Genomic DNA, 130368 nt, shown 5'->3' with positions numbered 1-130368 from the left:
ATCAGTATTTTAGTTATCCTTGGTTTATTGACCTAATTAATTTTTTTCTCAACCCCCTTAGCATATAAAAACTAACACACCTAACACACTTGAGTCACTTTCACATATTAAGATTTACATTCATGTCCACCATAAAACATTTACCTGTTTCAATACAGAAGAACTAAATGCCATTGGAATGGATTTCATTTATAAGAAAATAAAAGAGCATATGTCCCTTTTAGAAATAAAGTATCTGCAACCAATTTTTGGTTACTCTGCAAATCAACTGTGCCAGAGAATGACTAGTACCATTAAAAAGCAATCCACTCCCAGGTGAAGAATAGAAAGCATACATCCAAAGACTTGTACATGAATGTTCACAACAGCATTATTTATAACATCCAAAAGGTATGAAAACTCAAATGTTCATCAACTGATTAATGGATAAGCCAAATGTAATACATTCACACAATGGAATATTATTCTGTTATAAAAAGAAATGAAGTTTTTACAAACGCTACATCGATAAACCTTGAAAATATGCTAGGTGAAAGAAGCCAGACACAGAAGGTCACATATGCTATATTATTTATATGAAATGTCCAGAATAGGCAAAAATATAAAGACAGAAAGTGGATTAGTGGTTGCCAGGGGCTGGAGGGAGGAAAGGGGACTGAGTGGTGACGGGTACAGGATTTCTTTTTGGTGTGATGAAATGTTCTAGAATTTAGATAGTGATGATGTATGCACAATTTGTTACACTAAAATCCCTGAATTGCACACCCCAAAAAGTGGCTTTTATCTCAATTAACCTGTTATTTTTTTAAAAATTATCTATCGCACTTGTCTTCCTTAGAAATGGAATGTATTTGAAAACTTGTAAATATAGAAATTATTTTGGGAGAGAAAAAAGATTCAGAATGTGAATCTCCTGCCTAAATTCCAATAAAATACTTCTGAGGTTGTTAATAAATACATGAATGGAATAGTATGGGGGATAGAATTTGTTTTATTTAATACTCTCATTCTTAAAGGAGACTCAAAGTCTAACAATACTCAAAGATTTGGGGGGTCACACTGACATGAATTCATTTCAGAAGAAAAAAAATAGCAGTTTGCCATAGAAAACATTTGCACATAGAGCTGAGAGTGCCACACCTCTTGAACCACTTCTCCTGGGAAGCTGGAATGAGTGGAAAACTTATCTATCACCCCAGGGGCAGTGACTGTGCTCCATGGAAGAAGTAAATGGCACTGGGCACCTTATCAGAAAGTTTGTCCTTTCCAAAATTTCAGTCCAGTTTCTCAGATAGAACTATTGAACTGTGGAACAACCCTCAATTTGAACTAAAATATCTAATTTTTCGAGAACTGCCCATTATCCTCAGTTCTGGCCAGAACAGTGATGGAGACTGCAGAAATAGCATTTTTATCTGATCAGGTACAGGTGGTACCAGGCCATCTGTAGAAGGAAAATATATGCTTTTAAGTTCCTTTTAACTGTTAGTGCTTTGAAAAATCCCAGTTTACTCTGAAATAACCAAATCTATAGGTTTTCACGAAAATGATATGGCCTTTATTTCTCTCTCTAATAGAGAGGAGTGTGTGAAAGGCTTACACTACTGCACACCTCTACCATATTTGTACGCTGGTCTTTGTCTTAATAATGCAATTAATGCTGAAAATAAAAAGCAAGCATGTCACGTGATTTCTTGCTTTGTGGGCATATCTCCATTTTTTTTCATTGCAAAACAATAAAAGCCCAGCGCTCTAAGAGAAACCCAATGAGTGTTGTAGTCCCTTGTGTGCCAATAGCTACCTCTGTGACCTTGAGCAAGTCACTTACTCTTTGTAGGTCTCAGTTTCTTTCACCATAAAATAGTGGACATTAACCAGATGCTCTCTAGGTCCTTTTGACATTCACAATCCTATGACTTTAATTCTGCATTTTGTCTTAGTGGATGAATGCACTGGTTCAAGCCATGTGGCCTTGTCCTGCAGGAGAGACATGTTTTTGTGCTGTTTCTAGGCACTGGTGTCTTTGTTTTCCTGTGTCCCTTTCAGAGTGTGTAGCAGCTCTGAGGCAGTTACAAGAAGTAGCAGATCCAAATGTAAGCTTTGCATGTCTTTTCATATGAAGAGCTTTCTCTTTCTTTTATTATTAGCAGCTTAGGGCCCTATGTGTTCTCCAGAATGAAGGCCTCAGAGTTGGCCTTTGCAAAAAGGGAGCAAGGGTGGATCCTGCTATTTGGCTTGGGATGGGGCTTCCTCTATGGAGGTGGCTGAAATTTTAATGGAGCAACGTGAAGAATTGTTGTGGGTGAATCTGAAGCCTCAAGAACCCAGATCTCTTGAATCACCCCCTAAGACTCTCTTTCCACCTCTGAATTTTCAGGCAAGTCTGAACTCTATAGTTCCAACTGTCCATTCGACGACTTCACTTAGGGATCCTTCAGAGCCCTCAAATTCAACATTCCTAAAACGGAACTTACTGGGACTTCCCTGGTGGCACAGTGGTTAAGAATGGGCCTGCCAATGCAAGGGACATGGGTTCGATCCCTGGTCCGCGAAGATCCCACGTGCCATGGAGCAACTAAGCCCATGTGCCACAACTATTGAGCCCACATTCCACAACAAGAGAAGCCACCACAATGAGAAGCCCGCACGGCTCCTGCTCGTCACAACTATAGAAAGCCTGCACGCAGCAACAAAGACCCAACACAGCCAAAAATTAAAAAAAAACAAAACAAAAAAACAGAACTTACTTTCCTTCTCCACATCAAATTAGTTTTCCCATCTTCGACTTCAAGCTTTGCACATATCTTGAGCCTTTCCTCCCCTCTCCAGCCCCTCAATGCTCTATTATTTCTAACTGCACTGCGCATCACCTGGACTATCACACACTTTTCTAACAGTCCACCCCCACAGTTCTTTTCTTCTTTCATCCTGCTGCCATAATCATCTTCCCAAAGCAAAATTTCGATCATGCCACTCACCTTCCACTCTCCCTCACAAACTATCAACATTCACAGTCCTTTGCAATTGTCAAGTCCCTCCACTGTTTGGCCTCAGTACACTCCTGAAACAGCCCACTCCTGAAACAGCTCACCTTCATTGCAAACACCTGAGGCTATAGCTCTTCTCACCTAGAATTTCCCTCTCCTCTGTCTCTGAAGGAACAAATTACAAATTGCCTTTCCTGTTAGTCTCTTAGATTCTTTCTCCTTCCCACAGCTAAAAATGAAATCCCCTTCTCTGAAATCTCATGGAACATTTCCATACTCATTTTGTGATGGGCAGCATTTGTTCCCTTGGATTATTGTTATTGCTGTCATATTTTATCCTCAGGTCAAGATGAAGGCTGAGTTTTGCTATTGTTTTCCCCCTCCTCTGCCCTACAACTTCCCTATAGGAAAAACACTGCCAAAAAGGAACTCAACATCACAAACATATGACTGATCAGAGCCTTGATTAACTTTTAATAATATTGTACATTTATAAAATGAAGTGTCAACCAAAACATCACTTGCTAAAACTGGGAAGGGCTTGTCCATTTTTAAAATTGTAAATAGATGTCTTACCACGAATTTTATTTGATTTGATTGATGTTAAGGTGACCTATTTGGTAAATGTAACACTGGTCTACAGAACCTGCAGCACAGCTGAATGTCAAAGGTTTATTAGATGTTATGTTATCTTCTTCTGTTCCCTTAAATTAACTAGAATAGTCTTAAAAGTATGTTTTTGTAACATCTTTATTGGAGTATAATTGCTTTACAATGGTGTGTTAGTTTCTGCTTTACAACAAAATGAATCAGTTATATATATACATATGTTCCCATATCTCTTCCCTCTTGCGTCTCCCTCCCTCCCACCCTCCCTATCCCACCCTTCCAGGCGATCACAAAGCAGCGAGCTGATCTCCCTGTGCTATGCGGCTGCTTCCCACTAGCTATCTACCTTACGTTTGGTAGTGTATATATGTCCATGCCTCTCTCTTGCTTTGTCACAGCTTACCCTTCCCCCTCCCCATATCCTCAACTCCATTCTCTAGTAGGTCTGTGTCTTTATTCCTGTCTTACTCCTAGGCTCTTCACGACATTTTTTTTTCTTAAATTCCATGTATATGTGTTAGCATATGGTATTTGTCTCTCTCTTTCTGACTCACTTAACTCTGTAGGACAGACTCTAGGTCTATCCACCTCATTACAAATAGCTCAATTTAATTTCTCTTTATGGCTGAGTAATATTCCATTGTACATATGTGCCACATCTTCTTTATCCATTCATCTGATGATGGACACTTAGGTTGTTTCCAGCTCCGGGCTATTGTAAATAGAGCTGCAATGAACATTTTGGTACATTACTCTTTTTGAATTATGGTTTATCAGGGTATATACCCAGTAGTGGGATTGCTGGGTCATATAGTAGTTCTATTTGTAGTTTTTTAAGGAACCTCCATACTGTTCTCCACAGTGGCTGTATCAATTTACATTCCCACCAACAGTGCAAGAGGGTTCCCTTTTCTCCACACCCTCTCCAGCATTTATTGTTTCTAGATTTTTTGATGATGGCCATTCTGACTGGTGTGAGATGATACCTCATTGTAGTTTTGATTTGCGTTTTTCTAATGATTAGTGATGTTGAGCATTCTTTCATGTGTTTGTTGGCAGTCTGTATATCTTCCTTGGAGAAATTTCTATTTAGGTCTTCTGCCCATTTTTGGATTGGGTTGTTTGTTTTTTTGTTATTAAGCTGTATGAGCTGCTTATAAATTTAGGAGATTAAACCTTTGTCAGTTGCTTCATTTGCAGATATTTTCTCCCATTCTGAGGGTTGTCTTTTCATCTTGTTTATGGTTTCCTTTGCTGTGCAAAAGCTTTGAAGTTTCATTAGGTCCCATTTGTTTATTTTTGTTTTTATTTCCATTTCTCTAGGAGGTGGGTCGAAAAGGATCTTGCTGTGATTTATGTCATAGAGTGTCCTGCCTATATTTTCCTCTAAGAGTTTGATAGTTTCTGGCCTTACATTTAGGTCTTGAATCCATTTTGAGCTTATTTTTGTGTGTGGTGTTAGGGAGTGATCTAATCTCATACTTTTACATGTACCTGTCCAGTTTTCCCAGCACCACTTATTGAAGAGGCTGTCCTTTCTCCACTGTACATTCCTGCCTCCTTTATCAAAGATAAGGTGTCCATATGTGCGTGGGTTTATCTCTGGGCTTTCTATCCTGTTCCATTGATCTATGTTTCTCTTTTTGTGCCAGTACCATACTGTCTTGATTACTGTAGCTTTGTAGTATAGTCTGAAGTCAGGGAGCCTGATTCCTCCAGCTTTGATTTTTGTTCTCAAGATTGCTTTGGCTATTAAATGTATGTTTTAAACCAATGCTTCCAACACCATTAAATTTGTGTAGATTTGATTTGATGATTTATAGCCTTCTGAAAAGAAAGGAATATAGTCTTCCCTTGGTATCCATGAGGGATTGGTTCCAGGACCCCTGCAGATATCACAGACTACAGATGCTCAAGTCCCTTGTATAAAACGGTGTTGATTTGCATGTAACCTAAGCACGTCCTCCGGTATACTTTAAATCATCTCAGATTACTTATAATACCTAACACAATGTAAATGCTATGTAAATCATTATAAATACAATATCAATGCTATGTAAATAGTTGCTGGCATACAGCAAATTCAAGTTTTACTTTTTGGAAATTTCTAGAATTTTTTGCTGAATATTTTCTATCTACAGTTACTTGAATCAGTGGATGCAGAACTGGCAGACACAGAGGGCTAACAGTGGATCAGTAAAACACTACTTTACCAGAAAAAAATCTATAAGATATTTTCCACACTAATCACCTGCTTTATAGATGAATGATCCATAGAGTGATTGCTTAAATATTTAATTATAAAAAATACAGAAAGGGAAAGTAAGCCATTCAAAATATACTTTCTTATTCCCATATTTTCTCCTATCATATTTTAAAAAATATTTCTCATGTATGATAAGCCTACATAAAAATAAAATTAAAGCACATAATTTGGTTAATGAATACAATGCAGTAATAGTGAAATACTCTATTTACGTCATTATATGTATTACCCCAGAACCAATACTATTTTTTCCTATTTTTAATATGCTGAGATTATCCAATAAATATTTACTGAAAACCCCATTATATGCCCTGTTCTGTTCTAGATAGCAGGGTATGGTAGAGAATAGTACACAGAAAATCACAGTTCTTATGGAGCTCACATTCTACTTGAGGGAAACAAAATAAGCAAGCAAATGAATAAAAAGAACAGTTTCATCGTAACCAACACTATGGAGAAAATTAAGAAGGGTGATGGAAGGGAGAGTGATTGGCTGATAGTTATTATAAATAGGGACGTCAAGGAGAAAGTCAGTCTAAAGTCAGACAAGAAGATCAACAAAGAAACACTCTGGGAGGAGAGCAATTCCAGATTGGGGGAACAGCAAATGCAAAAGTCTTCAGTCAGGTAAAACCTGGAGGGTTCAAGGACTGGGAAGGGAGTCAGTGTAGCTGACACAGGGCGAGAAAGAGAATTAAGGAGATAGATTTTGAGGAGCGTGGAGAGACAAGGTTATGCATGGCCCCATGTTGGTCAAAGTAATAAATTTCTGTTTTATTCTAATTAAAACCAGGGACCACTAAAAATTTTAAACAGAGTATATGTAATCTACATACTGTTTTAAAAGAGCACTTTGAATGTTGTATGGAGAGAGAATAGATTGAGGGAAAAGTAGGAGTAGAAGCAATTAGGAAGCTATACTCAGATGCTGGCTTGGATTTGGGTAGAAATAATGGGCATGCTGAGGAGTGATCAGATTTGGAATATTTATGATTCTGTGTGTGGGATACATGTAGGGGGTTTGAGCCTAACAACTGAGTGAATGGTGATGTCACTTACTGAGAAGCAGCAAATTTGAGGATGAGGAAAATCAAGAATTCCACTCTGAATATTCTAAGTTTTAGTGAGCTATTAAATAGCTAAGTGGAGATATAGAGTAAGTAGGTGGATAAATGATCCTGGAACCCTGGAGATTATATGATTTGCAGTTCTTTTCCAAAAATTTGTACTACCTTCTTACAGATATTTGGCAAATACCCTCATTATTTTTTGTTAATATCCTGTCCAAAGCCACTAGTGGAACTTCTTTAGAGATAAACAAACAACTAATTTCTTCCTCATACTTACTTCCTCACATAGATGTCCCAGGCTAACATTGAGAAGAAGAATGTTAATTTTGTTAGATTCCTGAAAAGGAAATTTCACTGATCATTAGTATCAGTGAATACTCAGTCTTTTAATTTACCTTAATTTACTCCTTCTTGCTTTTTATAACACTTCTCTCCTTCTCCAGAAAAGTATGAAAGAAGGTCTTAATATGATTTACATACTAAAGGTCAAAATAGCATTAGTCTTGTATCACCAGTACTTACTAAAGGACTTAGAATATACTGAAAATTAAATAAATGTTGGTTGAATCAATGAATCAATGATATATTTATACTCACATGTATTTCAAAATTAATTTTCATCGTCAGGTTTAATAATTTCTCAAGGATCTTGAGTCATTCCAACTAACATATCAAGTCAAGCCACATATATACAAAAGAGGCTATCTAACTAGGTCAATAAGGCCAGAGATGGTGAGTTAGTTAAGTCAAGTTCATTGGGTAAAACCATATTTCCTACACATACATGGTCTATAGCTTAAGTGAACAAATACTGTTTTCTCCCACAAAAATGGTTTTCAATAGGTAGTTGAAAATAGAGAATTCAAACTTAACTAAAAGATCAGGGATGGAAAGTGAGACTTGGAGATGATTAGAGGTTGATTGGAACATCAGATCTGGGCCTGTGATGCCCTTTGTGATGCCCTTGCTTCTTGTTCTAGACAAATGTGATCAGAATTCACCCACTCAATACTTCACAGAAAAAAGCAGTGCCAGAGAGTGGAGCGCTGGTGACCAACAGGACTCGTTTACAGTTGTTCCAATTGACAGAGCAACTGAAAATGCATCTTCCTCTCTCCCTGATCATCACTACAATGAGGAGAGGCAAATGTGAGAGATGAGTGCAAGTGTAGGTTGATCTGGGAGCAGAAAACAGAAATTGTCTCTGGAAAACAATTGATGAGAAGAAAGGATGATGATTCACTGAGATGGAGGCAAGGGACAGTAAGGACAGGGCCAGTGGGTTTTTGGCAAATGAAGGGATTTTGTTCTTTGGGGTAAATTTTTAGTTTGTATGCATTGTATTTTTTTTTTGAACTTTTACTTCCAAGGTGACATGCCAATAGCCCATGAACCTATTAAAGAAAGACTATTAGCCCTTTTTCACAAAGGTTTATAGAGAAAATATCCATTTTATTATGATACAATATAGAAGAAGTATACTTTTATAGTAACCGGTATGTAAAAATTTGCTGATCTTTTCCATATCCATCTAACAAGATAATAGCTAGCCATGGTTTTGCCTTCCAAAGAACCAGTGTCAAGAATATGCACATACCTTACAAGTTTTCTGATTAAATGGCTCATTAAGGCTGGCTCCAATTACATTTTATAGTCAAAGCTGAAGTAAAAAATATAGGGCTTGAAATATTCTTTTTCCATACTTAATAAAAATGCAAATACTGGGACCCCCAACCTGGGAGACTCTGATTCACAAACTCTCTGGAAAGTTCCAATGAAGCTGATTTGCCTTTAGACCACACTTTGAGAAATATTTGTTTTGACTTGTGAACTTGAAGTTTTAGGGACGTTAGAGATCATCCTGTAAAGTTATTTGGCTTGTTTTACAAATGATAAAACTGAAGCACAAAATGTTTCAGTGCTTGCCAAAATCAGTCGGTTATTATCAACAAAGATCTCCTAACTCTAAGGCCAGAGTTCCCATGTGAAGCTCCTTCCTACACAGGACCTGGAACACAATGGTGCAAAAATAAAATAAGAACCTGTGTTTGATTGATATAGCCTCCATAGGCTGCCAAATAGTATGAGGATGTAGTTTGAGAATTCCGTCACCATCCACAGATAGGCAGCAACCTTAAATGAGCAACCAAATGAATATTAAGTCTATAATGATTTACTCAGCTTTAATAAAAATAAATCCTTACCTTTGTATAGAACTGTGTACTTCACAAAGGGCTTTCACATATTATCTGAGTCTCCCCCAAAACTTCACGAGACAAATTGAGACTGTTATTTCCATTATAGAGGCAAGGAAAATGAAGCTCAGAGAACTCAAGTATGATGGAATTACAGCTTGGACATATTTAATGTTCTAAGTTCAACAGGTACAATTCAGCCAAATGAGAAAGTACAAAAGTGTGGGCCATTAGCTTGCCAATATGCTCAGTGAGGATGTGCACCAGACTGAGCAGAAAACAGGACATGTTCCCTGCCCTCCCTCAGTCCCAGGCCCCTCCAGGCCTCTTGTGGAATGAGCAATACTCCTCACTGAATGGGAAGCTAATGTTTGTTTAAAGACAGGTATTTTTATACCTCGTTTTCACTACACACATATACAATTACTACCTCTGTTGTCTGCCCAAAGAAGCAGCAGCCTGGTCCAACAGGAAGTTGGTAGAAGACTCACTCAGAAATGGTGAGCTGATCTCTAGTTACATAGACAGAGCCTAGAGAGGTGGCCTTCTGGCAGAGTTACACACCATCCCCATCTGCTCACCCAACCACCCCACACCATGGCACAGAACATGGCCACATTCAGTCTAGACCATCAAGATCGGAGAGAGAGAACTTTTTAACTGAAAAACACTGAACTAGAGTCCAAAATGATTTTTTAAGGGATATTTTGAACATATGGAGTTTTTCTTTGTCCATTGATTTTATGACTTCCTTACTGACACTTAATTAAAAATCAGTATGGCTGGTTGAATTTATATTTTCAGATTTAAAATCCAGATGTCAAGGCAACCAAATGAATGGCAAAAATATGGCTTTTATGAAAAATAGCTGCAGGGAGCCATTTAAATATGTCTTAGTATTCCCCACAGGAACACCTGGAAGAAGTACTTTACATGAGGTTATGCAAGAAGCACTAGGAGGTGAGACTGATAAAGGAGGAAGCCAGTACAAGATGCATTCAGGAGCAGGTTACTGTTGTGGGAGACCTCTGGAAAATGGATAAAACCTACCTCAGAGTTGTCCCACCAGAGGGTGGGGAAGCTAGAATTCTTATCAACAAACTCCTGTTTGGCCATTGGTTAAAGTCTGTTCTCAAGTCATTTCTTTTCCTGCACGTCTTGCAAAGCCAAAGCTAAAGGAGTCCAACACTGCTAAAACCGGCTTTATGAGAAATGTTAAAGGAACTTCTTTAAGCTGAAAAGAAAAGGCACTAATTAGTAACAAGAAAAAATATGAAAGTATAGATCTCACTAAGTAAAGTCATATATCATAAAGGTAGTAGATTAATCACTTATAAAGCTAGTTTGAAGGCTAAAAGGCAAAAGTTGTGAAAAATACCATAACTACAATAATTTGTCAAGGTACACACAAAATATAAATATATAAAATGTGACATCAAAAACATAAAACATGAGGGGAGGAGTAAAAATGCAGATTATTAGAAAGTGTTCAAATGTAAGTTGCTATCCACTTAAAATGGACTGTTTTATATATAGCCTGTTACATGTGAGCCTCATGATAACAACAAGGCAGAAACTTGTAGTAATTACACAACAGAAAAAGAGAAAATAATCTAAGCATAACACTAAAGAAAGTCATCAAATCACAAGGGAAAAGAGCAAGAGAAGAACAAAGGAACCAAGAGGAGCTATAAAACACTAGAAAATAATTAACAAAATGTCAATAAGTACATACCTATCGATAATGACTTTAAATGTAAAGGGACTAAATTCTCCAATTAAAAGAAATAGAGTGGCTGAGTAAATTAAAAAAAATAAAAATGACCCATCTACATGCTGCCTAGAAAAGACTCAATTTAGATATAAAGAAATACACAGACTGAAAGTAAAAGCGTAGAAAAATATGTTCCATGCAAATGGAAACCAAAAGAAAGCTGGGTAGCTCCACTTAGACAAAATAGACTTTAAAACAAAGACTGTAACAAAAGCAAAAAAAGAGCATTACATAATAATAAAGGGATAAATCCAGCAAGACTATACAACAATTGTAAACATTATGCACCCAACACAACAGCACCTAAATATATAAAGCAAAATTAATAGACCTAAAGGGAGAAATTGACAGCAATATAATAGTAGTATGGGACTTAAATACCCCACTTACATCAATGGATAGATCATCCACATGGAATATCAATAAGGAAACTTTGACCTTAAATGACACGTTATACCAGATAAACTTAACACATAGAGAACATCCATCCAAGCAGTGGAATACACATTCTTCTCAAGTGTACATGGAAAAGTCTCCAAAATGGGTCATATATTAGGCCACAAAACAAGTCTCAGTCAATTTAAGAAGAATGAAATCATATCAAGCATCTTTTCCAACCACAATGGTAGAAAACCAGAAATCAATTACAAGAAGAAAACTGGAAATATCACAAATATGTAAACATTAAACAACATGCTACTGAAAAACTAAGGGTTAAAAAAAAATCAAAGGAGAAATCACAAAATGCCTAGAGACAAATAAAAATGTAGATACAACATACCAAAAATTAAAGGATACAGCAAAAGCAGTTCTAAGAGGCAAGTTCATAGTAATACAGGCCAACCTCAAGAATCAAGAAAAATACCAAATTAAATAAATTTAACTTTACACCTAAAGGAACTAGAAAATAAAGAACAAATAAAGCCCAAAGCTAATAGAAAAAAGGAAATTAAAAATGTTAGAGCAGAAATAAATAAAAGAGGGACTAACAAGACAATAGAAAAGAATGAAAAAACTATTAGCTGCTCCTTTGAAAAGATACTCAAAATTGACAAACATTTGGCTAGATTTATCAAGAAAAATAGAAAGACTATTCAAATAAATAAAATCAGAAATGAAAGAGAAGTTATAACTAATACCACAAAGTATCATAAGATACTACTATGAACAATTTATGGCAACAAATTGGATGACCTGGAAGAAATGGATAAATTCCCAGAAAAATACAACCTTCCAAGACTGACTGATGAAGAAATAGAAAATATGAATAGATGGATTACTAGTAAAGAGATTAAATCAGTAATAAAACCTCTCAGTAAACAAGAGTCCAAGACCAGATGGCTTCACTTGTGAATTCTACCAAACATTCAAAGATTTAATACCTCTCTCATACTCTTCCAAAAAGTTAAAGAGGAGGGACTGCTTTCAAACTCATTATACCAGGCCAACATTACTCTGATATTAAAACCAGTCAAGGTCATCACAAAAAGAAAATTACAAGCTGATACCCCTGATGAACATAGATGCAAAAAAATCTTAAACAAAATATTAGCAAATTGAATTGAACAATTCATTAAAAGGATCATACACCATGTTCAAGTGGGATTTATTCCACAGATGCAAGGATAGTTCAACATCTACAAATTAATCAATGTGATACACTACATTAACAAAATGAAGGATGAAAATCATATAATCATCTCAATAGGTGCAGGAAAAGCATTTAACAAAATTCAACATCCATGTATGATAAAAACTCTCAACAAAGTGGGTATACAGGCAATGTACCTCAACATAATAAAGGTCATGTATGCCAGCCCATAGCTAACAATATACTCAACAGTGAAAAGCTGAAAGCTTTTCTAAGATCAGAAACAAAACAAGAATGCCCACTCTTGCCACTTTTACTCAACATAGTACTGGAAATCCTAGCCACAGCAATCAGACAAGAAAAAGGAATAAAAAGCATTGAAATTGGGAGGAAAGAAGTAAAACTGTCACTATTTGTGGATGACATGATTTTATATATAGAAAACCCTTAAGACTCTACCAAAAATCTGTTAGAACTAATAAAGGAATTCAGTAAAGTTGCAGGGTATAAAAGCAATATTCAAAATTTTGTTGTTTTTTTATGCACTAACCATGAACTAACAGAAAAAGAAATTAAGAGAACAACCCCATTTACAGTTGCATTAGAAAGAATAAAATAACTACAAATAGGTTTAACCAAGAAGGTAAAACATCTGTACACTGAAAACTATAAGACGTTGGTGAAAGAAATTGAAGAAGACATTAATAAATGGAAAAATATACTATGCTCATGGATTGGAATAATTATTATCATTACAATGTCCATATTATCCAAAGCAATGTACATATTCAATGCAATCCCTGCCGAAATTCCAATGGCATTTTTCACAGAAATAGAACAAACAACCCTGAAATTTATATGGAACCACAGAAGACCCTGAATACCTAAAGCAACGTTGAGAAAGAAGAACAAAGCTGGAGGCATCATGCTTCCTGATTTCAAACTATACTACAAAGCTCTAATAAATAAAACTGTATGATATTGGCATAAAACAGACACATAGATTATTAAAACAGAATAGAAAGCCCAGAAATAAATCCACAAATACATAGTCAATTAATTTACAACAAAGGAGCCAAAAATATACAATGGGAAAAAACAGTCTCTTCAAAAAATGGTGTTGGGAAAATTAGCCACATGCAAAAGAAAGAAATTAAACTAGTATGTTACACCATACACAAAAATTAACTCAAAATGGATTAAAGACTTGAGTGTAAGACCTGAAACGATAAAACTTCTAGAAGAAAACATAAGGAACAAGATCCTTGACATTGGTCTTGGCAATGATTTTTTTGGATCTTACTCCTAAAGCAAAAGTAAACATGTGGGACCACATCAAACTAAAAAGCTCTATGCAGCAGAGAAAACCATCAGAAAAATGAAAAGGCAACTTACCGAATGGAAGAAAATATTTGCATATCATATATTTGATAAGGGATTACTATTCACTCAATAGTAAACAAACTGACAATCCTAATAAAAAATGTACAGAGGATCTGAATAGACATTTTTCCAAAGACATACATATGGCCAACAGGCACATGAACAGATGCTAACATCACTAATCATCAGGGAAATGCAAATCAAAACCACAATAAGATATCACCTCACACCTGTCAGAATGGCTATCCTCAAAAAGGCAACAAATAACAAGTGCTGGCAAAAGTGTGAAGAAAAAGGAACCCTCATGCTTTGCTGGTGGGAATGTAAATTAGTGAGCCACTACATAGAGGTGCCCCCCCCAAAAAAAAATAGAACTACCAAATGATCCAGGAATTCCACTTCTGGGAATTTATCCAGAAAATGAAAATGCTAAAGCTTGAAATGATATATACACTCCTATGTTCACAGCAGTATTTCTTATAATAGTGAAGATATGAAAACAGCCTAAGTGTACATCAATGGATAAAGAAGATGTGGTATATATACACAATGGAATACTACTCAGCCATAAAACAGAATAAAATTTTGCCTTTTGTGATGACACGGATGGACCTTGAGGGTATCGTGAGAAGTAAAATAAGTCAGACAGAGAAAGACCAATACCATATGATTTCTCTTATACATGGACTCTAAAAAAAAACAAATGAAAAGCCCAAATAAAACAAAACAAAACCCATAGAACAGAATGATGACTGACAGAAGGGTGGGTGTTGGGGGTGAGCTAAACAGGTGAGCAAAATAGGTCAAGAGGTACAAACTTCCAGTTATAAAATAAATAAGTCATGTGGATGGAATTTACAGCATGGTGACTATAGTCAATAATATTGTATTTTAATGTTTAAACGTTGCCAAGAAAGTAAGTCTTAAAAGTTCTCATCACAAGAAAAAAAATATGTAACTTTTATGACGATGAATGGTAGCTACATTTATGGTGGTGATTATTTTGCAGTGTATACAAATATTGAATCATTATGTTGTACATCAGAAACTAACATAATTTTACATGTCAATTACACCTTAATAAAAAGAAAAAAAAACATCAAAACAAAAGTTTAAGGTTGTGTAGCTTCAATGTATATCTTTCTGTACTCCTGCTTCAGTTGGTCTTTACTTTTACAAATTCCTTTTGGTAACCAGCTCACTGATGCACTACAAAAGATGATTTTAAAATATATCATCACCCAGTATTTTCAGTTGCTTACAGTGAGACAGATAATCAGGGTGTCTCATATGATGAACTGGAAATTAAGGAAATATTCTGTAGGTTCTTACTGCTTTATAGTGGAATTCAAATGTGTACCTCATTGGGATAATTCTATTCTGGATTTACCCAAATCAACCATCCCATTTATGCTGTGAGTAGTATTTGCCCAATGGCTTGGGCAAATTAGTTTTGAAATGCAAAGACTAATTCCAAAATGCTTTAAGAGCAAGGACCCTCTCTTACTCATCTTTTATATTCCCAGGCCAGAATGAATAGAAAGATAAGTGAATGAATGATTTACATTGACATTATAGCTACATATGTGTTAGGATGTAAGAATTCCTCTGAGAAAATATGGAAGCAACAGAAAACAGAGTTTTTTGTTTGTTTTTGCTATTCAGACTGTGAAATATATTGAGTAACTAAAGCTTGCTAAAAATGGAAATGTCTTCATCTATGCAGATACAGTTAACAAATTCCACAGAAAAGCCTTCCTATGAATTGCTGTACTTCAGTTTTCTGATTATCTACCTACATAACTACAGAAAAGCAAAAGTCTGTAAATAGTACTGCCAAACAGATACATATTGTCCTGGAGTTGTTAAAAATTAATGAATTATTAGGGGGACCTTCAAGATGGTGGAGAATTAAGATGTGGAGATCACCTTCCTCCCCACAAATACATCAAAAATACATCTATGTATGGAACAACTCCTACAGAACACATACTGAATGCTGGCAGAAGACCTCAGACTCCCCACAAGACAAGAAAATCCTCACATACCCGGAGAAAACAGAGCCAAAAGAATAGAGATGGGACCTGCACTTCTGGGACGGAGCTGTGAAGGAGGAAAGGTTTCCACACACTAGGAAACCCTTTCAATGGCGGAAACGGGGGGGTGGGTGAGGGGGAAGCTTCAGAGCCATGGAGGAGAGCACAGCAACAGCGGTGCAGAGGGCAAAGCTGAGAGATTCCTGCACAGAGGATTGGTGCTGACCAGCACTCACCAGTCTGAGAGGCTTGTCTGCCCACCTGCTGGGGTGGGTGGGGACTGGGAGCTGAGGCTCAGGCTTTGGAGGTCAGATCACAGGGAGAGGACTGGGGTTGGCTGCATGAACACAGCCTAAAGGGGGCTAGTGTGCCACAGCTAGCCGAGAGAGAGTCTGGGAAAACGTCTGGACCTGCCTAAGAGGCAACAGACCATTATTTCAGGGTGCATGAGGAGAGGGGATTCCTTCCCTGTGTGCCCACAGAAAGCAGAGCACTGCCTAAGCAAGCTCCAGAGACAGGCACAAGCCATGGCTATCACCTCGGACACCAGAGACGGGCATGAAAAGCTAACGCTGCTGTCGCTACTACCAAGAATCCTGTGTGCAAGCACAGGTCACTACACCCACCCCACCCCCTGGGAGCCTGTGCAGCACGCCACTGCCAGGGTCCCAAGATCCAAGGACAACTTCCCCGGGAGAACACACAGTGCACCTCAGGCTGTTGAAATGTCATGCCAGCCTCTGCCACTGCAAGCTCACCCCGCATTCCAATTATGACTACTGTACTCCTTCCTCTCCCCAGACTGAGAGAGCAAGAGAGCCCTGATCAGACACTGCTTTAAGCTCCTCCTCTCTGGGCGGGGAACAGACACCTGAGGGCGACCTACATGCAGAGGCGGGGCCAAAACCAAAGCTGAACCCCAGGAGCTGTGCGAATAAAGAAGAGAAAGGGAAATATCTCAGTGCAGCCTCAGGAATAGTGGATTAAATCCCCCCACAATCAACTTGATGAACCCTGCATCTGTGGAATACCTGAATACACAACGAATGTTTCCAAAATTGAGGCTGTGGACTTTGGGAGCAACTGTAGACTTGGGGTTTGCTGTCTGCAACTGATTTGTTTCTGATTTTTTAAGTTTATCTTAGTTTAGTTTTTAGTGCTTGTTATCATTTGTGGATTTGTTTATTGGTCTTGTTGCTCTCTTCCTTTTTGATTTTATTGTTTTTTCAATTAAAATTCTTTTTTCTTCCGTTTTTTCTTCATTTTCTTTTGAGCTGTGTGGCTGACAGGATCTTGGTGCTCCAGCGGGGTGTCAGGCCTGAGCCTCCAAGGTGGGAGAGCTGAGTACAGGACATTGGACCCCCAGAGACATTCTGGCCCACGTAATATCAATTGGCGAAAATTCCCCAGAGATCTCTGTCTCAACACTAAGACCCAGCTCCACCCAATGGTCAGGTGCAGTGCTGGATGCCCCATGCCAAACTACTAGTAAGACAGGAACAAAACCCCACCCACTAGCAGAGAGGCTGCCTAAAACCATACTAAGTTCACAGACACCCCAAAGCACACCACCAGATGCGGCCCTGCCCACCAGAAAGACAAGATCCAGCCCAACCCACCAGAACACAGGCACCAGTCCGCTCCACCAAGAAGCTTACACAACCCGCTGAACCCAACTTAGCCACTGTGGGCAGACACCAAAAACAACAGGAACTACAAACCTGCAGCCTGCAAAAAGGAAACCCCAAACACAGTAAGTTAAACAAAATGAAAAGACAGAGAAAATGCAACAGATGAAGGAGCAAAGAAAAAACCCACCAGACTAAACAAATAAAGAGGAAATAGGCAGTCTACCTGAAAAAGAATTCAGAGTAGGCACCATACTACAGGGTACAGACTACTGGTCTGCTCGACTCTTATACTCTATATTTCTGGCCAATCCACATGTCTTCAACACAATTAATCTCACCAGCAAAAACTAATTTCTAACCTTCATTTTGCTAATCAACAAAGCAACTACTGTTGATTAGAGCTAAAAGTAGTTGAAGAGCTCACAGGAACTCTCTCCAGGGCCCTTTTGATTAAATGCCACAGCACCACCCCTGTGGTGTATATTCCCTCCTCAGGCAACTCACCGCTGCCAATGTGGATTAAATCTAATTAATATACTCCTCCATACCACACCATCTCTGATGAAGGATTTAAAAAGTAAATGAACACTGACACAGCAGGCGGAAAACAGCAATAAATCCTTTAGTGAAATAGAGTAAATATTGGCAGGGCCTTTCTACCCCACATGGACATTTTGAGACACACGTGTCTCCACCTTGTTCTTGGCCATGCCCAAAGGCATAATCCTTGTCTTCATGGTCATGGCCAGGCCTCTGGCACATCTGTATTCCAGTTCCTGCAAGAGGAAAAGAACTTAGTCTGAGAAAAGTGACTAGTCTTTAAGTTGGAGAACAGATGTAAGTTGAATACATCACTACCCCTCATGTCTACTTGGTCCAGGGTTAGTCACATGGCCACACCTAATTGCAAGGAAGAATGGGAAATATTGTCTCTACCTAGATTGACACATACCCAGGAAGAAAGAGGCAACTTGCAGTTGGCTATAGTCTTCCCCTCTGTCCACCCAAGTATCCTACACACCATTCTACCTGCAATACAACACACCACCCTTCTCCCAAGGGAAAATACTCAAAATTCCATCCGTTTACTGCAGCCAGCTCAAAATTCAGGATGCCTGAGTGATGAGAAGCTTCTCTATCTTGTCCAGTGTGGCTCCTCAAGCCCAGAAAATGTATAACCTAGAAAGCAGGTTAGATATGTATCTACATACTTCCCAGTAGACACACAACACACAATGAGGACCAAATACTAGCCTGAGCATATCACTTCCTTATAACACTTTGCTAACAGTGTCAAAGGGTCATAGGAAAGCAAATCTTCAAATTAAGCAGTTTGGGTGCTCTAGGTCTCTGAGATCACTGGGAGTGGCTTCCTGAGCTGAGGGAGTTGTCAGTAGCTTCTTGGAGGTTCCTGAGATTTACAGCTGCCTACAGGTGAGCTCTCAAGCACTGACTGGTAAGATCAGCAATGGCAACTTCTCTGCTCTTCACTCCCTTAGTCGTTCCATTAGTTGTGGAAGCTTCTAATTTCCTGTATTAAAATGTTTTATTCTTGGAATTTTGACTTTTATTTTCCTAAGCAAACCCAAACTGTTATGCCATATTTCATCAAACCTAAGTCATCATCAAATATAAGACCTACCATCAATTTTTTCAACACACGAAAAGAAAGACTATTGCTATGTAAACTATGGTATGTCATTGATTGTTAAAACATTCTGATTTCAGAGATATTTGAATGTTTAAAATATGCCTTTTAGAATCATATGGAAAGAGTTAATCCATTTGGAATTGTTTTTTGTGTATGAGATGAAGTAGGATCAAGTTTCATATTTTTCCACATGGATACAATTTTCTCAGCACGATCTATTACAAATAATATTACATTTCTTCTCCCCTGGCCTGTAGTGCTGTCTCTTTCAAATATCAAGTACCCATACTTGTGAGGATATGATTCTGGGTTCCCTAGTCCATTCCACTGGCTTGTTTCTCTCCACACCAATACAAGATGCCTTAGTTACTATATTGTCAAAATAAGTTTTGATAGCGAGTGAGCAAATCTTCCCAGCTTGCTCTTCTTCAGGGTGAGCTTGGCCTTTTGTATACCGTGTACATTTTAGACTCAGCTTGCTAAGTCACACACAAAGCACTCTGGGGGTTTCAATGCAATTGACTCTAAATGAATTGGCACAGATAGTGCTTAGTCTTCCAATTTGTGAATGTAGTGCGTCTCTCTCCATTTTTGTAGCATCCTTTCAATAAAAATATTTTTAAATTATTTAAATACTCTTAGAAGCCTGCCACATATTTTGGATTTATTCTAAAATGCTTCCTATTTTTAACACTTTTGTGAATGGTATCTTTGTACAATTTAATTTATGTATGTTGTCTTTGCAAACTCTTGCAAGACTTTCTGTAAATAATGACAGTTGTGTTTCTTCCTTCTAATCCTTGTACCTTTAATTTCTTTTTCTCACCTTACTGAGCTCACTGAAACCTTGAGTATAGTGTTGGGTGGAAGTGGTGATAGTGAACACGCTTGTCCTTTTCTTGATCATGAAGGGAAAGAACTAAACGTCTCACCATTAAGTGGGATGTTAGCTATAGTTATTTTGGAAAATAAGAATTCTACCTTCTATTCCTAGTTTGCTAAGAGATAAATAGACCATTTTACCAAATGTTTTATTATGTGATGACAAATGTTCAAGGGCATTCCAACTTGCAATATCTTTCTCATCACAAGCCACTTACACAACACATAGTATGCAACACATCATCATTTTTTGTTATGACAGGACACCATCTCCAGGTACCTATTTCTGAATTTGTTAAACTATTCTAACAAAGATATCCCTGGACACATAGTTGAAATGAGATGGTTCCTTTCTTTCTTACATAGCAGTCTGTCTGTCTACTTTCACATGGGTGCTCTGTTCTATGTCATCATTCACTTGAGATTCTTTTGAACACACTAAAGCTTTACTACCTAAGGAAGAGAAGAAGTGTAATAGTGTTTTGAGGAATTCCAACACAAAAATCGCTGCTTAAAAATGGCCATAAGTAATGTGACAGACTGTACTAAATACCCCTTCAAAGTCTATTCTTCCTTGTTCCCTCTTACATGTCTGCCCAGCTAAGGATGACAGTTCTGAACCTCCTTTGCAGCCAGGTGAGGCCACGTGACTCAGTGGGCCAGTGGGAAGAGAGGGAAAGGAAGGCGGAGAACTTCCAGGCATGTCCTTTTTATGGACAAGCTGCGTTTCCAGGACCTTGGCTCTTTATTCTTTCCTGCGAACTAGAAGGCAGATACACCAGCAATCCCGTTCTGAACCAGCAGATGAAGATGGTGATTGAGAGTGGCAGGGCAACCGGCAGAAACTTGACCTATTCTTTTTTTTTTTTTAATCAAAATGTAGTTGATTTACAGTGTTGTGTTAATTTCTGCTGTACAGCAAAGTGATTCAGTTATACATATATATACATTCTTTTTTATATCCATTATGGTTTATCCCAAGATATTGAATATAGCTCCCCTCCCTGTGCTATACAGTAGGACCTTGTTGTTTATCCATCCTATATATAATAGTTTGCATCTTCTCACCCCAAACTTTCACTTCATCCCTCCCCCATCCCCCTTCCCCTTTGCAACCACAAGTCTGTTCTCTATGTCTGTGAGTCTGTTTCTGTTTCATAGATAAGTTCATTTGTGTCATATTTTAGATTCCACATACAAGTGATATCGTATCTACTCCCTTAGCATAAACACCTTTTGGAAAAGACATTTTATTATCAGTCAATAAAATAAGAGTTTAAAAATTAATTGTGAAATTTCCTATTTCAGTATCTCCATTAGAAGATAATAAAGTGTTCAGCTGTCTAGGAAAAGATCGCTGGAAATAGATTGCCAACTGTTCGAGAATTTTCTTGTTTTACATTCTCAACCACTAAATGCAAGCCTAACAAACATTTATTGCAGGCCTATACTATTGCTTGTACTAGACATTGTAAGAGGTCCTAGGAAACAATAACCAGTAAGACAGACAGTGACTCCATAACAATAATGAATAAGACAGACACTGACACACATTTTTCCCTCTATGTCTCTCTCTACTTTCTCCCTTGTCTCTGAAATTTGGCTATGAATTCAGGTAACCACTAAAGAGTATATTTTAAAGTATTTGCTGATATAGGACAGAGCTCAGCCTCAAGCTAAATCAAATCCTCCAGCTGATTTCAAAAAGATATCACATAGTTATTGCTGCAGCACAAAGAAAAATTATCACTGTGGTAGTTTGTTCTGGTTCTACTATTCTGAAGAAACTCAAATATTAGAGAAGAATAAATTACACTGTAAAAAATCAGTTGTCTGCTGATCATTATTTTAAGGAGTAACTAATAATAAACTTTAATAACATTTGAAGTTCATAATCTAAGAAACAATATTGCCTAAAACTATGAAGCACTAATTATGTGTTAAGGACCTCACATATAAGTGATTCAATCCTCTATGGGTAGATATTACTAATGTCCTCATTTTACAGATAAGAAAACAAAGACTCAGAGGGGTTGAGTAACTTGCTCAGCTAATACAGTATTCAAGTGTCCTAGGCCTAGATTGTTAGTATATCATCCTTCTTTGTAGTCACTGTTTGATCTCATTTGGCTTCTACATAACCTTATCTTCCCTTTGCCTCATTTTCTTATCTATTTAAAGTGTATTTCATAAGAGTGGACTGTCTGTATAAATAAGGGCTATCTTAACTTCTTTAGAATGAAGAAAGATGTATAAAAGTTAAATAGTCACTCAAATTCTATATCTTTATGTGATGTGAAGTCTTTAATGTTTAACTTATGTGTAATTTCCAGAATAACTGTATTTAAATGGCTTTAGTTACTATAAAATATAGTAATATTTTAGGAATTTATTCTATAATCCAATGTATATAATTATCAATGAGCCATAAATATTTTTCATGTTAAGAATCATGCAAAATAGAATTTGTCAGAGTTCTTGGGTTTTTAGGGCACAGTCCTGTAGCAGTCTGCAAGTCATGAATGCAACTGTGTGTGAAGTCACATATTTTATACATCCCAACTACCATCATAAAAGACAATAATCAAACAGGCTAAAAGAAAGATTGAATTATCTTTCCAATACCTCTATAAAATTACATTAAATTGTTGTCATATGGATAGGCAATCAAAGGTTATACTGTCAGAAATATAGGGAAAATGTCATACAGATATGTGTCAGATAGTAATAAACTATCAGATAGTAATAAACTATATTTTATATTTTATATTATAAAAATATAATTATTTTTCAGGATTTTGTGGATGATTAGGGTATTTATCATCTTTTTAAGTTTGTAACTTACTGTGATTTCTTTCTTCATTCCAAATAAATATTCTTTCTTATATAATTTTATGTTCTTTTTCTTATTAAGCATCCTACAAATTAATTAACTTCAGTCTTCATCATAAAACCTGGATTCTTCTATGTTTGAACTTTTTGTTTGATTGACATGATTGTGATGAGGATAATGCAATATGAATCACACAAAATAAAATAATGCCTTTTAAAGAACTTGGAACAGTAAAAATTACTGTAGTACTGAAAAAGTTTTAGTGTTTTACTGCTTTGACTATGACTCGTTTCCACCTAAATTTTCCACATGTGGTAGGAAGACTTCCATAAATGGGTTTTCCTTTCCAGCTCAAAATGGAATATGGTTTCTTGGGTATAATATCCAGTTGTGGGGCATAAGTACCGAGTTATGTGACATCTCAGAAATTGGAGATAAGTTCCCTGCACTGAAGAAGTTTAGGAATTCCTGAGGAATTTCTTCAGATGCACAGTTATTCACTTGTTGAGCATCTACCATAAGCCAGACAATATATTGTACAACAAGACGAGTCAGAAACAGAGCCAGCCTTCAAGGTAGTCTCAGTGATGGCATTAATCCACTGAGAAGGGATGCGATTTTTTAAAAATCCAAAAGTCATTTGGAAGCAATGGAATGGATATGTTGAACAAATTTGAATAGCATGTTGAGGCTGAAACAAGAAGTGACTAAAATAATGAGATTAATTTTTCTTGTATGTCCCTTTCAGATATGAATAAAACTTTAAAAATATTTGTTTACAATAATCACTCATGACTTTATTGTCACAGTTTTGACACTGTGCTTTGGAGACCTGTTTATATACACACCTTCAGTAAAAGGAAACAGTGCAGCTATATATTTACAAGTTAAATGTTTTGAAGAGTGCTAAGTTCACCAAAGCAGATTTTACTGAAAAACCTCACCGTAAAGTCGAGTTTTGAAATTGCATATGCACAAACGTGGGCTGGAGAGGATGATTTTCTCTGAAGCCAAGCATCTGCTTGAATTGACATTATTAATTACCATTAGGTAACTAAAGCTTCACTCACACCTGTGAAAAACAGCGGTTGGTTTGCAATTTCAGACCAACTGTCAGGATTTCTTCTGCTTTCTTGAAGAAAAATTCAACTGAAGAAGATGTATAAAAGAAACACACGTTAATCAAATGTCAATTCAACGAAAATTTTTATGCCTACGGAAGCCCGATACAATCACTAAACTTATATGCGAACTTGAACCTCCTTAAATATCTATTCTTTTGCTTAGATTAACTTTAGTTTTACTTGTTATGGAAATCAGTTGAGTTTAATTCCTTCATCGCTTGTCTGTATTGGATTCATGGGTTTCTTTCCCATCCACAGATCTAAGAAGAAAGGTCTCAGGATGACATATTCTGAAACTTAAGCAGCATAAACACGAAAGAAGGGTTCTGCCAAATGCTGCTTAGCGCCATCCTCACAGTTTCCCAAACTTCAAAACGTATACAGCAGGCTTCCTTTTCTTCTGAAGATGTCTCAAGGCCCATTCTGAACACTGAGAGCCTATTCCTATAACGTGGAGAATCTAGTATCAACCATTTTCATTCATAATGGCCCTTTTCACAGTGCTACATATTTAACAGAAAAGTTGTGCATATTACTTATTGTAAGTAGATAGTTTTTCAAAATTTATTTGTATTTTACCTTGTCCCACGAAGGTTGAGAAAATTTACCAAAAATAGATTTATTACAATCTGATAAGATAAAAATCAAAATAGAAAATCAAGGCCAGGAGGAAAAGGCAGTCATGCAGACAGTAATAACTGGCCTGCAAAGTGTATGGTCGGGTTAGCCAGTGCTCCACGAAGCACTAAGAGGGACCCCGAGTCTGCTCTCCAGACTACCTGTTAATTACCCTCATTCTTCAGCCTGGGATTTGAGTCACTTTCCAGCTAAATTAACAAATCCCTCTTGAGCACTTTCTATGCGTTAGGGGCTGTGCTCAGCAATGGAAGACGCACAGCTTTATAAGGTGATTCCTGTTTACAATCCAGTGGAGAAGTCTGGCGTGTTCACAGCTGGCTCTGCACCACCAATAGGAAGAGTTCAGCAGTGAAACAGACATGCACACAATGAAAACAAGAGAGCAATCAATTCCACTTGGAATCAGGAAGGGCTTCTGAAGAAAGTGATATCTGACTTGAGCCTTAAGAGATAGAATTTATATTATACATTTATATCATGTGTTTAATATATAATATATTATATTTTTCTAGATAACATTTATTAATTAGATAACCTTTTAATAGCATGTGTTAAGGAATTGTGGATGGGGTGTGGAAACGGCAGACCTGTTCCCTGTACCCGTGAGGCCGTTGTTAAAGCTGAGCATTGGGCCTCTATTTTTAGCTGACAAAACCAAAGTGATAACAGGCAGAATGACCCAGAGGTTGTACAGACCAAAAGATGAGCTGGAGGAGTTGAGGGATTCCTGGCGAGGTGGGAAGCGCACAGGGTTAGAGCCTGGGGGCCCAGGCCAAGCCGGGGAAGCAGAGGGGTGGGGTCAGGGCAGCACGTGTCTGCAATGTCAATTATCTTCTCGGATGTCACTCTCCTCCCTATATAAAATGGCCCATCTGGGGAATTTTCTGGCAGTCCAGTGGTTAGGACTCTGCACTTTCACTGCCCAGGGCCTACGTTCAATCCCTGGTGGGGGAACTAAGATCCCACATCACCATGGCTCCTCACCCCCCCAAAAAAAGGCCATCAGTCACTTTCCCTTATCTCTTTTTCCTTCATAGCACTTACCAAGCACTACATTTGTATTGTTGTTAATGATCTCTCTCCCCAGCTAGAACATAAGCTGCAGGAAGGCAGAGATGTTTGCCATTTACCTATATCTAGAACACTGTAGAACAATACCCAGCACACATATAGTATCACTCTATAAGAATTTACTGAATTTATTAACTAATGAAAGCCAGTCCACAGAGAAGGTAAAGAATGAATTAGATATGAAAGTAAAGCATAGATTAGGGACTGTGAGAATGAGAGATGGTACTTGATTTTGGATGGGCTCTTTACTGCTGGTTATAATCCCTCATGAGGCCAGATTGTTTTATATGCCCTTGCATTCTGTGAGATGCATACACCTGTATTCTTCCAAAATAAATATCCTTTTTTTATACAAGCTTGTTTTCACAAATTTAATTGTCTTGTAAGCAAAGGAACCCTGTAAAAGACAATTGGGAAAACAGGTATAAGCAAGACAGTTACAGTGGAGTTTAGACCTGGGTGCACCATGGAAGCCGTGCAACAAGGATGATATAATCAGAGTGAGCTCTGGGATGATCATTACAGCAACATCATGAATCCAACATTCATTCAATTAACAGTTATTTAGAAACTTCAATATATTATTCTAAGTGTTGTACATAAATGGGTCCTTGTTCTCAAGGAAATAGACAACAAACAAATACAAGTGCTGATAATATATAGTGACAAACTTTGTCAGCAGGAGAAAGTCTTTAATACAGAGCTTGACTTGAAGGCTACGGCAACAGTCCAAACTAAAAAAAAAAACTTCATTCAGGCTCTAGGGAGTGTTGGTGGCAGGTGAGCAGGATAGAAATAAAGCAAGATACATATGGAAATACAAAGGGAAGACTTTGTAACTAATGGGAGTAAAGGGATCAGTATTTTAAACCTCAGTGACCTAAAGGATGAAAGTAATTCCACGGTAATAAAGAAGTCTGGAAAAAGAATACTGTAATTGGCTTAGGAAATAAGAGATCTGGTTAATTGGATTATAGGTATGTTGAATTTTAGATATGCACAGGATATCTAGAGGGAGATTATAAAGAAAAAGAATATCTAAATAATAATAATGATAATAAACATAAGTTTTGGTTATACACTTAGGTTTGGGGAGAAAGGAAAGATCCTTATCAATTCACTTAATTTTACTGTAGCTCAGCTTCATTGCACCACTAACATTACAGGGTTTGAAGGAGGATTAAAGAAAATAATATGTGTGAAAGTACTTGCCAAATCACATACAAGTAAAGCTTTCTAAGAAACGGCATCAAATGATGTAGGAAAGTCAAAGAAAGTGAGGATCTGGCAAAGGCCTCTGGGTGCTGCCATTAGCTGGTTGAGGACAGGGTGAAAAATGGAGAAAGTAAAAGTAACTTCTCTCTAGGTCAAAAGATAAAGCAAGATGACAACAACATGCCTTATTTATGTCCCTGAAAAACAAACATCTTAAAAGTCACATTGAAAAAATTCTTCAAATGCTTAGTACCAAAAGTTATGTTTTTTCTCGTTGAACTCAAACTCAAAAACATGACTGTTTTCACTTTTGTATCCCTAGCACATAGCACAGTGTCTCATACAAGAAAGGCTGTCAGTAAATTGGAGTGGCAGTCCCCATTCTATTCATTCCTGAATATCTCACTTGTTCCTTTAGCTTTTACCTGTGACCTGGTAGCCTTTTCTAGCTTTGCACATAAACAAACTAAATAGAATAGGTGGACAGGTATGCTTTTAGATTACGTGGACCATCTAAGAACTGTATATGCAATAAATATGGTCAGCTAAGATTTATTTAAGATAGCACACATTCTTTTAATGTCTTTTTTTATTAAAAAATATGAGAATAGAATTTCATTCACCCAAGGAAAATAGAACAGGAATCAAGCAGACACATTTTCAACTTTTATTTTTAAAAAGAACTTACAATCTTTACTAAAGCCAGTTTGCTGTTATTACAGGTTTTAATTTTTTTTCCTCATAAACTGGAGGATGTTTCCCCCTGCAGGAAAATTCAGGTAAGTTCACAAACTGTTACAGAAAGATACATCTGGAACAGTCATTATTTTGGTTGGGAGAAAACGTAGACCCCACCTGAAAAGAGCAACTGAGAAAAGGCAGTTTGGAGGAAATAGCTACTGAAGCGCAATCTTTTGCATAAATTTTGACAAGTGTGGGTGAGGAGGACGTGCTCATTTGTTTACTCCTTCCCATACACCTCAAACAAAAAGAAGCACAGAGTATAACATTTCCCCCTTCTGTTCTGCCCTTAGAATAGCCGTGGATTCTCTGATTGTTACAGAGCAGGACTATCTAAGGAGATGGCTGAAAAGGTGAGGTAGCTTATGAGTGATTTATATGATGCCGTGATGATTTGAGGAACATTTTATGCCTCGGGTTATTCTCCCATATCAGAGTGAACCTATTTATGTATTCAACTTTTAACATTTTATTTGTTCATCCACTGAGTTTTTTGTTTTAATGAATAATGTGAGGTAGGATCTAATGATATTTCTTTTCCAAATTTTTAAGCATTTTTCCTAGATATATTTGACATTTCATCTACATTGACCTATGCAGGTTTCAATCTGACAGCTTACTCCTCCCCCAAAATTAAAATTTCAGATACTAAGTGATTAAGGTAACCAGCAACTTAGTAGAAATGGGTGCTCCATACTAAAGACAGCAAGAGATATATACTCCCCATCCTGCCAGTGCAGGACATAGAAACCATTCTAGATATTTCAAGTGAAAAGGAATTTAATACAGGAAATTCTCTACATACGTAATGCTGCCTCACAATGCATCTTTGTGTATATTATTTTTCTCCCTGGAAGACTGTGCCCTCTTCTCTGCTTAGAGAAAAATTTTCCTTAGTTCACACAGCATATTATCCAGAATTATCTGTGTGGCACCCAAGATCATTAATCATTATGTACTATTTCAATGATTGTATTGGAGAATTTAAAAGGCCAGAGAGCAGCAACTCAAGAGAAATTGGCATAAGATACCAGTTCAAAAGTCAAAGAGCCTTCAGTGGGTGACAATTTGGTTTGCATTCCTCTCTCCAAAGTTGTCTGAATGTTGCCTTTTTTTTTGAAGAAATGAACTATTTACTTCATTACTTTATTAGTAATAACAAATGACTTGCAACGTATCTCACAACTGATCATGACCGAACAGTATGCTCATCCTACATATGGTTTTGTAATTATTTTTTTTCAAAATAGTAAATGGACGTTGTTACAAGCCTTTCAGTATGTTTGAGTTCTTAAAAAAAAATCCAGCAGTCTCTGCCTCCCTGTCTGCTTACATCAAGTATAGTTCTTTTAATTTTTTTCACCGTTGGTTTTCTTTAAGTCATTTTTTTGTCAGCCTATTGCCTGTTGTGAGCCAAGCCCTTTCTGAATCCTGGAGAAGTGGCAAAAGGCAAACCACCCTTTCCTTGAGGAGCCTATGAATGTTGCCTTTTAAGCATTACCTATTGTTGAAGAACGTTCTGAAAAGCCCTTTTGTATTGTCCATGGTTACATAATCAGAGCTGAGGTGTTTTACCTTAACATTTGTGCTTTCCAGGATTTCATGACACCCCGATGTTTGTTTTATTTATTGAGGACTGAATATCGGTGTGTACACTTGTGGTTCTTAGTAATATCTCTGTTATCAAGTAATCTGGAAGCTTTGACCTAGAGGGGGCTTTTATATATTTGGTTGATCAGTACTGCCTAATTATATCAGCTCCAAGAGAAGAGGGACAATGTACAAGTAATTACTGTAAACCCAACACTAATTACAACAGGAAAAAGTAGGCATAAAATAAATAGCTCCTGAATGAATGAATATAAAGGGTCTACATATTGAATACATGAGATCCTCAAATTAGAGGTGAAAGGTGACTTGAGGCCTACTGCTCCAATCTTTCCTGAGAATGGCTTCTATTAGTTTGGAATGTCAGTATCATTGTATAAAAGGTGATTGTGAAAAATGTTTAAATGTGGAGAGACTCAGCTATATAAACATTTTTTAAACTTTATGTTGATCTGAAATACCTTATCACCTACACCTATGACATATTGGACAACAGAAGACCCATAAAGTTTCCTAAGATTCTGGACACCAGACTAACCTTGTGTTTTTACTACATGACCCTAGAATTCAGTTCCAGTAACATCTATCCAGATGCTTCTTAAAATTATCTGGCCACACCATGTCATATTTTATTTCTTTATATGTTTATCTCCCCTACAATATTGTGATTGCCTTCAGGTCAGGGACAATATTCATGTGCATCTTTCTAGAATTCAGCACACAGGATGTGTTCCATAAATGTTTGTTTAATTGAATATAAATAATTCTCTCTGGGTTATTATCCCTGGTGATCCTCTTTCCAGCTAGTCATGAGACCTCTATATTACTGAAATAATGAAGCAACTGATATTTGTGTTTTATCTATAACAGCCTTTTTTGGCCTAAGGACTTGACACAGCTGGTGATTACTTGGCTTTGCTTTGACCTTGGTATAATTCTCTCCAACCTTATGTAACACCATGTCTTGGCTAAGCAGAAGCTGGGGCTGAAATGCTTACAGAAAGTGAATTCAGGTGTGGATATGAATCACTGGTTCACATAGGGGTCATTTCTTTCATCATCCTCAAAATGTAGCACATGTTATACTCTTATAATTTGTTTATTTCACCTACAGTAGATCCTGGAAATCACTCCATATCAGTTCATAGAATTTTTTCTTTCTTTATAATTGCATAGTACTCCATGGTGTGGAAGTGTCAATGTATTCAACCAATTTCTCATTATGACTATTTAAGTTGTTTGCCACATTTTGCAATTACAAATTGTGCTGCAATGAATAGAGTTGTACATATGTACTTTTATTTCCATTTGCCTGGTATACACTTGCCATCCCTTTGTATTCTGCCTTTGTAATTGCTTTGTTTTATGTCTATCTCTTATATAGATCATAGAGTTGAAACCTGTTTTGTGAGCCAATCTGAAGCAGACCCATTCACAACTACCTTATTATTTTATGATATAATTACTATGTGTATTAAGTTATATATATTTTTTTCTCTACAGGTAGCTTTTCCTTCTTTTTTGATTCTTTTAGTATTGTAGAAGACTTGCATTTGTGCTCTGGCAGTCACATTTTTTTATTGAAGTACAGCTGATGTACAATATTATATGTTACAGGTATATAATATAGTGATTCACAATTTTTAAAGGTTATACTTCATTTATATATATTATAAAATATAGGCCATATTCCCTGTGTTGTGCAACATATCTTTGTAGCTTATTTTATACATACTAGTTTGTACCTCTTAATCCCCTACCCCTGTTTGGCACCTCCCCTCTTGCCTCTCCCCACTGGTACCCATTAGTTTGATCTCTGTATCTGTGAGTCTGCTCTTTTTTGTTATATTCACTAGTTTGTTGTATTTTTTAGATTCCACATATAAATGGTATCATACAGTATTTGTCTTTCCCAGTCTGACTTATTTCACTTAGCATAATGCCCTCCAGTTGCATCCATGTTGTTGCAAATGGCGAAATTTCATTTTTTTATAGCTGTGTATTTTATTGGTATATATATCCATATACACATCTTTTTTTACACATTCTTCTGTTGATGGACACTTAGGTTGCTTCCACAGCTTGTCTACTGTAAATAATGCTGCTATGAACATTGGGGTGCATATATCTTTTCTAATTAGTGGGGTTTTTATTGATATATACCCAGGAGTAGAATGGTTGGTTCATATAGTAGTTCCATTTTTAGTTTTTTGAGAAACTTGCATACTGTTTTCAACAATGGCGGCACCAACTTACATTCAACCAACAGTGTACAAGGATTCCCTTTCGCCACATCCTCGCTGACATTTGTCATTTGTGTTCTTTTTGATGATAGCCATTCTGACAGATGTGAGGTGATATCTCATTGTGGTTTTATTTGCATTTCCCTAATGATTAGCAATGTTGCGCATATTTTCAGTGCCTGTTCGCCATCTGCGTATCCTCTTTGGAGAAACATCTATTCAAGTCTTCTGCCCATTTTTTGATTGGATTGTTTGTTTATTTGATGTTGAGTTGTATGAGCTGTTTTTATATTTTGGATATTAACTCCTTATTGGTTATATCATTTGCAAATATTTTCTGCCATTCAGTAGGTTGTCTTTTTGATTTGTCAATGGTTTCCTTTGCTATGCAAAAGCTTTTAAGCTTAGTTAGGTCTCATTTGTTTATTTTTACTTTTATTTCCTTTGCTTTAGGGGATTCAAAAAAATATTGCTATGATTTATGTCAAAGAATATGCTACCTGAGTTTTCTTCTAAGAGTTTTATGAACTTGTCTTACATTTTGGTCTTTAATCCATTTTGAGTTTATTTTTGTATATGATGTTAGAGAATGTTCTAATTGCATTCTTTGACATGTAGTTGTACAGTTTTCACAGCACCACTTACCGAAGAGACTGTCTTTTCTCCATTGTATATTTTTCCCTCCTTTGCCATAGATTAACTGACCTTTAGTGTGTGGGTATATTTTTGGCTGCTTTATTCTGTTCCATTGATGTTGGTGTTGTTTTTGTGCCAGTACCATACTGTTTTGATTACTGTAGCTTTGTAATATAGTCTGAAGTCAGGGAGCATGATTCCTCCAGTTCTGTTCTTCTTTCTCAAGATTGTTTTGGCTATTCAGGGTCTTTTGTGTTTCTATACAAATTTTAAAATTATTTGTTTTAGTTCTGTGAAAAATGCCATTGGTATTTTGACAGGTATTCCATTGAATCTGTAGATTGCCTTGGGTAGTATGGTTATTTTAACAATATTAATTCTTCCAGTCCAAGAATATGATCTATTTTTCCATCTGTTTGTGTTGTCTTCGATTTCTTTCATCAGTGTCTTATATTTTTCTGAATACAGATCTTTACCTCCTTAGGTAGGCCTATTTCTACATATTTTATTCTTTTTGATACAATGATAAATGGGATTGTTGCCTTAATTTTTTTTTCTGAAAATTTGTTGTTGTTGTATAGAAATTCATCTGATTTCTGCATATTAATTTTGTACCCTGCAACTTTACTAAATTGATTGATAAGCTCTAGTAGTTTTCTCGTGGCTCCTTTAAGATTTTCTATGTATAGTATTATGTCACCTGAAAACAATGACAGTTTTTCTTCTTCCTTCCCAATTTGGATTCCATTTATTTATTTATTTATTTATTTATTTATTTATTTTGTCTGATTGCTGTGGCTATCAGCAATGCTATGCTGAATAAGAGTGGAAAGAGTGGGCATCCTTATCTTATTCCTGATCTTAGAGTAAAGGCTTTCAGCTTTACACCATTGAGTGTGATGTTAGCCGTGGGTTTGTCATATACGGCCTTTATTATGCTGAGTTATGTTTCCTCTATGCCCATTTTCTGGAGGGTTTTTTTTATCATAAATGGATGTTGAATTTTGTCAGATTTTTCTGCATCTGTTGAGATGATCATATAGTTTTTATTGTTTGATTTGTTAATTGACTGATTTGCAGATATTGAAAAATGCTTGCATCCCTGAGATAAATCACATCTGATCATTGTGTATGATCCTTTAATGTACTGTTGAATTCGGTTTGCTAGTATTTTGTTGAGGATTTTTGTGTCTATGTTCATCAGTGATATTGGCCTGTAATGTTCTTTTTTGTGATATATTTGTCTGGTTTTGATATCATGGTGATGGTGTCCTCATAGAATGAGTTCAGAAGGATTCCTTTATCTGCGGTTTTTTGGAATAATTTGAGAAGTATATGCATTAACTCTTCTCTAAATGTTTGGTGGAATTCATCTGTGAAGCCATCTGGTCCTGGACTTTTGTTTGTTGGAAGTTGTTTAATCACAGATTCAATTTCAGTACTGGTAATTGGTCTGTTCATATTTTCTATTTCTTTCCAGTTCAGTCTTGGTAGATTGTACATTTCTAATAATTTGCCCTTTTTTTCTAGGTAGTCTATTGTATTGGCATATTATTGTTTGTAGTGGTCTCTTATGAGCTTTTCTATTTCTGTGGTGTTGGTTGTAACTTCTTTTTCATTTCTGATTTAGGCCCTCTCCTGTTTTTTTCTTTTGATGAGTCTGACTAAAGGTTTATTAATTCTGTTTATCTTTTCAAAGAACCAGCCTTCGGTTTCATTGAACTTTTCTCTCTTTTTTTTTTTTGTAGTCTCTCTTTTACTTCTTCTCTGATCTTTATGATTTCTTACCTTTTACTAACTTCGTGTTTTGTTTGTTCTTCTTTCTCTAGTTGCTTTAGGTGTAAGGTTATGTTGTTTATTTAAGATTTTTCTTGTTTCCTGAGGTAAGATTATATTGCTATAAATTTCCCTGTTAGAACTGCTTTTGCTGCATCCCATAGGTTTTGGTTTTTGAAAACTTTGTGGTAGTATTTATTAAAATTGAACATATAAATACTCTATGACTCAGCAATTATTTTCCTAGATATATAGCCCACCCTCCCAAATACATATGTTCACCTAAAGGTATATACTGGAATGTTCATAACAGTGCCAGTAGTAATGGCTCCAAATTGGAAACACCCAGATGTTCATCAACAGTAGAAAGTAAGTTGTAGACCATTCATAAAGTGGAATCCCATACAGCTACAAAAAAGAAGGAAGTGTTGCTCCATATAACAACATGGATGAATCTCACAAATCTAATATTAAGTGAAAGGGGCAAGACACAAAGAATACAAATGAAATTATTCCATTTATGCATAGTTCAAGAACCGGTAAAACTACTGATGCGGTTAGAAGTCAGTTTCCTGGTTACCTTTGGGGAGGAAGAAGGGGGTGAGTGATTGGGAGGGCCATGTTGGGGATTCTGATGATGTTCTATTTCTTGCCCTGCGTGCTGGTAACATGGTATATTCATTTTGTTATAATTCATTGAGCTATACATGTCTGATTTGTGCACCTTTCTGTATGTCTTATATTTTCATTGACTGAAAAACAAAGGAGCATCTGAACTAAAGTGTTAGAAATAGAGGCAAGTGTGGGTTTTCTTAGACCACTTTTGTGTTTTTTCTTTCAGTGTTTCCTACTTTTGTGAATTTAATCATTAAATCCATTAAAAGATATGTTGAGAGTGAACATATGCCAGGAACTATTTTAGATACTTCAGATAAATAGGGAACAAAATAGAAAAAAATGATGCTATCATGAAGCTCACATTTTCATGGGGACAGAAAGGCAGTTGAACAAACAAATAAATAAAATGTCAGGTGGTGATAACTGCTATGAAGAAATATTAGGGGTTAAGGGGATAGAGAATAAATCCCATAGGTTTTAGATCATAGTGTTTTTGGTTTCATTTGTCTCTAGGTATTTTTTGATTTGCTCTTTGATTTCTTCAATGAGCCATTGGTTGTTTAGTAGCATATTGTTTAGCCTCCACATGTTTGTGTTTTTTGCAGGTTGTTTTTTTTTTAATAGTTGATTTCTAGCCTCATGGTATTGTGGTCAAGAAAGATGCTTGATATGATTTCAGTTTTCTTAAATTGACTAAGGCTTGTTTTGTGGCCCAGTATGTGATCTCACCTGGAGAATGTTCCATGTGCACTTGAAAAGAATGCTTATTCTGCTCCTTTCAGATGGAATGCTCTACAAATATCAAGTCCATCTAGTCTAATGTGTCATTGAAGGTCAGTGTTTCCTTATTAATTTTCTCTCTGGATGATCTGTCCATTGATTTAAGTGGGGTGTTAAATTCTCCTACTATTATTGTGTTACTGTTGGTTTCTCCCCTTATATCTGTTAATATTTTATTTATGTATTTTGGTGCTCCTATGTTGGGTGCATATATATTTGCAATTGTTATATCTTCTTGGATTGACCCCTTGATCATTATGTAGTATCCTTCTTTGTCTCTTGTAACAGTCTTTATTTTAAAGTCTGTTTTGTCTGATATAAGTATTGCTACTCCAGTTTTCTTTTGATTTTGATCAGGCCCTTTCTTTCTTTTGATCAGGCCCTTTCTCTCTCTCTGCTCCTGGGACCCCTATAATGTGAATATCAGTGAGCTTGATGTTGTCCCAGAGGTCTCTTAAACTGTTCTCATTCTTTTTCCTTTTTTTTCTGTCCAGCATCAGTGATTTCCACTACTCAGTCTTCCAGTTTGCTGATCCATTCCTCTATAATCATTTAGTCTACTGTTGATTCCTTCTTGTGTATTTTTCATTTCACTAATTGTATTCTTCATCTCTGTTTTGTTGTTCTTTATATTTTCTAATTCTTTGTTAAAAACTACCAACTTCTTGCTCTGTGCATCCACTCTTCTCATGAGTCCTTTGATCATCTTTATGATCACTACCCTGAACTCTACTCAGGTAGATTGCCTATTTCCACTTCACTTAGTTCTTCTTCTGAGGTTTTATCTTGTTCCTTCACCTGGAACATATTCCTCTGTTGCCTCGTTTTGCCTAAGTTGGTGTTTGTAGTTTTATGTATCTGGTAGGTTAGTTATGTTTCCCAACTCCAGAAAAGTGGTCTTCTGTAGGAGACATCCTATGCATCCCAGCAGTGCACTCCCCTCTTGTCACCGAAGCTATATGCTTTAGGAGTTTCCCTTATGAGGGCTAAGTGGGTTTTTCTGCTGTGGCAGGCTGACTATGTGGGCAGTCTTGTAGGCTTGACTGGTCCCTGGTCTGGTTGACTGCCAGACCCTGCTTTGTGCAGAAGCTGTCAGGTGCTTTTTGGTGGGGCTGGGTCACAAGGCAGCAGACTGCAGAACCCCAGGATTAGTGCTGGACTACTGGCAGGCAGAACAGGATCATGGAGTCTGGCTCCAGGGCCTAGGAATCCCAGACCTGGCATCAGATCACTGGTTGGTTGGGGGACCATTCCTGACACCATTGGGTAAAGGGTCCAGGGTGTCCTGAAGCTTGTGTTGGCCTGCTAGTGGGCAGGGCTGGGGCCCAGTTGGCCCCAGGGCAGGGTCTCACCTGCTGTGGGCTTTTGGTTTCCTTGTATCTGGTGTCTGCCCCCTGATGGGTGGAGCTAGGTCCTGGGCTCTCTGGCTGGTAGGGCCACGTCCAGAGGCAGCTGTGGGCTCATGTGGTCTTAAGACAGCCTGTGTGCTGATGGGTGGGGCTGTGTCCTCACCCAGTTAGTTGCTTGGCCTGAGGTGTCCCAGCACTGGTGCCTACAGGCTATTGGATGGAGTTAATGAGCTAGAGGGAGGGTTCTGCAATGACACCCACCTGCACCATCATCCACACAGTAGAAGGAACTCCTGTGAATGGCTGCTGTCAATGTCTGTGTCCTTGGAGTGAGCTGCAGTCACCCCCCACCTCTCTTGGAGACTCTCCAAGACCAGCAGGTAGGTCTGGCCCAGCCTCCTATCAAATTATTGCTTTTGACCTGGGTCCCAGAGCATGTGAGATTTTGTGTGCACCTTTAAGAGTGAAGTCTCTATTTCCTCCAGTCCTGTGGAACTCTTGAAATTAAGCCCCACTGGCCTTCAAAGCCAAATGTCTGAGGGCTCATCTACTCAGTGCTGGATCCCCAGTCTGGAAAGCCTGACGTGGGATCCAGAACTCTCACTCCTGTGGGAGAGCCTCTACAATATAATTGTTCTCTAGTTTTTGGGTCACCCACCCAGGGTTATGAGACTTGACTATATCACGAGTCCACCCTGCCTACTGGTCTCATTGTGGTTCCTTCTTTATGTCTTTAGTTGTAGAAGATCTTTTCTGTTAGGTTCTTGTCTTTTTCATCTATGGTTGTCCTGCAAATAGTTGTGATTTTGGTGTGCTTATGAAGGGAGTTGAGCTCAGGGAGTTGAGCTTCTATCTTGGCCAGTCCCTTGGTGGTAACCTTTTTACTTATATCTTTTATAAAGCTTTTTAGTCCCTGTTTTCTTATTTGACATTTTACAATCTGGTTTGTCAGTCATTAAAGGAATCCTCCTAGTGCTACCGACCAATTACAAAACAAAGAGCTTATTCCACCTTCATCTTTCCCTTCTCCCATTTTTAGTTGCATTATTTCTACTTTGTTATAACAACATGTATGTATATTCCCACCCTTAGCCCCACCTTTTAGTCTTAGATCTACAATTAGTGAAATGCTCACCATCATTTCTTTTCCTAAAGTTTCCCTAGTCATATCTTTGTTGAAAGATCACTCTTTGGTAGATTCTTCAAGAAGCCTCAGAAGGATATTTCACGAGTGCCTAAGGTGCTTTTTGGTTTTGTTTTTTCTCACATTGCCAAATTCTTGTTTGAGGATATTTCGGTTTAGTATATTGTGTCATTGCTTTCTGCTATTTAGTGGTTTTTTTTTTTTTCAGGAAATTTTCATCAGTTGAGGTGTGTTCTCATTACTGTCTTCTTTTTATAATGGCTTTGTAAAGAAGTAGACTGATTTTGTCTACTCATTTCACCAGATAGGCTTGGCAATTTGGAATGGTTCATAAGGTTCCATGTTCAAAAATGTCCTCTGCTCTCAGTGTAGTAAAGTACAATTTTTTAAATGGATATTTTTTGTGGGTGATAGGGGTTGTATGCTCCCTTTTCTCTTGTGGTTCTCATTTGTCTTGAAGAATCCTGAATTTCACCTTTTGCATTTTTTCCCCTTCACTATCCAGAATCCAAAGGGCATGTCCCAGTACCTTTTGACCTTCTTCTCCAAGAAGAGACTGCTTGTATATACCAGGACTTTTCCCCCACTATTTTCACAGTTGAGGTGGACTGTTAGCTCACATTAAGCTTTCTACTCCCATTTCCTTTTCTACAGTTTTCTAGACCCCTTAACACATCCCTTGTCCTCCACAAAGGTTTGCATCAAGAACTCAAAAAATAACTCTACTGGAAGAACAAAGCTGGAGGTATCAGGCTTCCTGATTTCAAACTATATTACAAAACTATAATGATCAAAACAATATGGCACTGGCATAAAATAGACACGTAGACCAACGGAACAGAATAGAGAGCCTGGAAATAAACTCACAAATATATGGACAATCAATTTACAACAGAAGAACCAAGAATATACAATGTGGGAAGGACAGTGTCTTCAATAAGTGTTGTTGGGAAAACTGGAGAGCTACATGCAAAAGAATAAAACTGGACCCTATCTTACACCATACAAAAAAATTAAATCAAAATGAATTAAAGACTTGAATGTAGCACCTGAAACTCTAAAACCCCTAGAAGGAATTATAGGCAGTAAGCTTCTTGATATCAGTCTTGGTGATAACTGTTTAAAAAGCAAAGGCAACAAAAGCAAAATAAACAGTGGGATTACATCAAACTAAAAAGCATCTGCACAGCAAAGGAAATCATCAACAAACTGAAAAAGCAACCTACAAAATGGGAGAAAATATTTGCAAATCATATATCTGATAAGTGGTTAATATCCAAAATATATAAAGAACTCACATAACTCAACTGCAAAGAAACAATCCAATTAAAAATGGGCAAAATAGCCATTTTTCCCAAGGAACACATACATATTTTCAACAAGCACTTGAAACGATGCTTAATATAACTAATCATCAGGGAAGCACAAATGAAAAGCACAATGAAGTATCACCTCATTCCTGTTAAAATGGCTATTATCAAAAAGACAAGAAATAACAAGTGTTGGTAAGGATGTGAAGAAAAGGAAACACTTGTGCATTGCTGGTGGGAGTGTAGATTGATGCAGCCACTATGCAACACAGTATGGAGGTTCCTCAAAAAATTAAAAATAGCACTACCATATGATCCAGCAATTCCACTTCTGGGTATTTATCTGAAGGAAATAAAATCACTATCTGAAAAAGATATCTGCACCCTATGTTCACTGTAGCATTATTTAAAAAGCCAAGACAGAAAAATACCCTAAGTGTCCTACGATAGATGAATGGACAAGAAATGTGGTATACATATACAATGGAAAGTTATTCAGCCATGAAAAAGGAAATTTTGCCATTTGTGACCACATGGATGGACATTGAGGGCATTATGCTAAGTGAAGTAAGTTAAACAGAGAAAGACAAATACCATATGATCTCATGTGTGTAACCTAAGAGCAAAAAACAAAAATTCTGAACTCATAGGTACAGAGTGCAAATCCAAGGGGCTGGGAGTTGGCAAAATGGGTAAAGGGGGTAAACGAATACAAAATTCCAGCTATAAAATAAGTAAGTCAGAGGAGTTAAGATGGTGGAGGAGTAGGAGGACGTGGAGGTCACCTCTCTCCACGGATGCATCAGGAGTACATCTATAGATGCAACAATTCTTACAGGACACTGGCTGAAAACTAGCAGAAGACCTTGGACACCAGAAAGGACTATAAACATCCCTGCATAACTGGGTAGGACAAAAAAAAAAAAAAAAGAAGGGATAAGGAGGAGGAGAGGAAGCAGGACAAGACCTGAACCCTGGCGTGGGGGAGCTGAAGCAGAGGAGAGATTCCCAAATTTGGGGAAAACCCCTCTCTGAAGGGGAAACACCCTCTCTGGGGACAGAAGGGAAGCATTTGAGGCTGTCGGAAGAGGGTTAAGTGGCCGATCTATGGCAGACGGGACAGAGTGAGAAATACACAGACGGTCCGTACTGTGGCTGTACATGCCCCAGACTGGGACGTGTGTTCACAGGTGTGCAAGGGGGCTGGGAGCTGGAGTGTGGAGATTGGAGAACAGGCCCGGAGCAAGAACTGCTGTTGGCTGTGGGAAGATGGACTGAGGGGATGAGAGAGAGGAAACCTGCAGCAGGGAATGCCTACGGAGGAAGACCAGACAGCCATGGAAGCAGGGCACTATTGCTGAGTCACATGCAGGGGGAGGAGCCACTATTGTAGCCTCTCTTTCTCCACATACCGGTGCCTGCTGACAGACAACAGAAGAAACCATCTCAGGGCAGGCTCTTGTGTGCTGGCTGACGAGCAATAAAAAAAAGCCCCCTCAGGGCTGGCACTCACATGCTGGCTGCAGGGCAATTAAAAAAAACGCCCTCCCAGGGCCGGCCCTCATGCACCGTATGTCAGGCACCAGAAAAGGCCCTCACTAAGGCCATATCTCTTGCACCCCTGGCCGCCAGATTCCCTGCACATTTGGTGCCAGCAAGGCTGCTGCAATCCAAGCAGTCATACCACCTCTGCACTCAGTCCTCACTGAGGCAGACCCAAGAGCTCCAAGGCAGCCTCAGGACCAGACTCCTGTGGGTGGACCACATGCAGAGGTGGGGATAAAACCAAGCAGAACCCCAGGGATGGGGCAACTAAGGAAGGAGATCAAAAATCTTTCCATAAGCTGTACAAGCTGCAGATTTAATCCTCACAATACCCTGCATCTATGGAATATCTGAGTAGACAATGTACTCATTTGTGTTCCCACAAATGAAAACAGTCTAGCTCTGGCAGCTGTGGACTTTGGGGGAAAACACATGCAGGAATTGGGCCAGATCAGAGTCTGAGTGGTCCCCACAATGCCCACAACAGGTCCAGAAACCAGCCCAGAGGCAGAGGAGGGGCTCTTGGGGAGGTGGAGGGGGGCTGTGGCTCATAGCATGTGCCAGGACACTTACAACTGAGACCCCAAGGGAAACATAATTATTACTATTAATTTTATTATGTTTTGCTTCATTCTGTCATTCGTTCTGGGTTGTTTTTTTTTTTCTTTCGTTTGTTTGTAGTTGTTTTAGTCTTTTCTTAGTCTTTTGGGATCTTCGTGTTTTATAACAAATTTTTTATTTTTTTATATCTTTCCATTTTTACTTTGCTTTTCTGTTGTTCTGTTCTTTTCCTTGTTTTTCTTCTTTTTCTTTAATATATCTTTTTTTAATATATATTTCCATTTCTACTTTGCTCTTCTGTTGTCCTGTGTTTTTTCCCTTTTTATTTTATTTTACTATTATTCTTTTAAATCATTTTTATTAGTTTGTTCTGTTTCCTTGCTTTATTCTTCAGTTGGCACACTGCTTTGGTTTTGTTTTTAGGTTTTGTATATTTGTTAGTTTTGATACTAATTATGTGATATCATTTTTGAGTTCTTCAATTTGTCTTGTTGTTCTCTTGTTTTATTTTGTTCTGTTTTTGTTTCTTTTGCATGTGTGTGTGTTTCCTTGTTTCTGTTTTTGTTTGTTTGATTTTGTTTTTACCATTTCTCTGGGGTTTTGTCTTTTATTTTTCTTTAATGTATTTTCTATTTTTTTTATATTTCTCTTTCTACATTGCTTTTCTGTTGATCTGTCTTCTTTCCCCTTTCTCTTTTTCTTTCTCTTTTTTAATCATTTTTGTTGGTTTGTTTTGTTTCTTTGCTTCATTCTTCAGTTGGCACTCTGCTTTGGTTTTTGTTTTTTGGCTTTGTGTTTCTGTCAGTTTTCAATTGTTTGATTTTGTTCTGGGGTTCTTTACTTTGGTTGTTTTCTTGATTTTTGTTTTATTTGGTTCTGTTTTTGTTTCTTCTGTGTGTGTGTTTCCTTGTTTCTGTTTTTGTTTGTTTGATCTTACTTTTTACCATTTTTCTGGGGTTTTGTTAGACATTTTTTTTTTTTTTTAATCCCCTTTACTGCTAGGATGAGCAACTCTCGGGGTCTTGGTTCCTTGACAGGAAATCGAGCCTGAGGCTCTGGGGTGGGAGCACCGAGTCCAAGATGCTAGACCACTAGAGAATTCCCGGCCCAAGGGAAGGTTAATCACTGAGAGCTCTCACAAAGGCCTCTTTCTGAATCCAAGACCTGACTCCACCCAACTGCCAGCCACTCCCAGTGCTGGACGCCTCACACCAAATGACAAGACAGGAACACAAAACAACCCATCAGCACACAGACTACATAAAGTCATACTAAGCTCACAGACACCCCAAAACACACCACCTGAAATGGCCCTGCTCATCAGAGTGGAGACTGATGGAGTGGAGTGCAGAGTGGAGACTCAGCTCCACCCAACAGAACGCAGGCACCAGTCTTTCCCATCAGGAAGTCTGTGCAATCCACTGGACAAACCTCACCACCGAGGGCAGAGAACAGAAGCAAGAGGAACTATGACCCCAAAGCCTAGGGAAAGGAGACCTCAAATACTGTAAATTAGACAAAATGAGAAGACAGAGAAATATCTTGCAGGCAAAGGAGCAAGACAAAAAACACAAGACAAAATAAATGAAGAGGAAATAGGCAAACCACCTGAAAAAGAATTCAGAGTATTGATAGTAAAGATGATCCAAAATCTCAGAAATAGAATGGAGAAAATACAAGAAACGTTTAACAGGGACCAAGAAGAACTAAAGAGCAAACAAACAGTAATGAACAACACAATGACTGAAATTAAAAATACTCTAGAAGGAATCAATAGCAGAATAACTGAGGCAGAACAATGGATAAGAGAGCTGAAAGACAGAATGGTGGAAATAACTGCTTCAGAGCAGAATAAAGAAAAAAGAATGAGAAGAATGGAGGACAATATCAGAGACATCTGTGACAACATTAAGCACACTGACACTCGAATTATAGGCATCCCAGAAGGATAAAAAAAAATGAAAGTGTCTGAGAAAATATTTAAAGAGATTATAGTTGAAAACTTCCCCTAACATGGGAAAGAAAATAATCAGTCAAGTCCAGGAAGCTCAAAGAGTCTCATACAGTATAAACCCAAGGAGAAACATGCAGAGACACGTATTAATCAAACTAGCAAAAATTAAACACAAAGAAAAAATATTAAAAGCAGCAAGAGAAAAGCAACAAATAATATACAAGGGAATCCCCACAAGGTTATAAACTGACCTTTCAACAGAAACTCTACAGGCCACAAGGGAGCGGCAAGATATACTTAAAGTGATGAAAGGGAAAAACCTACAACCATGATTACTCCACCCAGCAAGGATCTCATTCAGATTCGATGGAGAAATCAAAAGCTTTATAGACAAGCAAAAGTTAAGAGAATTCAGCACCATCAAACCAGCTTTACAACAAGTGCTCAAGGAACTTCTCTAGGCAGGAAACAAAAGACCTACAAAAACAAACCCCAAACAATTAAGAAAATGGTAATAGGAACATACATATCAATAGTTACCTTAAATGTAAATGGATTGAATGCTCCAACCAAAAGACACAGACTGGCTGAATGGATGCAAAAACAAGACCAGTATATATGATGTCTACAAGAGACCCACTTCAGACATAGGGACATAGGGACACATACAGACTGAAAGTGAGGGGATGGAAAAAAATATTCCATGCAAATGGAAATCAAAAGAAAGATGGAGTAGCAATACTCGTATCAAACAAAATAGACTTTAAAATAAAGACTATTACAAGAGACAAGAAAGGACACCACATAATGATCAAGGGATAAATCCAAGATATAACAATTGTAAATATCTATGCACCCAACATAGGAGCAGGTTAATACATAAGGCAGATGCTAACAGCAACACAATAATAGTAGGGGACTTTAACACCCCATTTACACCAATGGACAGATCAGCCAGCCAGAAAATAAACAAGGAAACACAAGCTTTAAATGACACATTAGACCAGATGGACTTAATTGATATTTATAGACATTCCATCCAAAAACAACAGAATACACTTTCTTCTCAAGTGCACACAGAACATTCTTCAGGATAGATCTTTTCTTCGGTCACAAATCAAGCCTCAGTAAATTAAAAAAAATTGAACTAGCATCAAGCATCTTTTCCGACGACAACTCTCTGAGACTACATTATCAATTACAGGAAAAAAAACTGTAAAAAATACAAACACATGGAGGCTAAACAATACACCACTAAACAACCAAGAGATCACTGAAGAGATCCAAGAGGAAGTAAAAAAATACCTAGAAACGAATGACAATGAAAACACAACAACCCAAAACCTATGGGATGCAGCAAACGCACTTCTAAGAGGGAAGTTTATAGCAATACAATCCTACCTTAAGAAACAAGAAAAATCTCCAATAACCAACCTAACCTGACACCTAAAGCATTAGAGAAAGAAGAAGAGGAACAACAACGAGAACAAAAACCCAAAGTTAGCAGAAGGAAAGAAACCATAAAGATCAGATTAGAAACAAATGAAAAAAGAAGTGAAGAAAACAATAGCAAAGACCAATAAAAATAAAATCTGGTTCTTTGAGAAGATAAAATTGATAACCGTTAGCCAGACTCATCAGCAAAAATGGGGAGAAGACTCAAACCAATAGAATTAGAAATGAAAAAGGAGAAGAAACTGACACCACAGAAATAAAAGAATCATGAGACACTACTACAAGCAACTATATGCCAATAAAAAGGACAACCTGGAAGAAATGGACAAATTCTTAGGAAAGCACAACCTTCCAAGACTGAACCAGGAAGAAATACAAAATATGCAAGACCAGTCAGAAGCCCTAACATTGAAACTGTGATTAAAAATCTTCCAACAGACAAAAGCCCAGAGCCAGATAGCTTCACGAGTGAATTCTATCAAACATTTAGAGAAGAGCTAACACCTTTCCTTCTCAAACTCTTCCAAAATATAGCAGAGGCAGGAACATTCCCAAACTCATTCTATGAGGTCACCATCACCCTGATACCAAAACCAGACAAAAATGTCACCAAAAAAAGAAAACTACAGGCCAGTATCACCAATGAACATAGATGCAAAAATCCTAAACAAAACACTAGCAAACAGAATCCAACAGCACATTAAAAGGGTCATACACTATGATCAAGTGGGGTTTTATCCCAGGAATTCAAGGATTCTTCAATGCACGCAAAAAATCAATGTGATACACCATGTTAACAAACTGAAGGAGAAAAACCATATGATCATCTCAATAGATGTAGAGAAAGACAAAATTCAACACCCAGTTATGATAAAAACCCTCCAGAAAGTAGGCATAGAGGGAACTTTCCTCAACATAATAAAGGCCATATATGACAAACCCACAGCAAACATCATCCTCAATGGTGAAAAACTGAAACCATTTCCACTAAGATCAGGAAAAAGACCAGGTTGCCCACTCTCACCACTATTATTCAACATAGCTGTGGAAGTTTTAGCCACAGCAATCAGAGAAGAAAAACAAATAAAAGGAATCCAAATCAGAAACGAGGAAGCAAAGCTGTCGCTGTTTGCAGATGACATGATACTATACATAGAGAATCCTAAAGATGCTACCAGAAAACTACTAGAGCTAATCAATGGAATTGGTAAAGTAGCAGGATACAAAATTAATGCACAGATATCTATTGCATTCCTATACACTAATGATGAAACATCTGAAAGTGAAATTAAGAAAACACTCCCATTTACCACTGCAACAAAAAGAGTAAAATATCTAGGAATAAACCTACCTAAGGAGACAAAAGACCTGTATGCAGAAAATTAAGACACTTATGAAAGAAATTAAAGATGATACAAGTAGATGGAGAGATATACCATGATCTTGGATTGGAAGAAAAAACATTGTGAAAATGACTCTACTACCCAAAGCAATCTACAGATCCAATGCAATCCCGATCAAACTACCACTGGCATTTTTCACAGAACTAGAACAAAAAATTCACACTTTGTATGGAAACACAAATGACCCCAAATAGCCAAAGCAATCTTGTGAAAGAAAAATGGAGCTGGAGGAATCAGGCTCCCTGACTTCAGACTGTACTACAAAGTTACAGTAATCAAGACAGTATGGTACTGGCACGAATACAGAAATATAGATCAATGGAACAGGATAGAAAGCCCAGAGATAAACCCACACACATATCGTCACCTTATCTTTGATAAAGGAGGCAAGAATATACAGTGGAGAAAAGACAGCTTCTTCAATATGTGGTTCTGGGAAAACTGGACAGCTACATTTAAAAGAATGAAATTGGAACACTCCCTAACACCATACACAAAAATAAACTCAAAATGGATTCAAGACCTAAATGTAAGGCCAGACACTATCAAACTCTTAGAGGAAAACATAGGCAGAACACTCTATGACATAAATCACAGCAAGATCCTTTTTGACCCACCTCCTAGAGAAATGGAAATAAAAACAAAAATAAACAAATGGGACCTAATGAAACTTCAAAGCTTTTGCACAGCAAAGGAAACCATAAACAAGACCAAAAGACAACCCTCAGAATGGTATAAAATATCTGCAAATGAAGCAACTGACATAGGATTAATCTCCAAAATTTACAAGCAGTTCATTCAGCTCAATATCAAAAAAATAAACAACCCAATCCAAAAATGGGCAGAAGACCTCAATAGACATTTCTCCAAAGAAGACATACAGCTTTCCAACCAACACATGAAAAGATGCTCAACATCACTAATCATTAGAGAAATGCAAATCATACCACAATGAGGTATCACCTCACACCAGTCAGAATGGTCATCATCAATTAATCTAGAAACAATAAATGCTGAAGAGGGTGTGCAGAAAATGGAACGCTCCTGCACTGTTGGTGGGAATGTAAATTGATACAGCCACTATGGAGAACAATATGGAGGTTCCGTAAAAAACTAAAAATAGAACTACCATACGACCCAGCAATGCCACTGCTGGGCATATACCCTGAGAAAACCATAATTCAAAAAGATACATGTACCACAATGTTCACTGCAGCACTATTTACAATCGCCAGGACATGGAAGCAACCTAAATGCCCATCGACAGATGAATGGGTAAAGAAGATGTGCCACATATATACAATGGAATATTATTCAGCCATAAAAAGGAACAAAATTGAGTTATTTGTAGTGAGGTGGATGGACCTAGAGTCTGTCATACAGAGTGAAGTAAGTCAGAAAAAGAAAAACAAATACCATATGCTAACACATATACGTGGAATCTAAAAACAATGGTACTGATGAACCTAGTGGCAGGACAGGAATAAAGACGCAGACGTAGAGAACGGACTTGAAGACACACGTGGGGAAGGGGAAGCTGAGACGAAGTGAGAGAGGAGCATTGACATATATACACTAGCAAATGTAAAATGGATGGCTGGTGAGAAGCTGCTGCATAGCACAGGGGGATCAGCTCAAAGCTTTGTGATGACCTAGAGCGGTAGGGAGGGTGGGAGGGAGTCTCAAGAGGGAGGGGATACACGGATATATGTATACATATAGCTGACTCACTTTGTTGTACAGCAGAAACACAACACTGTAAAGCAATTATACTCCTTTAAAGATGTAAAAAACAAAAAATTTAAAAAAGGAAAAAATAAGTCATGAGATGTAATGTACAGCATGGTGACTATAGTTAATAATACTGTATTGTACATTGAAAATTGCTACAAGAATAGATCTTAAAAGTTCTCATTACAAGATAAACTTGTAAGTATGTGTGGTGATGGATGCTAAGATTTATTTATATATACAAATATTGAATCATTATGTTATATACCTGAAACTAATATAGTGTTATATGTGAAACACATCTCAATAATAATATAAAACACTTCTGGAATTTGTTATCCATACTTATTTTTACTTACGGGTAGTTTGCAAATTGTAGTGTTCTCTAGTTGTGCGGAAGGTGTGGATCATGTGTGGCTTTATTTGCTTTTTGTTGTTCTGTATAGTTTACAGAGAATGTGTAAAGAGATTTGGGTTTTGGTGAGTTCCATTATTTCCAAAATTTTTCCCCTTAGCCAACTGACTTCAGGAATCCCCCATAATACAAAAGAGCAAAGGACGGCAGTATAGCACAAAGTTCTTTAGACTGTGATATGCCATTTCCACTTGATGGTGGTGCTGCTGGACTTGTACGTGGTGATAAAGTAACACCCAATTCATGCGGGTCAGTCTCTATTATGCCAAATCACGAGCTAAGACCTGTTTTTCAGAAGGAGAATTATTTGCTTAAGATAACACAACTTTGTTTCAAATCCTAGAGGTCTTCATTGTTTTTACTATCAGAGATTATACATGCTTCACACACACATAATAATTAGTGACACATTTGAAGTACGTTGAACCCATTGAGTCAAAATTGGTGAAGTGAAGAGCTGATTGCATTGCTGCCTTTACCACGTGTTTATTTTGCCCTAGATCCCTACTCAAAACCCATTAACTTCTGGTCACTCAGTAAATACATCAGTGTAGTTTTTCCTAATGTGCTTTTGTTTGGGTGTGGTTCACTAAAGATCTTCATTTTGTTTCTGAGAACAGTTATATCTCTTTTTACCTAAAAGAAATTTAGATAAAATATAGATGGATAGATAGACTGATTTATCATGGAATTGTGTCTGAAGTAAAGGAAACTTTTAAAGTGTGATCTCGTATGTTTTCCTCATAATCATTTAGTTTTTTGTAATCCTTCCACAGTTTGGTGCGCAAATATAAGCACATACAAATGTTTTCTCCCTCTTTACCCAAAATACATCATAGGATCTTACACACATATTTCGGAACCTTGCTCTTTTTCACATCTCGTTCCGTATTAGGAATAAAGAGTATTCTTATTCTTTTGTCCAACCTTTTATTGTGCACCAATAAATTTATTATTTTATTTAATCAGTCCCCTAATGATGGGTATTTGGGTTACAAACTATTTCAATGAATAGTGTTTCACACATACCATTTTGTACACATATGCAAGTATATCCCAGAAGTAGGATTGCTGGATCAAAAGATTTAAGTATTTGTAATTTTGGATGATAGCTGCCAAATTGTTCTCTACACCAGTTTATAATCCCACCAGCAATGTATGAGAATGCTCATTTCCTTCAATGCCTCCAAAGGTTTAACAACCTTTTGAATTTCTGCAAATCTGAATTTTTAGTTTGCATTTTTCTTATGAGATAAAGCACCTTTTCAAACATTTAAGGGCCATCCGTCATCTGCCTTCATACATTTTGTCCATTTTCCTCTTGAGTGGATGATCTTTTTATTACTAGAGATTAGCCCTTTGTGAAACAATTCTCCATTATTGTTCATCACTTGTCTTTTGACACGACCCACGGCACTTTCTTGCCACACAGGCTTTCCTTTTTAAATTGGACTTACCAAATTTTTCTATTATGGCCTCTAGATTTTGGGTCATAGTTAGGGAAAACTCTCCCACTCCAATATTGTAAAAGAAAAACTAGAGAAGAGAGGTAAGGTTAAACTTTCTGCATAACCTTTCTGCTTACAAGGGATTTTATGCAAGCCCAGGGATCATGGCTACTTAGTAGAACATCTCAGCCACAACCCCTGGCACAAAATTGTACAAAGAATTTGATAAAGGACTGTCTTTAGAAGTGTTTCCCTAACCAATGAGCTGCATGATATAGCTAAGAAACTTACCAATAACGGCTTGTGGTCGATAGCTTATTATAGAGCCTGTGCTACAAGAATTAATGCAGCAAATAATTAGTAGCTAATGTTCACAAGTCAAACGAAATTTCATATGCAGTATGAACAAAACTGCTCAACCATAACATCACAGAAAGAGACAGTGCTTGATATGAATGCACTGATTTATATATTTCTGGTTGAAGGAGGCAGAAGGAATGAAAAACCAGTACAAATGACTACTATATTCTTCATATAATTATACCTAAATAATATAGTCTACCATTTGAGTGCCTTCTACTTAGCAAGTGTTTTACCTTTAACATTATAAGGTTTATTTATATCATGATTATACAGATTTGAAAGTATGGCTCAGAGAGATTAAAAAATGTGTACAAGTTCAAAGACCTGTTACTTGGCAGAAGTGGTAATCAAACCTGATGCCAAAGCTTATACGTTTCCCACCATATAACCATGGACCTCCAAATACACTATGTGGTCAGTAAGCTCTCTGAATTGTTTGTGATATACAACTGACCCTTGAAGAATGCAGGCGTTGGGGGTGCCCACCCTCCAGCACCCATGGTTCCATACTGGTTGATTCAACCAACCATGGATGGTGTACTACTGCAGTACATATTTATTGAAAAAATAATCCACGTATAAGTGGACCTGTGCAGTTCAAACGCATATTGTTCAAGGGTCAACTGTGTAATATTTTAAGTGAAAAAGTTATGTGTGAACTTGTAATTATTATTTGGTCCATTCCAAATGTTTCTATGAAAAACTAAATTGCCTGTTTATCTTCTGGTTTGCAATGAGTCACCTCTGCATCCCAAGGGTATTTCCACAGTAGCTAACGAAATAAATACTCGTTACGTTTGCTGAAGGAGTGATATGAACCTGTGAGTCATGGGAGTTAAAACTGTAAAATCAGATGTCAGAAAAAAAGTAATGCTAGTTAAGTGTAATGTCTATGCTCATTTAAATTAGAAGATCTAAGGCAGTAACCTGGAAAGTATTACATATAGTTAGATGGAATGAACTTTCTTTAGATGATGAAAAAAGAAACTAATTTACTCTCCGATAACTTCTGCTAGAAAAAACTTTAGTAGAAGAAATATATGCAACTATTTCATATTCTATTAATGAAAACCATATACCCCATACAATGAGTTGATCAACAAAGTTAATGTCTGGTATTCTAAGAGGAAAGATTTTTGTCTCTATAAATTATGCAAACCATCATCAGAAACTGATTACAGATGTATACTGCTAAACTATTAAACAGTCCAAATAACCTGGATTCATTAATTATTCATAAAAATGGAGGAAACGTCACTGGGTTCATGAAAAAAGTATTTCTATTGGCCCCTGAAAAGGACTTTTGTTATGTTTCACAAAACTATTAATTTTCTTTCTGCAGTATCCTTTGCTTTGGTCCCAATGAAGACACTGAGCCTATGTATACCAAGTAGGGGAAATTGTTCTCAGAAGGTCAAAGCGGTTGTCAGAGCTAATTTTTTTGTGCATACCAATAAACAAAAGTGAAACACGTGCATATTAGAAGCATCGTATATTTAATGTCAAAGAATTTGAATTCAAGTACAAAAATTAACACATGATTTCAACATTAAAGACCGTAACACTTATTACTCAAAGAACTATACAGTGAATATCAAAAACACAAATGGAGCATAACTATAAAAACCTTAAATACATTAACAGCAAAATTATAATGTATTTCTACAACAAACAATTAACTAAAATATTTATAGTTATTTTCAAGGACCACAATGGTAGATTGCTTTTTCTTTAGTACTGCATAAAATCTGCATCTTAATCTTTTTGCCCTTCATTTCTTTCTACATAATAGTTAGATACTTCTGTTTATATAATTGTTCTAATCGCTAATACAGATAGTGATCCTTGGTAATCAAATCTAGTGTAACCATTGTCTGCAAGTGCTTTAATACTTGAGAAACTCTATTTAGCAAAGTTACAATGAAAAAATTTAATGTAAACTTCTGGGTTCTACTGACCACTCAGGAATCAGAAGTTATTTAAAATCCCAAAAGTTTAAAAAGAACAGCAGTTTGTTATAACTTTATCAAGAGAAATCACTAAGTAACTTTTTAAACTTAGCATTTTTAAAAATTTTACAATGGTAGGTTATTCTGAATTGTGACTGATATTTACTATGTTGAAATAAATATATAATTATCATTTTAAAACCAAATGTACAAACCCGATTCTAAAATAAAACAGTATTTTAATTTGCATGTTTTACAAGTAAACTTTCATACTCCTATTTATAATATTTTCTTCAGAAGAATGAGGCCTGATTGGAGATATATAGCCGCTGTCCAACATGGCTGCCATTAGCAAGTGATACTGTTGGTGACAAGGGATAGCTTGGATAAGAATAAGGCCTTGAAGTGTAAGGAAGCAGGCTGGGAGGCCAAGAAGAGAGGGTAGCACTAACAGGGGAAAGACTATTTATTGAGCTGCGACGGAAATTGTAGTCTGTAAATAAATACATAACAATTATGCTTCACATCTTTATGGTTACAAATTTAATTCAAAGAGACAAAGCATTAAAACTATAATCACAGTTTAACATAATGTTCTAACATTCAAAATCCTGATAATCTTATATTGCTGGTAAAGACTGTTTGAGCATTCACTGCATTGCAAATCCTGATAGTTTCATCAGTCAGTATTACGTAAACTTTCACTGACACAATGCTTCAGAGATCTTACTAGAATGCATTCTTGGATATCTATTAATTGTTTTGTGTCTTTATGATCACCGAAAAAGAGAACCTCTGATTTCTCTTGCTCTATCCACAAGGAAACTCCTTTTAAATTTGGTACTGACACTAAGGGATCGTCCAAGAAGAAAAGATATAAAACAGTGAATTCATATTTGCTTCTTTTTTGAAATTGTATTAGGTATCAAACCAGCAGACACATTTACCCCTGGACTGCAAAAACTGTCTAATATTTCATTATTTAAATACTAATGTAAACATTTATATAACCCCAAAAACCAATTTAACATTAGAATCCTATTGGTACCATAAAACAGTAAAATGAATCATCTTTATAAAATAAACTTCAAGAAACCATTATCAACTTACAGTACAGAAAAATCCAAAAATTAAACCAAATTATTTCTTTAGAAACCAACATTTGAAATACTACTATTCCACAATAAACATTCATCTTATGTATGAATAATTTCCTGCTTCATTAGTTATAATGTTTATAGATGTGTGTGAGTACTAAAGACCAAATTTGCAAATCCTGTACTTTCCAAAAACTCAACTATGTTCTTTGGTGTAGAGTAAGCCAAGGGTGTGAAAATGACTATGAAGTGATTATTTACAAAAGGTATGGTGTTTCTAAGAACAGAAGAAATTAGGTCATCTAATGCACAGGTAAAGTTTTTTCTATATTTTCCTGGTGCTATAAATGAGGCCTAAAAATGAATATTAACTTAGTATTGTCATGGGACTTAATATTAAGCCAACAGGAATGAGATCAACTGCAGGAGAATAAGCTCAAGCAACATCAGAAAGGACCTAGTTAAGAAAAAATAAAAATCAGTTAAATATAGGTTTAATTTCTAGCACTGTAAAACTCTAATTAGAATAATTTTATAACCTTTTTATTAATGGTACCATAAGATCAATAAAAGCAGTTTGTTCCAAGAAAACATAAATACATTCAAGGCATACAGTTCAAAATATTTTCAGTATTTTGAAACTGGATAAGGAATGACTTTGACACCATTTGCTTTTCTAATATCCAAAAGTAGGATAACTCTAGGTATTAGAGAACTTTTTTTCTTCTCTTCAAGGATCCACTTTGCCTGAAGCGTTATGGCATTGAGTATAAACAAAAACCTTAGTGTTCCTGATAATTCAAATAATTGCTAAAAAAAAAAAGTTCTGATTCTCTTCTTCTAAATGTTATCACACAAATACAATAAATTCCTTATTAAGCATGTATATATAACTAGCTCTTTCAAATTTTAACAGTGTGGTACAGACAACATGATTTAGAAGAACAGATCTTTAAATATTTACACTTCTGTATGTGGCGAAATGTAGTTTTCAGAGAAATCACTTTCACTTTGGGTTTATATTCATTCAAGATCTAATGCAGCCTACTCATGAAATGTGGATAAAAAAGAGATCTTCAGGAGATTTCACAAAGAAGATAGACAGACAACTGGCTACTAGCAGAGTGCTTATCAGGTCTGAAAATTTGTATTTCTGATATTCCCCTGATGTAAACCTTCAATTTACAAATACCCTAATGGACTGTTTTATTCTCACATTTTTAAGGAGACTAAATTAAAGTATAAAATTAAAAGTTCACTTTGATGACTTTATTCACAGAGGATAAATCAAGAAAAAAATTTCCCCCTAATACTACAAAGATTAGGAAACGAAAAGCTTCAGATGTTTTATAAGCATTTCAAAAATATTTTTTTTACAAGTTAAGAATCTAAATATATTTGGGAAAACATCTGGGTGATTAGAAAATATAATACATGTCAAACTTGAGACAGTAACTGTGAGATAAACCTAGATGAACCATGTTTTCCCCTGTTTTCCCCTAACATACAACTTATATATCACAGACAATAAAAATCAGAAAACATCACTGATTCACAAATTAACAAATGAATTAAAATTCCTAACATATACTTACTTGCCCACCCCTGCTTTTTCTTCCCAATGAACATCCTTAGCTCTTCAATCCCACTGTTTCTGCCTCAGACTGGGATATTACTCCCCTCCCCCCCTCTTCTTAAGGGAATGATACAGAGCCAATTTCAGAATTTAAGTTTTTACACTGAGAATTATTCAACTGTCTTAATTAACACTTTTTAAATTGAGGTACAATTTACATACAATAAAATGCATACATCCTATGTGTTCATTTCAATGAGTTCTGATAACTGTATAAAGCTATGTAACCAACACCCAAAACAAGATATAAAACATGTCCATCAATCTAGAAGTTCCCATCATCCATTCCAGTCAAGAGCTCTTTGGAGGCAACCACTTTCTGATTTCTATCACTATAGCTTAGTTTTGACTGTTCTTGGACTTCATATAAAATGTATTCTTAAAGTATTTTTTTATGTCTTCTCTCAACATAATTTCTAAGATTCATTCATATTGTATGTAGCAGTAGCTTCCTTTTTATTGTTCAGTAGTATTCCATTGAATGAATATACTACAATTTCTTTATCCACTCACACTCACCTGCTGATAAAGATTTGGGTTGCTTCTAAATTTTGACTATTATGGATAAAGCTGTTATGCACATTCTTATACAAGTCCTTTTGTGGATACATATTTTCATTTCTTTGGGGTAAATAACTAAGAGTAGAATTGCTGGGTGGTAGGTTAGAGATAGATACTGCCGAACAGTGCATTGTGATCATTTTTACACTCACGTCAATAAAATATGAGAGGTCCAATTGCTCCAAACCCTCACCAACATTTGTTATTGCCAGTGTTTTTAATCATCGCTATTCCAGTGATATGAATGGTATCTCATTCTGGCTTTAACTTGGATTTCCCTTATGACTAATAACGTGTTCAGTGACCACTTGAACATCTTCTTTAGTAAAGTATCTGTTCAAGCCTTTTGATCATTCTTCTTGGTTTTGCCTTTTTACCATTGATACCAATAAAATTTCTGACTAATTAGATTCTCTTAATCAAAATATTAAATAGCAATAGGTTGAGTCCTCGGCAGTCTCTAATTCAAACTACCTCTTTCACTGAAGAATATTACAGACAAAAGATGGTTGATTAAGTGACTGTTCCATATTCCCACAGTTAAATGGAGAAAAAAACAAATTAAAAATTAGGCTTCCCAGTTCCTAGGAAAGTATTATTTCCACTTGATCAAGCATTTTACTCTGGCAATCTTCTCAAAACTGGGTTGAGAGAAAGCGTTTCAAAAGGTTGTTGTGCGTAGGGGGAGAGAAATAAAGTAGAGGGTGCTCTAAGCTACCTGGCTTCTGCTTGAGCCTGCCCACGCCCACACTTCCCACTTAAATTCACACAGCTCTGCATTCCCTTGCTTTATATGCTAAACTTTTATGTAACACTTCATTTGAAGAAAAGGCCCTTTTAACGCTTTAATATAATTATTAGAGATAACATTTTGATCAAATCCTCTAAAATTTCATATTTATATGCTGAATGGATACATTTTTACAGAATAACTTTGACCTATATTAAGACTAGTAAATAGGCTTAACCTTAAGTGCCAATTCTAATCAAGCAGTAATCACTAAAAGGACCCTGGATTCCAAGGGATTCTGAAGCTGTGTCTGGAATGAGCAAGAAAGTGAGTAGTAACTGTAGCGCCACATCTGACATGGGCACAAGAGCAGAGCCTGGCAGCACATTCATCACCTGCTTGCCAGTCCCGCCTCTGCAGTGATTATAATTTGGTCTCCTACCTTTCTCTGTCCAGCACAAGAGATGAATACCACCAATATGTTCCTCAGTGAAAACTAAGCAATAGATATATACTGATTTACTCTCTTCTTGTGTGTCCCTTTTTTGTTTCTAATTCTCTTACACCTCTTGACCGAACATCAAGATTCTCTAGCTGCTTTTGTTTCATATGAAGAGGGGGAAACCCTTAATAGACACCTTAAAGTGAGTTCAGTTGAAAGTGTCTTCTCATACTAATCTTTTTCTTTTAGTTTGTTTCTGACCAGATATTCTTTAAACTAATTTTCCATTAGAAAGTAAATTCTTCATAATTGGTTTTTTTCTTTTCCTTGTTAGCTCTGAGTTCTACCTTCACACCCACCCCCTCTCTTCACATCACACCCATGCACCTTTTTAAAGTGTACAATTCAGTGGTTTTTAGTATATTCACAAAGTTGTGCAACCAAACTCCACTATCCAGAAATTTTCATCACCCTCAACAGAAACTCTGTACTTACTAGCAGTCGCCCCCCATTCCCTCTCCACCAGACCCAGCAACCACTAATTTTTCTGTTTCTATAGATTTGCCTATTCTGGATTTTTCATATAAATGGAATCATATAATTTATGTGGTCTTTTTTAACTGGCTTCTTAGCATAATATTTTCAAGGTTCATCCATGTAGTATGTATCAGAACTTCATTCCTTTTTATAACCACTGTATGGAGATAACTGCATTTTGTTTATCCATTCATTAGTCAATGGACATCCAGGTTGCTTCCACCTTTTGGCCATTAGGAATAATGCCGCTAAGGAATAATATGCACAAGATTTTGTGTGGACATATGTCTTCAATTCTCGTGAGTAAATAACTAGGAATGGAATTGCTGGGTCATATGGTAAACTCTACGTTTAACTTTCTGAGGTATTGCCAAGTATTTTCCAAGGCAGCTGTACCATTTTAACACTTCCAACAGCAATGTATAAGGGTGGAGCACCTGATATTTTGACCTATGAAATACATTTCCCACCTTAATACACATTTTAAGTATTTCTTTAGATTTCTATGAGATCTTTATAAAAATTTTTGAAAAAATTTCATTTTACCATTTTATTATTTCAATTTCTAACATTCCAAGAGTCATAATTATAACTCAATAACTTTCTTTTACTGAACCACCGAATTTCATCTGCAAAACAAGTTTTTGGTAACAGTATTTATTATACATACCCAGAATATAAAATACAGCTGGGTTCAAACACAGAGATTTACAAAAATCATCTGTATTAGAATATTATTAACATTTATTATTTTGTACTTTCTCCTAGTACTGAAGACTAAGAGCTAACTATAAGGCAGAGGAAAGAATTTTCAGTATTGGTAATTATTAAGCAACTTATAACCTATGAAATATTTAAAAATCATTAACTATAAATTTTTAAGTGATACTTTTGGCTGGAATACACTAGTATTATCAAATTTACTAGCATTTTTACTTCATTTACTTTCCCTACTTCAATTTTTAAAAAGTATTTTTATTGTCTACTTAATTTTTCCTATCAGGTGACTGACAGCAAAGGGCAAAAAGTAGATGGGCGATGACCAACATTTTTTCTAAGACTAGGCCCACAGGGTAACTCAGGCCACTATTTCTGTTTTAAGATGATTTATAGGAGGGTTTGAGTATGATAATCTTAGCAACAGGTGGCTGGATAAGAAAATTATTGTAACTGTTTCCTTATAAGGTTCTAGTTAATTAGTTCTCTGATTTTACTAGATGATTATATTTTTCAGATTCAATTTTGGGGGAAAAATCATCTATTTCTGTTTTCAACTAAATTATTTTTTTAATTTACAACGTATTTTCCCATATAATTTTGAAAGAGTGATTTGGATTTTAAATTCTTACTCTGAAACTTCGATATTGTATAACAATCATAAACATATACTCTGTCAGATATCAGTACTTTTATTTTTAAGAAATTACAGCCATTTCATTCTAAATTATCTCTAAAGATTGTAATTTAAGCTTTAAAAACAAGGGTTTGAAATCCTAGAAAATGCAAACTAATGTCACTATAGTGACAGCAATCAGTTCAGTGGTTGCCTAGAAAAGAGAGTAGGAGGAATGGATTATAGTAGAGGTGATAGAAATGTTTATTTTCTTGATTTTGGTGTCATTTCACAGACTTATACATAAAGCAGAACTGACCAAAGTGTACACTTTAAATATGTGCATTTTATTGTATTTCAATTATACCTCAAAAAAGTTATAAAGAAATCCCAAGTGTTTCTCTAGGTTAGTTTAAATGTGTCTCAAACTACATCCCACACAATTCAAGTACCTTGTCAAAACAAGAATCCCTTAGGCCAAAAAACATTGGGAAAATTTTAGGAAAGATGGGTTTAACAGCTAAACAAATTGCTACTGCAATTATTCAGGATGCTAACATGCATTATGATTTCCAAGGGGAGTATACATAGTACATGGTTCTTCCCAAACTTGACCACAGAAACAGTTACTTCACTCAACAACTTGGCAAATCAGTTTGGGAAGAACTTTTAATAGGGATACTATATAATAGGAAAACATTAAAAACAAATCAGAAAAATTCTTAAAATACATTAAATACAGCAATTACAAACTCAAATGCCTTCAGAGTCCAAGATGTAACAAACAAAAGAAGAACTCAAAAAGAAACAAATATAAAACAAATGCTGTCCAGCTATTTGTACTGAAATGAAACCCAGCTGCTTTCCTTTCAAAAAACTGAAGAGACCAAACAAATCATATCAAGAGCTTCCAGTTTGCTACCTTTGTATTAAGAGATTGAATTAACATCAAATTCCTTTCCATGCTAGTTTCTATACCATTTTGGAAAGAGAGGAATAAAAGAGCAGCCTATGAGAGGGAAAATTATGATCCAAGCTATAGCAAACTAGGATTGTAACCTACTCAAGAACATACGGATTACTACCCAGGGAACTACGACATTCTTTTTGCCTCTACATGTAAAAAGGAGTTTGGATAGTAATAATCTTTACTCAAACTTATTATAAACTACCTTTAGCTTCCTACTAAAACTTATCCTTCTCAGTACCATGTTGGAAAAACTAAACAGTGAATCCTAATAAACATAACTTTTATTCTAAATTGTATCAATAATAATTTTGGTTTAGTAAGTTTGAAAAAACTAGAGTTCCATTTTCAAATAAGTTTGAGAAATTCTGGGTAATCTACTTTATAATACACTCATTCCAACTACATCCACCTTAATACTCTTTGCCATCCTGGTGGTTCACAATGTACACACTAGCATGTTAAAAGTTTTCAGTAGACCTGAAATATAGAAGTCATTTTAACTCTTTAAAACTTTGCTTAATGCGTCTATAATTAACAAAACTATAATAATTAAAAACTTTCACAAGGTTTCATTGAACAACTTTAACTGTTTCTTCTTAAAACCATAAGAAGAATAATTTATAACTGGCTTTCTGGAAACTAAATATATCACTTAATATTCCTAAGAGACTTTTTCTTACCTGTTTATTTTCTCCGAATTCTTCTACATAAGTCCAGGCTGAAGAGACTGTGTTCCCTGTCTGTAAGCAGTGAAGACAGAAAAGAATTGAGTCTTTAGATTGATGTTATCCCTTATCTTGGAAGTGCATGGAACCCTTGATAACTTTAGGTAAAAACTATTTGATCAGTAAATATGAAAATAACTTTAGAGGAAAAGAAAAAAGTGATAGTTATTTCTGAAGTTCTGCAAAGATGAACAAAGAGAACAGTATTTGGATTTTGGAATGAAAATTATGAGTTAATACATTAACAGAAAAAACATATCTTTCTATACAAATTAAGTCCTTATTAGTTGGTTTCTCCAAGAAGTACTACTCTACCAATAAAATAAGAAAAGGATTTTAAAAACAACTGAGATTGCCCAATTTTTGATAAGCAGAAAGCCAAAGAATCTAAGTGAATTTGAAAAATATCAATATCCTTTCTTTCCATCTTAAAAAGAAATAAATGATCAAAATAATACAAACCATAAAAAATATCTGGGTTATTAACAGCTAAACTTTAGAAGCCTAGTTTAGCCATATATAGTACAACTCTGGACATCCATCCATTTTGGTGGATCTCTCTTCATAGGAATGTATATCCAAAGCTATGCTAAGAAACTGCATTAGAGTATGAACAAATGAAAAATGTTTGATGATCCACATAAAACTACAGATTTTTAAATGCCCATCTTGAAGATAACTCAGCAGAAAAAACAGTCACCGTATTTTCTGAGTTTTACATAATGAAATAGGTAATTTAATCAACCCCCCCCCCAGTGAGAACTATAACACCTAGACAATTATTAAAAGCAAAACTACCTAGATGAAAGCACTGAGAATGGCCAAGACTGAAGAACTGTGGGACTGTGATCTTAGACAAGAAACCCAAAGAGGTGTGCACGTCTTCTGGAGGTGTGTTTTGCCTAGGAGGGTTGGCCAATTCTAAAGAATCTGAAAGGCAAGGGAAGATGGCAAGAGACAGACAAATTTCTGAGGATAAGAGGACAAAAACTGGAACTGAGGAGCTACTGATGAGGCAAGTCTGGAACCGTGAATAAAACTGAACCAGAAGTAGACCAGCTTTAATGATGACTAAATTCAAATCTTTTCAATCCCTGCCTGGATTAAGACAATCTGGGATTGCCAGTCCTTTGGTCACCTTTCTGAAGCAAAAATAAATCCTCTCTGAATAAAGTTAACAGCATGTTCGCTTTCAAATTATCTCCACATTTTTTCATATACAATATCTGGAATTCAACTGAAAAGAACCAATCAAATAAAGAGATACAATGCGACCTAAAAGCACAAGAAACAAAAGTCAACAGTAAAAGATCTACAGGAAATGTAGATAAAGTTTTCAGAACTAGATATTAAAATAATTATGACTAATATACTCAAGGAAATAAAAGACAAACCTGAAAATTTTGCAGGGAAAGTGTAAATCACAAAAAAATGTCAAATGAAATTTTAGAACTGAGAAATAAATTCAAATAATGGTTTTATCATGTTAGACACAGATGAAAAAAAGAATTCATGAACCAAAAGATAGGTCTGAAGAAAATATGCAAACTAAACATACAAAAGAATGGAAAAGAACAGAGAGAACATAGTAGATAAATGGGATACAGTAAAATGGTCTAAGAAATGTATAACTGGAGTACCATATAGAAAGGATAGACAAAATGGGACAAAAGCAATATATGAAAGCAGAATCACTTAGAACTTTCTAAAACAAGTGAAAAACACTGATCCACAGATTTTAGAAGTGGTGAAAGTGCCAATTAAGATAAAAACTAAGAAAGCTACACGTAAGTCTATCACAGTAACACTTGTGAAAATCACAAGAGAAAATGTTATAAGTAGCTGGGGGGTGGGGAGGTTTACACTAAAGGAGTAATAAGCAAATTATAGCTGACTTCTCAACAGAAACAACGGAAGCCAGAAGACAGTGAGTGGAATTAATAACCTCAAAGAATTAAAGGAAAGTAACTGCTGGTCTAGTAAAAATACCCTTTCAAAAGGCAGGTGAATTAAAGACATATTCAGGCAAACAAAACTGAGGTAACATGTCATAGGTATACTCATACCAAAGAAAACACAAATGAATGTTCTTTGAGCAGAACAGAGAAATAATCATAGTTGACACACAGGAGGAAATAAAGAGCAAAGGAAATGATATATAAATGGTAAATGAATACTAATCTATATTAACTAAACACTATTATAATTAGGTATGTGGGGAGTTAAAACATAAAAGTTAAAGACATACAGAAATATCAAGACACTACACAAAACTGGAAGAGAAAATTTAAAAAGTTAAGAGTGTACTAAGGTCCTTGCACTGTCTGGAATGGAATAAAAGCACTAATTAATATTAGATTTCAGTGAGTTAAGAATACATGTTGGAGTCTACAGGGTAATAACTAAAAGGATAATAAAGACTCTATGACTAATACAGCTAAAAGAAGAAGAGAGAAAAGGGCAAATAAATAATTCATCAAAAGAAGGCAAGAAAGGAGAAAAGGGAAATAGAATAGGGACACAGAACAAGGAATAGAAAGCAAATGGCAAGACAACAGACTTAATTCTAAGCATTTCAATAAGTATATTCAGTTCAAGCTGAGCAAACTCAAAACACAGACTTTCAACAAAAACAAACTTCAGCAACAACAACAAAACCTAACCATATATTGGGCTCATCTTAAGACTAAGATTCAGGGAAAGTAAAAGTTAAAATATAGAAAAAAATACACATGCAACCCTAATCAAAAGAAAGCTTGTAAGTCTATGTTAATATCAGAAAAAGTATTCTTTAAGGCAGGAATGCATGATAGAGACAGAATGACACAGTATAATAATAAAAGGTACACTTCACCAGAAAAATATAACAATTCTAGATTTCTATGCACCTAATACACAACCTCAAAATATAAAAAGCAAAAACTGACAGAACCAAAAGGAGGAAAAGATAAATTTGTAGTCATAGTAGGTGATTTTCATGACCCTCTCATAGTAATAGAATAAGCAGGCCAAAAAACATGAAAGATAAAGAAATTTACATATAATTAGTAAACTTGGCCTAATTTATATTACGAGTTGAACTGTGTGCCCAAAAAAGATATACTGAAGTCCTAACCCATAGTACCTCAGAATGTGACCTTATTTGGAAATTGGGTAACTGCAAATGTAATTAGTTAAGATGAGGTCATACTGGAGTAGGGTGGACCCTTAATCTACTATGATTGATAACCTTATAGGAATAGAGAAACACAGAGAGGAGAATGCCACATAAAGACACAGGGACACACAGGGAGAAGATAACCATATCCAACACAGGCAGAGATTGGAGTAATGCACCTATAAGCCAATGAACTAAAGGACTACTGGCAAACACTGGAAGCTAAAAGTGGCAAGGAAATTCTCCCCTACCAGCTTCAGAGGGAACACGGCCCCAACAACACCTTGATTTCTGATTTCTAGCCTCCAGAACTGTGGGAGAATAAATTTCTGTTGCTGAAGCCATCCAGATTGTGGTACTTTGTCACAGCAACCCTAGCAAACTAATACACAGCAATTAACAACTGGAAACACATTCTTTTTAAGCAGGCATGAAATATTTACTTTAATTGGTCATTAAAAAACAAAAGACAAAGGACTGAAATGATACATAATATACTTTCCAATCATAGTAAAATAAAAACAATATAACTACAAAAATCGTCATATGTTTAGAAATTTATACTCGTGAAAAGAAATCAAAATATTTTCAAAAAGATGATGATAAAAATAAAGTACATCTAAACATATGTGATGCAGCTATAACCACACTTAAGAGGTCAATTTGTAGCCTGGAAATGCATACAATGTAATAAAAGAAAGGCTGAAAACTCTAAACTAAGATGGCTTCTTAAATGATATTCCACATATCCAAAAAATAACACCAATCTTAAACAAACTCTCCCACAGAATGGTAAAAGAGAAAAAACTTCCTAATGTTTTTATGAGGAAAAGTATGGGCCAATCTTATGAATGAACATAGATACAAAATCCTAAAGAAAGTATCAAAAATCAAATTCATCAATACATAAAAAGGATAATGTACCATGACCAAACTGGGTTTATTTCAGAAATGCAAGACTGATGTCACATTCAAACATCAATCAATGCAATTCACCACATTAAAAGAATAATAGACAAAATGATATAATTATCTAAATAGATACAGAAAAAATTCATCACCCATTTGTGATAAAACCTCTTAACAAACTAGGAAGGGACTTGAAGGGACTATTCTTACTGTGATAAAGGGCTTCTATAATAAAAACCACAGCAAACATCATACCTTAATAGAGAAATATTGAAAGTATACAAGGATGCCTTCTATCATTATTTGTATTCAAGACTGGACAAGTGGTTCTAGCCAGTGCAATAAGGCAAGAGAAAAAAGAAAAGTATAAGGATAGAAAGGAAGACAAAATTTCTCATTATTTGCAATTGACATGACTGTGTATATAGAAACATTTTAAATAATGTAGAGCCAAAACAAACCATTATACTCAAATGTTTTATTCAATACATAAAAAATAAATTGTATTTATATAAACAGGAACAGTCAGAAATAGAAAAGGCACCTTTTACAATGGCATTGCAAAACATTAAATACCTAGGAATAAATCTAATAAAAATGTAGGAGATACTTAAACAAATATTTATGTTTAGAGAAATTAAAGAAAGTCTAAATAAATGGACAGATCTATAATTTTCATGGATCAGGAGGCCCAATACTATGAAAATGTCATTTCTTCACAAATTGAGCCACAGGTTCAATTCAATTCCAATCAAATTCCCAGTAGGATTTTTTCAGTAAAAATTTACAATCTGATTCTAAAATTCATGTGGAAATATAAGGGCTGTGATGAGTCAAGATAATTATGGAGAAAAAAGTTGGGAAGATATTCTCTACCAAATATTAAGATTTTCATAATTAACACACTGTAATAAAATCAATCAGTGGAAGAGAATACAGAATGTATAGTAAGACTTATATATATATGTATGTGTATATAAGTATGTGTATGTGTGTATACACACATACATACAATACATACTTCACAACCTCACTAAATTTGAAAGATAAAAAAAAATTTTCCAGAAGATAATACAGGAGACTATTTTATCACTTCAAGGTAAGCAAAGATTTCTTAAGCAGGGTACAAACAGCACTAACTTTAAAGACTGATAAATTGAACCACACTAAAATTAAGAACTTCTGTTTTTTTCAAAGAGTATCATGAAGAGAGTAAAAGGTAAGCCACAAGTGGAAGAAGGTATCTGTTAAAGTATATCTCCAACAAAGGGCTTGTATCTTAAGTAATAAAGAAAAAAAACAGATGACCCAATACAATAAAGGGACAAGAGACTTAAATCAAGAGACACTTCATCAAGAGGATATCTTAATGCCCTATAACCCTATTAAAAGATGCTCACTAATATTACTAAATAGTGATATAGAAGTTATAATCTCAACGAGACAGCAATATATACTAACCAGAATATTCAATATTAAAAGACTGATAATACCCAAGGTATTGACAGGGATATGTATGGAACAACTGAAACCCATGTGCTGCTAATAAAGTGTAAATTGGTATAATCACTTTGGAAAACTGTTTGGCATTATCTACTCAAGTTTTAAAACTATGACCTACCACTTTCACTCCTATGTATTCAACAGAAATACATGCAAGAACACCATGTACAAGAATCTTCACAGCATCATTATCTCAAACAGCCCAAACTGAAAGCACTCAAATTTCTAACAACAGAAACAGCAAATAAATTCTATGATTTCGACTGAATCCTTACATTGATGAGAGTGAATGAACAGTACTGCTAAATGTAACAACATGGACCAATCTCATAAACATAATGTCAAAATAAGCCAGACAAAAGTTTACAAAATTTTGTACAAATTTCAACAACAGAAGTAGTCAGAAGAATGGTTTCCTTGGGAACAGAGAGAGTAATATCTGAGTGGGGGTACAAAGGAGGCTTCTAGGGTATTGATTGATATTTTATGTCTTCACCTAGTGGTTACACTGATGTGGTCCCTCTGTGGCAATTCACAAAGCTTTCAGTTATGAATTGTGCACTTTTCTGTTTGTATGTAATGTAATAAGTTATAAAAAAGAGGAATTAGAACATACACATGAGAAGTTGATCATTTATAATTATAAAAAATTAAACCACTTAATAAAGTTACTATCAATACAGAATAAGATATAAAAGAAAAATGATTCAAAGTAACTTTAAAAAACTGTAATGGTGATTGATTTTCAGTAGAGATGCTAAATGGAATTACTATTAAATATGGAACAAGTCTTCCTTCCAAAATGCCTTCACAGACTACCACCTGGACCTGAGTTTTAAGAATTAGTTTTCTGTTAATCTTTAAGTTGAATGAAATCAAGTTCAACAGGAAAAAAATGCTGGGATTTCAATTACTGATATAGGACAATTACATTTCTGTTAATAAATATACAGAAGAGATGGTGAAAACCTATCAGCAGAACCTCAGTTTAATATCAAACACAAGGTTACTCCTGGTGCTACAGTCCAGTTTAATCTGCCATTTATTAGTGTTGTTCCTTTAAAAAAAAGACATATATTCCGATAAATTATTTTGAATGAGATTATTCAGTAATCAAGATACAGAAAGAGGCCAGGAAAAGAAAAAGTATATTGAAAGTCAAGAATAAGAATAGGATACATTAAACTTCAAAGGTCAGAGACAGGATCTTGTTTTCTGAAAACTGAAATCATTGGATATGTTATTTTACTCTTCTGCTATGTAGGAATAAGAGCCAAAAGAATGATAAACTATGTATAATTTCCACTAATTAGGACTCTAATTTTCATTATACTCATGAAGACATGACACTGTAGAACTATGACTTGTTCTGTAAAGATGTGATGAAAAGTTTTAAAAGTCACTTAAAACTAAATGTTACAAGTATATTCTGTATCTTTGAAGATTTTACTGGTTTCAGTTTGAAGAAGATTTCCATATACATTCTATACTAAGTGGTATGAAGATGAAAAGATGTTTTTCAGACTCTCGGATGTATCATACTGCTATTTCTTCTTCTGAAAATAGAAAATGACTAAATGCACAGGATTCCAGTATATCCCAAATAAGACTGCTATATTAGTAGCATCCTGAATTTTCAGGGCTTTTCCTGCCTTTAGGAAACTAAACTGAAACAACTCCATCACCTAGGTCTATACCTGTGTAGAAGAATGAAGAAATGCAATGCTAATATAAACTAAGTTTAGAAATAATACACAATAAGCTATTGCCAATTATTTTCCACTTGTGAAGTCCTAACAAATGACACTAAATAGAACTGTAGATTACAGAAGCTATCATAATGTTCATTAAAATAATAATATTGTACGTAATACAATCCATTATATTCTACACTACATTTTGTTGACAGAGATCAAAACATGAAGTTTTTCTCAGATAATTTAAAATCAACTACTACAACCATACTCTCCCGTTCTTCCAATATCCAAATTTCATTCATATACATACATACAGACACACACAATACATATCTATATATTCAATATAAAATAACCCACGACTCAGTCTATATTTCAAAGGTTTCACTATTTTAAAACACTTTATCAGCCTTCTAAAAATTATTTACTGTTCATTTCTACTTCAGTGAAATATAAATATATATCATCCTGTTAAGCACCATTCATAATCTGACTGTGTGTCTGCACCTACCAACTCTATATCTCAGATATTTCTTTTTTAATCCTTTCTTCTTTCTGCTCAAAGCACAGCCAAACTTTATCCTTCCTCGGAATTTTATCTTTTAATCTTACAGAATGTAGATCACTTTCAATTATTTGAAAAGCACCACGTGCTGAGTATTAAAGGAGGAGATAGTACTGACCTATAATAAATGAAGGACATAATAACAACAATTTAAAAAAATATATGTACAAAGTCCCCTGGCTTTATAATCCTAATGGATCTAAACTTTATAATAGTAAATAAACAGTAATATAAAAATTACTAAACTGTTGAGTAATATTATAAAGAACAAATCATTCTCAGTTACAATGTCCAAGAAAAGCTTTGTATAACAGATAAAGTAGATAAAAGTAGAATAATATTCCAAGCAGAGTAAGCAGCACTAGGAAAAGCTTGGAAACACCAGTGAGCATGGCAAGTTCAGATAATCAAAGCAAGAGGTATTATCTATGGTTAGGTAAGATGGGGCCAAACAACAGAGCATCCTGAACAGTAGAATGTGGAGTTCAGAGGACTTTGTTACATTACAATGGCAAGCCACTGTAGGTTCCTGAGCAAGGAAATAATGATGAAAAAGAATAATCAGACCTAACTGGAGTGATAAATTATGTTGCTGAATTACAAAATGAGACGTTTGGAGTATAATCAAAAAGCAAAATGAGAATACCAAGCAACAAGAGACCATGAAATAGACGTAGACAAACTTTGCCTATTTGAAATTCTGTCTAGCATCTAATGGAGGAAAAAAAACACATATCTTCTGCCACCTTGACACATATACCATCAGCTGGCAATGCTCATCCTAGAGTAAACTTAAAAATCTCAAAGCTACAATGTAAACAAGCTATGTTCACAAGATCTTTGTAGCTCAGAATGATTCTTCCAGGATTCAGACAGATGTCCTAGGTCCACACTACATGGAGTGGTCTGGTATATGGGTTTGTTGGACTAGTGGAGATAAAATTGTCTCTGAAAAGGAGATAAAGTATGAAACAAAAGCCCATTACACTATATTTTAAGTTTTAGAAGAATAACTTACCAATAATATTCCATGAGCTCACAGCCTGTTATCAAAAGTTTAACATTAGACAAGGTCAGTTTTTCACTGGGATCATGTGAAGTTAACAAAGAGTAGCAGTTAAGAGCACAGCCTCTTAGCCAACTGGGGGATCCTGGGCAAATTATTCAATCTACTGAAGCCTTGGTTTCTTCATTTGTTAGAAAAAAGAAAGTGAAGACATTAAAATAATATCTATAGTACCTCAAAGAATTGACAGAATAATGCAGTATCATGTAAAGGCATTAAGCACAGTACCTAACATACAGTAAGTGCTCAAAGAATCTTAACTATTATTATTACTAATAAAATTCATTATTATAAATAATTGGAAAAATCTGTTGTCTTGGATTTGTTTTCTGAGTATTATTCTTCGATACTTATATAGCATATTTCAATATAAAAGGTACTGCTGTAGGCCCTTTACAATTTTAACTCATTTAATATATATAATTACCCTATGAGATAAATACTGTTAACATTCAGATGAGGAAACTGAAGTACTGACAGGTTAAAGTAACTTTTCCAAGTAGGTAATGAAGCTGGGATGTGAACCCAGGAAATCTGGCTCTGAATGCCATGCTCTTTTATTCAATGTGGCCTGTATGCTATACTAAATTTAAAGTACTGAACTTCCTTTTGCTGTAATTCTTTCTAAAATGCAATGTACTATTTCCTGACCCTCTCATCTCAGATTAGGTCAGGTCATGCAATTATATTTTCTCATAACACCCCATACTTCTTTAGAGTGTTTTATCAGAACTGTAACTGAATAACTGTCTCCTTCAATACAATGTAAACTCTATGAAGGCAGCAACTGTGTCTGATTCACTACAGTGATCCTCAGGACTTCATATAAAGCACAATGTTCAATACATATTTGTTGCATGAACATATATATTAACAAGGATTAACCATCAGCCAGCTAATAAACTGAAAATGAAAATAATTAAGCCTACAGGACTGAATAATAACAAAAACTGAATAAAAACAAAACAATAATAACAAAAACATGATAAGAATAAGGATTCTAAAAATAAACTTTCTTAAATTGAAGTGTGAAAAAGGGCAAATTTTTCAGAGGGCATCAAAATAGCAAGGCTAATACACTCCACGTGGTGTTAAAGTAGATAATTCTGGGTTAAAATAGTCTAGTAAAGAATCTTGCTTTGCCTCCATACATTTACTTAACAATGTAAACAGGTTTAAGAGGCGCAAACTACTAGGTGTAAAACAAATAAGTTTAGAAAAGTGTAATGTATAGTACAGGGAATATAGTAGCATTTTGTAACAGTTTAGCATGGAGTATAATCTATAAAAATATCAAATTACTATGCTGTACACCTGAAACTAATATTGTAAGTCAACTATACTTCAATTAAAAAATTAAAATTTTAAAATAAATGTTAAAAAAAGTAAAGTTTTTTTTCCTTTTGTACAGAGCTTTTAGTAGTTTAAAAGCTTACATGGTTCTGCATTATATTCAATCATAATCTACCTCCTTGAAAATTTCCTCTATTAGACTTAATTCCAACCCCTGGAGCTTCATATTGAAGTCTCTCTTCTATGTGACAGCTCTTCAAGCTGTTGAAGACAGCAATCATATTCCCCCATAAATACTGCATTAACATTTACAGACTAAACAGATCTACATACTTCAGTTGTTCACTGTCCCAACTTCTTATTACAGAGTTTCTAAGTCTTCCTTAGTTGCCAATGTTTAATTAAATGCTGGTGCCCAAAAGCAAACAAAACATTCCAGATATAGGCTGAGCAGAGTAAAATTATTTGGTCTGAATACTACATAACTTTCCAATTTTGCCTTGAGTTACAGTTGACCCTTGAACAATGCAGAGGTTGGGTGCTGAGCCTCTGAGCAGTTGAAAATCCGCATATAACTTATAGTCAGCCCGCCGCATCTGCAGATTCAACCAACCTTGGATCTCGTAGTACTGTAGCATTTACTACTGAAAAAACTCCACATATAAGTAGACCAGCACAATTCAAACCCATATTGTTTCCAGGGTATGTATGTTAATCTGACAGTCTCTAGAGTAGAATGACTCACTGTGGTTTTGACAAAATGATTCAGGTTTTTACTATTGGTTGGTTGGCTGACTTTCATTCTTTGTCACCTTATTTTTTTAATTATAAAAGTATGTTATACAAACAGAGGAATGTATAAAATATAGATGTACAGTCAACATAATTTTAAAAATATGCACTCACCACTCAGGTGTAGAAACAGAAGATTATCAATACCTCAGAAGTCTCTCTTATATCCTTTCCAACTTCTCCTTTTAGTCCTTAAAGTAATCATGATCCTAATTTTCAAGTGTTAACCATTCTCTTGCTTTCCTTTATAGTTTTGTCATATATTCCTTCATCCCTAAACAATATATTGTTTAGTTTTGCTTGGCTTTATTTTCTTACTCATAATTTCCCATTGCCTCAATTCCTTCAATGTAAGATTTGAATCTTTTCGTATTTTATTTATTTTTAATAAGCCACCTCATATCTTTCAGGGAGTGAAGCAGGGACTACAGTGGATAGCCCATCACAAGTAAAAAAAAAAAAAAAAGAGAAAGGTAAGATTAATATTCTGCCTAGGTCAGCCTGCCCCATCAATATGAGACAATGCTATCTCTCCCCAAAAAGAAACTGAGCTGAGGGGAAGTTGAACATCTTTCAATCTTTCTCCTAACCTGGATTTTATAATAGGGCTTTAGAATGTATGTAAATTCCCTGAATTAATGAACTACATATTTAAAGAGCATCCCAGGATAAATATAATTAAATAAATGAGGCAACATTTGAATTATTTAGTTTCAATTTATTCATACCTCATATGTAAACATAAATATTTGCTAGTTGACTACAGAAAATTTTCTCATATAAAAACTTTAAAAATAGAACATCAGACTAAAAGAACTGAAAATAATCATTACTGCCTAAAAATTCAGATAAAATCTCAAGGCAATGAAATTTGCCTTATTTACCAATTTAAACCAAAGACTGGCTGACATCAGTCTACTTGCCAAAGCCTAAGACGACTGATGGAAAAAGGCTGTTCATCCTCCTTCCCAAGTCATGTTCAGTAACATGCCACTCCCTGCTTGTGGCATAAACCACAATAAATAAATAAGCAAGTAAATAAAGTGCAAATATTTTTAAAAATCAGGAAAAGTGAGGTTTAAAAAAGACACTGGTGCATAAATGAGAAATAGATGATTGTAAAAAAGAGCAGATATCCTAGAGAGTCACAGATATCCTAGACGCATTTCAATACAAGCACTTAAAAATCTTAAGTCAGTAAATCATAGACTTAAAGAAACAAAGAAGGAAAAACAAACACAGCTATCTCATTAAATCCCCCTCAGAAGCCAAAAGAGTGCTTTCACAGGGTAAGTAATCCTATTTTTGCTCAGTATCTCCTCTTTCCCTCTAGTTCTTAAGAGAAAAGAAATTAACTTTCCAATGATTTGATATCTTCATTATTCCTACACTTGATATATCTAAATTTTACACCTAGGAATCCCTCAAGGAAACCTGATTTGTGATCTCTCAAAGAAATATATGTAGACACCTAATACACACAAGTGAGACATTTAAATGAGTAAACATTTCTCTGTTTGAATTATTTTGCTTTTGGTAAAAATTATAACTTTATAGTGCAGAATACAATTTTAAACCTGTTTTTCAAAGAATCATAATGGCTCACTTGGAACCTTTTAAATTCTGTGCCCCAAATTATCCAATACAGGTATCCCCCACTTTTCAAAAGTTCACTTTACACCATACATTAGTATCTGTTTTTGCTAACTTAAAGAAATCCAAAGAGGATTTTCCCTTCTATGAAAAAAGGCAAAAAGCAAAACTAGCGTTCAGGGTTTGTTTTGTAGCAATTTCGTTATAAAGGCAGCGTGCAGCCTGAACATCCAGACTGCCATGGCCAAGATCCTTCCCCCACAACTACATCAGCGCCTCAGCATCAAGCCATCATAGCTTTGAACTGTGTCTGTGAGCATTTGTGCTTTACCTTGATTTACTTTGTCCATCTGTTAGCAAGATGTGTCCTAAGGTAACTGCTTCTTCGCTTTATTGCCATTTCAGCCTACAAAACGTTTCACAGGAATGCTCTAACTCGGATAGTGGGGGGAAATTGTACTTTCACAAATCTATAACTACATATTTGGTCACCTTTGGACCAAAAATTGACATAGCAGCAGAAGAAAAAAAAGCCATAGACACATATGGCACATCTGCTGTAAATCTGTTTACCCCCTAATCTGGCCAGTAAACAAGCAGACTGGAACATGTATGCTGAAACAAAGGTAACAAGAAAAAAATTAATTTCATGGGCTTGTAGTCTTACAACAATCCACCTATAAAACAGGATTACAAAAAAAAGCGTGAAGTATCTCTAGAAATAACATCCTTAGAAAATATAATGAAAGGAAATCAAATATGCAAAAGAAAAAGTGAAGGTCAACATAACTACTGTATAAAAGAAGCTGGAGTTGTACATCCTAGTTTACAATGTTTATTTATTCACATTTATTCTTGATTAATCTGTGTATAAAAATCAAGCTATACTGTTTAAACATGTAAGAAATGAGGGAGTTCAGAATATACTTATCAAATTATCAGGCAATACAATTATAACAGACATGTTTTCTAATGACTGCATTCCTATATGCTTTTTAACATAAAATTATAAATACATTTATAGTAGAAATCATTATCAGGGTGGTATGTAAGATTATATTTAGTAAAAGCAATGCAGGAAGGTATACAGCTAGCCAAATAAATCATTTTCTTAAAATGTTAATTATTATATATATATAAAAATCAATATACAGGCCATTTTTACAGCTCAAATGTCACTTGCTGTTAGGAATGGCCCACATGTAACTAATAGATCTTTAAGCAAATATTACAAATTTAAGGGCAAGAAAATCCAAGTTGTTATTAACATTTTGGCAATTTAGAGATTCTATTTAGAGTTTTTTTAAAAATTTTGTTTGCTTTTGTTTTGAATCTCCAGAAGGACGTGCACTCCTCTTAGAGGTAACGCACTATCAGATCTTAGATAGAGGATGTATCCTTCTAGGATAGAGGATGAATTGCTCTAGGATAGATAATATATCTGAATTAACTAATAAAAGTAGATACTTAACCATACTTAAGATTAACAATAGTTAAGATTAATTTAATCTTAACCAAAAGGCCTGGAAGCAACTCACATTGAATAATCTTAAAATGGTTAAAAGCACAGATGATCACTTGAATAAATTCATCATAGTAAAACCGTTTTTCCAAAACATTTTCCATCTCCATTCACTAGTCCATTCATTCTGTAGTACAAGCAATTACTGTCTACTAAATATTAAACAGGAAACAGAAATAAAGGCATGATAGTGCAACTTCTACATAGATTTTCACTATTCTAAACCCCTCCAAAATAAGTAAGCCTTAGAGGAGAGAAAAATCAATACAACATTGAAATTCCTTTTAAAGCCACACTGAAAAATATTTTAGGGGACATCATGTGGCAAAATTATGAATTGCTGCTGACATCTAAGAATGCACATGCAAAATTTATTGTGTGGCCTTTGATACAATAGGCGAAAGTTTACAAACCATGATTTTTTAAAATATTAAATAAAAATATCATACATTACATTTATAAATTAAACAGCTGTAGCTACTATTAAAGCTAGTGTATTAGAACAAATATTTTAGGAATGTATTAACCAAAGATACTAAGAAACTGTAGGACAGAGGATCAAGCATGACTAAATAAATGTATAAAGTAAATGAAATCACATGATCATATTCATCAGTTAATAACATAACTATGGAACAAATACTGGTCACATGATATGTTTTAATATACATCATTATTTTCCTAGATTTTCTGTTACAAAAAGAAAACTAATTTCCAAACTGTTAAGTAATTAGGTTGTTTATAAAATCTTGGTTTTGATTATAATTAATTGACAAATTCAGGGAAAGAAATAAAAAGTAATTACTTGTCATGAAAATGAAACAGGTAACTGACTCATTTTTTTTATCTAGTTGTTCTGCTATGAAGTGGACAAATATAAGCTTTGAATTATTATATATGAAGAAAGGAATATTAAACTGAGAAGAGTTAATTCCTACAAAAGTAGCTCTTGATTTTAAACTATTTTTAATTCAAATATCTATCTCAGTACACACACACAAAAAACTCAAGTATTATTTTTGGTACTTCACAGAATTTTTGTCATATTTTAAACAAAACCATAATTTGGGGGATAAAAATATCCTTAGAGGTCACCAAGTAAAACCCTGATACTTTAGAGATGAAGGCACTGAGGTCCACAGAGTAAATGATTCATTGCCCATTTCAAGGTCACAATTTGTTGGCAGCTGAGACTACAGCTTCTTTTACTTTTACTTGACTACTCATTACTCTGTTAAGCTTCTCCTCTCACAGCAGCAACTCCATAACAATTATGGTCTGTTAATACAAGTGTTAGTAAGATAAGAATTATGAGTAATACCAGATGATGATCTTTCAGGAAAAAAAACTGTAAGTTTCAAGAGGAATAGAAACACATTTTCATGAACACTGGGCCCTCTCAGAGGGTCAAAGAAACATAGTTGAGTTAATGGAATTTTCATCTCACCACTTGGTCATATGAAAACAAATCAGTGTATAAAATGCTGGTGTTCATCCTACATAACTAGGTGAATTTTAAAGCAAATTCAGCAAATTATTTTTGTTCTTTAAAATGTAAGTGTGAAATAGTATAAAAGTTAGATCTATAATTAAAACTGGAAAGAAAAGAATAACTTTCTAAAAGTATTATTATTTTTCTTCTAATTATTTATAATAAAATTTCACTATAATATAACCATTACATTATACTTAGCTTAAGTGTCTTCTAAAATTATTTCTTAAATTTAAAAAAAACTAGAGAAGGTTTCTCTTTGTTTCAAAGCAATTTATTGGCAAATTTTTTAAATCAAAATTTTATTTTTTCATTTCTGCCCATCAATCTGTAAATAATGATAGCTCATAAGAAAAAAGCACCAGTTATTTTTCAGATTAAAGCTTCTCAGAATAGTATACCTTCATCCTGCTGTGTCTTCTATTTCAATAACTTTCAACCAACTTACAAGTGATAACAGAAATCAAAACCTAATCCCCTAATCTTTAAATGATATTAAAGAGATAGCAAACACAATGGCTATCATGCTTAGAATATATATATATTAAATATTTTAGCACTCAATGATGAGAAAAAAATTAAAGTTTCTGATGATGTTTGTTATTACTAAGTCAAAATATGAGAAGCAATATGCAAGTCAGACACAAAATGAATACTGAAGAAAGTACAGAAGATATAAAAAAGATGAATATGCACATATAAAATGGTCCACACAAATCAGAATGGATTCATCTAAGAAAAAAATTACTTAGAGAAGAAGCAAGCACAGTCAACACAGTTGTACTAAAAAAAAAAAAAATCTTCAAAGTCTCAAAAAGCAGGACTGATAAAATTTCAGTTAACTAAAAGTCCACATCTTCTCAATTTCTAATTCTTAAAATCTCACTGAAATCACCAAAGAAAATGCTATACAGAAATGTGTGCCATTAAGTCACCATCACGCTGTTTTTCTAATAGGTGTTTGCTCATATTGTACCCCCTTCTGCCCATAAACTCTCCTCAAGATTTACAACCAAGATCAGGTGGGAGGCGTCCCCTTCCTCTGTACTCCCCAAATAACCTATGCTTAGAGTTTGTGTCTCTGCCTTCTTCAGCAGACTGTGACTCCTTAGGAGCCAAAACAATGTTTTCTTTATCTTTAGCTCCAGATTACTTAGGAAAGTACAATTAACACATGAGAGGCATTCAAAACAGATTCGTGCTTTAATTAAATTTTATCAGTCATGGCCAAAACAACAGTACAAAAGTCAGATGAAATTAAATCAATGGCACAAGCTCGTTTGTGACAGAGGTTCTTCACCTCTGTTTTAAAAGTTTTAGCTGGTCATTCAAGTAAAAAACTACCACTTGCATCAGGATTACACAAACACAGAAATGAGACAAGAAATGCCTTGCCTACAGTTATTTGTTAATAAATTATTCAATAAAATGAATTATGAACACACACTGAGGCTACCTCACTCCTTCCACTAAATATTTTCCAAGACTTTCTTCTTCAAAACTAAGACTTTCCTTTATCTCCTTGATTTTGATCTCCTAGATGGTGAAGAATCCTCCAGGGGAAAGCAGTTGGCAATATTAGAAGGCCCAGATTCAAAACAGAGGCAAAGTTTTAGCGAAAGCAGGATTATTCACACCGATAGTCTGATCCATTATTAAACAGATACAAAATTATGAGATAGAAAAGGCTTATTTAAAAAGATGTGATACTGAATGACCTAAGATGTTTCCATACATCAAATATTTAGTATAGAACCTATCACCTAGCCCCCAAGTCTGTACTCTACCCATTAAACCCAGTAAGTATCCTATTTATTACAGCTTCCTAATATAACCAGGTGATTGATAATTTCTTACCCTGCTGGTTGGGTGCTGAGTTCCCAGTGAGGTTAGGGAGGTTATTCTCTGACATTTTGGAGATGGAGACAGTCTCTATCTTTGAAGTAAAAAAAGGTGTGTGTGGGGGGTTAATTTTGGCATTAACCCCAGTTTTCAGCTTTTCTTAAAATATTTTGCTTAAAATAAAGCTCGCTATAAATGGAACCAAAAAAAAAACCCAAAATATTTAAAAAATTTATTTTAAGGTACTATGCAATGAGAACATTTGGGATTCTAGGTAAGAGCACTAAATGGTCACCAGAAGTACTGTGGCTTTAGTACTTATATAGATGCCTGCTCTCCCTTGGAAAAAACTTCTATTTTCCTCAACACCAATGATCGTCATTTAACTAAATAAAGTCTAATTTTTTTCTCTTTTATTTTTCAGACTTGAAAAATGGGCGTGGTAATGCCAAAACAATGTGGATAGTAAAAGCACATTCTTAAAGACCTCTGAAATAAAAATGTAAATGACTGTTTATATCACATATAATAGCAAAAGATCATTAAGGTAAGATTTGATAGTAATGCTCGAAATAGCATCGAAACTGAAAGGGTAATAGAAGAGTGTCAAAGCAAATTAAAAAAAAAAATACTACACCCAAAGAAAACATCTTAAAATAGCAGTTAAATTCACTATCTAGAAAATTAGATTCAAATTCTTCAAGAAAACAGAGGCAAAGGATGATCTAATGGAAGTGCATTTAAGGGACTCTAGGAACCAGTAGTAACCTCTCAAGATCTCAAAACAATCCAATGCTTGAAACATGCAGGATATATCAGTAACAGAGTATCCCTTCCCCTCTAAAAACACATCACTACCACCAAATGATCTCAACCCTGAGCCATCCAGCAAAAGCCTACAACCTTTATCTAAAGGAAACTGCACATAAAAAGGCATCAGCTCTTTAAAGCCCAGAGGATCCAATATTAACAGAAGGAAAAGGTAAGCCCGAACACTGCCAACAATATTCAATCTATTCTTAACCTGCCCTGTGGCAATATGTAACTTCCTGGCTGTCTATAGCTCCTGCCCCTACTTTAACGACCTCTGAAGATCTGATATTTGCTTTCTTATCAAAGATTCCTAGATCCCTGATCTCTGATTCTTCGACTTCCTTGAATTCTCTCTTTTCCTGCTTAGTTGCCTCTTAACTCAAGCTTCACTCATATTTCTAGTCAATCACAATAAGGATTTTTGTGGTACTGTCTGTAGACAAGGCCTCGAGCCTTGTGTTTACAAGCCCTAGTATTTAATTGAAATTTTTGGCTTATATTTGGATCTTAGCTTTTGCCTCTGATGATGAACTAAAACTGAAAAAATATATAAAACACAAATTGTTCAATTTTTTATTATAAGCAATTTTGATATAAAGTTTATAAAATATGAAATAGAATGACTAAAGCAAACTGTCTGTGCCCTCTAAGAATTTCAATTCTTGAAGCTAACTGTATCCCTAATGAACATAATCAAGTTGGAAATGCTATAACTGAACAGGGGTTTTCTTTGGGAACTACAGGTGAATAGGAAGTTAACTATGGCCCTACGACTCAAGTGAAAAACATCTTAAAAATCGAATTAAAAGCAGATGGGTAGGGGCTTCCCTGGTGGCGCAGTGGTTGAGAGTCCGCCTGCCGATGCAGGCGACATGGGTTCGTGCCCCGGTCTGGGAGGATCCCACATGCCGCGGAGCCTGCGTGTCCGGAGCCTCTGCTCCGCAGCGGGAGAGGCCACAACAGTGAGAGGCCCGCGTACCGCCAAAAAAAAGCAGATGGGTAAACCATGTTTAAATAGAAAATCTGACAAACTAAAAACAGTTTTAAGAATCTTGAAATTTAAGTTAACTTTGTAAGGGAAATGAATGGATATAGAAATAAAACGTTTCAGCATTACCATGTTAAAACAGACGCAAGTATCTTGCTCAGCAACTAAATGCCTAATATTCCACTCCAAAAGAATAATTTAATCCAATTTGCTCTAAGAACTCTAAAGTTAATCATTTGCTATCCACCTAATTTTATCTTTAACTCAGTTGTCTTTATTAAAAGAAAAATGGAAGTATTTCTATTTTGTAAATTAATAGAAATCATACCTAAGACTTTATTAACTTAGATGATTGTAAAGTTCCCAAATTCCGAACTAATAATTGAGGATACTGCTGAAAAGTTTCTTGTAGGGAACCCTCCCTTCAGGTCTAAAATTCTGACTCCACCTCCTAATCAGAATCTCCTAAAAATATTCATCATAATACCATGGGAGTGGCCATGATGGATAAGCAAGTCTATACAGTGTATAAAAATTACTCTCCCTTTTGACAATGTTTTTCCTTTTCAATTTCCTTTTCTTACCAAATTTGAGAATATCAATTTTAAATAGATATAAGCTTCAGTAGCATGATTCTGCAACTATATATCAATTTAAGCTATGGCTTTGACAATTATAATCAAGAACAATTATAATCCTTAGTAGGAGACCTTTTCTTTCTATTGGACTTTTCAATAAGCCAATACTCTTCTAATAAATATTATTTTGAGCATGAAGTAATAACCAACTGAAATCTACAGCTGCATTAAAAAATGAGACAAACTGGTGTAGGGGGAGGGGGGAGGGTAGAGGTTAACACAGTAACAAACAGGCAGTAGGAAAATACCAGAGTGATATTACATCTCCTCCTTCACAATGCCAAATATTTAGTTAGCATATGGCCCAAAGCTTGTCTTAATTATCCCTCAAATGCTTTAGAGAAACTTACTTTTTTTAAAGCATGAAATTAAAGAGAATGGTCATAAACATCTCTTAATGATGCTTTCTGTCTTTCATGAGTAATAATGACAGATTTCCAGATTGGTGAGCATAAGGTTGTGTCTACACATGACCCATCTGAAATGCCTCTGATTTTACCAACTCCCTATCCCTGCCCTCAAAAAAAGATTATTGTGTAGACTTCACCAAAGATGCAGTAACACTCTTATAAATTGGTTTAAGTAACAAATCTTGTAACTTATATAGAAATCATTTCAAATGAGGATTAGTCATTACAAAAACAGTAAATTGGTGAAACAGGATCATGAACTCTAAAGTAAATCAAAACTAAATGATCCCCCCCAAGTAAGTAATGTTTAAATAGCTAAATATAGGAAGTTTATACAAAAGAAAAGTCTCAACAAAATTTACCATGAATTCAAAAAATTGAGGTAATATTTATGTTAAATACTCACCACTAATGCTGAGTTCAAAAGAAATGAATTTATAAATAATCTATAATACTTCCTAATTTCATATTCTACAATATTGTTTAAAGTATTTTTAAACTTACCCAAATGAAGTAATGTAAACTGGGCTGCCAGTTCCTTTGCATCTTCCAGAGTAGTACAGAGTTTGTCTGGCATGAAGTAACTCTGGGATCCATTTGCAATAGCAGGAATAACGATTTTATATATCAAGAGTACTTTCCCATCTTGACTTGTTGTTGAATATAAATAATATTCTGGTGGTGCCCAATTATTTTTGTTGCAGTAATAATCCAAATGCATTACTGCAGAATTGAAATGACTGGATTTTAAAGAATACATACTAATTGGAGTAAGCTTTGTTCCAGGAAAAAGTGGGTAAGTGCACCTTTCAATTTCAGGGGGGCCTGGGCTATGCTGGCCATTGAGACGAGCTGGAAGAGTTGGTGGCTTGCCTAGAGTTTTGGGGTAGCTCTCTTCTTTGTTAGCAAACACAATCAGGTTTTCCGAATTGGGGCTAATCTGACCATTAAGATGCTGTCTTCCAGTGTTTTCTTTAATTACAGGTTTTGCCAGTGTTACCTCAATACGTGCTCCATCAATGCATTTTCCATTCATAACAGACATAGCAGCCACTGCATCTTCTCGGTTGAAAAAGTGAACAAAAGCATAATCTCTAAGTTTCTTTACTCGTTCAACTGCACCAGGTTTGAATTTACTGAATTCTACTTTAATTGTTTCCTCTGCAGTTGAGATCATTAAATTTCGTACATAGAGAACTTTAACTCTCTGCATGGTTTCCTCATCAACCTCCTTCTCTGGGTCAGCCCAATCTACCTGAATGGTATGGCCCCACAGTTGGAAGGTTCCTGTAAAAAAAGAATAAATTAATTTGAAGACAATTAAAACAAAAGTCAAAATTAAGTAAAACTGTTTCTCCAAAGAAGCAGAAACTCAAATACATGTCGATATATTTGGTCAGCATTAGTTTCCTACTCACAAAATAGTTTTTACTAAGGCAAACCTAGCCAGAACTTATGGTGAAATTAATTTTAAGAGTCAAAAGAACAAAAACACTTCAAAGATGGACCTTTATTAGAAGAATTAGGTACTGTCCTTTGTATTTTTATCAAACAACAATGAACAGCTAAATTAAAATGTACACATTTAGTAAATCAGTAAATTATTATAAATAATGACTCATAAGATCAGCTTCATGTCTTCTGGAATCACTTGATTTATTTTACTTCCTTAAACAATCTCCATTCCTCTTTAAGGGCACTACATATTTTCATAAATTGACCTATGAGGTACTGTCGTCTGTCCATATGTATAGTAAGGTTAACACAGAAAAATAACCTTTGAAAAAGGATAAGTTTACCTGGAATTAGTTTTCTCCTAGCCATAGCAGCAGCTCTATGAGATTCATATTCAACAAATGCAAAACCGCGATTTTTGGTCTTATCAGTTGCGCTTGGGTAAACAATGACATCTACAACTCCTTCTGTAACTTTCTTCATTTCATCCAAGATTTCTTCCTTCTTCTTTTCCTTTGGAATAGCTCCAATAAATAATCTGCAATTATCCAAGCTTACACACACACCAATAAACTTCCCTGGTCGAATCTCATAATTATTAAGAATTCTGATGGCTAACTGGGCTTCTTCTTTTGTAGTATACATCACAAAAGCATAACCTCGATTTTCACCACTAAATTCCATCATAAGTCGAAATTCATATATCTTCCCAGCTCTTTCAAATACAGGAACTAACTCATCTTCATACATATCACGAGGTATTTTTCCTACAAAAACTTCACAGCCTCTAGGTGGAGGTGGACCTTCCCAACCTGAAAGACAAAAATAAACAGACAAATAAATTCTAATAAGATATTTATGTTCACTATTCAGTAATTCATGCCACAAATTTACTGTGAGCCTTCTATATGCTATGCACTATTACAGGTGTCGGGGATACAACAGTGAACAAACTAGAAGCCCCCTTCCCTCATGAAGCTTATATTCAATAGAGAAAGGAGACAATGAGTAATAAGTGCTATGGAGAAAAATAAAGCCTGAATGAAATGAGGGAATGAGCCTTGAGGATATATCAGAAAAAAGAAAAGCAAGTGCTTTTTATATTAGTTATATTAGAACAACCAGAGCATGCAGGTCTGTATAGGAAATGCATACTTGAGGGAGGAGTAAAATGGTAGCCATCAATGCAGTCAGAGGCCAAGATTTTCTTTTAAGTCTGATAGAAAGTTAATTGGAGGGTTTGAGCAAGGAAATTGTACTGGCTACTGGTAGAAAGGCAAAACATTATATCCAATAACCTGTTTGCATCTAGTATAAACAGCACTCCTCTACTCACTACTCTCAAATTCCTCCCCAAATGATCTCCCCTTTCATAGCTAGAGTGCCCTTTCCCGACTCACCTAATCCTGACTTCTTTCTCAACTGCTTCTTAAACCAAGAGGAGAGTTAAAAAATGTAAGGGAAAGACATGCATAACCATATAAGCTACCTCTTTTCCCTCCCAACCGTAAAAATGATTGCTGATGTCTTAAAGCGGTTACAAGGAAAGAGCTATTGTTTGGGATACTTGTGGAGATATACCTGATGTAAATGACTACATTAAAGATTCAAGTTTTTGAACATAAACAAATTCACACCTGGAGGTGGACCACCAAACTTCCTTTGCCCATTTTCTTGAACCATGTTGTATCCAGTCTTTTCCATCAAAGCAAGTAATGCTGCTTCATTCTGAGTACCAGTTCGGACTTTACTGCATCCATTTGTTCCATCTGTATTTTCTTCATTCATGGTTGCAGTTCCTAAAGCAAAGTTTAAAAGCAGTGTTTATGACATGGAGCGCCAGGAGGAATCTATGAAGCATTTCTTTGAGTAGCAAAAAACCAAGGATAGTTGTGGCTGCTACATTTGGTTATCACTGTAGCCCTGCCCCCAAAGTTCTTCCCTACAGTGGAAGCTGGAAAACTCTTTTAATGTCTCTGATCAATTAAGCAGTACCTTTTTAAGGCCTAAGCTACAAAGAGAGGAAGTCAAAAGTGAAAAAGAGAAAGGCAACAACAAAAACAAAAGTGGGAAAACAGAAGTAACTGAAAGGGAGAGGAGAAAAAAGCAAGCAGAAGTAGTAACTAAGTATTCAGAAATTATAAACTGATAGCGCTAAAATTAGGTGACCTCCAAAAGTCCTTCCTTGTTTTAAAATATCTGAGTTTTTCTGAGTGATGAGGAATACAGCTACAAACACATCCATATCATACACATCACACCCAATCTTTTTACAGTCTTTAAATTTCTTTCCAAGCAATCCTATTGCATCCAATGATGTAATTCTGAACACGGCAGGAGAGTAGCTCATGCACCCATACAGCTTCTACCTGCCATCTACCTCATTGCCTTAAATTTAGCAGCCCAGTGTTCTTTATTAAACTACTATTAAAGTAACTTAATAAACTACTACTTTATTCAACCACTATTAAAGTCACTTATCAAACTGCCTACTGAGTTTGCCTAACGAGCACTGAGAATGAGATTTTCATTTGGCATCCTGAATTCAACAGATCCAGAACTGAATGTCATTTTATCTTCCAAATGTGTTCCTTCCTGTTTTACCTGACTTCCATCAATTCATCCATCCAACCAATAAATGGCACCACAAGGAGTATGTATTACTCCTTCTCCAAACTGTCACAACCAGACACTTGGGACTAAACCCTTAAGTCCTTCCTTTGACTCACAGCTATCAGTCACAAAGACCTGCATATTTTCCCTTCTAAATACTTTTTTTCTTTTCTTTTGAAGGAAAGAATTTTTATTTTTTATCACCACATCTAACAGTTCTCAATAACTTTGAAATAACTCTATTATGTGCAACATAAAATTTTTAAAATCTGAAAAAAAAGAATGCTGTAAAAATAAAGAAATGAACACTGTAGAACCAACTGTAGACCTTGAATGTAACCCTACAATACCTATTTCTTACTTCTTTTGGCTGAATTTTTCCATGTAAATTCTACCATTTCGAAATAAATTGACCTCCCTTCCTTCAGCTCATGGAGCACGTAATTAATTTCTACTTTTCAAAAATGAAATGCATTTGGTAAATGTACCAGAAAGAACTGGTTCTCATCGAGAGGCAACTGCCATAGAGATTACAAGCATATACACACTACCAAATGTAAAATAGATAGCTAGTGGGAAGCAGATGCATAGCACAGGGAGATCAGCTTGGTGCTCTGTGTCCACCTAAATATTTCTTGAAATCAATCTTTTCCTGTCTATCCCCACAGCCTGTTCTCAATTATTTCTTACTTGAATTAGCATAGTCCTTCCTCATTACTCAGTATCCATAGGGGATTCCCACAGATACCAAAACCCACGTACGCTCAAGTCTCATAAAATAGCATAGTAGTTGCCTATAACCTATGCACCTCTTCCCACATACTTTAAATCATCTCTAGATTACTAGAACACCTAATAAAATGTAAATGGTATATTAACAGTTGTAAACGCAATGCAAATGATATATAAATAGTTGCCAGCATTCCTGGCAAATTCAAGTTTGGGGAACTTTCTGGAATTTCTTTTTTCAAATGTTTTCGATCAAAGATTGGGTGACTCTGCAGCTCTGGAACCGCGGATACGGAGGGCCAACTATGCTAGGTTCCTAACCATTGTTCCAGGTTTTAGCCTTGTCTCTTACAAACAAAATCTCCACAATGCTGTCAAGATGATATAAAATATGTATATGACTACTTTAAGCTTCTCTTACAAATCAGAACTAAGGGAAAAAATGGGTAAATTTATTTTTAAAATCTTATAGTCAAGAAGGCCCTGCTAAAAATTAAACAAAAAGCCTCAAAGAAAAATATTACTAGATTTTTACTACCTAAGTATTAACTATTTTGAAGGCAAAAAATACCACAAAACTAAGATGGAAAATTACAAACAGGGAAAAATGATCTGCAACACAACATAATAAAAGGCTAATTTCCTTCAAATAAGAGCAGCATGGTGTCATAATTGAGAGCAAATTCAGGTACCCAAACGACTGCTTAAATGTGAACCCTGGTTCCTCCCTTTACTAGCTATGACTTTGGGCAAGTTTGGCCTCAGTTTGTCTTTAAAAGGTAGATAGTAACAGTTTCTACTTCATTGAGTTATTGTCAGGATTAAGCATAAAGTGCTTAAAATAGTATTTTGCATATAAGCACTATAAATGTATTTACTATCTAATTAATATAATAGAATATATAATTAATAGTAATTTCTAATAAAATAATACTGTTGTATAACAAATTAATAGAACAATAAAAAAAGAAACTGCTGACCAGGGACTGCAAACTCTAATTCATTCATTTACTCAAGAAATGTTTATTAAGGACCAACTGTGTGCCAGGCACTACTCCTTATGTCTGGGATACATCAGTAAATAAAGGACCAAAATTCCTCCCTTGTATAGCTTATACTCCAGTAAGGAAAACAAATGATAATACAATATGTAAATAATATATGTTAAAAGATAACAGTAGGGGGAAAAAGAACAGAGATAGGGCACATGGGTGGGGAAGAGGTTTGCAGAAGACAGGGTGTAATTTTAAACAGATAAGCAGCATAGGCCTCCCTATAACACTGAGGAACCTAGCCATTGCAGTTATTTGGGAAGAACATTCAACACAAATGGAAAAATGAGGACAGAGGCCCAAGAGTAGAAGTATGCATGGCACATATAAGGTACAGCAAGGGGACCAGTATGGTAAAGCCAAGAGGAGAACAGTGGGAGATGAAGTCAGCGAGGTAACAAGCTGCCACATCACACAGACCTTGTAAGTCAGGTGCCGAAGGACTTCACGTTTATTCTGAGTAAATGAGGAGCCACTGGAGATTCTGAGCACAAGGGTAATATGATCTTTCATTTTAAAAGGAACACCTGGCTATTGTATTGTTCTACTAAGCAGAGAGAACTGCACAAAGTTGGAAAGTGCTGAACAGAAGGTATCTTCCCGCCAAACTGAAGTATTCAAATACAGGTTGGACATGCTGGAGAAATTCAAACAAAGGGTGCATTGCTGGACCATGTGGCTTTTAACGTTCCTTCCAAAATTTAGTACAAAGAGAGTTCACGCATAGACCCTGCCTTAAAAGGACTTACAATCCAGGAAAGAGCAGTATCATCACCATCATCCAGTTAGGTGCCTTCTATGTTTTAAACCTGCATTTCAGAGAGCATTATCTCTACAAGAGATTCATAGTTCCTTGAAAACAAAATGTTGCAGGGTTTTAAAAAAAACTGGAAATTAATTCAATTAAAAAAACAATAATAAAAACTGTAGAGACCAAACAAAATACCTGCAGACTTTCTGTGGTTTAAACTCTGGGCTGCATAACAGCAGAGATCCCACCTGCCTTGAACACTTTCCCTGTTACCCACAGTGCTTGGTATACAGTAGGTACTCAGTAATTATTTGTTGGATGAAGAATCTAACAGAAAATTCAAAAAAATCCTTAATATAACTTCATACACTTTGGGCAGGTGTGCATTAAATTGGAATGATTTTTTTGAGGAAAATTTGTTAATATTTATTAAAATCTAGGGCTTCCCTGGTGGCGCAGTGGTTGAGAGTCTGCCTGCCGATGCAGGGGACACTGGTTCGAGCCCCAGTCCGGGAAGATCCCACATGCCGCAGAGCGTGAGCCATGGCCGCTGAGCCTGCGCGTCTGGAGCCTGTGCTCCGCAACGGGAGAGGCCACAACAGTGAGAGGCCCGCGTACCGCAAAAAAAAAAAAAAAAATCTAAAATGTACATATACTCAGTAATTCAATTACTAAGAAATTAACCTACAGGTATAGTTGCACAAGTATATAAAGATAGATGCACAAGCATGTTCGCCGAAACATTGTATGCAAAATAAAAAATCTAAAAACTATCTAGTTGTCTACCAATAGAGGAATGATTTAAAAATTATGGTATAACTACACAATGGAATGTTATGTAGTTATTAAAGAATGTCATAGATTTGTGTGTGCTGATATGGAAAAATATTCAAGAAATATCACATGAGAGTAAGTTGGAGAACAATACATTTTACTATATATCAACTGTGTGTTTTGTTTAAAGTTATTTATGTATACACTCACAGATGCTTGTGAATACAAAAATTAAGGCATACAATTTTGGAAAAATTTACAAGGAACTTTAACAGTAGTTATCATTGGTAAGTAGGAATGAGGAGTTAAGGGACCTTAATTTGTCACTTTTCTGTGAATATCAAGAGTATGCTACTTTTATTAAAAGCAGAAAGCCCTTTCAGGGATTTCCCACTCTGTCGTAAAGATAAAATCTAAACTCTTTTTTAGAAAAGTCATAAAGGTCCTTTCCTAACCTGGCCCACCTACCCCTCTCCAACTTCATTTCTTACTATATGTCAACAGCAACACTTATCTAGTTGCAATTTCACAAATGTGCCATGTTCTCATATACCAGCCTTTGCATAGGCTGCTCCCACAGTCCTTCCTCACTTTCTTTGCCTTTCTCACTCTTAATATTGTCCCAAAAAACCCTTGTCGACCCTCCCTTCTCAACGCTAAATTAGGTACTGTATTCCTTTGTACTGCTACCATCTCAGAGTGCTGGGCTGTCAACCCCTACCACTCCTCCTCTCCAACCCCCGACAGAGTTTTAGAAGGGTCTAGTCTTTTATTTCCAGATCTCTACCACAATGTACATTCCCTGGCATATGTTTAATGCTCAATGAATGAGACAGGGAGAGAGAGACATTGTGGTTTAACTAAAAGTAATGGACCTGGGTTCTACTTCTCAGTCAACAGACCTTTGACAAATCACTTTACACTTTTACCTTTACTAATTTCTGAAATTCCATTTTATGCTTATTTCTGCATTCATTTATTTACCACATTATATACTCTGCATGACGACAGGCACTTTATACACATTATCTCATTTAGTACTTACCCTGTGAGGTAAGTTTTCTTTTCCATTTTAAAAATAAATAAACTAAGATAAGAGAGACAAAAGTCATAGCACTTGTAGGGTCGATATGCAAATCAGAGACCCGTCTGCCTAAATACTGGACTCCTAAACCCCTACTTTATATTACCCTCGTTTTAGTTATTTAATAATCTGAGATCTCCAAAGAGTGATATAATTTGCCGGAGATCATATAACTTATAAACTGCAATACCAGTACCTGAATCCAGACTTTTTTCAGAATAGTTTAAAAAAAAAGGTTAAAATAACTAATCAATTACTCATGCCTTCTTTGAAAAACTACAACACAATTAAAAAAAAAAAAAACCACAACACTGTACAAACTTAGAGGGAAAAAAAATCCATCAACAAAAACTTTTTGGAAAACCCCTAATAAAATAATTTCAAACTTAACAGAGACCTTAAAAATCATCTAATTCAACCACCCACCTGATGTTTACATCTTCTTTATAATACTGCTGCAGAGCAGTCATCCATCTTATTCTTGAATTCTTACAACAAACTCACTATCCACTAGAGCAACGTAAGTTTGGCTAACTCTTTAAGAAAGTTCTTCCTTTTAATGGATCATAATCTCTTTCCTTGTAACTTTCACCTATAGGTTCTGACTTTATTCTTCTGGCCAAACTGAACATGTCTCTTTCATATAACTGCATTTGAAAAACGATTCTTCTCTTCTCCAGGTTAAACATTATCAGTTTCTTTAACCCAACATCTTCTAAGTTGATGTCCCTAAAATGATTATTCCAGGAGCTATTAACAGGCCTCAAAATTGTGTTCAATGCCTAAAAACATCTGAGAATCACTATACCTTCCTCTTAAGAGCATCACAAGGAAAACCAGTATATTTAAGCCCACAAAAAGTTTTAGTTAAACAAACCTTTCGGCTTTGTTTAACTCAGTGTTTTCCAAACATTTCAATATGATACCCTAATTTTCCTTAGTAACTCTATTAGCTTTCTATAGAGCCATTTGGAAAATGGGTGTATTAACTGCTTCTTGTATAGTTTCATGTTCCCTCACTATCCTCTTTTACCTTTAAAAGCATGATGGCCAAGACTGAAAAGTCCACCAGTACAGAGAAAGATTACATGTTTTACACAGCTGCATGATACTCACAGTTCAAATTCAGCAAACTGTCAAAAAAACAAACAAAAACCAAAAGACCCAAATCTGTCCTAGCCTATATCAAGTAACTAGATTTTAGAGTCATACTGAATTTCATCTTCTTAGGTTTAACCAACCAGTTCTTCCCACCCTCCTCTCTAATCCAACTGGTGCTCCATACATGAAATGACCTAACTTATCCCCCTCTTCCAAGACACAACTGTTACATATGTGCAAGCTTAATTAAGAGCTATCTTTCCAAATATAATAAAAAAAAAACAACTTAAATCTGCCCTAGTCTAACCAGTGAATAGTAACAGAATTCAACAATGGCTTAAATAGTCAACATTCTGTCATCCTTGTAATAAAACAGAATATCCACCCATCAATATTGTTTGCGTACTGATAATTCATTTTAAACATGTATTTACACTTGAAAAACAGGTATATGTGATATCCTAAAGAACGTTTGTTTTAAATACTAAAGCTACATTGTAAAGGCCCATCTCCATAAAAGGTAAAAAGCTGTTCAGCTTTTCCTTAATTCCTCCTTCCATGTTCATTTCATCATGGCTAGTAACGTCTTTCTCTTTATATAATTTTCAGATTCTTTTAATTTACTGGCCTCATATATTTACTAAATGCCAGAAGTAGGAAAGAAGTCTTATCAAGGGAAAAGTCTTAAGTCTGTATATTCAGCTAACTGTGTACCTTATACTTCAGGAATATATTTTATTAATGTGACATCAAATCCCAATAAATAAATCAATGTATTATTAATAGATTCTTATAAAAGAGATGCTACTCTTTGACAATCAAAATCATTAATGAGAGAAAGATTAACCAACCTTTTGTCTTTAAACACAACTTTTTTCTACTATCATTCCTTTAAAATGAAAAGCATTTTCAATGATATAACTACCTTTCTCTGTTTAAGATGGTTTTTATTCTAGGTTTTGCCATTATACCATCACTGAAGACTTTACAGTAAGAAAAATATTATAATTGCAAGTGGACCCTAAACCACCTCCAATTTTATACATTGGAAAATCAAGAGTAAGTAAGGTAAGGAAATTTGCTTAAGGTCACAAAACTAGTAACTGAAAAGACCTGAGGCTCAAGCCCTCAGAGATTTATAAACTCTGGCTCTCTTCTATCATTTAGTCTAGAGGAACCTTAACGGAAAAAACATCCCACAGGACATCATACTGGCCCAATACACTAAAGACATCACATTGATACAATGTAGAGAAAAGCAAAGTGTAACATTTCTATTTTTAAAACAGGCTGCAGGAAAAAGGATGAGGAAAAAAAGACTCTAGTTTAATACGCTACCTTACACATGAAATTTACTGCCTATAAACATAATAGATAAATACGGCTTCTGCTTCCATTTTATCCAAAGAAGTCTTGGACTTTTTTTTTTTTTTTATTGTAATGCATAGCCTGCTCTAAATGGCTGATTTCTGCAACTCACCCCACCTCTCCAATTACTTTATAGACATATATTTTGGGTTTATCCATGTCACTGAAGTTATATTTTTGAAGACATTATCTAAAGCCCCCAATAGGCCAGACTCCACATTAAAGACTCTTTTCACTAAAGAAATACTAGAAACGTATGTTATATTCAGTACACTTCAAGAAATCTCAAAATATAAAAACTTGAAATTACAGAAGTATAAGATACACTGGAAAGTCACCAATCCTACCCTCTCTTTAAAAAGGAGTATGTTCTTAAAGTCTCCAAAACACAAGTAACATATACACATATCTAAGTCACAATTAAGAAAGTTTAAAAATATCTAACATGAAGACCATACTTAATTTAACCAAAATACATTTCTAGAAGAGCCAGAATTCAGGAACCTCAACTAGAGAACTATAAATCAAATCTAAAACAGACATACAATATCTTTATATTCATTCCAAAATGTTCCAGAATCAATCTGAGAATTACCAAAATTCCAAGGAAGCATAGCAGTCCAATACATTATGACAAAGCTGACATACCAACTGAAGCCTCCAAGGCTCAGTTAGTCCTCTGCCACTTTCAGCTGTGTATTCACAGCCCTAAGTGTTTTACAAACTTTCTTCCTACCCTGCTGACCCAAGGAATCTGAGTAAAGGAAGGAGGGTCCTGAGCATGAGAATGGCATACATGGTTTATGCAAAAAAAAAAAAAAAAGTAGGAAGGGTAGATTAAAAGTTGTTGTACTCTATAAACTCTAGCTTTCACAGATAAATATTTTTTCCTAAACTTTGGACTTTCAAAGATTCCTCTCCATCTCAGTTTCAAAAGTAGAAGAAAAAGAAAAACAAAAAATCCACTAAGCTGTAAAGCAGAAGTACGAGATAGTATAGCCAATCACAGGATAGATATTCAAGCAGCAATTTGAATCAAGCCTTTAGCTTGAAATTCTAACTATATCTTCATTAATATTAAACATCTTAATAAGTTAACAAAAATATAAAATTTCAAATTCCTACTCCCTTTCAAAATAGAAAATATATTAATGAAAAAATAACAAGCACAATTTTAGCAAAATATAAATGAAAATTAATCATTCATCTAAAGGAACTTGTCAGTTGTGTACAAACTACTTAAATGGAAACTTCATCTTCTGAATTACTGTAAAAATTTATGAAGTTGTGAAAATGAACATTTTATAAATTTTATTTGGATTTTTAAAAACTGAATGCAATAGTGAAAAAGTATTAATTTTAAAAATATCAAAATACATTTATAGAAAGCACATTAGGTCTTTAAGGCATCCTTTAAATTACATGGCATTAAGTTCCTCATTTGTTCAGTTGTTACTGAGTGTGGTACATGGTTAGCAGGTCAATGGAGGTTTTTTTAGCAACAACTCATTTTAGTGACAGACTGCACTACAGGAACATGGTTGGAAAAATGAGAAGGATTAGTCAAAAATGTATGGATGTGTAAGTCTAACATTAAAAGGGTATAAATGGATCAGTTCAATTCCATTACTTTTATGAAAGAATGAGAGCACATTTTTATTCCTAGAAGTTAAATACATAAAGTATAAAAAGTTTTAGTACTAGGTGTCTCACAACCTCTAGGAGTACTGTGGAGGGCAGGTTTAAATTCAGAAAAGACTTAAAACTTGAACTACTTTAAAAAATAATTGTAACTAAAAATAAATTTTTAAAATAGTGCTTTGAATACAAAAGTGTAATATGCTCTTTGAACTTCGGATAAAGCTGTCCACAATAGGACCAAAATTCTTGTACACTACTACAAAATTATGCATTACTATTGCTTACATAAGGTTTTCTATAATCTGTCACCTGAAATCTCTTACAATTTGAACACAGAGACATTTTCTTCCCTCATTTTCTTGCTTCACCAACTCTCAGGTAATAAAATGAGAAACAACAACCAGCATTAATATGCAAATCTGGACAGATTTTACACCAAACCCTCCTTAAACTAGCATGTCTAAGTTTCCTAACAACAAAAATGACACCCTTAAAAATATAAGGCTTAATTTCTGTCCATAAATTGGGCATATTCTTGTTACTAATAATTTTTACCTCATTATATATCTAGTAATGTTACATCTTATTTTTCAATAAAAGATACACTTTACATTTCACTTTATATTTCAAGTGTTGATATGTATTATAATCTTAGGTAATTATGTTCAAGTTGAATACTCCATCTTCTTAAGTGAAAATTAGCAATTGAAGCAGTGCTAATTATGGCACTGCTAATATTTAATAACTGCAGCACTAATACTAATCTTTATGCCTATAATGGCACATAATTGCAATCAAGCTATTCTTAAAATAGAATATTTTTAATGTGTACTCTGGAAAGGAATATATCATGAGAGCCCATGATGAACTTTAATTCTGAAAAGCTCTAAATGGAAGTTTGTCGAACTCCTCAACTATACACTGCAATGATTCATGAAAGGAAAATACCTTCTAATTATTTAAATAAGCAAAATTCTATCAACACGCGAATGTTATTTATATGTTAGTCTACTTATACATGCAACATATCCTGCTTCCTGGTTCTATGGCATCATCCTCAAACACAAAGTGGTACAGATGTGTAAAAGAAGGCAAGTCTTTAAAAGCACCTGCTGATGTTCCATGATATTGGCCTATATTAGAATCACCATATACGATAAAGGCCATAGAGTATTCATCAAGAATGTAAAGAGACAGCTGAAAGAAACGTCAACATTAGCTAAACTAAATTCACATATGAAGCAACGGTGCCCAAATAAACCAAGCAGCTTCACAAGGATCTCAGAATTCAAACCAATGCAAGGATGTAACCTCACGTCTCCTGACTCCAGGTTCAGCGGTCTTTCCGGTACCCCCCAAAAATATTTTTATTTAATTAGTAATTAAAACCATGTGGCGTTAGGAAACAAAGATGATACTGTGCGGGTATTCACGCGTGTAGTAGTCCATGGCTGCACGCCGCTTGTCGCGGGGGAGAGGGGTCACTATCACCCTCTCCACCCGCAGCCCGCCACTGTCAACACCCGACACACTAGAGAGCCCTTGCGGAGGAACAGAAGAGAGTCCAAGGCTGAGAAGAAAGTTCGAGGCTCATCCCCGTTACAACTCGATGAAAAGAACGACGTAATTGCCAAATCTCACCCAGCAGTGGGACGCCCAGGGCGTCGTCCCAAAGCCTCCAGAGGGGACGCGCGGGTGCGACAACGGCTGCACGGCCGGGAGGTCTGGCAGGCGGCCTGGACCTGCGGCGATCGACAGAAGAAAAGTGTTAGGAGAAGAACATGGAGGGAAGCGGATGGGAAGCGGCCGGAAGGCGGCGGGGGAGAGCGGAAATAAGGCGGAGAGAGGGCAGGGCGCCGCGGACGGAAGGAGCCGCAGAGGGGCCCCAACAGGACCTCGGGGCTGGGGGCGGACTGCCTGCGAGGCCACGCGGCGCAAGCAGCGACGCCGGGCCCAGTCTGCTCAAAAGATGCCCCTGGGGCGGGAAGCCACGCCGAGGGCACCCGCCCTTCCGCTGCTCGACGGGGCTGGGACAACTCGCAAACACCGCCTCCCGCCGGGCTTGGGTCCCCGCTGCTCAATTGCCGGGGCAGGGAGTCGGACAGGGCTTTCTGCAGCCAGGAGGCAGGGTCTCCAGTGTCCCTGCGGCCCCCACCCCTTCCTCACCCCTCGGGTCTTCAAATGTTCGTCCTAAATCCCTGGGACCAACGACCACAAACCGCCGCCACCGTTTCGGGGCCAGTCGGTCGGCGCGGTGGTCGCCGCAGGGGGGAGGGGAGCCCACGTGGAGGAGCTCGCGGCGTCCTCGCGCCTAGCCTGGTCTCCCAGCTGGCACAGCGCTCGGTGGCCTTGGCAGCCCACGCGGAATGACGCCTCGACCAATCAGTGACCAGCCCCGGGGAGGGGGGAGTGGGCGGGACCAAGGTTTAAATCTGAAGGTGGCTCTTGGAAGGGGAGAAAAAAACTTTTGGAGTGACAGACGCTTTAGCCAATTGGAGCGAAAAGAGCCAGTTGTCTGCGCAGTTGGGCAGAGACTGATACAAAAAAAGGGTCCTGCGTGTTTTGTTGAGGCGTTTAAAAACAAGGGCTGTAATTTGAACTTCTTTACTTCTCTTACTTGGGGGGGAATGTGGATGCATTGTAAAGGTTCTTTTTCTCAGTGTTTTCAAGTCTTAAACTGCTAGTCTGACCCAAGACAGTCATATATACTAACTATGGACCTCTTTAAATAAGGACTTGGGGGTGGGGGTGGGGAGATACAAGCCTAAAAGAAGGATTTGCAATAGACTAGACTTGTAAAGATTTGAGTGGTTTAAGTGCGCAAGAGGTTGGGCTGAATCGGAGACTTAGTAGTAATAGGTCGGACTGTACAGCTATAATCAGTTGGGAGAGTGATTTGGCGGTGGCGGAGCTGAAGAACCAGGTTGTACTCGTGTAAAACCAGCTTTCATGGATACGGTTGTGTCACATACTGCAGGCATAACCCTGAATTTTGCCTCCTTTAAAAATAGAGCTTGGGTTTCTATGGCAGACAACGAAAGAAAAAGATGACTTTAGGAACCAATTCCATAGATTCATGGAGTATTAGAACTGGAAAGAACCTAGATCATGTAGCTTCTCCTTTAACAAAGGAGGAACTTGATGCCCAGAATAATCCACTGAGTTAACACAGTAAACACAGGCCCCCCTAATTACCAACCTCGTGTTGCTTTCTTCTACACTAATTTGTGATTTCAATTTGTTGTCTCCGTATATTCGAGGCCCTAATGAATGTCTTAAATTTGCTTAGTTAACAAGTCGTGTGTGCGTATATATATATATATTTTTAACATACTTCAACAGTAAGGAATGAGCAAGAACTTTGGAGTCATACAGATCTGGGCTCAAATCCCTATGTTACCATTTTGTGATTATGACACCCTGGAGAAATAACTTCTCTGAGCCCTAGTTTAAAATGGGGTTCATGAGGTTTAAATGATGATGTTAATAGTGAGCACTTGTGCGCCAGAAACAACTTTAAGGGATTTTCACATATTAGTTCATTTATTTTTCCCAGTAACTTTGGCAAACGTGCTAGCCCCCTGTAGCCCCACGTTTCAGTTGGGGAAACTGGGACACACAGAGCTTAAGTAGTTTACTCAAGGTCATATAGCAAATAAGTAGCCCCAGTTTGTCTCTGAAACCTGCAGACAAAACCACTATGTTATACTGTCTCAAAGTGTGTCCAGAAACAAGTGGCATAATACCCAGTGCATACTAGAAGCTCAACAAATACTCTTCCCTAAACTCTCTGCCTTTCAGTCAATGAATACCAATCTCATTTATATAGGCTGCACGCATTCAAAGTACAGCAACCAGAAAACCTAGACTGATGGGATACACCTACTTAGCTTTTTTTTAAAAAAAAAACATGTCATTTCTCCACTTCAGGAACTACAAGGATAATTGTTCTATCATATTGATTACTATTTGTGGCTGCTCTTTTTATTTCTCTGAAGAAAGACTCCTTACATTCTTAATTTTCATGCTGATGCCTCCCCAATTCCAATTAATTAATTCTAAATAACACATGTTTAAGGTTAAACTAACTAAAATTGTGTTAGACATATTAGTCTGAAAAGTTTAATCAATTTTTAGGGAGTTGCTGTAGGATCCTTAAAATGACACTAGGTGGAGATGTTATCTTGTGAGCTGCACAAGATGTTCTTGGAAGCAGACTGAAGGGTTGTTTTACATTTCCAGTTTTCTTTTTTCCTTTTTCTTCTACTCCAAGTGTAAAGGAAACCAAATAAAGAAAAGTTCCTCAATAGGCATTAGAGTCAGACCAAAGAACTTGCTTTAGATAAGACAGCGTTACTTGAAGACCCCTCTGCTGCTTATATTATATGTCGTTTTGGTCAGATTCCTTCTAAATCTTTTATTATCCATAGCCTATAAATAGGTATATTTCTCAAATGCCATTAAAACTATATTCTTTACATGTAAAATTGAAGGAATGACGTTTAACTTTATTTCTCAATGTTCCTAGAAAAGAGAATCTAAAACACTTATACCAACTTGAATTATTTTTCAGGAATAGATCCCAAATTAGGGTTTATTAGAAGTTTATTTGCAAGTTTATGGGGAATGTGATCCAAATGAATGGAAGAAAGAAGATAAGCTATGTAGAGGTGATTTTGACTGAAAAGAAGCCAAAAGTTGAAAGATACTTATTAGTGAGGGAGAAAATAGAAGGGGAGCTTTGTAAATGCCAGAAAGATAAATAATACTGTGGAACATGGAAAGAAAAAGTTACCAATAAAAAACTGGAGGAGTATGCAAAATATAGTTGGATAAAGGATCTGGATACCATGTAAATGTGTTTTTCCCCATATTAAATGCAAGCTTTTTGGATTAAGTTATCTTCACATACCTTCTATAAAATACAAAACCCCAAAAGGGAAATAAAAGCAATGAGAAGTCCTTATAAATGTTTAAAATCCAGCTTGGTCCTAATAAAAGGAGTAAAAAGTGAACAGTTTTATATAAAAGAGCCTTGTGTAGCAGTCTGCTTTGTTTTCCACGTGATGGAGCTTCCTTCATCCATATCTGGCCTTGATGGCACAGATCCACCAAAAACATGGCAACTACTTGCATGTTTATAGAACTAATGAATATAGCTTGGGAGCTAGAGAACCTCCTTTAATTTGGTGACTCTCAAATTTAAATGATATCTCAAAACCCTTTCAGAAGTATAGGAGCTTTTTCCATACTTACATTAAGTATGTTTAATTCAATTCACTGCCCTTTACTTTCTCACCCTGATTTGTTGCTTTCTGCCTGACAGATTAACTTGAATTTTTCATGACTCTGGGATGTGAATGCTAGTTCCAAGATGATTATAAAGTAGAATAGCGCTTTTTCCAGTTTTGGTGATAGGTTACACCAAGCCATCTTTCCATCCATTCAGTGTACCTCCCATGATTAGCAACCTAGCTTTCCAAGGCAGCAAATCTTTGGGATCTTCGTACATAGGTTAATGGTCTACACAGGGAGTAAACCCATAGCTAAGGCCTGGAGACACATAAACAACCTAATTGTTCATCAATGGGTGAATGGATAAAGAATATGTGGCTCATATATATATATATAATGGAATATTACTCAACCATAAGAAAGAATAAAATCTTGCCATTTGTGACAACATGGTTGGAACCTGAAGGCATTATGCTAAGTGAATAAGTCACACAGAGAAAGACAAATATTGTATGATCTCACTTTTAAAAACTGCAATAAACCTCAGAATATGCAATGCTAGTAACTATGTGGAAGGAAGGAAGGAAGGGGAAATGGAAGAAAGAAGAAAAGAAAAAAGAAAAGAAAAGAAAAAAAGAAGCTTGCAGGTACAGAGAACAGATTAGTGGTTCCCAGAGGCAGGAAGTGAGGGGAGGGCAAAAGGGTGAAGGAGATCAAAAGGTACAAACTTCCAGATATAGAATAAATAAGTCATGTGGATGTAATATGTAATGTACAGCATGATGACTATAGTCAATAATACTGTATTGCATATTTGAAAGTTGCTAAGAGCAGATCTTGAAAGTGCTCATCACAAGGAAAAAGGTGTAACTATATATATTGGTAGATGTTAACTAGACTTATTGTGGTGATCATGTTGCATTATATACAAATATTGAGTCATTATGTTGTACACTTGAAATTAACATAGTGTTATATCAATTATACCTCAATTTAAAAAATTAAAATAATTTAAAAAAAGAATGGAGAACCATTATGCTAGAATCACCAAATTAATTTGATGTAACCTTCCTAGTACAGAAAAAAACTGCAATAAACCTCAGAATATGGAATGCTAGTAACTCATCTTTCAGTAACATCATCTGTCAATAATGGTAGAGCTATGCTGATCATCTGGCCCTTGGTTTCCCATTTTCAGTTAAAAAAACCCAGTCATCCAATTAATTTTTTAATCAACTACAATATTAGAAAGTGTTAGGTGATGCAGAAAAAAAATATTTTCCCCCTCTGACCTAACTCATAACATGAGAAAACTGACACAAGTAAAAAGTAATTTTCTGATAGTGAAGATTAGAAACGTAAACACTTGGTTGGGGAGAGAGCATGATGAAATCTTTCCTGTGTTATCTCACTGGTGTAGTTGCGTGCTTCCTTGGATAAAAAGGTACAATGGAACCAGAGCTGACCTTAAGAGTCATCTGGGGGGCTGCAGTGCCAGCCCCACATCACAGAGCCAGTCAGCGGCAATACTGGATCCCCAGCTCCTCACCTCTGGCTTCCAATCTTATGTACTAGCTCTCACAGAAACTTTTAAATTTGACTTTAACTTCTATATATTTATGATGGCACTTTTTAAAAGTGCCATGATAAATATATTCAATGAAGAAAATTACTTTGGCTGAGGCCAGCTTGGCTCAGAGACATTAGTACACCTGGCCATGAAGGATTCCTGAAGCAAAGCAGTACCTCAGGTATGACTTTCTTTATTGCACCCCATAGGTGGTGCCCTCCTGAGATGACTATAGCTCTGACTATCCAATTCTGTCACTTGTCACATCAGAGGAAGCAGAAGGAGACTCTTTCTTTGTGCCAAGAACATTTTGCATTTTCTCATATGCAGGGAATACAGGGCCCATGGAATTCTAAGGGGAAAATAGAATGCCATTATAATCCACAATGCAGTCTGCACTTTCTTTTTTGTTTATTTGGGGTTTGGGGGGGTTTCTTTATTATTTATTTTTATTTATTTTTTATTTTATTTTTTTAGCTTTCTGGTAATTTTATTTTATTTTTAATTTTTATTAGAGTATAGTTGCTTTACAATGTTGTATTAGTTTCTACAGTACAGCAAAGTAAATCAGCTATATATATATGTACCTCTCTTTCTTGCATTTCCTTCCCATTTAGGTCACCACAGAGCATTGAGTAGAGTACCCTGTGCTATACAGTAGGTTCTCATTAGTTAATCTATTTTATACATAGTATCAGTAGTGTATATATGTCAATCCCAGTCTCCCAATTCATCCTACCCCTCCTTCACCCTTGATATCCATACCTTTGTACTCTGCATCTGGACCTCTATTTCTGCTTTGTAAATAAGATCATCTATACCAATTTTTTCAGATTCCACATATATGCATTAAAATATGATATTTGTTTTTCTCTTTCAGACTAACTTCACTCTGTATGACAGTCTCTAGATCGATCATGTCTCTACAAATGACCCAATTTTGTTCCTTTTTATGTCTGACTAATATTCCATTGTATATATGTACCACATCTTCTTTATCCATTCCTCTGTTGATGGACATTTAGGTTGTTTCCATGTGCTGGCTGCTGTAAATAGTGCTGCAATGAATATTGTGGTGCATGTGTCTTTCTGAATTATGATTTTCTCTGGCTATATGCCCAGTAGTGGGATTGCTGGGTCCCATGGTACTTCTATTTTTAGTTTCTTAAGGAACCTCCATATTGTTCTCCATAGTGGCTGTATGAATTTATATTCCCACCAACAGTGCAAGAAGGTTTCCTTTTCTCCACACCCTCTCCAGCATTTATTGCTTGTAGATTTTTTGATGATGACCATTCTGACTGGTGAGGTAATACCCCACTGTGGTTTGATTTGCATTTCTCTAGTAATTAGTGATGTTGAGCAGCTTTTCCTATGTTTATTAGCCATCTGTATGTCTTCTTTGGAGAAATGTCTATTTAGATATTCTGCACATTTTTTGATTGGGTTGTTTGTTTCTTTAATATTGACCTTCATGAGCTGCTTGTAAATTTTGCAGATTAATCCTTTGTCAATTGCTTCATTTGCAAATATTTTCTCCCATTCTGAGGGTTGTCTTTTTGTCCTGTTTATGGTTTCCTTTGCTGTGCAAAAGCTTTGAAGTTTCATTAGGTCCCATTTGTTTATTTTTGTTTTTATTCTCACTACTCTAGGACATGGGTCAAAAAAGATCTTGCTGTGATTTATGTCAAAGAGTGTTCTGTCTATGTTTTCTTCTAACAGTTTTATAGTGTCTGGCCTTCCATTTAGGTCTTTAATCCATTTTGAGTTTATTTTTGTGTATGGTGTTAGAAAGTGTTCTAATTTCATTCTTTTACATGTAGCTGTCTAGTTTTCCCAGCACCACTTATTGAAGAGACTGCCTTTCCTCCATTGTATATTCTTACCTCCTTTATTGTAGATTAATTGCCATAAGTGTGCAAGTTTATTTCCGGGCTTTCTACCCTATTCCATTGATGTATGTGTCTGCTTTTGTGCCAGACCCATACTGTTTTGATTACTATAGCATTGTAGTATAGTCTGAAATCAGGGAGTGTGATACCGCCAGCACTGTTTTTCTTTCCCAAGATTATTTTGGCTATTCGGGTTTTTTGTGTTTCCATATGAATTTTAAAATTTTTTGTTCTAGTTCTGTGAAAAATGCCATTGGTAATTGGATAGGGATTGCACTGAATATGTAGATTGCCTTGGATAGTATAGTCATTTTAACAATATTGATTCTTCCAATCCAAGAACGTGGTATTTCTTTACATCTGTTTGTGTCATCCTCAATTTCTTTCATTAGCATCTTGTAGTTTTTGAATTACAGGTCTTTTGCCTCCTCAGGTAGGCTTATTCCTATGTATCTTATTCTTTTTGATACGATGGCAAATGGAATTGTTTCCGTACAGACTGAAAGTGAGGGGATTCCCATTCCAAACAAATGGAAATCAAAAGAAAGCTGGAGTGGCAATACTTATATCAGACAAAAAAGACTTTAAAATAAAAACTGTTATAAGAGACAAAGCAGGACACTACATAATAATCAAGGGATCAATACAAGAAGATATAACAATTGTAAATATATATGCACCCAACACAGGAGCACCTCAATATATAAGGCAACTTTGAACAGACATAAAAGGAGAAATTGACAGTAACACAAAAATAGTAGGGGCTTTAACACCTCATTATATCAATGGACAGATCATCCAGACAGAAAATTAGTAAGGAAACACAAGTTTTAAATGACAATAGACCAGATAGATTTAATTGATATTTATAAGACATTCCATCCAAAAACCGCAGATTACACTTTCTTCTCAAGTGCACACAAAACAGTCTCCAGTATAGATCACATCTTGGGTCACAAATCAAACCTTGGTAAATTTAAGAAAACTGAAATCATATCAAGCATCCTTTTTGACCACAACACTATGAGATTAGAAATAAATTACAGAGAAGAAGACATAAAAAACATGAACACATGGAGGCTAAACAATATGTTACTGAATAACCAAGAGATCACTGAAGAAATCAAAGAGGAAATCAAAAAACACCTAAAGACAAATTACAATGAAAACATGATGATCCAAAACCTATGGGATGTAGCAAAAGCAATTCTAAGTGGGCAGTTTATAGCAATACAAGCCTACCTCAAGAAACAAGAAATATCTCAAATAAACAATCTAACCTTACACCTAAAGGAACTAGAGAAAGAAGAACAAACAAAACTCAAAGTTAGCAGAAGGAAAGAAATCATAGAGATCAGAGCAGAAATAAATGAAATAGAAACAAAGAAAACTGTAGCAAAGATCAATAAAACTAAAAGCTGGTTCTTTGAGAAGATAAACAAAATTGATAAACCATTAGCCAGACTCATCAAGAATAAAAGGGAGAAGACACAAATCAACAGAATTAGAAATGAAAAAGGAGAAGTAAAAACTGACACGGCAGAAATACAAAGCATCCTAAGAGACTATTACAAAAAATTCTATGCCAATAAAATGGACAACCTGGAAGAAATGGACAAATTCTTAGAAAGGTGAAATCTTCCAAGACTGAACCACGAAGAAATAGAAAATATGAACAGACCGATCACAAGTAATGAAATTGAAACTGTGATTAAAAATCTTCCAACAAACAAAAGTCCAGGACCAGATGACTTCACAGGTAAATTCTATCAAACATTTAGAGCAGAGCTAACACCCATCCTTCTCAAACTCTCCCAAAAAATTGCAGGGGAAGGGACACTCCCAAACTCATTAACGAGGCCAACATCACCCTGATACCAAAACCAGACAAAGATACTACAGAAAAAGAAAATTACAGGCCAATATCACTGATGAATATAGATGCAAAAATCCTCAACAAAATACTAGCAAACAGAATTTAACAGCACATTAAAAGGATCATACACCATGATTAAGTAGGATTTTTCCCAGGGATGCAAGGATTCTTCAATATATGCAAATCAATCAATATGATACACCGCATTAACAAATTGAAGAATAAAAACCATATAATCATTTCAATAGATGCAGAAAAAGATTTTGACTAAATTCAACACCCATTTATGATAAAAACTCTCCAGAAAGTGGGCATAGAGGGAACCTACCTCAACATTATAAAGGTCATATACAACAAACCCATAGCAAGCATCATTCTCAATGGTGAAACACTGAAAGCATTTCCTCTAAGATCAGGAACAAGACAAGGATGTCCACTCTTGCCACTGTGATTCAACATAATTTTGGAAGTCCTAGCCACGGCAATTAGAGAAGAGAAAGAAATAAAAAGAATTCAAATTGGAAAAGAAGTAAAACTGTCATGTTTGCAGATGACATGATACTATACATAGAGAATCCTAAAGATGCCACCAGAAAACTACTAGTGCTAATCAATGAATTTGGTAAAGTTGCAGGATACAAAATTAATGCACAGAGATCTCTTGCATTCCTATACACTAACAATGAAAAATAAGAAAGAGAAATTAAGGAAACAATCCCATTCACCACTGCAGCAATAAGAATAAAATACCTAGGAATAAACCTACCTAGGGAGAGAAAGATCTGTATGCAGAAAACTATAAGACACTGATGAAAGAAATTAAAGATGATACCAACAGGTGGAGAGATATACCATGTTCTTGGATTGGAAGAATCAATATTGTAAAAATGACTATATTACCCAAAGCAATCTACAGATTCAATGCAAATTGAATTACCAATGGCATCTTTTACAGAACTAGAACAAAAAATCTTAAAATTTGTATAGAGACAAAAAAGACCCCAAATAGCCAAAGCAATCTTGAGGGAAAAAAATGGAGCTCAAGGAATCACAGTCCCTGACTTCAGACTATACTACAAAGCTACAGTAATCAGGACAATATGGTACTGGCAAAAACCAGAAATATAGATCAATGGAACTGGATAGAAAACCCAGAGATAAACCCATGCAACTATGGTCAACTAATCTATGACAAAGGGGTCAAGGATATACAATGGAGTAAAGACAGTCTGTTCAGTAAGTGATGCTGGGAAAACTAGACAGCTACATGTAAAAGAATGGAATTAGGACACTCTCTAACACCATACACAAAAATAAACTCAAAATGGATTAAAGATCTAAATGTAAAACCGGACACTATAAAACTCTTATAGGAAAACATAGGAAGAGCACTCTTTGACATAAATCACGGCAAGATTTTTTTTGACCCACCTCCTAGAGTAATGAAAATAAAAACAAAAATAAACAAATGGGACCTAATGAAACTTCAAAGCTTTTGCACAGCAAAGGGAAATATAAACAAGATGAAAAGACAACCCTCAGAATGGGAGAAAATATTTGTAAATGAATCAACAGACAGAGGATTAATCTCCAAAATATATAAACAGCTCATGCAGCTCAATATTACAAAAAAAACAATCAAAATATGGGCAGAAAACTTGTATAGACATTTTTTCAAAGAAGACATACAGATGGCCAACCAACGTATGAAAAGCTGCTCAACATCATTAATTATTAGAGAAATGCAAACCAAAACTACAGTGAGGTATCACCTCACACCAGTTAGAATGAGCATCATCAGAAAATCTACAAACAACAAATGCTGGTGAGGGTGTGGACAAAAGGGAATGCTCTTGCACTGTTAGTGGGAATGTAAATTGATGAAGCCACTATGGAGAACAGTATGGAGGTTCCTTAAAAAACTAACAATAGAATTACCACATGACCCAGCAATCCCACTACTGGGCATATACCCAGAGAAAGCCATAATTCAAAAAGACACATGCACCCCAATGTTCATTGCAGCACTATTTACAATCACCAGGTTATGGAAGCAACCTAAATGCCCACTGACAGACAAATGGATAAAGAAGATGTGGCACATATATACAATGGAATATTACTCAGCCTTAAAAGGGAACGAAATTGGGTCATTTGTAGATATGTGGATGGACCTTGAGACTGTCATACAGAGTGAAATAAGTCAGAAAGAGAAAAACAAATATCGTATATCAACACATATATGTGGAACCTAGACAAGTGGTATAAATGAATCAGTTTGCAAGGCAGGAATAGAGACACAGATGTAGAGAACAAACATATGGACACCAAGGGAGGAAAGTGGGTGGAGGGAGGTTGGTGGTGGGGTGAATTGGGAGATTGAAATTGACATATATACACTAATATGTATAAAATAGGTAACTAATAAGAACCTGCTGTATAAAATAAAAATAAAATAAAATTCAAAAAAAACCACATTAGACCATATGGACTTAATTGATAGCTAAAGAGCATTCCTTCCAAAAGCAGCAGAATACACATTCTTTTCAAGTGCTCATGGAATATTCTGCAGGATAGATCACATGCTGGGCCACAAAGCCAGCCTCAGTAAGTTAAAGAAAATTGAAATCATATCAAGTGTCTTTTCCAACCACAGTGCTATAAGGCTACAAATCAAAACGACAAAAACTGCAAAAAACACCAACACATGGAGGCTAAACAATATGCTACTAAACAACCAATGGATCACTGAAGAAATCAAATGAGAAATCAAAAAATACCTAGAGACAAATGCAAATGAAAACGCAACAATCCAAAACCTATGGGATGCAGCAAAAGCAGTTATAAGAGGGAAGTTTATAGTGATTCAAGCTCATCAGGAAACAAGAAAAATCTCAAATAAACAACCTAGCCTTACAAAAGTAACTAGAAAAAGAAGAACAAACAAAACCCAAAGTTAGTACAAGGAAAGAAATCATAAAGATCAGAGAAGAAATAAAATAGAGACTAAAAAAATCATAGAAAAGATCAATGAAACTAGAAGCTGGTTCTTTGAAAAGATAAAGAAAATTGATAAACCTTTAGCCAGACTCATCAAAAAAACAGGGAGAGGGCCCAAATCAATAAAATCAGAAATGAAAAAGGAAGCTACAACAGACACTACTGAAATAGAAAGGATCATAAGAGACTACTACAAGCAAGTATATGCCAATAAAATGGACAACCTAGAAGAAATGAACAAATTCTTAGAAAGGTACAATTTCCCAAGACTGAGCCAGGAAGAAATAGAAAATATGAACAGACCAATTACCAGTAACAAAATTGAATCAGTAAAAAAAAAAAAAAAAAACTCGCCAAAATAAAAGTCCAGGACCAGATGGCTTCACAGGTGAATTCTACCAAACATTTAGAGAAAAGTTAACACCTAACATTCTGTAACTATTCCAAAAAATTGCAGAGGATGGAACACTTCCAAACTCATTCTATGAGGCCACCATCACCCTGATACCAAAACCAGATATCACAATAAAGAAAAATTGCAGCCCAATATCATTGATGAACATAGATACAAAAATCCTCAACAAAATACTCACAAACCAAATTCAGCAATACATTAAAAAGATCACACACCACAATCAAGTGGGATTTATCCAAGGGATGCAAGCATTTTTCAGTATCTGCAAATCAATCAATGTGATACACTACATTAACAAATTGAAGAATAAAACTCATATGATTATCTCAATAGATGCAGAAAAAGGTTCTGATAAAATTTGACATCAATTTATGATTAAAAAAAAAAAACTCTCTAGAAAGTGGGCCGAGAGGGGACATACCTCAGCAAAATAAAGCCCATATATGGCAAACCCACAGCTAACATCACTCTCAATGGTGAAAAGTTGAAAGCATTTCCTCTAAGATCAGGAACAAGACAAGGATGCCCACTCTTGCCACTTTCATTCAACATAGTTTTGGAAGTCCTAGCTACAGCAATCAGAGAAGAAAAAGAAATAAATGGTGTCCAAATTGAGAAGGAAGAAGTAAAACTGTCACTGTTTGCAGATGACATGATAGTATACATAGAAAATCCTACAGACACTACCAGAAAACTACTAGAGGTCATTAATGAATTCGCTAAAGTTGCAGGATACAAGATTAATACACAGAAATATGTTGCATTTCTATACACTAACAAAGAAATATCAGAAAATGAAATTAAGGAAATGGTTTGCATTTTAAATTAAAGCATCAGATCTTTCTAGGCAATTATTATATCTGTTCTAATTTGCATTGATCCACTTATATGTACAATCTCTAAGGCATCCCTGAAATCACTGACCTTTTATGTTTTGCCAGCTTTTAGTCATTCCATTCCAATTCTCATTCTTAATAAATGAGATACATTTCCATCTCAACCTGTGTCTTAGCACCACTGGAATCTTTTTCTGTAGGAATAATGTATTTAAATGGAAACTTGAAAGAAATACAATCTGTAATTGAAACAACTACAATCTGTAATTCTGATTTTCATTCTGTCCTGTGAATATGGGGCAGGCTAACCAGACTGAATTAGAACCACTTCTCTGGTTAAGTCCAGTAGCCCCCTGTAACCTGGAGACAGGGCTTCAGTTCTATGAATAACTAGGAAATAGAGTAAGTCTGAAGTATGTGTTTAAGTTCTAGGAAGTGGGTGAGTAGTGTCTATGTCAATTAGTTGGAGGTGTAAGAGGAAAGAAGGGGAGTAGTCAGTAGAATGACTACAGGATGCAAAATCAGAATGACTGCTTTATGAACAAATATTAATAGCAGGAAATCTTATTAAAATTTTATACATTTGTTTTTCTTACTACTTATTTTTACTAGATGTGACAAATGGTTAAGTATATCTTATAGTCTATACTTGTAGAAAGCCTATTTTTATACACAGATAGATATATTTTTATGTCTGCATATAAGATATTTTCATATATTTTATATGCAGAATGGTGTTCAAAAAAAAGCACTGGAATTATAAAAACCTATATGAAAATTTCAGCTCTTCTCTTTCCCAGTTGTACATAGGCTTGGTCAACTCATATAACTCACATAACCTCTCTGAGCTTTAGTTTTCACAGTTGTAAAATGGACATAATACCAAGTTTCTCACAGGTGTATAGAATAACAATGACATAGCAAGTGAAAACACTAAGACCTGTACTGGACACTTTGGGATTTGTGATTTTTTGGTATTATCTCTTGAATTGTTTGCCATGGTTTGTTTGTTGTTTATTATAGTTTTAGAAATTTTGAATAGACATTTAAAGAGTACTTTCTCTTACATTATACTTTCTCACAACCCAGAATTGACTACTGGGTTAATTAAGATCTGATCATATTTACTTTAATCCTTTTTTATTAAAAAAAAAGTATATATACATGCACACATATGATAAAATTAGAATCCCTCTGGCCACCAGTGCTAATCCCATTTACACCCTTTGCCCATCTGTTGATTTATTTATTCAACACACATTTATGGAGTGCCTACTATGTGCTAGGTACAGTGCTAGTTGCCAGGGTCAGTATTCATGATGAACCAGACTAAAAAAATCTTCCCTTTACTCCAGCTACAGTGACTTTCAGCCTTCTTGACCATACCAGGCAAAATTCTGCATCACAGCCCTTATTCTGGCTATTCCATAATCCTGGAACGTGCACCCTCCACAAAGCCAGGTAGATGGCTATTTTATCTTCTTTAGGGCTTTTTTGAAATTTCACTTTCTCAGTAAGACCTTCCAAGGCCATATTGTGTGAATTACGTTCTTCTTGCATATCATACATATAAACTATATCTATCTCTGCTTTATTTTTCTCCATAGTGCTTCTCACCATCTAACACTGTATTTTATTATCTTGTTATTATCTGTTTCCCCTACTAAAATATGGCATCCAAGACTGCAGAGATTTTGGTCTGCTTTATTCATTGCTCTACCTTCAGTGCCTAGCACAGTGCCCTCAAAAATTATTTGTCCAATCAATGAATAAGAGATTAAAAATTAGAGCAGCTTATTTTCCTCTCAAAGTTTAATGATTGAAGTGACTTAATGAAAGAAAAGTGTAATTTATGTGATTTTCAAAATTGCTGATACATAAAAAGATATCATCCCCATCTTCCAGCTTCTATAGAAAAAGTAGAATACTTATTTTCGAAATATGCATGGAATAGCTTTCATAATGCCAAGGTTAGATAACTTATAACTAACATATTTTGAAACTGATGAAAATTACTCCAAAATTAGCTTTTGGACAATTTATGCTGCTCTGTTGATTTATCCCTTGATTTGAAATTATGGTGAATCAAATTTCTGCTGACCCCAGAGGAAATTTTACATCCAGCCTTCACTTTAGCCTCTAGAAATGTACTTAGTTGGCACAGTACAGCAGGGGTCTCCAGCCAGTACTGGTCTGAGGCCTGTTAGGAGCCGGGCCGCACAGCAGGAGGTGAGTGGCGGGCGAGCAAGGAAAGCTTCATCTGTCGCTGCCCATCATTCCTTATCGCGCGCCTTACCACCTAAAACATTGCTTGCATCCCCCCCATCGCCTGCATTACCGCCTGAACCATCCCACCCACCCCCCACATCCATGGAAAAACTGTCTTCCACAAAACCAGTCTCTGGTGCCAAAAAGGTTGGGGACCGTTGCACAGGACTCCATCCTTTCACTAACCCCAGTGAAAGACTAATTCAAGGGCATAAGCAACATTGTTCAATAAAAATTGTCTAGCTCCTACTTATTTCTAAGTACTTTAGTAAATCTAAGAGTTGTATTTCAACACATTTTTTGAGGCAGAGTGATAAGATGGAAATGAAATGGGCTTTGGAATAAGACAGTTCAAATACTGGCAGTGTAACTTTAGACACAAATTACTTAGGCTCCCAAAGTCTCCACTTTCACCTCACTTACACTTACAATATTGTCTGTCTTGTATGTTGGTTGTCTAGATTAAATAAGATACTGTATCAGTCAGGGCAGACCAGGTTAGGCTGCAATAATAAACAGTCCCACAAATCTCAGCTTAAAATAACAAAGGTTTATTTTTCTCTTGAGCTACAGTAGCTGTGGGTCTGCTCCCATGCAGCCATTCCTCCTCCCTTTTCTCAGGAGCACAGACTGATGGAGCACTGCCACCTGTCACATTGTAGGTGGCCATGGCAGAGGGACAGGAGAGCTCTGGGTTATCTCACATGGGCAATTACATGCTAAGTTCCAAATTGCCACACATTCTTTCCAATCACAGTTCGTTAGCTGGGACTGGTCACATGGTGACACCAACAAAAGTGTCTAGGAGGTCGCCACCAACAAAGGGGTCTAGGAGGTATCATGCTACCGGCACCCAAAATGTGGGCACCTGCATGTTTACTAAGCAACATCAGTGATGACCACAGACATTCCATGTAAAGTGTCTAGCATAGCATCCACTTCACATTCATCCCTTTCCTCTCTCTAGCCTACTCCCCATATGCGTTCTTGTTTATAAAATGGAAAGATCTATATCTCAGAAACATTATCCTTGAATTCCCAAACTGTGTTCAGTACAATACTTAAACCAGAAAATGCTCCATGAAAAAAAGTTATGTGATAAAATTAATTTGAGAAACACCACATGCTACATCCCTTTCAGAAATTCTCAGTGCACAGTATCTTTATAAAAGTTCAGAGATGGGCTTCCCTGGTGGCGTAGTGGTTGAGAGTGTGCCTGCCGATGCAGGGGACACAGGTTCGTGCCCCAGTCCAGGAAGATCCCACATGCCGCGGAGCCGCTGGGCTTGTGAGCCATGGCCGCTGAGCCTGCGTGTCTGGAGCCTGTGCTCTGCAACAGGAGAGGCCACAACAGTGAGAGGCCCGCGTACGCAAAAAAAAAAAAAAAAGTTCAGAGATGTGGCAAAGATAACTGTTTAATTCTGTTTAACCCAAAGTTTAACAAACTTCTTTAATCACCCAAAAGATTCATAGAATAGCTATTAATTACTTGTGGAACACCCATCGAATACTTCCTGGAAAATGTTGCTCCAATGAATTTAAGACTGCACTGAATTTCCAGCTGGCAACGAAAAGGGTCTTAGCATTTAAAAACAAAATGTTTGCTACTCTGGAATGTTACTTACCCTGGAATTTATTACAGAGTGTCCTAGTATAGTTAGTTGTTTTAAAATAGTTATCTATCAATATATAAGTAAAAGAATGTTAATTACTTTATTCAACAAATATTTCTTGAGAGTTTAATTCTACCAGTAGTACTGTTAAAACCAACACTACGATTCCTATTTATTGAACACCTCCTCTGTGACAAGTTGATGTTAGATCCTAGAGATACCATATTGAACAAGGCAGACACGGTCCTTGCCTTGATGGAGGTCATAGTTTAGACAGGGAATATCAATGAGTGCTGTTCTAAGACTTTGCATGTGTTAATTCATTTAATTCTCATAACAACCCTTAAAGCTGGCATGAGTACTGGCCTCATTTTACAGATGCAGAAAAGAGAGGTTGCACAGCTAGAAAAATATTTAACATTCCAGGCTTGATTAAATAAATTGTAAAGCATCCATACCGTGGAGTACTTTGGAATCATTAAAAATTCTGTTACAGAAGATTATTCATGGCATGGGAAACACTCCTTACTATGATTTTGATGGCAAAAGGAGAGTCCTGTTTTTATTAAAAGTAAAATATTCCTATGTAATATTAACAAAAGGATTACAGATGATATTGTTTTTGTAACAGTGAATTTGTAATATAATTATTTTGTAAAAAGATAATACATTTTTTAAGAGAAAAAAAAATCCGATAACTTTTCTTTGGCGCTTGGACCGCAGCCGTGAGAATGTCAGGCCTCAAAAGAGGCTCGCCTCCAGCGTCCTCCGCTGTGTCGAGAAGGCCTGGCTGGACTCTGAGAAGACTAATGAAATAGCCACTGCCGGCTCCCGTTGGCAGATCCAGAGCCGATCACAAGCCGCAAGCTTGTGACTGCCCTTTCCCGGGCTGGATGCCGGAAAAGGGCAGGCACACGGGTACAGGTAAGCACAGGGCATTCGAATGTCCAAGAAGGCAACCTGGACGAAGGGGATGAGAACTCTTTGCCCACTACTCAGAGAACACCGCGGGTCTAAGACGAGCGACCACCGCCTGCATCACAGCGGGTACCTGCAAGCAAAGGAGAGCGTGTCCCAGAGAGGGCGGATTCTCACGGAACACATCAGAGCTGCAGACGGACAACGCCCGCAGGGATCCTGGCTGACAGGGCCGAGAGCTCAGGGCGAACACGGGAAGCACGTCAGCGCCCTGGGGAGCTGCTCCCGGCCAAGGCCAAGCTCCTGGAGGCCGGCCAGGAGGCAGAGACCACGAAATAAAGCTTCCCCCCTTCCTCTCCTTGGCCTCAGCAGTTGTGAAGACCAGCCACTCAGTAAAACAAGTCTTCTCTGCCATTAAAAAAAAAAAAAAAAGATAGATAATAGTAATAAGCCAAAGAAACATGTGTTGTAGTTTTAACCAGGAATGTGTTACTTGGTTATGCACCAGTTATCTTGTCTGAACGCACCAGCATGGTATATGTAAGTGTAAAGTTTTTTTTAAAAAAAATTTCGGCCTTCCCTGGTGGCACAGTGGTTGAGAGTCCGCCTGCCGATGCAGGGGACACGGGTTCGTGCCCCGGTCCGGGAAGATTCCACATGCCACGGAGCGGCTGGGCCCGTGAGCCATGGCCGCTGAGCCTGCGCATCTGGAGCCTGTGCTCCGCAATGGGAGAGGCCACAACAGTGAGAGGCCCGCGTACCCCAAAAACAAAAAACAAAAACCAAAAGCCAACAACAACAACAAAAAATTTCGATACTGCTTACTGTGAAAACTGGAATCCCCATGGATGGGTCAGCTTCCTACCTAGAGGGTGTACACTGCCACCCAAGGTTGACGTGACGTTGGCCCGAGTGTTGTGTTGCACTTAGTAAAGATTTAATACTAGATTTCTCCTTACAGTAGAAACTTACCCCACTCCTTCAGATCAAAAGGAGGAAAGCTTTTGTCTTAATTTAAGAAAAATTCAAATGTTTTATATGTCCAAATTGATAATAAATATTTAAACAGAAAATTGAGTGACAAAATACTGACTGAAAGAATTGAGAACAGATTGAATAAATACATGAGTGATTTAGCTGAGCATATTTGCAAGTAAATGATGTGAGTAAATGGCTGCTTTGGAAATATTTGGGATCCTTACAATGTTGTCTCGAGTAATTTAAATATTCTCTCTTGTAATCTTGGTGCACTCCTAATTTTCTTAAATTGTTGTGGAATTAAGTCTCAACCCATCTCTGTCAGCCGTGTCACAGAATATAACTTATTAAGTTAATTTTTTAGCAAATTACTTATGAATTAATGAGGTTTTAGATATATTGGTATATAATTTATAGCTAGTATATAATCTGTCTCTAATAGTGACAATGGAATAAGCCAAATGAGGTGTGTGGCCAATTGTTAACCTGTGTAGGACAAAATTAAGAATAAAGGAAGTAGGGATTTAACACCATGGGAGAAGCTAAAAGATGGGGTTCTTTTATTTTTTCCCTTTCCCACCTCTATGATAGATTATTTTTCTGCTGATGTGAAAATTATATATTCTATATGTCTAACTTACGAAGACCTATACTTACCAACATTTGTATTTTCTCTCTAAGACAAGGACTTTAGAACTCTCTCAGCTCCCTCTTTCTTTCACCTGCTCCTGCAACCAAACTGCACACACATTCTTGGTTGCAGTTACATGGAATTTTAGTTCCGCATCACCATACACACACACATACATCTCACACACACACACACACACACACACACACACAGGCATATTATTCTTATAAATTACTTAATAAGTTCTTTACTCAGCTCTTATTTCCATATATCTCATTGTGACTGCCTAAATGTATTTCCATTTTTCTTAGTATATTCCCTCTAATAGTCTTTTCAAAGTTGGCTTTTGGATACAAACCCTCTGAGCCTTGAATGCCCGACACCATCATTCTTGCTCCATCATATTTAAATAATAGTTTTGCTGGATACAAAGTTCTACTTTTCCAAATCTTTTACTTGTTTTACTCCAACACCTTGAAACATTACTTCATTATCTTCTTGCATCCAATGTTATTGTGGAGAAGTCTGAGGTCAATCAAATATTGTTCTTTTGAAGGTTTTCTATTTTTTCTTTCTGGAATCATTTATAATTTCTCTCACTCTCCGATCTTAAGCTTTATCATAATGTGCCTAGCTATAGATTTTTTCTCATCCATTTTGTTTAGCCCTCTGTGAGCTCCTTCAATCAGAGATGTTTCATCTTTCTTTCATTCTGGAATATTTGCAATCTTTTCTTCAAATATTACCTTCAGGCTTCCCTGGTGGCGCAGTGGTTGAGAGTCCGCCTGCCGATGCCGGGGACACGGGTTCGTGCCCCGGTCCGGGAAGATCCCACATGCCGCAGAGCGGCTGGGCCCGTGAGCCATGGCCGCTGAGCCTGCGTGTCCGGAGCCTGTGTTCCGCAACGGGAGAGGCCACAACAGTGAGAGGCCCGCGTACTGAAAAAAAACAAAAAACAAAACATTACCTTCTTTCCACTCAATTGTTTTTCTCTCCCAGGACTCCTATTAGTTGAATGATGACATGTGTGCTTCTCTCCTACATCTCCTACAAATTGTTCTTTTATATATCCTATATCTTAATGATGATAATAGCTTATTGTATATAGTATTGGCTAGGTACCAAAGACTCTTCTGTGCACTTTGCATATATTAGCTCATTTAATCCTCACTATAAATGTATAGAGTAGGTACTATTAATATATCCATTTTACAGATGGTAAAATGGTTGCCGGGAGTTAAGTCGCTTAAGTTAAGTGACTTGCTTAGAGTCATTCAGCTGGTAAGTGGCAGAGCTAAGATTTGAGCCACACTTGTCACATGATTTCCCTTTATTTATTCCTGGTGTTGCTGGTGGAGTTCTTTGACCTGTTTTTTCACCTCCTTGTTAATTTATTTAAAATTTATTTATTTTAAATCATGTATTTCATACTCAGCTTTTTCTTCTTTATTTTCCTTTATAACTACTAGTTCTTATTTCATGTTACCACTAGCTTTCTTCTTTCTTAGAGAACATGTATTATGCTTATCTTAAATTTGTAATCTATTTCTTAATGAAATAAGATCAAACGTTATCCACTATATCTTGTTTAGTTGTTTTGTAGCTGTTGGGCTCCTCAGTTATCTAGCGTTCCCCGTAAGCTCACAGTCACATTCACAGTCTTCATTAGTAATATGAACTTGGGTTGGAGGGGAGAGCCCAGTCCCTGTATTGTACCCTTCCTGGTGAGTTTAAGGAGTTGAGAGCTGGGCATAGACCAGAGTCTCCTAATGTTTTGGTTATACACACCCAGTGCTCTCTGAGTGAAGGAGGAAGAAGGGATAACTCCAGGACCTGCTGTTATCTACTCTTCACCACCACCAGCACCATCCTGGTGTGACCCTCCCACTCACTGCCCTGGTGGTCCTGCCATTTTGCTGCCTCACAGTATCAAAGCAGAAGGTACTCTTCCACCCAATAGCATTTGAGGAAATGAAATGATATCAAACATACTCTTCCCAAGACTTCAAGTATGCTGCATCTGGGTTGCTGTTTTTTTTTTTTTTTCCCAAAACAGTTTCTGTCTTTCCAGGGTTTCTCACATTTTTATTTTTATAGATCCTCTCTTTTGCTATGATGACAATTCCAGGGTTTGGTCCTGGGAAAGTGCCTGCAGCCAATACAAGTTAACCATCTTATGAGGAATCAGAAGGCCTGAATTAAGTCATCAATTAAAAACAGAAAAAGGAAAATAAATGTTCTCTATATAATAGAAATACTCAGATTCCGTTATGTCAATGAAGATTACCCTTCAAATTTATTTAATCAAATAAGTTTATTTTGTAATTTATTGTTCATGGTATATACCAGCCTATAGGAAGATCCCAAGGCTTCCTTCTTCATGGCTCCATCCCTTTTGAGGAAGTTTTATGATTAAAGTAAATGGTTTATAAATGGAGCTGAGCTCCTGTAGCCATTTCTGTTACTCTTTCTTTGAATTCTCTTTCCCCAGTTATGTAACTGAGATATCCTGGAGGACCAGGCAGTTGACATGGTGGGGTTCCAAGTGATAAAAGGCATGGAGCTGCCAGTTCTGGCCTGACTACTATTCCAGGAATCCAGGATTTCAGCTAGAATGACAGGAGTATGAGATTTACCTGCTCACCTACTTTAAACACAAGATAGGAGACTGGGGATAAAGTCTGGTTTGTAATAACGAGTGTGCAACTGTCTATGGTTACCTCTGTGTTAAGAAAGTCTTTGGAACTTTTAGCACAGGGGGATCACCTTGGTGCTTTGTGACCACCTAGAGGGGTGGGATAGGGAGGGTGGGAGGGAGATGCAAGAGGGAGGAGATATGGGGATATATGTATATGTATAGCTGATTCACTTTGTTATAAAGCAGAATCTAACACACCATTGTAAAGCAATTATACTTCAATAAAGATGTTTAAAAAATTGTAAAAATTTAAAAAAGAAAGTCTTTGGAACTTCATGTTCATTGCAATGGTCACAGCAGCTATAGTTGTCTGGCCGTGAATTTGGGCTTGTGATCCTAGCCCCAACAAACTGACCTGACAAACATAGGCAATATTAGGTTGCCATTTTGTTATTAATTTTGAAGACGTTAGAAGCAGGATGTGGAAAATGACTAAATTTGAGGGAAATGATTCGTTTTCCCCCTTTATTAAATAATTCATAAGCAACAAAAGCAAAAACAACAAAAGCAAAAAAAAAAAAAACCCACAAATGGGACTATATCAAACTAAAAACATCTGCACAGCGAAGGAAACCATCAACAAAATGAAAAGGCAACCTACTGAATGGGAGAAGGTATCTGCAAAATGATGCAAAATGAAGATATCTGCAAAAGATGGCAAAATCATATATCTGATAAGGGGCTAATACCCAAAATATATGAAGAACTCATAAACTCAATAGCAAAGAAAAAAAATCCAATTTGCTGATGATCTGAATAGACATTTTTCCAAAGACATACAGACGACCAACAGGTACATGAAAAGATGCTGAATGTCATTAGTCATCAGAGAAATGCAAATCAAAACCATGAGTGGAGAGTGGTCAAGGTGGCAGAGTTGGAAGACCCTGAGCTCACTTCCTCTATGAGCACACCAAATTTACAATTGTTTACAGAACAACTGTCTATGAAAAGACTGAAATCTATCAGAAAATATCTTCTTCTACAACTAAAGATATAAAGAAGGAACTGAGAGACAGGTAGAAGGGACAGTGTTGTGATATAGTGCCCCTGGGTGGGGCAGGGGGCTACCGCAATTACAGTTTCAGAGGTTCTCCCAAAGAAGTGAGAGGTTCGAGCCCCATGTTGGGCTCCCCAGACCAGAAGTCCTCCATCGGGGAGACAAACCCCCAGAGTATTTGGCCTTGAAGGCCAGCAGGGCTTACTTTTGGGAGACCCAGAGGACCGAGGGAAATAGAGACTCCACTCTTAAAGGGTGTACACAAAATCTCACATGCTCCAGGACCCACAGAAGAAGGTCAGACCCACCTGCTGATCTTGGAGAGCCTCCTGGAGAGGCAGGAGGCAACTGGAGCTCAGCCTGGGGACACAGACATTGGTGGCAGCCATTTTGGGGAGCTTGTTCTACCACATAGACACTGCTACTGGCAAGTGCCATTTTGGAATCCTCTATCTAGCTTACTAGCACCGGGACCCAGCCCCACCCACCAGCAAGCCAATACCAGTTCTAAGACACCTTAGGCCCCTCAACCAGCCACCTTAGGATCTGGCCCACTCACCAGCTGGTCAAAAACAAGCTTTGGGAAAACCCAGACCCTACAGTGAGCTGTGTCAGAAACCTGTTCTGCCCACCAGCAGGCCAACAGCCAGGGCACTGCAACCAGAGATTTTGGGACCTGGCACCACTCATCAGTAAACCAGCACTAGCCTTAGGACCCCTTGGGCCTTGGATCCACCAACCAGTGGACTGACACAAGCTCTGGGAACCCTGGGTCCTATATCCAGAGACCCCAGGACACAGCTCTGCCTGCCAGTGGTCCAGCACTAGTGCCAGGACCTGGCTTCAACCACCAGTGGGCGGGCACCAGACCCAGGATCCCCTGGGCCACAGGTCCACCCAACAGTGGACAGATAAAAGCCCTTGGACCACTGCAACCTCACAGCCTGCCTTGTTAGGACTCAGCCAGTCAACCAATAGGCCTGCACCAGTCCCAGGACCCCCATGCCCTGGCCCGGCCCAATATCAGGCCAATATCAGCTCTGGGACACACTGGACCCATCAGCCAGCAGCCCTGGGATCTGGACTCATCTACCAGTGGGCTGACACCAGCTTTAGGATCCCCAGGGCACTGCAATCAGAGACCCCAAGACATGGCTCCACCCACCAGTGAGCCAGCACTAGCCACACGATCCCCTGGGTCCTGACTCTGCTTACCAGCAGGCCAACACTATCTCCAAGACACATTAGACCTATAAGCCAGCTGTCCCAGGAGGAGGTCAACAGTAGATCTGGGACCCCCAGTCCCACAACCACCTACCCCAGAAGCTCACTCCACCCACCAGTGGGCCTTCACTGGCCCCAAGAAACCCCAGGTCTACAGAGCCAGCCACTTCATGACCTGGCCTCACCAACCAGTGGCCAGCAGCCCCCACATAAAATAGGACCTGGCAACCAACTGGACCAGGGGCCAGCCACACGTTCCAGACTTCCCACAGCTGTGAGCCCACCACAACAGAAGGACCCATGAGGCCAACATAGAGGGAAACACTAGAGCATATAGCTCTGGTGACCAGAGGGGAGTACACTGCTGGATACATAGGATGTCTTCTACAAAAGTACACTTCTCCAAGACTGGGAAACTTAACCAACCTACCAGATACATGGAAATAAAAACACCAACTTAGGCAAAATGAGGTGACAGAGGAGTATGCTCAAAACAAAGGTACAAGATAAAATCCCAGAAGAAGAGCTAAATTAAGTGGAGATAGGCAGTCTCCTTATACCTGACAGGGAGTTCAAGGTAATGATCATAAAGATGTTCAAAGAACTCAGGAGAAGGTTGGATGAATAGAGTGAGAAGTTAGAAGTTTTTAACAAAGAGTTTAAAAATATAAAGAAGAACCAAACTGAGATGAAGAATACAATAACTGAAATGAAAATACACTAGAAGGAGTCAACAGTACATTAAATGATACAGAGAAACAGGTCAGTCATCTGGAAGACAGGGCAGTGGAAATCACTGAAGCTGAACAGAAAAAGAAAAAAGAATAAAAAGAAGTGAGGACAGTTTAAGAGACCTTTGGGACAACATCAAGCATACCAACATTTTCATCATAGTGGTCCTAGAAGGAGAAAAGAGAGAGAAAAGGGCAGAGACTATATTTGAATATATAATAGCTGAAAACGTCCCTAACATGGGAAAGGAAAGAGACCTCCAGGTCCAGGAAGAACAGAGAATTCCAAACAGGATCAACCCAAAGAGAATAACACCAAGACACATTGTACTTAAGATGGCAATAATAATAATAATGATAATAATAATAATAAAATAGAGAATACTAAAAGCAGCAAGGGAAAAGCAACAAGTTATGTACAAGGGAACTCCAGAAGGCTGTCAGCTGACTTTTCAGCAGAAATCTGCAGGAGAGAGGGAGTAGCATTATATATTTAAAGTGGTAAAAGAGAAACACTTACAACCAAGAATACTCTATCCAGCAAGGATTTCATTCAGATTTGATAGTGAGAACAAAAGTTCTACAGACAAGTCAAAGCAGAAAGAGTTCAGCATCACCAAATCAGCTTTACAAGAAAGATTAAAGACACGTCCCTAAGGAAAAGAAAAGGCATAATTTGAAACATGAAAATTAAAAAAGGAAAAAAATCATTAGTAAAGGCAAAATACAGTAAAGGTAGTAAGCCACACACAAAGCAAGTAGGAAGGTTAAGAGAGAAAAGTAGTAAAATTTTCTATATCTACAATAAGCAGATACACACAAAAAAAGATGTAAGATATGATGTGAAAACAGTAAACATGGGGAGAGGAGAGTAAAAATGCAGAATGGTTAAAATGTATTTGAAATTAAAAGATCAGCAACTTAAAATAGTCATAGCTATATTTATAGATATAGATATAGAGCAATATATATAGATTGCTATATATAAACCTCATGGTATCCACAAACCAAAAATCTATAATTGATATAGACACAAAAAGATAAAGGAATGTAAACAATGCTAGAGACAGTCATTAAACCTCAAGGGAAGAGAATAAAAGAAGAAAGGAACAAAAAGAAACTACAAAAAAAACCCCAAACAGTGAACAAAATGGCAATAAGTACATACCTATCAATATTTACTTTAAATGTAAATGGACAAAATGCTCCAACCAAATGAAATAGAGTAGCTGAATGGATACAAAAATAAGACACATATATGTGCTGCTTAGAGACTCACTTCAGATCTGAACACACACACGGACTTAAAGTGAGGGGATGGAAAAAGGTATTTCATGCAAATAGAAATCAAAAGAAAGCTGTATGTCAGACAAAATAGACTTGAAAACAAAGGCTGTAACAAGAGACAAAGAAGGACATTATATAATGATCAAGGGATCAATCCAAGAAGAATATATATGCACCCAACATAGGAGCATCTAAATACATAAAGTAAATATTAAGAGAACTAAAGGGAGAAGTTGACAGTAATACAATAATAGTAGGGGACCTTAACAGCCAACTTATATCAATGGACAGATCATCCAGATACAAAAATCAGTAAGGAAACACTGGCTTTAAATGACACATTTGAGCAGATAGACTTAATAGATAAATATAGAACATTCCATCTGAAAGCAGTAGAATACATATTTTTTCAAGTGCATATGGAACATTCTCCAGGAGATATCACATGCTAGGCCACAAAACAAGTCTCAATAAATTTTAAAAAACTGAAATCATATCAAGCATCTTTTCTTTTTTTTCTTAACATCTTTATTGCAATATAATTGCTTTACAATAATATGTTAGTTTCTGCTTTATAACAAAATAAATCAGTTATACATATACATATGTTCCCATATCTCTTCCCTCTTGCATCTCCCTCCCTCCCACCCTCCCTATCCCACCCCTCTAGGTGGTCACAAAGCACCGAGCTGATCTCCCTGTGCTATGCGGCTGCTTCCCACGAGCTATCTACTTTACGTTTGGTAGTGAATATATGTCCATGCCACTCTCTCACTTTGTCCCAGCTTACCCTTCCCCCTCCGCATATCCTCAAGTCCATTCTCTAGGTCTGTGTCTTTATTCCCATCTTACCCCTAGGTTCTTCATGACCTTTTTTTTTAGATTCCATATATATGTGTTAGCATATGGTATTTGTTTTTCTCTTTCTGACTTACTTCTCTCTGTATGAAAGACTCTAGGCCCATCCATCTCACTACAAATATCTCAATTTCGTTCCTTTTTAAGGCTGAGTAATATTCAATTATATATATGTGCCACATCTTCTTTATCCATTCATCTGTTGATGGACACTTAAGTTGCTTCCATGTCCTGGATATTGTAAATGGAGCTGCAATGAACATTTTGGTACATGACTTTTTTTGAATTATGGCTTTCTCAGGGTGTATGCCCAGTACTGGGATTGCTGGGTCATATGGTAGTTCTATTTTCAGTTTTATAAGGAACCTCCATACTGTTTTCCATAGTGGCTGTATCAATTTACATTCCCACCAACAGTGCAAGAGGGATCCCTTTTCTCCACACTCTCTCCAGCATTTATTATTTCTAGATTTTTTGATGATGGCCATTCTGACCAGTGTGAGATGATATCTCATTGTAGTTTTGATTTGTATTTCTCTATTTATTAATGACGTTGAGCATTCTTTCATGTGTTTCTTGGCAATCTGTATATCTTCTTTGGATAAATGTATATTTAGATCTTCTGCCCATTTTAGGATTGGGTTGTTTGTTTTTTTGTTATTGAGCTGCAAGAGCTGCTTGTAAATCTTGGAGATTAATCCTTTGTCAGTTGCTTCATTAGCAAATATTTTCTCCCATTCTGAGGGTTGTCTTTTGGTCTTGTTTATGGTTTCCTTTTCTGTGAAAAAGCTTTGAAGTTTCATTAGGTCCCACTTGTTTATTTTTGTTTTTATTTCCATTTCTCTAGGAGGTGGGTCAAAAAGGATCCTGCTGTGATTTATGCCATAGAGTGTTCTGCCTATGTTTACTTCTAAGAGTTTGATACTCTCTGGCCGTACATTTAGGTCATGAATCCATTTTGAGCTTATTTTTGTGTATGGTGTTAGGGAGTGTTCCAATTTCATTCTTTTACATGTAGCTGTCCAGTTTTCCCAGCACTACATATTGAAGAGGCTGTCTTTTCTCCACTGTATATTCTTGCCTCCTTTATCAAAGATAAGGTGACCATATGTGCGTGGGTTTATCTCTGGGCTTTCTATCCTGTTCCATTGATCTATCTTTCTGTTTTTGTGCCAGTACCATACTGTCTTCAGTACTGTAGCTTTGTAGAATAGTCTGAAGTCAGGGAGCCTGATTCCTCCAGCTCCATTTTTTCGTTCTCAAGATGGCTTTGGCTATTCGGGGTCTTTTGTGTTTCCATACAAATTGTGGAATTTTTTGTTCTAGTTCTGTGAAAAATGCCAGTGCTAGTTTGATAGGGATTGCATTGAATCTGTAGATTGCTTTGGGTAGTAAAGTCATTTACACACTGTTGATTTTTCCAATCCAAGAACATGGTATATCTCTCCATCTATTTGTATCATCTTTAATTTCTTTCATCAGTGTCTTATAATTTTCTGCATACAGGTCTTTTGTCTCCTTAGGTAGGTTTATTCCTAGATATTTTATTCTTTTTGTTGCAGTGGTAAATGGGAGTGTTTTCTTAATTTCACTTTCAGATTTTTCATCATTAGTGTATAGGAATGCCAGAGATTTCTGTGCATTAATTTTGTATCCTGCTACTTTACCAAATTCATTGATTACCTCTAGTAGTTTTTTAGCTCTAGTAGCTCTGGTAGCATCTTTAGGATTCTCTATGTATAGTATCATGTCATCTGCAAACAGTGAGAGCTTTACTTCTTCTTTTCTGATTTTGATTCCTTTTATTTCTTTTTCTTCTCTGATTGCTGTGGCTAAAACTTCCAAAACTATGTTAAATAATAGTGGTGAGAGTAGGCAAACTTGTTTTGTTCCTGATCTTAGTGGAAATGATTTCAGTTTTTCACCATTGAGGACGATGTTGGCTGTGGGTTTGTCATATATGGCCTTTATTATGTTGAGGAAAGTTCCCTCTATGCCTACTTTCTGCAGGATTTTTATCATAAATGTGTGTTGAATTTTGTTGAAAGCTTTCTCTGCATCTATTGAGATGATCATATGGTTTTCTCCTTCAATTTGTTAATATGGTGTATCACGTTGATTGATTTGTGTATCCTGAAGGATCCTTGCATTCCTGGAATAAACCCCACTTGATCATGGTGTATGATCCTTTTAATGTGCTGTTGGATTCTGTTTGCTAGTATTTTGTTGAGGATATTTGCATCTATGTTCATCAGTGATATTGGCCTCTAGTTTTCTTTCTTTGTGACATATTTATCTGGTTTTGGTATCAGGGTGATGGTGGCCTCATAGAATGAACTTGGGAGTGTTTCTCCCTCTGATATATTTTGGAAGAGTTTGAGAAGGATATGTGTTAGTTCTTCCCTAAATGTTTGATAGAATTTCCCTGTGAAGCCATCTGGTCCTGGGCTTCTGTTTGTTAGAAGATTTTTAATCACAGTTTCAATTTCAGTGCTTGTGATTGGCCTGTTCGTATTTTCTATTTATTCCTGATTCAGTCTTGGCAGGTTGTGCATTTCTAAGAATTTGTCCATTTCTTCCAGGTTGTCCATTTTATTGGCATAGAGTTGCTTGCATAATCTCTCATGATCCTTTGTATTTCTGCAGTGTCAGTTGTTACTTCTCTTTCATTTCTAATTCTATTGATTTGAGTCTTCTCCCTTTTTTTCTTGATGAGTCTGGCTAATGGTTTATCAATTTTGTTTATCTTCTCAAAGAACCAGTTTTTAGTTTTATTGATCTTTGCTATCATTTCCTTCATTTCTTTTTCAATTATTTCTGATTTAATCTTTATGATTTCTTTCCTTCTGCTAACTTTGTTGTTTTTTTTTGTTGTTGTTCTTCTTTCTCTAATTGCTTTAGGTGCAAGGTTGGGTTGTTTATTTGAGATGTTTCCTGTCTCTTAAGTTAGGATTGTATTGCTGTAAACTTCCCTCTTAGAACTGCTTTTGCTGCATCCCATAGGTTTTGGGTCACCGTGTCTCCATTGTCATGTGTTTCTAGGTATTTTTTTATTTCTTCAGTGATCACTTCCTTATTAAGTAGTGTATTGTTTAGCCTCCATCTGTTTGTATTTTTTACAGATCTTTTCCTGTAATTGATATCTAGTCTCATAGCGTTGTGATTGGAAAAGATACTTGATACAATTTCAATTTTCTTAAATTTACCAAGGCTTGATTTGTGACCCAAGATGTGATCTATCCTGGAGAATGTTCCATGAGCACTTCAGAAAAATGTGTATTCTGTTGTTTTTGGATGGAATGTCCTATAAATATCAATTAAGTTCATCTTGTTTAACGTATCATTTAAAGCTTGTGTTTCCTTATTGATTTGCATTTTCGATGATCTGTCCAATGGTGAAAGTGGGGTGTTAAAGTCCCCTTCTATGATTGTGTTACTGTCGATTTCCCCTTTTATGGCTGTTAGTATTTGCCTTATGTATTAAGGTGCTCCTATGTTGGGTGCATAAATATTTACAATTGTTATATCTTCTTCTTAGATAGATCCCTTGATCGTTATGTAGTGTCCTTCTTTGTCTCTTGTAATAGTCTTTATTTTAAAGTCTATTTTGTCTGATATGAGAATTGCTACTCCAGGTTTATTTTGGTTTCCATTTGTGTGGAATATCTTTTTCCATCCCCTCACTTTCAGTCTGTATGTGTCCCTAGGTCTGAAGTGCGTCTCTTGCAGACAGCATATAAATGGGTCTTGTTTTTGTATCCATTCGGCCAGTTTGTGTTGTTTGGTGGGAACATTTAATCGATTTACATTTAAGGTAATTATCGATATGTATGTTCCTATCCCCATTTTCTTAATTGTTTTGGGTTTGTTTTTGTATGTCTTTTACTTCTCTGCTGTTTCCTGCCTAGAGAAGTTCCTTTAGCATTTGTTGTAAAGCTGGTTTGGTGGTGCCAAATTCTTTTAGCTTTTGCTTGTCTGTAAAGGTTTTAATTTCTCCGTCAAATCTGAATGAGATCCTTACTGGGTAGAGTAATTGGTTGTAGGGTTTTCCCCTTCATCACTTTAAATATGTCCTGCCAATCCCTTCTGGCTTGCAGAGTCTCTGCTGAAAGATCAGCTGTTAACCTTATGGGGATTCCCTTGTGTGTTCTTTGTTGTTTTTCCCTTGCTGCTTTTAATATGTTTTCTTTGTATCTAATTTTTGATAGTTTGATTAATATGTGTCTTGGTGTGTTTCTCCTTGGATTTATCCTGTATGGGACTCTGTGCTTCCTAGACTTGATTATTTCCTTTCCCATATTAGGGAAGTTTTCAACTATAATCTCTTCAAATATTTTTTCAGTCTTTTTCTCTTCTTCTTGGACCCTATAATTCTAATGTTGGTGTGTTTAATGTTGTCCCAGAGGTCTCTAAGACTGTCCTCAGTTCTTTTCATTTTTTTTTCTTTATTCTGCTCTGCAGTAGTTGTTTCCACTATTTTATCTTCCACTTATCCATTCTTCTGCCTCAGTTATTCTGCTATTGATCCCTTCTAGAATATTTTTAATTTCAGTTATTGTATTGTTCATCATTCCTTGTTTCCTCTTTAGTTCTTCTAGGTTCTTGTTAAATGTTTGTTGCACTTTCTCTATTCTATTTCCAAGATTTTGGATCATCTTTACTATCATTATTCTGAATTCTTTTCCAGATAGACTGCCTATTTCCTCTTCACTTGTTAGGGCTGGTGGGTTTTTACCTTGCTCCTTCATCTGCTGTGTGTTTCTCTGTCTTCTCATTTTGCTTATCTTACTGTGTTTGGGGTCTCCTTTTTGCAGGCTGCATGTTCGTAGTTCCCGTTATATTTGGTGCCTGTCCCCAGTGGCTAAGTTTGGTTCAGTGGGTTCTGTAGGCTTCCTGATAGAGGGGACTAGTGCCTGTGTTCTGGTGGATGAGGCTGGATCTTGTCTTTCTGGTGGGCAGGTCCACATCTGGTGGTGTGTTTTGGGGTGTCTGTGGCCTTCTTATGATTTTAGGCAGCCTCTCTGCTAATGGGTGGTGGTGTGTTCCTTTCTTGCTAGTTGTTTGGCATAGGGTGTCCAGCACTGTAGCTTGCTGGTCGTTGAGTGAAGCTGGGTCTTGGAATTGAGATGGAGATCTCTGGGAGATTTTTGCTGTTTGATATTACATGGAGCTGGGAGGTCTCTTGTGGACCAGTGTCCTGAAGTTGGCTCTCCCACCTCAGAGGCACAGCACTGACTCCTGGCTGGAGCACCAAGAACCTTTCATCCACACAACTCAGAATAAAAGGGAGAAAAAATAGAAAGAAAGGAAGAAAGAAAGAGGATAAAATAAAATAATATAAAGTATGATAAAATAAAATAAAATAATTAAAATAAAAATAATTATTAGAAAATTTTTTTAAAAGTAAAAAACAAACAAACAAAATGGATGGACAAAACCCTAGGACAAATTGTGGAAGCAAAGCTATACAGACAAAATCTCACACAGAAGCATACACATACACACTCACAAAAAGAGGAAAAGGGGAAAAAATAATATACCTTGCTCTCAAAGTCCACCTCCTCAATTTGTGATGATTCTGTGTCTATTCAGGTATTCCACAGATGCAGGGTACATCAAGTTGATTGTGGAGATTTAGTCCACTGCTCCTGAGGCTCCTGGGAGGTATTTCCCTTTCTCTTTGTTCGCACAGCTCCTGGGGTTCAGGTTTGGATTTGGCCCCACCTCTGCGTGCAGGTCGCCTGAGGGCATCTGTTCTTCACTCAGACAGGACGGGGTTAAAGGAGCAGCTGATTCAGGGACTCTGATTCACTCAGGCCAGGGGGAGGGAGGGGTACAGATGCGGGGCGAGCCTGCGGCGGCAGAGGCCTGCATGACGTTGCACCAGTCTGAGGCGCGCTGTGCGTTATCCCCGGGAAGTTGTCCCTGGATCATGGGACTCTGGCACTGGCGGGCTGCACAGGCTCCCGGGAAGGGAGGTGTGGATAGTGACCTGTGCTTGCACACAGGCTTCTTGGTGGTGGCAGCAGCAGCCTTAGCGTCTCGTGCCCGTCTCTGGGTTCCATGCTGATAGCCACGGCTTACCCCTGTCTCTGGAGCTCCTTTAAGTGTCACTCTTAATCCCCTCCCCTTGTGCACCAGGAAACAAAGAGGGAAGAAAAAGTCTCTTGTCTCTTCGGCAGGTCCAGACTTTTTCCCGGACTCCCTCCCGGCTAGCCGTGGTGCATTAACCCCTTCAGGCTGTGTTCACGCGGCCAACACCAGTCCTCTCCCTGCGATCCAACTGAAACCCGAGCCTCAGCTCCCAGCCCCCGCCTGCCCCGGCGGGTGAGCAGACAAGCCTCTCGGGCTGGTGAGTGACAGTTGGCATGGATCCTCTGTGTGGGAATCTCTCTGCTTTGCCCTCTGCACCCCTGTTGCTGCGCTCTCTTTCACGGCTCTGAAGCTTCCCCCCTCCGCCACCTGCAGTCTCTGCCCGCGAAGGGGCTTCCTAGTGTATGGAAACCTTTCCTCCTTCACAGCTCCCTCCCACTGGTGCAGGTCCTGTCCCTATTCTTTTGTCTCTGCTTTGTGTTTTTCTTTTGCCCTACCCAGGTACGTGGGGAGCTTCTTGCCTTTTGGGAGGTCTGAGGTCTTCTGCCAGCGTTTAGTGGGTGTTGTATAGGAGCAGTTCCACGTGTAGATGTATTTCTGGTGTATCTGTGGGGAGGAAGGTGATCTCCGCGTCTTACTCTTCTGCCATCTTCCTCCCCCAGGCCTAAGCATCTTTTCTGACCAAACACTATGAGACTAGAAATCGACTACAAGAAAAAAAAAAACTGCAAAAAACACAAATATGTGGAGGTTAAACAATATGCTACAAAACAATGGATCACTGAAGAAATCAAGAAGAAATAAAAAAAAAATATTACCTGGAGACAAATGAAACAAAAACACAATGATCTATAATCTATGGGATTCAGCAAAAGCAGTCCTAAGAGGGAAGTTGTAGCAATAAAAGCCTACCTAGGTAAACAAGAAATATCTCAAAAAACATAACCTTACTACCAAAGGAACTAGAAACAGAAGAACAAACAAAACCCAAAGTTAGTAGAGAGAGAGAAAAATCATAAAGATCAGAACATAACTAAATGAAATATAGCCTAAAATAACAAACCAATAGAAAAGATTAATGAAACTAAAAGCTGGTTCTTTGAAAAGATAAACAAAATTGGTAAACCTTTAGCCAGACTCATCAAAAAAATAGGGAGAAAGCCCAAATCAATAAAATCAGAAATGATAAAGGAGAAGTTACGATAGACACCACAGAAATACAAAACATCATAAGAGATTACTTCAAACAATTATACACCAATAAAATGCTCTACCTAGAAGAAATGTACAAATTCCTAGAAATGTACAATCTCCCAAGATTGAACAAGGAAGAAATAGAAAATATAAACAGACCAGTTACCAGTAATGAATTTGCATTGGTAATAAAAAAAAAAAAGAGCTCCCAGTAAACAGAAATGCAGGACAAGATGGCCTCATGGGTGAATCCTACTAAACATTTAGAGAAGAGTTAACACGTATCTTTCTCAAAGTATCCAAAAAGTTGCAGAGGAAAGAGCACTTCTGAACTCATTCTATGAGGCCACACTCACCCTGATACCAAAACCAGACAAAGATACCACAACAAAGAAAATTACAGGCCAGTATCACTGATTAATATAGATGCAAAAGTCTACAACTAAATATTAGCAAACCGAATTCAACAATACATGAAAAGGATCATACACCATGATTAAATGGGATTTATCCCAGGGATGCAAGGATGGTTCAATATCTGCAAATCAATCAATGTGATACACCATAGTAACAAATTGAAGAATAAAAATCATATAATCATTTCAATAGAATCAGAAAAACTTTTGACAAAATTCAATACCCATTTCTGGTTTTTTAAAAAACCTGTCAACAGGGCTTCCCTGGTGGTGCAGTGGGAGAGAGTCCGCCTGCCGATGCAGGGGATATGGGTTCGTGCCCCGGTCCAGGAAGATCCCACATGCCGCAGAGCGGCTGGGCCCGTGAACCATGGCCACTGAGCCTGTGCGTCCGGAGCCTGTGCTCCGCAACAGGAGAGGCCACAACAGTGAGAGGCCCACGTACCGTAAAAAGAAAAAAAAAACCTGTCAACAAAAACAACAACAAAAACCTGTCAACAAAGTGGGTATAGAGGGGACATACCTCAACATTTTAAAGGCTATATATGATAAGCCCACAGCTAACATTGTAGTCAACATACTCAATGGTAAAAAACTGAAAGCATTTCCTCTAAGATCAGGAACAAAACAAGGATGCCCACTCTCACTGCTTTTATTTAACACAGCATTGGAAGTCCTAGCCACAGAAATCAGAAAAGAAAAAGGAATAAAAAGAATCCAAATTGGGAAGAAAAAAATAAAACTGTCACTGTTTGCAGATGATATGATAC

At 36.4% G+C, this 130368-nt stretch overlaps 1 protein-coding gene across 2 annotated transcripts; it reads right to left on the bottom strand.

Annotated features, from left to right (window-relative positions):
* Nucleotides 1-51516: 51516 nt before the first annotated feature.
* Nucleotides 51517-95191, bottom strand: RBM46 (RNA binding motif protein 46). 2 transcript variants are annotated; one of them, XM_029235709.1, is made up of 6 exons: nucleotides 95032-95113; nucleotides 83390-83551; nucleotides 82097-82564; nucleotides 80802-81584; nucleotides 59973-60032; nucleotides 53390-53540 (listed from the first exon to the last, which is right to left on the bottom strand). In XM_029235709.1, exons 2-5 carry the CDS (start codon nucleotides 83538-83540, stop codon nucleotides 59977-59979), a joined length of 1458 nt encoding a protein of 485 aa, XP_029091542.1. In that variant the 5' UTR covers nucleotides 83541-83551; nucleotides 95032-95113; the 3' UTR covers nucleotides 53390-53540; nucleotides 59973-59976. The 2 variants fall into 2 exon arrangements, with proteins under 2 accessions (XP_029091541.1, XP_029091542.1); XM_029235708.1 differs by lacking the exons at nucleotides 53390-53540; nucleotides 59973-60032 and adding an exon at nucleotides 51517-52479 and having other exon boundaries at nucleotides 95032-95191.
* Nucleotides 95192-130368: the final 35177 nt, after the last annotated feature.

Source organism: Monodon monoceros, unplaced genomic scaffold, assembly GCF_005190385.1.
Source record: "Monodon monoceros isolate NGI ecotype Baffin Bay Population unplaced genomic scaffold, NGI_Narwhal_1 Super_Scaffold_20, whole genome shotgun sequence".
Taxonomy (NCBI): Eukaryota; Metazoa; Chordata; class Mammalia; order Artiodactyla; family Monodontidae; genus Monodon; species Monodon monoceros.
Note: the sequence above shows the minus strand (reverse complement) of the source record. Positions and strands in the feature narration are given on the sequence as shown.

Bases quoted from the DNA above. Each gene is read 5' to 3' on its own strand.
- RBM46 (XM_029235708.1), bottom strand. From the start codon at position 83,540: ATGAATGAAGAAAATACAGATGGAACAAATGGATGCAGTAAAGTCCGA. The intron at 82,565-83,389 runs GTGTGAATTTGT...TTTGTCTTTCAG, and splicing joins GTTTGGTGGTCCACCTCCAG to GTTGGGAAGGTCCACCTCCA. The intron at 52,480-80,801 runs GTAAGTTTAAAA...ATTTATTTACAG, and splicing joins GTTTACATTACTTCATTTGG to ACTACAATTTCCGTCGCAGC.